Source organism: Acomys minous (assembly GCF_964271855.1).
Source record: "Acomys minous genome assembly, chromosome: 13".
Lineage (NCBI taxonomy): Eukaryota > Metazoa > Chordata > Mammalia > Rodentia > Muridae > Acomys > Acomys minous.
This window is the reverse complement of record NC_140495.1, coordinates 61,265,431-61,392,626: the sequence shown is the minus strand read 5'-3', so window position 1 is coordinate 61,392,626 and position 127,196 is coordinate 61,265,431. Positions and strand designations below refer to the sequence as shown.

The window sequence follows — 127,196 nt, the reverse complement described above, 5'->3', positions numbered from 1 at the left end:
CCAAGCACACAGCAGGGTCGCTGACACCCCAGACCCCCAGGACCTGCCAACCCAAGACCCTTCCCCACAGGCCCCGCCCCATCCCGCCCCTCGGGCTGGCTACGCCCCGCGGCCCCGCCCCCTCACCTTCGCATTTGCTGGGCAATCGCACCCAGTCGGTCTCCTCCGCCCAGGCGCGGCTCGGGCCCAGCTTCGGGGCAGGTAGGAGCAGCAGCGGCAGCAGCAGCAAGGGAAGCAGGAGGCAGCGGGGCGCGAGCTCAGACATCGACTCCATGGCCCAGCCGGACCCGGAGCGCAGCGGACCCGGTGGCGCTTCCTCCGGCAGCGCGCGCGGAGCAGCTTCCCCCGGCCGCTTCCGGGACTGCGCACGTGCCTCCGGGTAACCACGACAACGGCCGCCCCGGCCCGCCCCCTCGCCTCTAGCGGCTTTCCGAAAGGACCGAGGCCCGCGGGCGCCGCCGCCAATGGGATCGCTCGGCATTTGGTTTCTAGCCAATGAGGGAAAAGATTTTCTTATTTTTTTTTTCCACCTCGGTCAATCAGAGAGTGGATGGTGGCTTCGGCGACCTATAAGGATCTCTAAAGGCAGGCTTTGTGAGAAGCTGGAGCTTCAGAGTGGAACCCTGGCCTTACAACTTGGCCTGACCAGATTTGGGCTCTCTAACCCTGGATAACGTGGAGCAGACGATCTTTCATCATTTTGTTTTTTGGTTTTTTTTTTTTCCTTCCTGTCTTTTGTTTTTCGAGACAGGGTTTCTCTGTGAAGCCCTGGCTATCCTGGATCTCACTGCATGGACCAGGCTGGCCTCAAATTCAGAGATCCACCTGCCCCTGGCATGCACCTCCACACCCTGCCTCACGCTTTTTTCCTCTAAGATGTAAAAGAAAAAAAATTATTTATTTTTGCGTGGAGAGACCACTGGAATCAGCTGCCTCCTTCCACCATGTTGGTGGTCCTAGGCATCAAATCGGGTTGGTGGCTTACAGGCGAACTCCTTTATCCGCCATGCCAACTCATCAGCCCTCTTTATGACTTTCTTCATAAGGTTAGAAACCCTCACTAGACCACTGGCCTTTCAATTGTATTATTGCAGCCCCTCGCTGCAATAGATTCTTAGGGACTCACAACAGCCCCGGTGCCCAGTGACTTTGTGTTTGTCCTTAGAAAACTAGAGTTAATAGCTTCTTCTCTGGACAGAGCGATCCTTGTACCATCCCTGTGAGGCTAGCCTGTTGGGAAGCTCAGATCGTTTTGTGAATTAATGGGATCAAAACTTAACCAACAAACCGGGCGTGGTGGCGCACGCCAGCACTCGGGAGGCAGAGGCAGGTGGATCTCTGTGAGTTCGAGGCCAGCCTAGTCTACAAAGTGAGTCTAGGACAGCCAAGGCTAACACAGAGAAACCCTGGCTCAAAAAAACCAAAAAACAAAACAAACAAACAAACAAAAAAACCTTAACCAACAATTAGGGATGCGGTTTAGTGTTAGAGCACTTCCCTAAGCTTGCACAAATCCCTGGTGTTCCATCTCCAGGCTAGTGCAAACCTGGAGGGAGGCATTCAGGAGGCAGGAGGAGGTAGTCGGAAGAGAAGTTTAGGGTCAGCCTTGGCTACATCGTCAGGGGGTGCAGCCTGAAACACATGAGGTCCTGTCTCCAAACAAAACAAACACGCTTTAAAATGTACGGGACAGATGGATAAACATTCCAACATTTGTGCTGGGCGTGGTGGCACACGCCTTTAATCCCAGCACTCAGGAGGCAGAGGCAGGTGGATTTCTGTTAGTTGGAGGCCAGCCTGACAGCCAAGGATAGTACAGAGAGACCCTGTCTCGGGGGGGAAAAAAACCCAGCATTTTTAGTATGTCATCTCAGTCTCTTCTGCTATTTCTTTTTATTCTGAGCTCCCCAAAGGCAGGACCCTGGCATTGAACGTTTACATTTTTTTTTTCTGCCTCTGCAACATCAGAGTGCCTGGCACTAGGAGAGCCTTGTTGAGAACCTCCTGGCTGAACACAGACCTCAGCTGCAGAGTGGATCTTTGTATGCCTGAGGTCTCGTATGCAATCTGGCACCAAACACAGGAGCGAGCCATTTAAATTGCTTCTGAGCTCAGCTTTTCTGGGAAGCTGTCAGCAAATGCAGCCTTGCCCATAAAGCCCTGGCTCTTTCCTCAAGTCTGGGTATATTTGCCACCCTTGTGAAGACCTCCAAGCCTTACCTGTCCTTTGTTAGCCTTAACGTCTTGTTTAAAGCAGTTGTGTTGGGCCAGACGTGGTGGCACACACCTTTAGTCCCAGCACTTGGAAGGCAGAGGAAGGTGGATCGCTGTGAGTTTGAGGCCAGCCTGGTCTACCAAGAGAGTTCAGGATAGCCAAGGCTACACAGAGAAACCCTGTCTTGAAAAGCCAAGAAAAGAAAAAGAAAAAAAGAAAAAGAAATAAAGCAGTTGTCTTTATAAGACCCTGGAGGCAAGAGTGGTTAGGCCTTGTCCCCAAAACTTCTCTAAGGGACATTACACCCATTCCCAGCCTCCTGAGGCAGGAGAGTAGCCATGTCCTACGAGAGAGAGAGAGAGAGAGAGAGAGAGAGAGAGAGAGAGAGAGAGAGACACGCCCCTACCAATCCCTGAGCTTGCTTCAAGTTCAGGCCACATAATCCCTCTAATCCCAGGCCACCCTGGTAAACTCCGACCTCCCCCCCCCCCAAAAAATATACATATAAATATATAAAGCCTATTTCCTGCTCAATTCTTTACTGCTTCTCACCCAACCGAGACCACTACCTTCCTGTGTTTTTCCCTCCCTGTAGCTGGCATTGGCTACTCTGTGGGTTCCCTTTTCTTGTCTCCACCTTTAATAGTACACACAGCCACACCACACACACACAGCCACACACCACACACACACACACACACACACACACACACACACACACACTAGATTGGAGAGAAACAAGACTAGAATGCAAATGGTACAAAGTTATCACTAGACTACTACCTGCTGATGAGGGGTATCCAGTTCCTTGAGGCAAGTTTCATCTTCACTATCAGGCTAGCTAATTTATTCTAGTTTGTGGCATGCGCGTGCCTGCGTGAGTGAGTGTGTGCATGCATGTGTGCATGCGTATGCGTGTGCGTGTGCGCGTGTGTGTGTGTGTGTGTGTGTGTGTGTGTGACAGAAACAAACAGCATCCAACCAACTACCAACCAGCCAACAATAGTAACCCCACCTCATAGGGTTCTAGCATTTATATATCCTCTGAAAATTTCCCAGAATTCCAAATGTCCCATACTGGTAGAAACCATCTGCAGCTGGCAAAACAATGCCCCTACCAGAGCACAGGGCAAACCATAGCACCTGCTGTGAAGCAGCCACTTAGCCCCACACCGGGGATTAAAATGAAAACATATTCCTTTAATATTTCTGGGTTTTGTTTTTGTTTTTAACCAAAACTACAAAATTCTCACTACAACCCGCCCCCCCCCCCCATGCTGTGTGACTCTGTGGTCTTCCTTGGCTCCCAGGTGCCAGAATACATTTCCTTCCAGAGCTGTGCCACTTACAGCGTCCCTGTCAGGGCACTTTGGCTAGGGGATGCTATGGCACATGGAACTTCACAGTATATCGGATTGGAGCGGCCTCCAGGGTGACTCCACTTTCCCAGGCTGTGTTAGACTTGGGGAAGATCAGAAGCTGACCACCACCCTTGACTCGACAGACTCAGAAACCCCTGGAGATAAAACATTTTTCAGCCACAGAAGTCAGCAAGCACCTTAAGGGACTGGAACGGGACACGGCTGAAGAGCAGAGCCAGGAAAGCTGAAACTGAAGGAACTCAGTTTCGGGACCAAGGGCTGCTGAGGGAACATTTACAGAGGCAAAAACCAACGCCTGGCCTCACCATCTGAACTGACATCTACAAAGGGGGCAAGGTCTACAGGAATTGAGGCTAAGGCCAGGTTCGATAGCATACAGCTGAAATCCCAGCACTGGGGAGGCAGAGGCAGGTGGATCTCTGAGTTTGAGGCCAGCCTGGTCTACAAAATGAGTCCAGGTCAGTCGAGACTCCACAGAGAAACTCTGTCAAAAACCAAAAATCAAAGAGAAAAAAAGAAAAGCAACTGAGACTCCAGCCGGACCCCCTCCCTGAACCTGGCCTTGGAGGGACAGAGCAATTCCTGTGGGGATAAAGACAATGCCATCTCAGGAAGCTGTGCTCCTGGTCTCTAAAAGATCCATAGAAAGAGGCTAGAGACGGGGTCAGGGAAAATGGCTCCCACAAAAGCATGAAGAGAAGAATTGAGCCCCCCAGAACCCATGTAAATGTCATGTGATGTGGAACTGCCTTCTAAGATTGAAGCCTTTCATTTCCAGATAGCCAACTGAGCACGGGCTATTACTACAGACTCCCTTTTTTTTAAGCAGGGTTTTCTCTTTGCCTGATCTGCAGACCCCCCACCCCCACCCCAGATCATCTAAGGAGCCTGTCCTGATAGAACCTGTTCAGCCAGCACCTGGGGACTCCTGGAAACACCCCCAACCTATGCTAAGAAGGTCCTAGCCTTCGGTAAATGACCTTTAATCCTACCTGGAAGTTCTTCCCCTACCCATAGGATAATTAAGAGCTGTGTTGTTCCTCTTGGACGCCATGCTACCATGTGTAAGTGAGGCACTATACCACAGCACGTAAATCAAGTATCCTGGCCCCTCCAGCTCCATCAAATCAGACACACTCACCACAAACCCTTTCCCACCACCCTAGGTTTATAAATCCCTGGTTCGTGAATAAAAGTTGACTGGCTTACTGTCTCATGCTCTCACAATTCCTCCACCGCGACCATGTGAGACTCCGTTTATTCTGGAGGAAAATCACCATTGGACTCCTGGGGCTTGACTGCCAGGCAAGGCAGGGATGGTGGAGCTGCCTTGGCAGCCACTGAAGCCGACTCCATCTCCATCACCGCTAGCTTGGCACTGACTGCCAGTGAAGCACCATCGGGTCTGCATCTCACCAGACCCGCCTGCCTGCAATTAATTCCAGGCGTCTGCTTGCTTCCACTGCCGTGCTTAGCATGGCAGCTTAACAAAGGGCTGTAACATTTTTGGTATTATCACAGGCTTTGGGTGCTCCTGACTTTCCACTGTCATCTGGTACCAGGAATCTCACTCTAGGGGATTTTTTTAAAAATTTTTTTTGGTTTTCGAGACAGGGTTTCTCTGTGTAGCCTTCGCTGTCCCTAACTCAATTTGTAGTCCAGGCTGTCCTCGAACTCACAGAGATCCGCCTGCCTCTGCCTCCCTAGTGCTGGGATTAAAGGCGTGCGCCACCACACCCGGCTAGAAACCTCACTCTAAAAGAGCAAAAATTCGGTGGAAAACTGCCGCCCCTGGGTGAGAAATGGGACCTTTGACCTCGAGGTCTGCCTGCTTTCATCTAGAAGCAAGCAGTAATTGGACCAGCCAGCTGGACATGGGACCCAGGCCACCTGAGGCACGTTAAGAATGGCATCCCACCAGTAGCTCCAGTGATGTGTGGAGAGCGGAGCCTCAGAGCAAGCTATCTTGAGCTATGTGTGAGCTGTAGATTTAGCTGTGGATTCAGAGTTCAACTGAGAGCCTGCCACAATAGATACAGTAGTGAGAATTTCATTTTCTCTAAAAAACACAGAAGTCTTATGGAATATGTTTTCATTTTAATCCCAGGTGTGGAGACATGGGGCTGCTTTGCAGCAGCTGACTATGGTTTGCCCCAGGCTTTGGCAGGGGTGTGGTTTTGCCAGCTGCAGACGGTTTCTGTGACGTTGTGCCATTTGGACTTCTAGGGATTTTTCAGAGGATATATAAATGCTAGAGCCCCATAGGTGGCTGGTTGGTGGGCAGATGCTGTTGTTTGCAGTTTGTTAAGTAGTTGTGCACAAATGAGAAGACAAAATTAGATATCCTGAAAGCAAAGCTCAAACTTGCTCCAGGAAACTCGATGCCCCTACTCAGCACAAAATAGTCTAATGATAATGATGCCCCCTTTCCCCTCCCTCCTTTTTTCTCTCCTGTCTGGCGTTAGGGGGCTTAACGGGAAGAAGTGAAGGGGCAGAGAAGGGCAGAAGAGAGAAAGGAACCCCCAAAGTAGCCAGCACTGGCTACAATATACAGTACACATCATTCCAAAAGGGTCTCGTGGCTGGGCATAGTGACAGGACACGCCTTTAATCCCAGAGGCAAGAGGACCTCTGTGAGTTTGAGGACAGCCAGAGCTATGTAGTGAGACTCTGTCTTGAAGAAGCAAAAGCAAAAGAAGATTCTGGAGAGGAGGGAGCAAGACAGGAAAGGAAGACTGACTGACTCAAGGGATGAGGAGACGGCCTCACAGAGGCCTTGTTGGGTACCCAACACCCACACTAGGTGGTTCACAATCATCTGTAACAGCTCTGCCTCTTTCTGGCCTCTATGGGCACCGACTCTCACACCCTTTCCCACTGTGGGAACCTTGTCCTCTATCCATGCTCGGGCTCTCATTAGGGAACAAGGTAAAACCGACAATGCCAAAGGTGGTGGTTAGAAAAATGAGCCCTCTAGCCAGGCGGTGGTGGCGCATACCTTTAGTCCCAGCACTTGGAAGGCAGAGGCGGACAGATCTCTGAGTTTGAGGCTATCCTGGTCTACAGAGTGAGCTCCAGGATATCCAGGGATACATAGAGAAACCTGTGGGGGGCAGGGCGGGGGGTGGGGGGGGTGGGGGGGAGAAGGGCCAGGTGTGGCCCTTTAATCCTAGCACTCTGGAGGCAGAGGCAGGTGCATTGACAGCCAAGGCTACACAGAGAAACCCTGTCTCGAAAAAAACCAAAAAAATAAAAATTAAAAAAAAAAGAAAAAGAAAGAAAAGAAAAATGACCCCTCCCCTTAGGCCCATAGGGAGTGGCACTATATGGCAGTGTGGCTTTGTTGGAGCAGGCGTGGCTTTTATTGGAGGAAGTGTGTACCAGGCCGTGGGCTTTGAGGTCTTAGAAGCTTAAGCCGGGCCTAGTGGCTCAGTGTCTGTTCCTGCTGCCTGTGGCTCGGATCTCATCTCAGCTACCTCATGTAGAACTCTTAGCTACCTCTCTAGCAACCGTGTCTACCTGCATGACCCAGTGCTTCCCGCCATGATGCTAATGGACTAAACCTCTGCACTGTAAGCCAGCCCCAATTAAATGTTTTCCTTTAATAAGAGTTTCTATGGCCATGGTGTCTTCTCACAGCAATAGGAACCCTAATGAAGATACCAAAACTCTTTGGTACCTAGCTCTCGGATGATGCTGAGTATCTGTCAAATGAATAATGACTTTTTTAAAAAAAGATTGATTTATTTATTATGTATATAGTGCTCTGCCTGCAGGTACACCTGCAAACCAGAAGAGGGCATCAGATCAGATTGTAGATGGTTGTGAGCCACCATGCAGTTGCTGGGAATTGAACTCTGTACCTCTGGAAGAGCAGTCAGTGCTCTTAACCTCTAAGCCATCTCTCCAGTCCATGGATAATGACTTTTAATTAATTAATAGTGCGTAGGTTTGCAATTACTGTCTTCCGCTGCTAGCATTGGATGTGATCCTGATGTCCTGGGAATCCTCGCCTGGCTCTCTTCTGTCAAGACTACACAAGGCCAGCAGCTGAGCCCTGACTCCCTGCCCTCTCAGAGAGGGTCCTCGTCCAGTGACTGACATAGAGGAAGGAGAGAATCCTCCCCAAACCCCGCCCCCCGACCCACTCTGCAATTTCCAGGTTCTCACCCCTCCTCCAGAAAGCCTACCCAGGACACTGCTTCCTCTTTGACTGGCCCCACCACCCCGTCTCCCAGGCACACGGAAGAGAAGCTTCCTAATGCGCTTGTGTCCTCTAAGCCTCCTGTATTGTGACTGATCGATCACTGGGCACATCTTCCTACCCTGTCCGACGTGAGAGACACAGTCCTTTTCCTCTCAAAGTCTCACTCAGAGGGTGGAGGCAGAGATCGCTCCCAGACGGCCCCAATTACAGGAAGAGTCAGACCACATTCAGAGAGAAACAAAACAAAGCACCCCCCCAACTTGAGTAAGGAACACTCAGGAAGGGATTGTGATCTCCGGGCCCAGCCGGCCTCTTCACAGCCTGGGCTTTGCATTCCTGCCCCAGGTCGCAGAAGCATCCCTCAAAGTCTTCAGAAGGGTTCCAGAAAAGAGGCTCAGAAGGCTGGGTAGGATCGAAGCTCCAACTCTCTCTCAACTATGTCCAAATCCGGTGAGCGGGAGGCAGGGGCTGGCATGGGGGTGGCGGCAGTGGATGCTGGCCCGCCAGCGCGCAGAGGGGGCTGCAGGTCAAGAGGACGTCCAGCAGAAGCAGCTTGAAGAGAAGCAGGCGCAGCGCGCTCAGCCACAGTACCTGACCCGGTGTCCCTGCGGAAGAAGGAGCCGGGAAAAGTCCCCAGGAGGCCTGGACCTCCCAAAGGACAGGAAGGGCCTGTCCTCTGCCTCCTCCTCGAAGGAAATTCCTTCCGGGTGTCTAACCTGATTTTCTCCTGGTAATAAGAAGTGCCCACTTAGCCCTCGTTTTATTTTATTTGGCGGGGGAGGCCGCCTGGCAGGAGTGAGTGTCTGATGCAAAGAATAAATAGTTCAGCATATCCGGGCAAGACACGGGCAAGACGCTGTGGTTATCGGCCAGCGTTCCTCTCAGCACCTCAGGCACCTCGGCTGCCTCTCCTACCTCCTTCCACCCGCCTACCCAAGGAGCCATCAGTCCTCTTACATTGCCTTCATCTGTGCTGCTCCAGTGAAGCCCAGGCTAGCCCTGAGCAAAGCAGTCCCTTAACTGGACACTTCGCGGTTCCCCCAACTGCAACCCCATAGCACCCGTGGTCAAATCAGAGCTGAATGCCGGCTGCCATCCTGCCACACGCCCCGCCCCCCGTCCCGTCCCACCCCCCACCCCCACTCCCCCCATTCCCCCACCCCGCATGCCCTGACAACTCACCCCTGAGAGGCTCCTGAAAGCACGACCTGGATGTGGGTGCTTCCCCTGTGAGCCAAAAAAACAAAGAGTGAGTACTATGGGATGGGCGGGCACCTCGCAGTCCCAGGGCTATATCTATGCCTGGCCCTGGCCAACATGCGTGGAGCTCCTGAGCCCACTTGTTAGCAAGTCCTGAGGAGCCATCTCTCTTCCCCTCCCTGCCTGACAATCCTGGCCCCTAAGGGGCACCTCAGTCCCCTCCCACAAGGACCCGTTCTCTCACAGCTTTTGCTGGAAGGCTTTTTTTTTTCTTTTTTGTTTAAATCAAGCAATCCTCTTTGGGAGGTAATAAAACTGATGTGACCCAAATGTTCAATCATCATCACTGTGCTTGCTGTATAGGTACAAGATCTGAGTTCTAGCCCCAGAACCCATGTTTAAAAAGAAACAAGACAGCCAGGGCTACACAGAAAAACCCTGTCTCAAACAACAAAACAGAGCTGGGTGTGGTAGTGCATGCCTTTAATCCTAGCACTCGGGAGGCAGAGGCAGGTGGATCTTTGTGAGTTCAAGGCCAGCCTGGTCTGCACAGTTAGACCAGCTTGGTCTACACAGCAAATCCAGGACAGCCAAGGCTACATAGAGAAACCCTGTCTTGAAAACAGAAACAAACAAAACAAAACAAAGGGCGTGGTAGCCCATATTTATAATCCAGCACTGGGGAGGTGGAGACAGCCAGATTTATGGGTCTGCTTGGCTCAGGAGATGGTTTAGTGGGAAAGTGCTTTCCTGAGTTGGCTCCCCAGAACCCTTATTAAAAAGCTGGGAGCAGGGCACTTGGAAGGCAGAGGCAGGCAGATCTCTGTAAATTCAAGGCCAGCCTGGTCTTACATAGTGAGTTCCAGAACAGCCAAGATCACAGAAAGACCGTCTCAAAAACAAAACAAAACAAAACAAAACAAAACAAAACAAAAAAGCTGGGCATATGGGCCGGACGTGGTAGCACATGCCTTTAATCCCAGCACTTGTTCGAGGCTAGCCTGGTCTACAAAGTGAGTCCAGAACAGCAAAGGCTACATAGAGAAACCCTGTCTTGAAAACAAAAATAAAAATACAAAAAACAAAAAAACAAAAAACACCCAACCAACCAAACAAGTGGTATAGTGGTACATACTTGCAATTGCATGGCTGGGAAGGCAGACAGGAGAAGCATTGGATGTCACTGGGTCAGTGAGAGACCCTGCTTCAAAATGGTGGACAGCACTTGACACATGACACCCTGGCCTGGCTATGTGGACACCTGAAGAAGTCAGTTACTGGGTCAGTAGTAATGATGGTTGACTTCATCATGTGACACCTCCCAGTGACTTGGAAATGGGGACAATAATAGGACAAGTCTTTAAAAACAGGAAATTTTGGGCGAGTTCAAAGCGCATATTGCTTTTCCAGGAGACCAGGCTTTGGTTCCTAATGCCCTTGTCATGAGGCTGGTAGCTGTAATTCCAGCTCCATGGGGTCCAATGTTTTTAGTCTTCTCAAGCATCTGCACACACACACACACAAACACACTTCAAAATAATAATCTTTAAAAAATTTAAAATAAGCAGCCTGGTCTACAGAGGGAGTCCAGGACAGCCAGGGCTACACAGAGAAACCCTGTCTTGGAAAAAAAAGAAAAAGAAAAAGAAACATTTAGGACAGTGTTTGACATGGAGTAACTTGCTATGAGATGGGGGTTGTTCTTAATTATTGTTTGGTCTTACAGGCTTTGAGTATGTGTATGTGAACTGTTTGCCTAGGTGACATATACAAAACATATGTATATATGCACCTATAAATAACGCATTAACAGTTATGTCTCTTAGAAATCACACACAAGAGACTGGATTTGCCTTTCTTTTGGTTTTTGAGCAGTGGTCTCCTGGAGCCCAAGCAGGCCCTGAATTACTACTATGTAGCCAAAGACAGCTTTGAATTCCTGATCCTCCTCCTCCACTTCTCAAGTGCTGGGATTAAGGCTCAGGGGAGAACCTGAGCCATAGATCACAGCTGGGAATCCCAGGAATCCTGGCCTCGAGACCTCTCTACCAAGAGCCAGGCTCTGCCCTTACATTGTCCTTCATGCCCCACGTCCAGAGCCTAACTCTCCTCCCCCACCATATTCTGTTCCCAGGCTATGTAAAGGGACAGGACCCCAGGCTCCATGCCCACCTGTCAGCTGGAGGGGGCGTGTGCTCCTGCTCTGCCCGCCAGCCCCAGGCCTGGTGTGGCAGACCAAGGGCTCCCAGGCTTCCAGCTCTTCAGAAGGCAAGGAAAGCTGGGCCAGGCTCGTCCAGGTGCCATCCGGTGCTGGCGAGGGCCCGTAGGTGAAGGCGTCTAGTGCGCTGCCGTTGCCGACTGAGAACCAGACGGGGCTGTCAAGGTGGGGAGGTGGGGCATCCAGGACCAGGCAGACCACTAGCACCTGCCGCCTCCCGTCCACCAGCAGTGTGACGGGTGGGGCCAGAGATGGAAAGGGAAGGCCAGCTCCGCCTGCAAGAGAGGAGAGTGTCAGTGTGTGCCTCCAGAACGGAACTTTCCTGAAGGTTGCATTCCCACTCGCCCCTGTGTCCTTCAGTCTACCCTCCTCCCTTCTTGCATTTATTCATTTCACCTCTTCTTCCTTCTATCAAGCTTTTCTTTCTTCTTTCTTGTGTGTGTGTGTGTGTGTGTGTGTGTGTGTGTGTGTGTGTGTGTGCGTGCGTGCAGGAATGCCTATTCGTGCATAGAGGCCAGAGGCGGCCATTCGCTGACCTGCTGTAGCACTTGCCACCCTGTTCCGTTATGACTGACTCTCTCACTGCACTTGGAGCAAGGCCTGCACCCAGCAAGCCCCCAGTGATCTTCCTGGCTCTGCTCTCCCTGGTGCTGGGATTTCAGGCACACTTACAGTGATGCACAGCTTTTCACGTGGGCACTGAGGATTTGAACTCAGGTCCTCATGCTTGTGCAGTGAGCATTCTGAATCACTGAGCCAGCTCCACAGCCCTCGAGCCAGGTGTCAATCCAACCTGCATCTTTTTTTGTTTGTTTCTTTTTTTGTTTTTTAAGACAGGGTTTCTCTGTGTAGCTTTGATTGTCTTGGACTCGCTTTTATAGACCAGGCTGGCCTAGAACTCACAGCAATCCTCTTGCCTCTGCCTCCCAAGCACTGGGATTAAAGGCGTGCGCCACCACCGCCTGGCCTCCATCCTTCATCTTAGAACCCATCCATCCTCCATTGTTCTTCCTACTGACTGCCCATCCATCCTTTCTGAGCCCCCACCCCCTTTTTGGTTTTGCTTTGTTTTTGAGACAGGGTTTCTCTCTGCAGCTTTGACTGTCACAGAATTCACTCTGTAGACCAGGCTGGCCTCGAACTCAAAGATCCTCCTGTCTCTGCCTCCCGAGTGCTGGGATCAAAGGCATGCACCACCACTGCCTGGCAACTCCTTTGTGTGCCAGCTACTGGGTATATAACCTTGAGAAAGACGTTGCCTGGGCCTTCGAGGAACTTGGTCCTGTGGGAAATGCATTAGCTTCATAAACAGGTGCTTACAATACCAAGTTGTGCCGCCTGAGGAGAGCTGGTGCCTCTGGGGAGGAAGCTTCCCTTCTTGGAAAAAAGTATCAGCCGGGCATGGTGGCGCACGCCTTTAATCCCAGCACTTGGGAGGCAGAGGCAGGTGGATCACTGTGAGTTCGAGGCCAGCCTGGTCTACAAAGGGAGTCTAGGACAGCCAAGGTTACACAGAGAAACCTTGTCTCGAAAAACAAACAAACAAACAAACAAACAATCTAAGCCTGGTGAAGCTGCCATGTTAGTAATCCCAGCTCTCAGGAGGCGGAGGCAGGAGTAATGGGGGGCGGTGAGTTGTACAATATGAACGTATTAGGCTAAGCTGTTTAAGATGGAAGCTGGTGAGCCAGGCGTGGTGGCCCACACCTTTAATTCCAGCACTTGTTGAGGTAGAGGCAGGTGGATTGTTGTGAGTTGAGGCCAGCCTGGTCTACAAAGCCAGTCCAGGACAGCCAAGGCTACCCAGAAAAAGCCTGTCTCAAAAAACAAACAAACAAACAAACAAACATGCCCCAGGGTGCCAGAGAGACTTCTGGAAGATGAGTTGAAGGTAATAGGAGGCCAAACAACTGGTCTGTGGACGCATTTGAACTTGAGCCTCTGTGACCACAAAGCTCCTAGTCTTCCTTGCCTTGAAGAATGTCTAAGCTGGACGGTGGCGCAGGCCTGTAATCCTAGCACTCTGGCAGGCAGAGGCAGGTGGATCTCTGTGAGCCCCAGGGCCCTCAGCCTCCTGAACCCACTCAGCTTCAGCCTTTGCCGTACGGCCTCCCAGAGTGTTTCTCCTCATCCCAAGGGCTTTCTTCCCAGAGCTCAGGCCTCCTGCTGAGCCTTCTTGCAATTTACACGAGGGGTAAATTTCAGATCCAGTAGATCCCCTGACTCAGAAGTCCAGGGCCTCCCTCACTACACACGTCACATGTCCATGCTTCAGAGGGCCCGGAAGTCTCCTGCCAAGGAACCGATCCTCGGCTAACTGGAGCTAACTGCTTGGCAAGCCGCTGACACCTTGGGACGTCCCTGAGTTGGAAGTGAACTTGAGACACCCTGGTCCCAGTGGGAGGAGGGTACCCAGAGGGCAGGAATGACGGCCCAGGACCTCACAATGTTGTCCCTAGAGCATCACTTCATATCCTACAACACAGCCCTGGCTCCGTGAGCCTCCAACTTCTGTGGGCTCCCATCTAGCCTGTTCTTTTTCTCTTCTAAGAGTCAGTTCTGGGGTTGAACCTGGACCTCCTGCAGGCTAACAAGGCACGTGCTCTACCACTGGGCTCCCCCTCTTGTGCCCCTTTTACATTTTCTTTTGAGATGAACCCTCACTAAGTTGCCCAGGCTGCCTTTGAACTTTGTCTTCTCCCGTCTCAGCCTCCTGACTAGCTGGGGCTGCACCCAGGGATGCTGTTTCTTCTCTGTGCTTCCAAGAGGGACAGCAGGTCCTGCCGACACCTCCTCTGGCGGAAGACATGAGGCCTCCAGAACCAGGTAGCCAAGGATCCCAGCCATCACTGTAGAGGCTCAGCTGGTACCAGAGGGTAGGCTCAGTGGTAGCAAAAGAGGGAGGCAAAAGGGACTTACCTGTGGGCAGGCCCTGACACCTGAGGGCCAGGAGAAGAAGCAGCCATGTCGTAGCCATTGTCCACTAGAGAAGAGGTATGACCCAGCTGCAAGCCTCAGATGCTCAGGGAGGGAGGGAGGAGGCTGCCCTAGACTGCCTCCCGGGCCTCAGGCCCAGCTGCAGCTCTGAGGTGTGGGCTGGGGGCAGGGGGGGGAGGAGGCTGCCCTAGACTGCCTCCCAGGCCTCAGGCCCAGCTGCAGCTCAGCTGCTCTCCCCCCTAGTTCAGGGTGCTTGCAGAGGAGGGGTGTCCGGGAACTCAGGTCCCCCTCCTATCCCAGGAACTGGGCACCCACCCTCTCATACCCTCCTTCATGTCTGAAGAGCATTTCAGTCCTTAGAGGCTTCTCTTTTCTTTTTTGAGACAAGGTCTGTCTGTGTAACAGAGCCCTGGCTTGCAAGTACCTTGCTATGTAGACCAGGCTGGCCTTCAACTCACAGAGAATCCGCCTGCTTCTGCCTCCCAAGTGCTGACTGGGACTAAAGGCGGGTGCCACGAAGCCGGGGCGTGGTGGCACACACCTTTAATCCCAGCACTCAGGAGGCAGAGGCAGACAGATCGATGTTAGTGATGTTAATTCGAGGCCAGCCTGGTCTACAAAGTGAATCCAGGACAGCCAGTGCTACACAGAGAGACCCTGTCTTGATAAAACAAAAAACAAACAAACAAGGTGGGTGCCACCAGCCCCAATTTCTCAAAGCCTTCCCCATCCTATTCCCTGGCTCTACTGGAGGGCGATTGCCATTCATTGGGCCGAGGGCCCCAGGTGGACGTGAGACTGTCACATACAGCTCTTCTTCCTTCCTGTCACCCACCAGCGGCTTCAGTGCACACAACTGAGGCTCAGACTAAGTGGCCTGCTCAAGGTCATGGCTGGCAGAGGCACGGTTGAACATTATTTTTTATTATTATTATTATTATTATTATTATTATTATTATTATTATTATTAATAATAATCATCATCATCATTATTGCTGCTGCTGCTAGTTGTATGGACGTTTTGCCTGAATGTACGTCTATGCGCCATGTATGTACCTGGTGCCTAAGGAAGCTAGAAGAAGACATTAGATCCCAAGAGACTAGACTTACAAATGGTCATGGGCCTCCATGTGGGTACTGGGAATTGAACCCAGGACCTCTGAAAGAGCAATCAGTGCTCTTAACCATGGAGCCATCTCTCCAGCCCTGCTGTTCCTATAATTTAAAAGATGCTCAGAAAACCTCTTGCCATATGGTTACAGCCTGTGTTGTTACTTATTTTTAGCTTATTTGTTATTTTAGGAGGATGTTAGGATTAAATGCCCACGGTTTCTTAAGTCTAAGCAAGCACGCTAGGACTGCTGACCTACACCTCACGCCAATACCACTTTTCTTTTCTTTTTAATTTTGGTTCTCAAGACAGGGTCTCTCTGTGTAGCCCTGGCTGTCTTGGACTCACTTTGTAGACCAGGCTGACCTCGAACTCATAGTGATCCACCTGCTTCTGCTTCCCAAGTGCTGGCATTAAAGGTGTGAGCCGCTGCCACCACCACTACAACCAGCAGCAGCAGCAGCAGCCCGGCTTTTTTTTTTTTTAACCTAGAAAGAACTCCTGTGTCTAGAGAATTGATAATCTTTTTTGTTTGTTTTTGAGCCAGGGTTTCTCTGTGTAGCCTTGACTGTCCTGGACTTGCTTTGTAGACCAGGCCGGCCTCGAACTCACAGAGATCCACCTGCCTCTGCCTCCCAAGCGCTGGTATTAAAGGCATGCACCACCACCACCACCCAGCTGAGAATTGATAATCTTCTAAATTCTCAGTTGGAGCTAACCACAGGGCATATGCTTGGGCTACAAGCAGTATGCCAAAGGGTTCCAAGCCACCCAGGACTGCAGTGTGAGACCCTGCCTAAAGATAAATAACAACAGCACTCGGGAGGCAGAGGTGGGCGGATCGCTGTGAGTTCGAGGCCAGCCTGGTCTACAAAGTGAGTCCAGGACGGCCAACGCTAACACAGAGAGACCCTGTCTGGAAAAACCAATAAATAAATAAATAAATAAATAAATAAATAAATAAATAAATAACAAATAAATAAATAGAGCCAGGGGAGTGGTGCACGCCTTTAATCCCAGCACTTGGGAGGCAGAGGCAGGAGGATTGCTGTGAGTTAGAGGCCAGCCTGGTCTACAAAGTGAGTCCAGGACAGCCAGGCCTACAGAGAAACCCTGTCTCAAAAAACCAAAATAAATAAATAAATAAAATAATAATAAATTAAAGTTAAAAGAGAAAAAGAAAGGAAAACAAAAGCAAAAACAAGTGTCTTTTTTGAGACGTTCACTTAACGTCACCCACTCTACCTTCTCTCCCGACAGACCTGTGCGAGGGAAGCACACAGGTCTTGCAATTGCCCAAGATCACTTGCAGATTAGCCCTTCCTGACACTTGCAGCTCCTCATTACACGTTGGTGTCTCTTCTATACACAGCTTTATTTCCTCCTCGTCTTTATTCTCCTGCCAGTTTTATGCCACTTGAGCAATTGTGCCGGGAGGGCAGGTTTAATGGCCACTTGCTTGCCCTCTCCTGACCCTGTGCAGGGACGGGGGGGGGGGGGGGGGGGGGGGCCGGCGGCCGGCCTTGGGTGCGTCGGGTGTTCCCAGGCCCTGCTGTGCCCAGGTGCAGCTCTGTGGTGGCTTCCCGCCTGGGAGTGGGAGGAGGGGAAACAGGTGTCCCTAACGACTCTGCCTCTGCAGCCCGGGGAAGAGCTGGCCCAGGCTCCAAGACCACAGAGCAGATGGTGGAGGGCCCTCAGGACAGGAGGACTCCTTCAAAGGACAAAAAGGGCGGAGATCTGCAGCGGGCTGGGCAACCCATATCCAGCCCGGCTGCTGGACTGCATGGACAGTCAGTCTGGCAGCTTCCTCTGCCTGATCCTCACATCAGTTCCCTCTTTCCAGAAGCCCCAACATCTCACTGCTCCCCCAGAGCGAATAAGGGTGCCCAGGCACCAGCAGGAACTGATCTCTTGCAGGTCTACTATGAGACCTGGGCCGCTCACAAGCCCTGCCTCGGGCCTTAACTGCCAGTTTGCAGCTGAGGAACCCAGGATGAGGAAAATCAAGTCACTAAGGGTGTGTGTGTGTGTGTGTGTGTGTGTGTGTGTGTGTGTGTGTGTGTGTGTGTGTAAAAGCTAGCTGTGAAGGGTCTCTTGTGTGCTGGGCAAACCCTCTACCAGTGAGCCATGTCATCAGCCTGCATCTCGCCTTTGCAGAATCTCAGTGTTTGGCTTCTGCATGGCTAGGGGGACAGGCTGCTGCTGACCTGTCCAGTGACTCTAGCCATCAGAGCAAGGCCACAGGCAGCCCTCCCTTTGCCTTTTTTTCCCCTCCTTCCTTCCTTCGTGTGATGTGTATTGTAGATGTGCATGAGTGATGTGTGTACACATTTGTATGTGAGTGAGGGTTCCTGCTTGCACAGAACATATGTGGAGTCAGAGGACCAGTTCAGGGCTCCACACCAGCCTTCCACCCGCTTGGAGGCAGGGTCTCCTTTTTTGTTGCTTGCATTGCTCATTCCAGGCTAGGTCCACAAGCTTACACAATTCTCTGTTTCTGCCTCCTATTCTGCCTAGGACTTTAGACACATGCTACCTTATCCAACATTTAGGAGGGTGCTGGGAATTCGAACTCAGGTCCTCATGCTTGCTGGGCAACGCTTTACCTACTGAGCCATCTCTCCAGCACCCTCCCTCCCTTTTCCTTCTTTTTTCTTCCCTCCCTTAACTCCTACCCTGGACATCTTGCTAAGTAGCCCAGGTTGGCCTTAGACTACTGTTCCGCCTCAACTTCCCATATGCTAGGATTGTAAGATAACGATAGCTTGCTTTCTTTCTTTCTTTCTTTCGTTTTTCAAGACAGGGTTTCTCTGTGTAGCCCTGGCTATCCTGGACTCACTTTGTAGACCAGGCTGGCCTCGAACTCACAGTGATCCACCTGCCGCTGCCTCCCGAGTGCTGGGATTAAACGCATGCCCCACCATGTCCGGCCTGACTTACATTTCTTATTGGTTTAGTTAGGGAAATGGTTTCTGGACCCTTTAAATGTGTGGCCAGGGTGGCTAAGGTTCATATGATAAATCCAGTGCAGTGTTCTCATCTCCAAAAAATTCGGATTCCTTCTCCGGGATGCCAGGGAAGTCCTAGCATTTCAAGCTTATTAACTGTGGTTAACTGTGGGCTGCTATTAAATCTTTATGGCTTTAATTAACCAAACAACAGACTATTAGTGCCTCTCCCAGTTGCTGGAGCCAACATATTAAATCCCAACCCTCCCAACTCTTGGATGGGCATCCATGGAAAAGGACTTGGATAGCCTTCCGTTCCAAGGGGCCTGTTTTCTCCCCCGTCCTGTCTCCCTTTCTCCCTCTCCCCTTCCCTCTCTCTGAGACAGGGTCTCATGGAGCCCAGTCTGCCCTCTGACTTAAACTTCTGACCCTCCTGCCTCCATCTTCCAAGGGCTAGAATTACGGGAACGCCACTGCGCCTAGGTTTACATGGTGTTGGGGGGGGGGGAACTCATGGCTTCATGTACACTATTGCTCTCTCAACGACAACTCCAGCTCAGTTATTTATTTATTTCCATGTGTTTGTGTGCACACCTACAACAGTGCGTGTGTGTGGATGTCAAAGGGCAACATGTTCCTGTTTTCCACCTTGTCGAGCTGCGGTCTCTCCTGTTTTAGCCCCTGTGCTATATACCTATATGCCTACGTCTATATCAGAACTCTGTAGATACAGATGTGTATCTATAACCCTAACTCTCACCTTTTTTATTTTGCAAATGAAATCTGGAAGGCCAGGTGTGGGGGTTCACGCCAGGATCGGCAACTAAGGGGGGAGGAGGAGGAGTTCAAAGGTTTTTGAGACAGGGTTTCTCTCAGCACCTGCCACTGTAGCTGACTTTTACTGCGTTGTGGGCTCTCCTTTTCCCCACCCCTTATTCCCTCCCCATTTCATCCCCATCACTAGATAGGAGAGAAAAAATGATAGACAGGAGAGAAAGAGAGAGAGATCCTTGAATCTAATTTCTTTCCTTCTTTGAGCATAGCACCACTGACCACCACTGACCACCACCACCACTGACCACCACCACCACTGACCACCACCACCACTGACCACCACTGACCACCACCACCACTGACCACCACCACCACTGACCACCACCACCACTGATCACCACCACCACCACTGACCACCACCACCACTGACCACCACCACCACTGACCACCACCACCACCACTGACCACCACCACCACCACTGACCACCACCACCACCACTGACCACCACCACCACCACTGACCACCACCACCACCACTGACCACCACCACCACTGACCACCACCACCACCACTGACCACCACCACCACTGACCACCACCACCACTGACCACCACCACCACCACTGACCACCACCACCACTGACCACCACCACCACCACTGACCACCACCACCACTGACCACCGCCACCACTGACCACCGCCACCACTGACCACCACCACCACCACTGACCACCGCCACCACTGACCACCGCCACCACTGACCACCGCCACCACTGACCACCACTGACCACCGCCACCACTGACCACCACCACTGACCACCACCACCACTGACCACCACCACCACTGACCACCGCCACCACTGACCACCGCCACCACTGACCACCACCACCACTGACCACCACCACTGACCACCACCACCACTGACCACCACCACCACTGACCACCACCACCACCACTGACCACCACCACCACTGACCACCACCACCACTGACCACCACCACCAATGACCACCACCACCAATGACCACCACCACCACTGACCACCACCACTGACCACCACCACCACTGACCACCACCACCACTGACCACCACCACCACCACTGACCACCACCACCACTGACCACCACCACCACTGACCACCACCACCACTGACCACCACCACCATTACTGACCACCGCCACCACTGACCACCACCACTGACCACCACCACTGACCACCACCACTGACCACCACCACTGACCACCACCACCACCACTGACCACCACCACCACTGACCACCACCAATGACCACCACCACCACTGACCACCACCACCACCACTGACCACCACCACCACCACTGACCACCACCACCACTGACCACCACCACCACTGACCACCACCACCACCACTGACCACCACCACCACTGACCACCACCACTGACCACCACCACTGACCACCACCACCACTGACCACCACCACCACTGACCACCACCACCACCACTGACCACCACCACCACCACTGACCACCACCACTGACCACCACCACTGACCACCACCACCACTGACCACCACCACCACTGACCACCACCACCACTGACCACCACCACCACCACTGACCACCACCACCACTGACCACCGCCACCACTGACCACCACCACCACCACTGACCACCACCACCACTGACCACCACCACCGACCACCACCACCAATCACCACCACCACCAATCACCACCACCACCAATGACCACCACCACCAATCACCACCAACCTCCAACCACGCCTCTTGGGGCCCTAGCATTTTGAATTCAGAGACGTCCAGCTGTGGGCACAGCATCAGCGGCATATACTGTGTGACTACTAGGAAAGCTGGTGCTGATGTGCCGCAGCCCCTCCCCCCACTCTGGAGGGGCAGTTGGTTCTAGATTAACCCTTTCTTTTGAAACCAGCTGTTTCTTCAGATTGTTTCGGCCTTTCTCTGACCTGACTGTCCTCCAGTGCAGTTTCGTTCCCTCTTCCCTACTGTGGGAAACTCCTGCTCTTGCTCACTCCCCAGGACTGAGCCTCCCCCCCTCTTTTCTAAAGCTGCTCAATTCCCAAATGCTCCCAACATTCAGCCTCTTCAGTTGCATCAACAATTCTGCAACGCTTTGAGAAAAGTGTAGTGACCCCCTTTGTTTTCCTATTTCAGCCAATTTTTGTTTCTCAGACTCCACAATTTTTCCACTGCTTAGCCAGTCTTTCACACTTTTTTTTTTTTGAAACAGACTATACTTAGAAAAGAAAAATAGAAAAAAACAGAAAATCCCCTCTGGGAGCAAAGCAGGAGCTATCCTAGCTGTAGCTGCTGCAATTAACTTTTTGCTGGCTTCTGGAAAAAAATTATCCATTCCTCTGTTCCCTGCCATTTCCTCTATGGCATTTGACATAAAAATTTCCCATTTTTATCCTTAACTTTCAAGCACCACATGGGGTACCATGCCGCTTCTAGCTGGCCTTTGCTACTTTGTGGGTTCTTCTCCCCCCCCCCCTTCTCCCTCCTCCCCCCAGTTTCATCTGCATCACTAGATAGGAGAGAAAGGAGAGAGGGGAGATCCTCGAGTCTAATTTCTTTTGTTTCTGAGCATGACTAATGATAAACTGAAACTCCATTCTCCCACCCCTCCCCCCCAATCATGCCTCTCAGGGCCCTAGAATTTATATATCCTCTGAAAAGTCACACAGTCCTCCAAATGTCACACAATCACAGAAACTATCGGTAGGCGGCAAAACCACGCCTCTGCTAGAGCAGGAGGCAAACCGTAGTCAGCTGCTGTGATGCGGCTGCGTATCCCCACACCTCGGGTTAAAACAAAAACATTCCTAGAAAACGTATGTGCTTTTTAAAGAAACAAAAATCCCAGAATTCTCACTATATGCCACACTATATTTATATGTAAAAATTTACACGTAGAGTGCAATCATTCCAAGTCCTACCTTCGTGACTCCTGCACGTGGCCAGCAGTTGCCATTGCGCACAGCCACGTGCTCTCCATCAGTGTTTCCGTGGAGATAGCTTCAGTTGACAGGGACAGAATTTTCTCTGTCTTATGCCACTGCTGAGGATATACCAGCGATAGAGTGCTTGCCTAAAATGGGCAATGCCCAGGGTTTCCCCAAAGAAGAAGTTATTTCCCACAGTTCTGCACATGGGAAGCCTAAGGTGGGAGGCCCAGCATCACATGAGGAGGAGTGTACAAGAGGCACTGGAGATGTAGCTCAACTGGGAGGACAAACATGTGTGAAGTCCTGGGTTCCATCCCCAGAATCACGCAAACCTGGACATGGTGGTGCACAGCTGTAAATCCAGCACTGGGAAGTTGGAGGCGGATGGACCAGAAGTTCAAAGCTGGGCTTGGGAGATGGTGTGAGAATTGGAGTTTGAATGCCCACAAACCCAGGTAAATGCTAGGTGGGCATGGTGGCCTACCTGCAATTTACCTTTCTTCTTCTTCTCCTTCTTCTCCTTCTTTTGGTTTTTCCAAGACAGGGTTTCTCTGTGTTAGCCTTGGCTGTCCTGGACTCACTTTGTAGACCAGGCTGGCCTCCAACTCACAGGGATCCACCTGCCTCTGCCTCCCAGGTGCTGGGATTAAAGGTGTGCACCACCATGCCAGGCTCAATTTTACCTTTCAAAAGCAAAGACAGGGGACCGGCAGAGCAAACTGGCTAGAGAGACTAGCCATGTCAGCAAGCTCTAGTTTTGATTGAGAGGCACTTCATAAGGTGGAAGAATGATCTAGAATGACTGCTGACATTAATCTCACATGCACGTTTTGTGTCCTCACACCCACACACCTCACCCCACCCCCACTCAGACATTTCTTTAAAAAAAAAAAAAATTCAACCAGGTGTGGTGGTGCACATCTGTAATCCCAGCACCTGAGAGGCAGAGGCAGAGGCAGGCGGATCAATGTGAGTTCGAGGCCAGCCTGGACTTCAAAGTGAGTCCAGGACAGCCAAGGATACACAGAGAAACCTTGTCTCAAAAAAACAAAACAACAACAAAAAACAAACAAACAATCAAGACTATTGTGAGTTCAAGCTCAGTCTTGGCTACAGGAGACCTTGAAAACATCACGGGCCTGGGGATACCGTTCAACAGTCCAACCTGCTGAGCCATCTCACCCACTGTTTTTTTCATCCAGTGAGTTTCATAGGGTTGTTTACAGTGAAGGGTAAACATGCTGTGTCCTTTTAAAATTATGCCAGTTATGCGTTACTTACTGACATCTGGGGTGTGGCAGATCAAGCTGTTTATTTTATTATATACCTCTTTCCGTATGTAGCCCAGGCTGGATCCATGGCCTGAGCTCATGGTATTACAGGCATGGGCCACCACATCCTCCTCAGCCTGGCTTTGCTAACTTCAGAAACATGAGAGCTGGGGAGTATAGCTAAACAGACACTGTGGGAGATGATTAGCCCTTGTCTCAAAACCAAAACAGACAACAAACCCCAAACAACAGCCAAAACCGCCAGGTATCTGATCCTTAATATCACAATTAGCAAAATAAACGTGAAAAGCATGCGAGCAACCCGGAGAGACAGAAACGCAGCCTAGATCACAGCGCCAGGCTTAGTCTCAAAAACAGAGGTTCTTGGTCCTGCGCGCAGCCGGTACAAGTGCACGAGGGAGGCGCATTTTGTGCAGCCACGCTCCCCTACACTGCCCCAGTGGGGCCAACACTTCACTTTTTGGCTAGCCCCCCTCCCCCCACCCCCTTTTTTCCCTCTCTCTCTCTCTTTTTCGAGACAGGGTTTCTCTGTGTTCCTTGGGTGTTCTGGACTTGCTCTGTAGCCTCTGCCTCCCACGGTGCTGGGATTACAGGCGTGTGCCACCGCTCAACAACCCCTCCCCCCTTTTTTTTTTTCAAAATTCCAAATTATTGGTTGAGAGCCTGAGCTTCTGCAAGAACACCTCGGGTCCCGGAGGTCTACCCTGGGCTAGACCCAATGGTACGGTCTGAGGCCTCCCTTCGCCTTCTGCGGAAGTGGTTGCTCCCACGCCAACCCGGAAGTGCTCGCGATCGGGTCCCGGGAGTAGGCTGGTGGCGGGTCATGGACCTGGGGGACTCTCACTGCAGCCGGAGCGGAGATGTGGCGTCAGCCCCACCGGCTCCGGCCTCGGTGACCCTGGCAGAGCTTCTGCAGCTGGTCCAGAAAGGCCAGGAGCTCCCGGGGCTGGAGAAACGCCACATCACTGTGACCCATGGCGAGCCCACGGCGTCGCTGCTCCCGCGGAGGCCCAAGCCCTGGGAGGACGCGGGCTCGGGCAGCTCACCCCGCACCACCCCCCCAGGACGCGCGGACGCAGCCCCGGACCGTCGAGGAGCCGACCGGGGCAGCCCAGCGATTGCTGAGATCCGGAGGGCGTGACCGGGTCCTGCACCAACTTGAGGGTCTGGACACCTGCCACCCTTACTCATCTTTCTGCATCTGCCCTGACCTGTCTCAACCGGACCTAGTCTTCCTGGGGGATTCAACGTTGCCCAGTAATTTTGGTTTTGGACTCTGAATTTCAAATCCATAACGTGTCCCAGTTTATCCGTGTAACTGAAACGTCTACTTTACTTTGATTTGTCACAGTAAAGGGGCATGACCCCCTGGGTCAGCTTTTCCAGATGATAAAGTGAACCGAGCATTTCTAATTTAGCAGTCGTTTGGGTTTGATTTGTTTCTAGGATGATACAGCAAGTGAAATCCCTAGAAATCCTGGCTTTTGGAACTAAGTCAAGTAGTTCGGGGCAGTTTATTTAGTTCCTGTGGCATGTACTTTCCACCCCTACAGGTAGGTCCCAGGAACCAAGCTCTGGCTGGGCAGCAGGGCCATACCTACTCAGCCATCTCCAGGTGTCAATTACCACATGGGTGCTGATTTCTGAAAGAGCATCAAGCGCTCTCAATCTGAGCCACCTTTCCAGCCCCATAAGACTTTATGTATTTGTGAAACTATACATGCATTCTACAATGCGTGGCCCTAGGTGTCAGGACCGCCCGCCCCCTACACACACACATACACAAGCGCTGCATGAAGAGCTCTTAGCCACTGAGGTTTCCCTTAATTTTTTTAAAGACATGGTCTTTCTACATAGCCCTGACAAGCCTTGAATTCAGAGATCTGTCTGTGCCTCCTGAAACCACACTGAACGTTAGAGCAGTCTTTCAAACAGACCGCGGCTCACTCTCACTCCCATTTCCTCTAACTATAAAACCCAACCGACAACACGACAGGAAGTCTATCCATGTAGTTTAGTGACTGAAATAGATACAGCTCTCGCCGGATAAGAACCGTCCCAGCCCTCATTTTGGGATGGCAACATGTTAAGAACACTTGCTTTTGGGGTGCACCTGGACTTCCCAGCACCAGGGTATTGGACATTCTTCTGGCTACTTTGGAACACACAGTGATGGTAATATACTCACACCAAAATAAATCTTAAAAAATAATCTTTTACTTATTTAGAATTATGTTAAAGAACAGTTTAAATTCTGAGCAAAAGAGACTAGAGGATACCAGCTCCACTTTACAGGCCAGAGGCTGAAGCTATGCTTGCTTACCTTAGTCCACTGAGGGCCTCACTTAGTGGGTGAGCATGACAGCACTGCAGCATTCCCTCATTTGATAGGATGCAGATGTTAAATAATAGTGACTTCTCCGTGAGAGCAATGCAGTTTTGGCTACATTCCCCAGTGTTCTCTAGTAGGAGAGGAACACTGAGCTCGGGCAGATGTTCCCTGAAAACCACTGACCTTGGGATTCGCATGTTCTGAGGAACTCTTAAATTTTTCTTTAGGTCTTTTTCACTAGAGTCCAAGCTGGCAATGAACTCAACATAGATCAAACTATTCTGCCTCTGTAGTGCTAGGACTAAAGGCAAAAGTGCACCACCATGCCCAGGCTAGCACTGTGGACTCAGTTTCACAGCCATGTTCCGAAGAGCCTCAAGCAGCCCAGGCTACAGGAAAGCTAAGGGAACAGTAGTGGCCCTTGGTCCAGGTCTTAAGGAAAGGGCTGAACAGAATCTCCCTGAAGCCCAGGGTAAATCTAGTGCCTATTTCCTGGGTACACCTGGTTTGGCAATTAAGTCTACCCATCTTTCTTTTTCCTTCCTTAACATTTTGTGTGTAGCCCTGGGTGTCCTGGAACTCTGTAGAACAAGCTGGCCTTGAACTCCGATCAGGAAAAGGCAGTGACTAGGTTTGTTTTGAGACAGGGTCTCTCTGTGTAGCCTTGGCTGTTTTAGAGTCGATTTGTGGACTAGGCTGGCCTCAAACTCACAGTGACCCACCTGCCTCTGCCTCCTGAGTGCAGGGATTAAAGGCGTGTGCCACCACACCTTGCTGAGATCCCTCATCTTAAGTCTTGAGCTATAGAAAAGGACTGTCACTGCAAGTCAGGGCACAAATCCCATCACACTGACTCAGGGACAGGCAAATTCCAATGCTGTCACCAAAGCTGCAACATGGCTTCATAGCACAAGACTTTCGTGTCTGAGGAACAAGTCCCCAGGCTAGGATGTACAAACCTATCATCTCGAACACCTATGAGGATGAGGCAGGAGGATTGCTATGGAGTTTAAGGTCAGCCAGGGCTATAAAAAGTAAAAACTAAGACCTCTTTCTTCCAGATTCAAGCATTCGGTCTGTCAGTTGCTTTAAGGTGAGGGTGGGAGGGATGTTTGGACTGTTCGCCCACCCAACATTAAACACCAAGACACAAGGCAGGATGAAGCAGGCACGTCTTCCCTCCATGGCCTGGTTAAGCCAGGGGCAGCCAACGTGGAGAACAAGAGTCCTCTTCCCCGGAACTGGCTGAGCTGGGCTGTCTGTGATGCTCAGATCCTCTTGCCTTTCCTCTGGCCCCTTCCTTCAGTTTTTGAAGGCAGAAAATAATCTTCTCTGAAGACACGTGATAGTTTTAAACAACAAAAACACTTGCAATGCGCTGTGCTTTTGGGAATCCTAAGGAAGGAAAACACAGTGCATCAACACAAACCAATGGCAACCTGGGGTTGAGAGCAAAGACACAACAGGTAACTGTCTCAATTCCTTCTGAAGCGAGTTTCTGTTGTGATTTCTTCACCACAGGCTAAATGTTCACAGCGACACAAACTGAACATCCTTATCAGGAGTGTCCCTTCCCACAGTCAGCATGTGTGGTCGTCTTAAGAGGACTTTCAAGTACTAGACACACAGGAGGAACTTTTTTTCTTGTGGCACCAGGGACTAAGTAAGAACTTGCATCCTTAGCTGGTTCTCAACCACTAACTATACCTCCAGCTCACAGAGGGACTTTTTAAATTTAATTTTTTTGAGATAGGGTTTATCTGTGTAGCTTTGCTGTCCTAGACTCACTTTGTGCACCAGGATGGCCTTGAAGTCAAGAAATCCTCCTGTCTCTGCTTCTCTAGTGCTGGGATTACAGGCGTGCACCACCTGCCTGGCTTCACAGTGGGACTTTTAATTGACAAGTATGGCCCATCAAAAGTCAGACCAGGGGCTGGCAAGATGGCCCAGTGAGTATGCCTTCTTGGCCTCAGTACGGGAGGAGAAGAAACCCACACACACCCCCGGCTGCAGCACACGAGGCCTCACCTGGTCCTGGTCTAGTTCAGCTGCCGGATGAGCTGATTGATGCGTTCCCCGCGGTAGCCGGGGGAGCCCATCTCCTTGAGGAATCCCACTCTATTCTTGGTAGCATGACGGGCCACAGAGAGGAGGAAAGGGCACAAGAATGAGGAGATCTGCCGGAAGTGCTTCCCCGGGAAGGCAATTTCATGGATGAGGTCTTCCAGGCAAATGACACCAAATCTCCCTGAGAAATGAAAGGGTGTAGATTGCTTTGTTCACCATCTAGCCAGTGTACAGGAAGCTCTCACATGACAGACAAAGCTGGCACACAGGAAGGCCCAAGAATATACCCTGCATCCCAACACCCCTGCTTTCTGCCCTACCTGACAAGGCCCAGGCAGCAGCACTCACCCAGGTGCTCCTCAATCACTGTGTTGTCCGTCAGAGGGACAGTCTTATTCTTAACCTTTGCTTGTCCACGTTTCAAGATGAGTTCCCGGACAGACTTCAAATTTGGAAATCTATGTAAGGCACAGTAGAGCATTATACTTATTATACTTGCCACTCAGGTCTGCAGCTGTCTGAGAAGACGCAAAGGCTTCTCCTGCCCCAACCTCCCACAACCAGGGCGTGGACTGTTGGGGGACACAGCTGAAGGGAAGGGTGCTGAGATGCTGAGGCTGGAAGGTCCTGTGAGCCTGAAGTGGGCTTGGGTTGCCCAGCAATACCTTGACTCACTTAAGCTCAAAGCAAACCAATACAAATTCAACTGAACATCCCAGAGTGGGACTGGGTATACAGTTAGAAATTGACATTTTTTTTCAGACCAAGTCTTATTCTTATAGCCTATGCTGGCCTCAAACTTGCAGCAATCCTCAGCGTTTGGTGTACAGGCATTACAGGCCTAAGGCACCATGCTTAACTCTAAAGTTTTTGTTTCTTTGAGGAAGTGTCTTACAGCACCTCTCAGGCGGGCCTGGGATCCACAGCAAACCTGATGGGATTACAGGTGTGACCACCCACCACACCCCAGCAAAGACCACTCCTCACAAGCATGACCTTTCCTTTGGCTTCAGGCATTAATCTGTCATTCATCTCACTGAGTCCTAACCTTTGTCTAACCCGATAAGCCCCAACCGACTCTGGGGGACCATTATCAGCATCACTGTTCTTCCCCACAGCAAAATGTCCAACACACAGCATGAAGCTAGGAGAACAATCTCCCGGGTGTCTTACACACTCAAAGCACACAGGAATTGATACTGAGAGTGGTACTCACCCCCACGCCACGTAAGGCTCCACTGTGCGCAGCATCTTCACAGTCTCAGGGGTGACATTGACAAAGACACCACTGAACAATCTCTTCAGGCGAAGTTTCGCAAGGGTCTTCTTTACCAACAAACTCACTCCTTCAATCCTGAAACCAACAGCCCAGAGTCTGACTCCAGTCAGCGCTAGTCTGCTTAGCAAATCTTTTTTTTTGGAGACAGGGTTTCTCTGTGTAATAGCCTTAACTGTCCTAGACTCCCTTTTGTAGACCAGGCTGGCTTTGAACTCACAGCGATCCGCCTGCCTCTGCCTCCCAAGTGCTGGGATTAAAGGCATGTGCCATCACGCCCGGCTGCTTAGCAAATCTTAATGCGCAACTGCTACTAGATACGCAGAATTCACCTCAGAGCTCAGGGTAGTGGGAGGCAGAGTGGAAACACCCTTTTCCCTGAACACTGCAGGACACAGTTCCTGAATGACGGCTTGGTGGGGGAGGGCGAGGGCTACAGGCTAAGGAAGCTGGATTGCTTCAGTGAGTGGGTAGTAAAAGCAAGGGCAGACTGAGGCTGACACCAGAGCCAGGGACATCCAGGCCAGGAAAGCGTGTGGGCAGAGGTAGGCGGTTACAGAGGGCAGGGCCCACATATATTTAAAACTCGGAGCCGGGCGTGGTGGCGCTCGCCTTTAATCCCAGCACTCGGGAGGCAGAGGCAGGCGGATCACTGTGAGTTCGAGGCCAGCCTGGTCTACAGAGCGAGTCCAGGACAGCCAAGGCTGCACAGAGAAACCCTGTCTCAAAAGACCAAACAAAACAAAACAAAACAAAACAAAACCTCGGGTTTCATTTTCAAGAGGCACACAGCTAAATTTGACTGGGGACAAACACAAAGCCCTGCTAAGGGTGGACACTGCTTCCTAGCACTGCACATCCTGTATCCTCAAAGCCTTCACCAGGATGTATGCCCACGAGCAACGCTGAGCGCCTTCATGCCTTTTGCTTCTCTGCATTTCAGGGCTGGGACTAAAGGCACGCGCCACCATGCCTGGCCTACTCTCAAGTCTTCTGTCAAGCTGCTGTCCCGGCCTTAGAAAGGAACCACTAGAGCCTCTACCTTCACCCTAAGCATCTGCATCAGACTGACCTTGCTCCTCCTGTTGTCCTGCACCGATCCTAGCACAGTCAGCTGTGGCAGGTTAGGCTTTATCACCCCACAGAGACACCCAAAGTTGAACCAACAGCTCGCCCATCCCAGGGACTCTGGAAACACACTGGTACTCTACCTTTCCAGGCGTATAACGAAGGCCAAGGAATGCTTATCAGGCACTTCCAAAGCTCGAGGCTTCACTTCCAGCCGCTGGACACGCACCTTGTCACGTTGCTGCCGCCAGGAATCACGTACAAATGATTCCAGTCGCTTAAACCTGAACTCTTTCCCTTTCCTCTGTGGCAGAGAAGACAGACGTCACCATCTCTCCCCCTCCACAACTAAGCCAGGAGCCACTGATAGCTGCGCTCCCCTCTCCGTGTCCTGCCAAGGCGGGCGGGCAGACCATCACATAAGGGCAACACAAGGAAGCCAAGAAAGGTGGACCCGAGAGGACCTAAGACGTTATGAAGAAGGCTGTGGTTGTGGTAACACTTCCTATAAGGGTTTATGAAACCCAGCACTGTACTGGGCATCATTAAACAAACAGGATTTTCTTCTGTCCTCAGAAACCCTGCATACATACTATGCCCACCATCTACACATACACATGAGTCTAAGGCAAAGAACCATTTAAAACTGTTGGATACTTTTGGTTCGAGACAGGTTTTCATGAAACAGCCCAGGCTGACCTCAAGTTCTCTATTCTCCTGCCTCAACCTTCCAGAATGGTGAAACTATGCAAGTGTGTCACAGCTGGCAACTTAATCCCATCACTCCAAAGCCCCGAGCTAAGCTGACCTCTGTTAGCTGGAGGCCAGTCTTGGTTACACACACACACACACACACACACACACACACACACACACACACACACACACACACTCTCTCTCTCTCTCTCTCTCTCTCTCTCTAAGAAACAACAACTAAAAAAATAATCTATTTTTTTCTCTGCCAAATTTGGTTTTCATTTCTTTTTTCTTTTCCTGAGACAGGGTTTTCTGTGAAGCCCTGGCTGTCCTAGATTCACTTTGTAGACCAGGCTGGCCTCAAACTCACAGTGATCCACCTACCTCTGCCTCCCGAGTGCTGGAATTAAAGGCGTGCGCCACCACGCCCAGCTCAAATACGGGGTTTTCATCACTTAATTTGAATACAGAAAAAGTCTTCACTTTCCCCCTAAAGGCTATTCCTGCATTTTTCTCACAGAAGGATGTTGGGTAAATCTGTGCTAATGGAGGCGGGGACTGTATGGGACATCCAGGGAGGGACCTGATGACAACAAGTCTGTTCAACAAACGCTCAAAAGAATTCACCAACGACAAATCCTCACATCCGCAACCCTGCTCCCAGGAATTACCTCTCTCTTTGCCAAAAGTGCCTGTTTGGCCTGGGTGGCTTTCAGGGCCTGATAAGCCTTCCGCTTCTTCAGGAGATTCTCTGGAACCAAAGGGATCTTTTTTCTTTCCCTGATAAAGAAAAATTGATGGAAACAGGAATTATGACACAAACACTCAACGGTTTCCCAAACCAATTCAAGATCCTGGTCGTCAGGCTGGACACGGTGGCGCACTCCTTTAATCCCAGCACTCGGGAGGCAGAGGCAGGAGGATCGCTGTGAGTTCCAGGCCAGCCTGGTCTACAAAGTGAGTCCAGGACAGCCAAGGCTACACAGAGAAATCCTGTTGAAGAACTGTGGTTTCTGCTCAGTCCTCACCACGGACGCATAATGCTCATTCGTCCCCAAAAGACTTAAAAAAAAAAAAAACAACCAACCAAGGGAAACCGGGCGTGGTGGTGCACGCCTTTAATTCCAGCAGATCTGTGAATTCGAGACCAGCCTGGTCTACAAGACCAGTCCGGGACAGCCAGGGCTACACGGAGAAACCCTGTCTCTAAAAAACAACAGAAAAACAAAACAAAAAACAAGGGAAACCTTTGGTCTCTGCGTTCGTTTAGTTACACACGGCACTAACAACTGTAGCCTACCACGGACGCTGGCGGCAGGAAAATTCTAGTAAATTCTGAAAGGGCTGGAGCGGTTACAGATTCCATCGAGGAGAAAAACTAAGTCAAGCCAGGGTGATGTGGAGGGCAGCCATGAAAGTAGGAGGGAGTCTTGGGGGTAAGAATGAGGGAGAATACGAGCCAAGTACACTACACATGTGTAGGAAACTGGAAAGGCGCATCCTGACAGCCAAGCTGGCGAACCCAACCCTGGCACTCTCCAGCTACTGTCTGTCCCCTTCGAACTTCAGTTCCCTCAGTTTCCTTATTCGCCACCTGAAAAAACACTCCTGATATCCGAACCACGGGGGCGAGCACTTCAGCATCTCAGTCCCCACCTTTACTGTACACGATGGAGCCTTTACTTCCTTCCCACAACCCACTGGTATCCTTTTGTATTACGGAAAGGATGGCATCGGATACTCCAAGCCCCGCTCAAGGGATTCACAGACCCAAACACTCACCCTTCCTCCGCCATCTTCCCGGTGCTGCTGCTTGTGCGCAGACTCACCAGGCGGGAGAGAGAGGCCCGCTCTATATCTCCTTGAGCGTAGAGACGCCGCTCTAGCTCACTTTGGAGGACTGGGACAGCCCACGAGCCCTTTAGCGGCTCCTAACTTCTGAGAAATGGTCTTGCTAGCCCTGATTCCAGCAAAAACCTAACCGTTTCCTTTGCGTCCCTTCCAAGCTCCCTAGAGTCTACGGCACCCATCAAGATCAAGCCCTTTTCAGTTAGGCTGCAGTGTTTCCAACCTGCCGCTTGGCAAGGAGCAATACAAACGCTTCCCACAATGCACCTGCAGCTTCCGCTATGGCGCCGGCGCCCCACCTCTGCGGAGGGTGACAGGCGATCTTGGTGTTTCTCTCCATCGAGACTTGAGGGACCGACTTGGTGCTCACGTTTGGGTGCGGTTACTTGTGGAGGATTTGGGGAAATAATTCGACTCTGTGAACCTTCGAGCTGCTTACCTTTCTGCACCTCGGGTCCCTCGTATGAGTATGTGGATCTTCCCGGCTGCCGCTAGAGGGCGCTGTAAGATCTACAAAGTGAGCTATATAAAGCACAATGACAGTACTCGGTCTGCAGTGGTGTTACTGCCGAGCAGGAAACAAGAAATGCTTCATCTTCATCTCAGGGCCTTGTTTAAGTCTCACGGAATGCACTCACATTGCCACGTGTCTAGCACAGTGCGGTCTTTGATGCTGTTGTCTAGGGCAGTGCCATTATTTGGCAGCACTTGAACACGTGGCCGCAGACTTTATCCCACAGGTTTGGCTTGTTTTACACCGCACTACAGTGGGAATCTGCAAGTAATTGTTGAAGTACCTGACGGTCGACCGGGACATCATTTTGGCAAACACTAAAACTAGCCCCACGGGCTGGAGAGATGGCTCAGAGGTTAAGAGTACTGTCTGCTCTTCCAGAGGTCCCGAGTTCAATTCCCAGCAACCACTTGGTGGCTCACAACCATCTATGATGAGATCTGGTGCTCTCTTCTGTCGGGCAGGTACACATGCAGGCAGAACATTGTATACATAAATAAATAAATCTGTAAAAGAAAGAAAGAAAGAAACTAGCCCACTCAGAAAGCTAATGACATGGCCAGCTGCTCATACCAGATTGTCACAGGGGAGTAACAGGGGTTGGAGAAAAAGTTCAACCATTAGAGGGCCCAGGTTTGCTTTCCATCATCCATATGGTGACTCCCAACCACCCGTAACTCCATTTCCAAGGGATCCATGACCTCTTCTGTCCTTGGGCACCAGGCATACAAATATACATGCATGCAAAACATGCACACACAGGAAATAAAGCATACTGGCATGGTGGCGACTTGTCTTTTTTTTTTTTAATAATTTTTTATTTAGTTTTTTAAATTTTATTTTATGTGCACTGGTATGTAGGTGTCAGATGCCTTGGAACTGGAGTTACAGACAGTTGTGAGCTGCTATGTGGGTGCTGGGAATTGAACCCAGGTCCTTTGGAAGAGCAGACAATGCTCTTAACCACTGAGCCATCTCTCCAGCCCCAGTGGCAACTTGTCTTTAAGCCCAGCATTCAGGAGGTTGAGGCAGGTGGATGCCTGTGAGTTTGAGGCTAGCCTGTTCTACGTAGTAAGATTGTCTCAAAAATGTAAAAAGAAAAAGGGGGTGACATCATGGTGTTGTCAAGGGTGGTGGCCTGAGGCTCATTGTCTTAGTACCTTAACAGTGTGTCTTTGTAAAGAGAAGACTTATCAGGGGCTGGAGAGATGGCTCAAAGGTTTAGAGCACTGACTGCTCTTCCAGAGGTCCTGAGTTCAATTCCCAGCAACCACATGGCTGCTCACAACCACCTATAAAGTGATCTGACGCCCTCTTCTGGCATGAAGGTAGAGAACTGTATACATACTAATAAATAAATAAAAAACTAGAGAGAGAAGACATCAAATTTCAGATTTCTCTCCCCCATGCTGTCGTTATATGACGATGATGATGTTTGAAACAGGGTTTCTTTGTGTAGCCTTGGCTGCCCTGGACTCACTTTGTAGACCAGGCTGGCCTTGAACTCATGGAGATCCGCCTGCCTCTGCCTCCTGAGTGCTGGGATTAAAGGCTTGTGCCACCTCTGACTGGCTGTATATTAAGATTTTAAGGGGCTGGAGAGATGGCTCAGTGGTTAAGAACACTGGCTGCTCATCCAAAGGTCCTGAGTTCAATTCCCAGCCACCACATGGTGGCTCACAACCATCTGTAATGAGATCTGATGCTCTCTTCTCTCTGATGTTCTCTTCTGTCGTACAGGCATACATGTAATAAGAGTGCCTATATACATAAATAAATAAATAAATAAGATTTTAAAAGCTCAGGAAACCAATACTCAATGGTTCAACCAGACAACTCACGTGGCAGAGTCTGGAGATGACTCATCAGCCGGTTGCCATGGGAGATACTTAACCCTGTAACACCTAACTCAGTTTCTAAAAACACCTGTCCCCTACACTCGCTTTCTCTGAGTAAACTGGAAGTGACTGTTGACGTTGGCCAGAGACTTAACGAAGGCTGCCCTTACTGGTCCTGCAGGAGGTAAGATGCAGATCCCGGAAGGCACTCTACCTTGTATGCAGAACGGACGATCTTTTATATCCTAAACCACACTATAGTATTTTTCACAGCTGCCCCGTCAGGTACAATCGGAGGATGCTGTTCCCACTCCCTCAACTCTTAGGCATAGAGGCAATGGGAGCGGTCCAATGCTCTTAAAAGGCCCTTACTCCCTAGTATCACCCCTCTCACACAGTATTGACCCCACTTCCTGGTCACACCATCTCCTTCCTGACCGCAACCTCCACATACCAGCTAGCCAATGATGCTCTGCCTGACTGCTTTGGAGAACGTTGGTTGTGTGTCCCTCTTGGATCAAACTCATGACCATCCTCTGTGGCCTCCCCCAGTGTCCAGTTAGAATCTCTCTCCTCGATCCTCATTAATTGCTATCACCACCACCTGTATCCCCGCCCCCCCTCTCTCTTCGGTATCACAGACTGCTCTAATGCCTCAGGAGGATGCTTTGTGGGTACACTGGAGTCCACAGACTGCCATAAGCCTCTGAGGCACTCAAGTTTATCGCTGCCTACCCGCTGGGTGGTCAGGGATTTGTGCCCTAGTGTTCCTTTCTCCAAAACTAGACACAGTACCCAGTGAGGAACCCTTGCCAGTTCCCATCTCTGGGTTTACAGTGGCAAATGAGCCGTTCTGGTTCTAGTGTTTCTCAAAGTCCCGGGTCTAATCCCTGGCGTGGCCACTGGAGTGGCGGGACTGACTAATTAATTCCCTAGATATTTACCGTCAGTTTTCCTCCATGTTCATCCAGGATCTCTAACGGGTGGCTCAGAACATCCTTACCCTCCAAGTCCAAACAGACTCACTGGATTCCGAAGTGCTACAAAACTGGCAAAGATTAGATTTATCGGGTGGTGGCGGCGGTGGCGGCAGCGGCGGCAGCGGTGGCGCACACCTTTAATCCCAGCACCTGGGAGGCAGAGGCAGGCGGATCGCTGTGAGTTCAAGGCCAGCCTGGTCTACAAAGTGAGTCCAGGACAGGCAGGGCTACACAGAGAAACCCTGTCTCAGGGGGAAAAAAAGATTAGACTTACTAACAGCACAGAGAGCCAGCCCTAAGGTAGGAAGAGGCATAAAACATGTAAAAAGTGTTGCTTTTGTGTTAATTAGTCAGGTATAGTAAAAGATAAGACCTGACAGATGGATCTACAAAAACATAAGAAATAGTTCGATGTCTCTGGCCCGGGGATCACTGACAGTCCAGTATGAAATTGGATATTACTGTTCTTAACGCCTGTCTCCTTTTCTTCTTCTTTTTTTCTTTCTTTCTTTTCAGTTTTTTGAGACAAAATTTCTTTGTGTAAGCGCCCTGGCTGTCCTCGTTTTCGTTTGTAGACCAGACCAGGCTGGCCTGGAACTCACAGAGATCTGCCTGCCTCTGCCTCCTGAGTACTGGGATTAATGGTATGCGCCACTGTGCCCTGCTCACTTTTCTTCTTCTTCTTCTTCTTCTTCTTCTTCTTCTTCTTCTTCTTCTTCTTCTTCTTCTTCTTCTTCTTCTTCTTCTTCTTCTTCTTCTTCTTCTTAAGAAATGTTTATTAAGTATACAGCACTGTGCTATCATGCCAGAAGAGGGCGCCAGATCCCATTCTAGATGGTCGTGAGCGGTGGCTGGGAATTGAACTCAGGACCTCTGCAAGACCAGCTGGTGTTCCTACCCACTGAGCCATCTCTCTGGCCCTTCACTTCTTTTCTTTTTCTTTTTCTTTTTTCCGTGACAGGGTTTCTCTGTGTAGACTCGTTATGTAGACCAAGCTGGCCTGGATCACTTTTTTTCTTTTTGGATCACTTACTTGCTTAATCCTACTAGTTTCACCCTGCCTTATAAACTTGTTTAGATTTCTTCAACAGATTCCAAAGATTTCTAACCAGACTTTTTAATCAACTGCTATTACAGGATTACTGGACCCTAGCTATGGAACCAGAGGTCTATGACACCCGATTGTACCCTGATGGTGAGATTAAGCTTGTCCCAAAGACTTCAACATTCAACATTCAACATTCAGCAGGAAGCAGTCCAATGATAACGTCACACACCTTTCCCGACCCTGCCCAAGTGGCCACACCATGTTCCTGACACCTCCAATTGCTAAGCCCAGACTTCCAGAATACTCTAACACTCTCACCCAGACCCTTAAGACATAGGCAGCCAAGCTCTGTCCTACAGGGTAAACTGCCCTCACCTAAGACTTGAAAACCCTCAATTCCTCATTCTGGAGAGCTCTGCTCCCAAGGAGCCCCACACAGAGCCTGCCTCCTGCTCAGTTCTCTGGTGCCTCTTTTCCCTGAGCCGCCCTCTTGTGTCTTTCTCAATAAATCTCACATGCGCTTTGTCGTGCAGTGTGACTGTGGCATTCCTTGGCTCCTGCCTGCCAGGAGACCTTTCCCCTCAGAGCTGTGATGCTCACACAGCTGCCCAGGAAGCAGTCACTGGTTAACTCTTGAACTTAAAGTTGAGGCACAGCCATAGCCTGAAGCCCAGAGCCTACTCCACACAGGACAACACAGCTGGAGTCCTGCTGGAGTAAGACTGTGCCAGGGTCCCCGGCTGCAGAGGAACTGTCCATCTTTCCTATTAATGTTTCCCTGAAACCTATTGGCTGCTCTCTCTGTACTAGGAAGTGCCAGGATGCCATTTTTTGGGCTGTGACCCACCCTACACAGCAGCTGAGGCTTTTGTTGTCCTAACAGAAGCTTTGACTGGCCTCTGGCATGCCCCAAGGGGAGCCTTCCTTTGTAAAGATTTACCACGTTATTATTTTTGTTTATTCTTTTTGAGAGTTTCTCTGTGTAGCCCTGGCTGTCCTGGACTCGCTTTGTAGACCAGGCTGGCCTCGAACTCACAGAGATCCACCTGATTCTGCCTCCCCAAGTGCCAGGATTACAGGGTGTGCACCACTACACCTGGCTCCACATTACTTACTTTTAATTTTACTTATGTGTATAGGCATTTTGTCTGCATGTATGTCTATGCACCATTGCATGCCTAGCACCCTCAGAGGCCCTGTGAGTAGCGTTACCAATGGTTGTGAGCTATATGGGGGCTAGAAATTGAACTCGGGTCCTATGGAAGAGCAGCCAGTGCTCTTTATTTGTTGAGGCAGCTCTAGCCCTGTATATTATTTTCTAATTCTTTATTTTTGAGACAGGGTTGGCTTATCATGTAGATAGACCTGGCTGGTCTCTAACTCACAGAGATCCGCCTGCTTCTGCGTACTTTCCATAGCGCCTGTGGAGGCTAGAAAGTATCGGAGGCCCCAGAGCTACAGTCGGAAGTGGCGCTAGGAGCTGAACTGTGGTTGTCAGGGAGAACAGCCAGGGCTTTTAACTGCTGAGCCACCTCTCCGATCCCTAGTCTTCCTTCTTAAAGCGTCTTTCCTGGGGCAATGCCCTAATTCAAAGGGCCCGAACAGGGGCTATAATGTGATGTTGGGAGCACACATACACCTCACGTGAAGTAAAACACGACCTCAAGGTAACACAGTAAATGACATCAAAGATCTATCCACAGCATGATACTGCAACTTCTTCCAGGGCTATGAGAACATCATCATGCTCATCCACTTATCACTGCTAATTTTATTTATTTATTTTGAGGCAGGGTCTCACGGAGGACAAGGCGATCTTGCGCTAGCTGTGCAGCTAAGGATGAACTTGAACTCCTGACTCTCTTGCCTGAAGCTTCAGTGCACAGTGACTGCAGACAGGGCGAGCACTCTAGGACCGAGCTGTTTCCCCTAGCCCAGTGCCTGACCTTTACTTCCCGTCACATTAGCACAAGAGGCTACTAATCCCCCAAGGAGAGCTAGTGTCAGCTTTTTTGTTGTTTTGTCTTGTTTTGTTGTTTTCTGGTTTTTGGAGACAGGGTTTCTCTGTGAAGCTCTGGCTATCCTGAACTCACTCGGACTCACAGTGATCCACCTGCCTCTGCCTCCCTGAGTGCTGGGATTAAAGGTGTGCGCCACCACCGCCTGGCTTGTTTTTTTCAAGACAGGATTTCTCTGTGTAGCCTTGGCTGTCCTGAAACTCACTCTGTAGAGCAGGCTGGCTTTGAACTCATGAACTCTGCTTCCTGAGTGTGCACCACCCCCACCAGGCTGCTGGTGTAGGTTTTAAGGTCCAAAGGGGCCTCTTAGGGTTGATGTTAATTAGAGAGGATGCCAGAGTGTGCTCTTCCTGTAATGTAGGTAATTTGGGAGGCAAAGGGAAAGGTGTTCGTTCTAGAAGAAGTGTTATGCAAGCGGATCATCTAATCTTCTAGCTTTCTCCTTGTCCCTGAAAAACCAGCGTAACCACTGAAACCAAACAAAACAAAACCTTCCTGCATAGCTCACCAGTGCCATCTTTAGTGAAGGGCCCATGTGACCAGCAGGGAGGGCCACCTTCACTCATGAGCTCTGTCTCAGGTCACTGAGGAAGCTGGCAGGTTGTGACCCTGTCTCCTCATTGGAGGCTACTTTTTTCAGCGTGTTAACTGTATCTACAGAGAATTCCCACGGAACACTTACCCTCTCCTGGGGACAGGAATCATTCCTAGTTGCAAAATCAAGACAGTCACAGTTACACATTTTCCCAAATCTTTGGCTGTATTGCAATGGTTGTTTCATTGTGTAATCTCCAACTGAACATTTCCTAACCATGGATTAACAATATAGGTACTGACTGGTTTAACAGTATTTATCCAACATAACAAAATAAACTGCAATTTGTTATACTTTTTTTTTTTTACAAAACATTTTATAAATATTTTTACAAAATGTATACAAAGCAATTTCAAGTGAGACATACTATACAAATGAAGGTATTTAAGCAAATAAAGCCCACACCACACTGACAGCGAGTGACCGTCCTCTGAGCCGGCCAGCCTGTGAGGCCTCCCTAATCTAACAGAGTCTACTAAATTCTCCAGAGCTAAAGGATTTCCTTTTCGTAATTGCCAGTTCAAAATTTGCTTCATCTTTAGGCAGTACTTAAGGACACAGAAAATCAATGCGTAATAACAAATTCATACTTTCCCACAACAACAAACATTACAAACAAAGAAAAGAAGAAATGATTTTTGTTACTGAGCACGAATTCTAAAACCCAACTGACTAGTGAGCCTGAAGCAGCGGACGTTGGCCACCAAGGCGGAGCGTTTTCCCTCACTAGCGGGGGCTTGGACGCGAGTGATGACCCATGTGGCATAACCTAATCACAGGGGTAAAATACACTTTGTAATCTTCATTGGCCATTGTCTAGAGTCGTCCCTCCGTTAAAAAGTAAACTTACATACAAGGACACAAAAATTTACAAGTTTCATTTTGGTATGTTAGGCTTTCCATCTGTGGGACCAACGTCAGGGCTTAGAAGCCCTGTAATGTGAAATGTCGGAAAGCTAGGGCTGGGGCTGAAGGGGGAGAAAAGAGGTAACAAATATACATGAGACTTTCCTTATCTCTTAAGAATTCCACTGATTTCCAATAATTAAAGTAATTAATTCATTAGTAGCCATGTGCAGGCCTCCGGGGGCCATCTTGAATTAGCTGGCTATGAGAAGGGGCTGAGGGGAGGCTGTTAAGCCAGGGCAGCAAACAGAGAGTTCTAACTGGCAACCAACGCATCTTTCTAATGTGCTATAATACAAGAAGGAAGTCGGCAACTTGGACATTGGCACAGATTAAAAAAAAAAGGGGGGGTAACTCTAAGGTAGCCCAGATTTTCCTGTTGGCTGGGCTGTGGGGTGGGGGAAGGTCCACTGCTCTCAAAGACTGCCTGTCTCATGGGATGTCTTTATGTAGCGGGCAGAGGGGTAGGAAAGGTACACACAGTTTGCTGTTACTCAAATTTTGTTGGTGTTTTGTTTTTGAGACAGGGGTATGTTGTGTGGCTCAAGCTGGCCTTGAACCCGTGACTCTCCTGCTTCAGCCACCTGACTGCTAGGGTTGCAGGTGTGTGCCAACATGCCTAGATTGTTGCTGTGTTATTTGGGGGGGGGGCGAAAAATCAAAAGCCTTCCTTTCCATTGCAGGCCAATCTGGAAAAGAAAACACTCAACATGATGACCATAGGGACAACTCCATTTGGGGGATGTAATGAGGTGGAAATCAATGGCTCCATCTATACAGCCACGGGGATGAAGGAGGGTGGGGGACACAAGCCCTCACAGTAGCCAAAGAGCCTCCAGGTCCCAGAGGCTCAGGCAGGCGGGAGGTGTGGCGGGCGTGCAAACACACAGCACCAAGACCTGACTTTCCCAGCGATGACGGCTACCAGGACGTGAAGAAAGTGAGGGGCAACAGAAGTGTGCCCTGAGGCAGGCACACAGAGGGGGGATGGGGAGCTCTCTCCAAAACAACATGAGTAAGCACAGAGGAAGGCTCGCTCCTGAACCTCAGGGCCACCTGGGGGTGGGGGGTGGGGGTGGCGCACCGGTCTCCCCTGCAGTGAAGCGCTGGCTGTTCCCTTTGGTTTACTGTGTTTGGGACTGAATGCTGCAGTGTTGACCACCGCTCTCAGAACAGGAAGCGGAAGCCAGGCCGAAGGCCCCTTAAAGAGGAGGTTAAACTGACCAACTACAGCAGTTTTCAAGAGAAAGCGCTTTTGATGCTTGGCTATTCGCTGAGGGAGAGGAGACAAAGAGGTTAAAGGAAACAGATTCGGCCACAGTGAAGAGCACAGAGTATTGTGGACTACCCGGTAATAGACTGCAAGATGTTTAAGTTGTACACACTGAGCCCCTGGGGACTTCAGCAGTCTTTCAAGCTCACTGTCCTTCAACTGGTCCCCACTGTCCCCTGGAGAGCTGTGAGAGTGTCAAGCTGTACACCTGGGACTAAGAACAGAGCATTCCCAGACAGGATTCAACAGGGATGTGCTAAAAACAGAAAAAGAAAGCGTTTTGCTCGAGCAGCCTCACACGAGCTCTTGGAGGTCAGGAGAGAAGGCCTCCAAGGCTCTGCGGCTGTGCAGCGGTCTTAGGCTAGACAGAGCAACTGGCTACCCACTGCTCAGAGGCTGAGCGTGGAGGAGCATCACATGGCCTTCCCTAAAGAACCCCACCCCCCACCCCCAACAAAACCAAGCCACTACTTTGGAGCTGCAGTGAGAAATTCTTTAAAAAAGTAGCTTCTATTAGGCCTGTTTGATTTTTCTTTAATAAGTCTGTTCTTTTGAAATGACTTATGATTGTCAAAATTTTACCCAGGGCCAAGTATACTGTGGTCTCATTGAGTGACACTGCTAAAACAAACCAACCACAAAACAAACAAACCAACAACCACGGCCACAAGCACTTTTCGGAACACTTGAAATGTGTGGGGCCTATCGCACTGCTTTCTAGAGAGGGGTGGTTTGCGAGGGGTCTCCCTGCAGCCACGATGACGTATTGCTCTTCAAAAGAACAGGATCGAGATTAGAAAGAATAACCTGTGATGGAGGGACCAAGCAGGCTGGAGACAGGAGACATTTCCATTTGCTTTGCTGGGAGAAAATGTAACTGGTCCGGGGCGGGGTCTGGGGAGGACGGCTGCTATTAACACTCCAGGATACTATTTACAGCTGCTTCTAAAATGGAGTCCGTTTCTACAACGCCTTCACTGTGGTCCGGGATGAACTTTTCCAGGCAGTTTTCCTGCGAAGCCATTGGAGAAAAGCTGGGGAAGTCCAGGTCCACGGCGCCGCTGGCCGCAGGGTCGCTCTGTGGCCGCCCCTTGAGTTCCAGGATGTTCTTAAAGGTTTTCTCCAGGCTCTTGGTGAGCTGGAGATCCGGCTGGGGCTCGCCTGACCCTTTCATGATGTCTGTGTGTAAAACCTCATTCTTTGGGGAATTCCTCAGGGCTTTGTCCTGGAAGGAGTCGAGGCACGGCATCTCCAGGTGCGAGCTGGCCAGTATGCCCGGGGGCTTGCTCTCAGAGCCATGATCTGGCCTGGGCAAGGTCTTGCGGTGGCCTTCGGGGCCTGGAGAGCACCCGCTGGCCTTGGCGGGGTCTCTCCGGCTGCCCTTGTCCTCAGGCGTACCCCGGTATTGGCCTAAGCCCCCTTTGTCAAATTTCAGTGTTCTACCGTGGCCTTCTGACTTTTTAGAAATGTTTCCCTCCGCAGAGACCACGATGTGGTTAGGCACTAGATGAAACTGGTCATGATTCGTCGCTTCTGCCATGCCTGGCTTGGCTCGGTCTCTGCTTTGGGCCCTGGGTGCCTGATGGAGAGAGCTGGTTTTGCTTCGATGCTGGTCACTCCTGTCAAGTGGTGTCTCGGGTGCAGCCTCGTCAAGTTTGAAGGAACAACAGAAATCGGCCTGAAAACCCTCTGCAAATGAATCAGAAAGAACTTTAGCAGTCAGAGTGAGGACTCGCACCAGACAAAGCCTCTTGGTTAGGAGCAGAGGGCAGTTCTGCTGGCCAGGCTCATTTTCCGGCCTACCCCACAGAGTAACTCCTCCCACAGAAACCCAGAGACAATTTAATGAACGGGCATCTTCTCCAAGTTGCCAAGGCTCTGAGGCCAGCATCCATTAGGAAGCTTAACCCAAAGTTCTGTGCTTGCAGAGGAGGCCCTTACCAGGTGGTGGCAGCGCAGGCCTTTAATTCCAGCACTGGGGAGACAGAGGCAGAGGCAGAGGCACAAGAATGTTAAAAAAAATAAAAGAAAAAAGAAAAAAAGAAAAGAAAAGAAAAGGAAGAAAGAAAGAAAAGAAAAAAAGAAAATGTTTTATTCTCCCCTTCCGACCCCACCAGGGTTTCTCTATGTAGCCTTGGCTGCTCTGGAATTCAATTTTGTAGATCAGGCCGGCCTCGAACTCAGAGATTCTCCCTGCCTCTGCCTCCCCAGAGCTGGGACTAAAATTGTGCGCCACATTTTGTTCTATTTTTAGAAAATACTTTTGAGCTGAGTGTAGTGATTTGGCCTGTAATCCTAATGGAGGCAGAGGCAGGAGGACTGAGCCTTCAGTGCCAGCCTGGGCTGCATGAAACCCTGTCTCGTCTGTCAAGCTCCTGAATAGCTAGTATGTGCCACTTTTTTTCTGTGTATGTGCCCAGGACACTAAACGTGAGGCCTTATGTGGCCTGTGTTCTACCATTACACAAATCCTAACCCAAAACTTTTCTATGTTGTTGTTGTTGTTGTTATTGTTGTTGTTAATTATTATTATTATTATTATTATTATTATTATTATTATTATTATTATTATTATTATTATTATCAGCAGCAGCAGCAGCAGCAGCAGCAGCTTTTCAAGACAGGGTTTCTCTGTGTAGCCCTGGCTGTCCTGGACTCCCTTTGTAAACCAGGCTGGCCTCAATCCTACAGTGATCCACCTGCCTCTGCCTCCTGAGGGCTGGGATTAAAGGTGTGTGCCACCACGCCCAGCTAACTTTTTTATTTTTAATTAATTTTGAAATTAACATTCAAAATCATGGCTTTTGTTGTAACTTTTTTTTCACTTTGTTTTGTTTTCAAGGGTTTCTCTGTGTTAACAGTCCTGGCTGTCATAGACTTACTTTGTAGACCAGGCTGCCTTCTGGACTCAGCAAAAGCTGGCTCTTGCTGAAGCCACTTTGTTGGCGAACTATCACAGCGGTCCTCCCTGACCTGTCCCCTGCTGTTTCTTACCAGGATCTACGAGTGCCAGTCGCTTGTCCCTTGACAGAGAAGCTCTCTCCTCCTGGTTGAACATCCTGTCGATCATCACCATCTCAGCAGAGGGGTTGATCCTCTGAAAAGGAGAGAGAGGCCAGTCAGGCTGGATGCGTCTACTGAGTGAGAACGGCCACTGTGTTTGGATTCTAAATGAAGCAATGAGAGGGGAGTCTGGGTCTAGCTACTCTAGAGGCCCATGGCACACATGTGCCGCACACATAGGATGCTGTTGTTTTAAGACAAGCTCTCATGTAGCCCAGGCTAGCCTCATGCTGCCTCAGCTCCTATTATATGCATTGTAAGTATATGCTGGCATTAGATGCATGAGCAACTACTCCCTCCCATGAGGAGCCCTTCTCAATGACAGAGCTGGTTTTTTAGAGATGTGGTCTTATTGTGCAATTTTGGCTAGCCTCAAATCACTATGTAGACCAGGCTGGGATTAGAGTGTGTGCCACCACACCTGGCAAAGTAGTCTTTTGTGATGGCTCAGAGATGCTATATCAGAAATGGTGGCCAGTGACACCTGGTGCTGCTGTTCCCAGTGGTGGCCTACTATGCAGCTTTCCCCGGGGCCTCGAAGAGCTCTGCTCTGTCAACTATGCTGGGGTGTGGAAGTCCGTGAACCTCTGCCTGGGGGCCGTGCTGGGAAGCAGCACACTTTACCATGGCGTCTTCTAGGAGCAGGAATCTGTATTTGTTCAGCATAGCTTGGGTCCTTTTGAGGAGGTGAGTGGCAACTTCTTCAAATTCATTGTCCACTTTTAAAAAAAAAAAAAAAGGAAAGGAGAAAACAGTAAGAGAGAGTCACCACGGACTGGTCCTCTGTCCCTGAGACAGACAGGATCATCCTTATCTGGAGCAGCTTCCTCTGAGACCAGCCTTCTTCTGTTTATGCATCCTGGAGCTACCCTGTGCCCCTGCACTGTGCGTGGAACCCACTCTGACACAGGCCAGGGAGCACACAGCTGCTGCAGGCAGGCCAGGAGGAGAGCACACGGGGCTGTGTCCTCTGCTGATGGGTGAGTTCCTGAAGCTCTGTCCCTTCCCAGAAGCAGGTGACAGGAAGAGCTGAAGCAGCCAAGACACGACCGTCTGGCTGGGAGGACACACACCTGCCCATGATGCCTTGGAGGTCGTGATGCCTCAAGAAATGTCCCATTTCCCACCTCACCTCTCCCTCAGAATCATCGCAGCGTTTCCTGCTGACTCTGGAAACCATCGCACTGCCCCTCCCAGGAAGCTCCGGTGCCTGAGGAGGTCAGAGGCCCTGGGAGGATCAAGACCAGTGGAGGTGGAGGAAGATGGTATCATGGAGGGCTTGGGGGGAGGGGGGAGCAGGGTGGCATCCAATGCCTACTGCTGGACTTAGAACAGGCACCACAGTGCGTGGGTTGGATCAAGGGCCCCGTCCCTAACCTTGTCAGTTTCCTGAAACTCAGCCAGTGTTTTAGACTTGTCTTGGAACCTTATTTTTGGCCCTGGTACAACAGCAAGGACCAATGTCATGTGCACTGCCAAGTACCTGGTCCAAAGGCATCCCAATTACAGTCAGCTGCCTCAACTGTGCTGCCCTGGGCCAGCAAGGTACTACACTGCACAGCCCCACATGGAATATTAGGACAAGTTGCAGCCTTACTCAAGGGCTGGGGTAGGGGCAGAAAACGAGTAAACACAAAACAAGCTCCGTCTGTGATGAGAAGTTACTCGTCTACCAGGCGGGTGCTATGGGAGGGAGGCAGCTGTGGCCACTCACCTTTCCTCAGGTCTTCCTCTGTGGGCATGGAGCCCTGGCACACGTGGTAGGAGAGCAGTCTCTGCACTGTGTCACTTAGTGATCGGAACTGGCTTTTGTCAGGTGTCACAGCATGGGCTTGGTCCCTCTGTAACTGCTGGAGGATGCTATAAAAGAGAGCAGTGGGTATTCAGGGAAGGTCGTCACATCGAGAAATCAATTAGTCAATGTAACTATTAATAATGCCATTTCTAGCCAGGCGTGGTGGTGCAGGCCTTTAATCCCAGCACTCGGGAGGCAGAGGCAGGAGGATCTCTGTGAGTTCAAGGCCAGCCTGGTCAACAAAGGGAGTCCAGGACAGCCAGGGCTACACAGAGAAACCCTGTCTCAAAAAACAACAAAACAAAAATAACCAAAAAAACAAAAACAAAAACAAAAAACCCAACAACAAAAAACAATGCCATTGCTATAGCACATGGCATTGCATTTTCCACACTTTTATTCTGTGTATTGTTGGACTATGACCCTGACCTCAAAAGCCCAGTTTTTTCCACCAGGCATCAGTATGTGGGTATTTACAGAGACCAGGGCAATGGCTGACCACTGGCTAACAACACTCACACTAACACCACGAACCTGATACAAACTGTACCACTTGGGAGTCTCTGTCTCTAGAGATGCGCATTCTCTTCAAGAACAAAAGAGCGAAGAGGCAGGGGAATCTCTAAGGGTTTTGTTTTGTTTTGTTTTGTTTTGTTTTGAGAGAGGGTTTATCTGTGTAAGGCTGTCCTGGAACTTTGTAGACCAGGTTGGCTTCGAACTCACAGAGATTCACCTGCCTCTCCTCCCGCAATGCTGGGATTACAGGCATGTGCCACCACGCCTGGCCACGGGATCTCTGAGTTTTAGGACAGCCAGGTCTACACAGGGAAACCCTGTATGGAAAAACATATCTGACCCATTTACAGGTCCTGAAGAGAGCAAATTGTAGGAAGAGATTTTCAAAGTAAATCAGTCTTTCCCCCCCCTTCCGCCCCCCCCCACCTCTCTCCCCCTCTCTCCCCCTGTCTCCCCCCGACCCCCGCTTCTTTTCCTTAAAAAAAAAAAAAGGACTGGAGAGATGACTCAAAGGTAAAGAGCATTGTCTGTTCTTCCAGAGGTCCTGAGTTTCCAGCTACCACATGGGGGCTCACAACCATCTATAATGTGATCTGATGCCCTCTTCTGGCCTGCAGATATATATGAAGGCAGAGCACTGTATACAGAATAATAAACAAATAAATAAATCTTTTTTAAAAAGTGTCTTGAGAACAGGTCTCACTATGTAGTGCTGGCCAGTCTGGAGCTCACTATGTTACCAGGCTGGCCTCAAGTTCACAGAGATCTGCCTGCCAAGTGCTGGGATTAAAGGCATATGTCATTCAAAGCACATTTATTTTTTGTTTGTTATTTTGTTTTTGTTTTTTGAGATAGGGTTTCTCTGTGTAGCCTTGGCTGTCCTAGACTCACTTTGTAGACCAGGCTGGCCTCGGACTCCAGCAATCAGCCTGCCTCTGCGTCCCAAGTGCTGGGATTAAAGGTGTGCGCCACCACGCCCAGCCTTCAAAGCATATTTTTAAAAAGACTAACAAACTCAACCATTGTAACGAAGGTGTGTGGTGCACTCAGTGAAACAAGAGACTCTGAGGACAAAAAAAAAAAATTAATTTTTCCTTTCAAAGTATAACTTACAAAGCTCCTTTAGTCAGCTGTTTCGCAGCAGGCCTTTTCTGTCCCGAATGACTGTCCACCTAATGATGAAACACAGAAAAAAAAAATCACAAAATACAGTTATAGATAAAGGTTGCCAAGATCCAAGTGTTTCCTGTTATCTATCAACAAAATAAGACTGTTAAAATGTGTCCCACGCCAATGCTACACAGACAAACCATGTTTCAAAAAAGCAAAACAAAAATGTGTCCCGCTAAAATCCAAACAAGCAAGCACGGCCAACTTCCATGGAGCAAAGGGACTGGGACTAAGTCTACAGAGAGCTTGGTAGCAGTTTCTTTCTTTCTTTCTTTCTTTTATTATATTTAAATGTTTAATTTCATGTGCGTTGGTGTCTTTCCTGCATGTGATCTGTGTGAGCGTGTCAGATCCCCTGGAACTGGAGTTAGAGACAGTTGTGAGCTGCCGTGTGGGGGCTTGGAATTGAACCCTGGGTCTTCTGGAAGAGTAGTCAGTGCGCTTAACTGCTGAGCAATCTCTCTAGCATCCTGGTTTTTTTTTTTTTTTTTTTTTTTTTTGGTTTTTGGTTTTTGGAGACAGGGTCTCTCTGTAGCCTTGGCTGTCCTGGACTCACTTTGTAGACCAGGCTGGCCTCGAACTCACAGTGATCCGCCCGCCTCTGCCTCCCAAGTGCTGGGATTAAAGGCGTGCGCCACCACGCCCAGCTGCATCCTGGTTTTATATATATATATATATATATATTAATTAATTTATTAATATTACATCTCAATTGTTATCCCATCCTTTGTATCCTCTCTCCCTCCCATTTCCCCCTTACTCACCTCCCTTATGACTGTGACTGAGGGGGACTTCCTCCCCCTGTATATGCTCATAAGGTATAGCATCCTGGTTTTTTGTTTTTGTTTTTGAGACAGGGTTTCTCTGGGGAGGCCATCTTGGAACTAGCTTTGTTGACCAGGCTGGCCTCGAACCCACAGAGACCTGCCAGTTTCTGCCTGTGTTCAGATTAAAGGTGTTTGACTAGTAACTTTCATTAATCAGCAAATTTAGGAGAAGAAACTAAGGTCTTAGAAAGCTAAGCACAAAGTGGCTTTCCTTTCTTTTTAAGACTAGTAGTTTGAATGCCTTCAGGTTTTATACAGTACAAAGCTGGATGAAAAGACTGCACAAGCCAGGTGTGGTAGCACACGCCTTTAATCCCACACTCAGGAGTCAGAGGCAGGTGGATCACTGTGAGTTCGAGGCCAGCCTGGTCTACAAAATGAATCCAGGACAGCCAAGGCTACACAGAGCAACCCTGTCTCGAAAAAACAAAAACAAACAAACAAAAAGACTACATAAGTGGCCTATTTCATGCATTCCTAACTGGTCCTCACTCAAAAACAAAAACAAACAAAAATCCCATTACCATAAACAGACCCACTTTGTTTTTTGGAGTCCGGGTCCTGTCTTGCTATGTACCCCTGGCTGTCCTGGAACTCATTATGTAGATCAGGCTGGTCACAATTTGTGGACAGAACTACTTCTGACATGGTGACTGTCTGCTTTGGTTTTTCCTTGTGTAGTGCTGGGGACTGAACTCTGGGCCTGTGCATGTCAGACAAAGGCTAACAACGGAGTCATGTGATGGTTATTATGGACTGTCAAACTGAGAGGACCTAGACTAGGAAAGAAACCCCTGGGCACACCTGCGAGGGAGCGAGTAGACCCAGTCAGGGGGAAAGAGCTACCCGGAGGGTGTACGGAACCCTGCAGCAGCCTGGGCTCCGGGACTGAGGAATGAGGCCTCGAGCTGAGCACTGGCAGGCCCGGGGCTTCCTTCCTGCCTGCAGCTCTGCCAGCAGCTTCAGGCCTGCTGCTGTGACTTCGCTGCCATGCACAGCTGTGAAGAACTTCCTTCCTTAAGTTGCTTTTCTCAAGTATTTTGTCCAAGCAATAAAAAAGGCTCTACAATCCCCAACCCTATGAGTGCAGCTTTTTAAGTGTCTAGCACAGGTTGACTACTGGGTGTGTGTGTGTGTGTGTGTGTGTGTGTGTGTGTGTGTGTGTGTGTGTGTGTGTGTGTGTGTGTGTGTGTATGTGTGTATGCATGCATCTGTTTGTGTATGTGTCTGTGTGCATGCATGTGTATATGTGTCTGTGTGTGTCTCTCTGTGTGTAGCACTATTGGGGATCAGTCCCAAGGGCTTGTACAGACTAGGCAACTGCGTTACAACTCAGCTTTAGCCCCATTCTAGTGTCCTTTCTGTTGCTGTGGTAAGACCTCCGACCAAAAGCAAATCAGGGGAGAAAAGGGTTTTTCTAGCTTAGACTCTCAGGTCACAGTCCATCACTGATGTAAGACAGGAGAGGAGCTAACAGAAGTCATGAGAGGACACTGCTTGCTGGTTTGTTCTCTGGCTCACTTCAATCACTTACTCAGGCTTAGCTTTCTTAAACAGCCCAGGTTCACCTGTTCAAAAGGCCCTCTGTCAAATATGGCAAGCAAGACGATCCCTTACAGACACTCCCCCAGGCCAATCTGATCCAGGGAATTCCTCAGTCAAGGCTTTCCTCACAGACGACCCTAAGCTGTGTCAAGCTGACAAAGCTAGCTAGGGCAGCTCACCCAGAAAGCGCATATTCTCCCCCCCCCCCTCTCTCTCTCTCTCTCTCACACACACACACACACACACACACACACACACACACACACACACACACACACACACACACACTTCTGCACAGTAGGCAAGTGTTCCACAACACCCCAGCCCTTACTACGATGGATTCATGAGGGACCAGAAACATATGAGGAATAGCTGGGAAAGAGTCATCCTGGAACCATGAATGCAGCCTCCTGGGAAGGTCTGTAGCGTCTGTATTGTCGCATGCACTTGAAGACAGACGGGCAGTGCGCGCAGGGCTGGACACCAACCACACAGTCTCTTATGACTGCACATTCATTCAGTTAAAGTCATGAAGGGCAGCTGCAAACATACGGTGTCCTACCTGCACAGATGTCTGGCTAGGGGATGATCCAACTGAGGTCTCCTGCTGTGGCTGTGCGGTCCCCAGGGACAAGGGCATAATTTTGCTTCCGGAATCCTGTCCTATTAGAACGAACATAGAAGACAGTGCTTGTCAGAGTCAGTGAGGCCCAGCACGTACATTCTGACAGGGACTTCTTTCTTTTCTTTTCCTTTCTGAGACAGGGTCTCACTACGGAGCCCTGGCTGGCCTGGAACTTGCTAAGTAGACCAGGCTAGCTTTGAATTTAGGGAGATCAGCCTGCTTTTGCCTCCACAGTGCTGGGATGGAAGAAGTGGACCAACACACCCGCCTGAAAGGGCGTTCTTGGTGACTAGCTGTGGGAAGGGAGCAGGGGACACTCTGGTCTATGAGGTATGGAGGCAGAGGCAGGCACTATCCAACTTTGTGTAGGTAGTGAACAGAACTGCAAACGCTATAGTTTTCAGCTCTCTGTGGTCTGAGAGAGAGGCAGCAGTGGAGGCTGTCAGCACCTCAGAGCTCCAAAATCCAGGCGCAGGAGGCACAGAGAGGGAACTGACAAGGGATGTTCCGGTTCCTGTTCTATTTTGACCTGGTAGTGAGCTGGTAACAGTAGCTGCTGTGTAAGTACAGTGTTAGGCCCAAGGCTGTCTGTACTTTCATCATGAACAGAGATGAGCGGGTGTGACGCCCTGAACACAGGGTACAGCTACAGGTTTCCAGTCTGCGGAGCGGTGCTTCTAAACCCACGTGCACACAGCGGCACGAGGCTAGTTAGCTACAGCGTTGTGTGTCTTGTCAAACTAGAGCTCATCACTTCTCAGAAGCACTTTTTTTTTGGACATAATTTGTTTGTTTTGGCTTTTCGAGACAGGGTCTCTCGGTGTTAGCCTTGGCTGTCCTGTACTCACTTTGTGGACCAGGCTGGCCTCCAACTCACAGCGATCTGCCTGCCTCGGCCTTCCGAGTGCTGGCATTAAAGGTGTGCCCCACCACGCCCAGCCCTTTTTGACATAATTTAATGTGTCCTAATGCAGAAGTGCTGTTTTCTTTCTCAGCGGTAGGCTTAGGTGAGCTACCGCACAGCAGACAGTACCTGCCACTGCATGGACACACTTTATCCTTTTGAATGGGTAGGGGACAGAGAGAAGGAATTGTCAGGGAGAATTCAGAGGTCAGGCAAGACTTGGGAAGAGAGACTTGGTGAAGACAGAGGAAGGTGAGATCACACTCCAGGGATGGGGATGATGGGCAGACTGCTGGGACTCCCGCATGGATCCTGACCTGGCAGTGCTGTGTTTAAGAGCCCAGGGATCTGTGATTGCCTCAGGCCGTCTGTGGTCTTGGCTGTGGGAATGGGGGAGGGCTGGTTCAAACACTTTTTCTGAGCCTGTAGAAGGAAGAAGCAAGAAGAATGTTAATTCACTGTTTTAAGTGGGAGCAGATCTTTTTTTTTTTTTTTTTTGAATTTTTAAGACTTTATTTTATGTATATGAGTGTTCTGTCTTCGTGCACACCAGCAGAGGGCATCAGATTCCATTACAGATGGTTGTGAGCCACCATGTGGTTGCTGGGAATTGAACTCAGGACCCCTGGAAAGTCAGGCGGTGCTCTTAACCCTGAACCATCTCTCCAGCCCCATGGAACAGATTTTTGTTGTTGTTTTGTTTTGTTTTTCGAGACAGGGTTTCTCTGTGTAGCCTTGGCTGTCCTGGACTCCCTTTGTAGACCAGGCTGGCCTCGAACTCACAGTGATCACCTCCCTCTGCCTCCCGAGTGCTGGGATTAAAGGTGTGCACCACCACCACCTGGCTTGATTACTTTTTTAAAGGTTTATTTCATGTGTGTGAGTGCTTCGCCTATCTACAAGTAGGTATAGTGTACCACACATGTTCCTGGTGACCGAAGAGGCCAAAAGAAGACATCAGACCCTTTGGAATTGGGAGTTATAGATGGTTGCGAGCCACTGTGAAAGTGCCATGAACTAAACCTGGGTGCTTTGCAGGTTCAACAAGTGCTTTCAACTCTTGAGCCAACTTTCCAGGCCCAATAGTTTACTTTAAAATGCCAAACAAGCCATTGGAGGTGTGGAATGCCTTTTATCAGAGTAAGAGGCAGAGGCAGGTGGGTCTCTGTGAGTTCCCAGACAGCCAGGGCTCCATAAAAACACCTTGTCTCAGAAAATAAAACAAATGCCAGACAATCTTTTCTTTTTTCAAGATTTATTGTTTATTTTTGTCTTTGTGTAACAGCCCTCCCTGGCTGTTCAGGAACTCTCATTGATGACCAGGCAGGCCTCCAACTCACAGAGATCCAGATCCCACCTGCCTCAGCCTCCTGAGTGCTGGGACTAAAGGCATGCGCCACCACACCCAGCTTCAGTGACTTTTTAAAAAAGGTTGACTTAAATTTTTCCCTGCCTGCATTTGCTGCTATTGTTTGTTTTTATTTTTGGTTGTGAGCCTAGCCTTTAAAGGTTGAGTCATCTCTCCAGCCCTACTGTTTATTTATTTATTTATTTTCCTTTTTTGTTTGTTTGTTCGTTTGTTATCCCTGAGACAGGGTCTCTCTGTGTTAGCATTGGCTGTTCTGGACTCGCTTTGTAGACCAGGCTGGCCTCAAAACTCACAGCGATCGGCCTGCTCTGCCTCCCGAGTGCTGGGATTAAAGTGCGGGGACCACACCCGGCCCCCTATTGTTTATTTTTAAATGATGTGTCTGTATGTATGTACTTGAGAGTGCATGTGCCTGCAGAGTCTAGAAGAGGGCGACAGGTCCCTTGGAGATGAAGCTACAGGCAGTTGTGAGCCACAGAACACTGCTTTTGGGTATCAAACTCAGGTCCTCTGCAAGAGCAGTGCCTGCTCTTAACCACTGAGCCTCTCTCCAGCCCCTTGAGCAAATGCCTTAAAGTCAACTTGGCGTCACTTCCAGTTAGTTATTACAGAATAAATATCACATTGGGAGAGTGTCGCAGGATATCCTTTAAGATCTATAAGCTCATGGAATTTTTTCTTTCTCTTTTTATAGGGTGGGGTGTGGGGGCGGGGCTTTGCTAGGCATCCTTTGGCTGGCCTGGTACTCATTATGTAGACCAGGCTGGTTTGGAATTCGGTGATGTGTCTGCCTCTGCCTGGAGAGCTTGGATTAAATGCACCTGGCCAATTAGAAAGAGAGAAGAAAAGAAAAAGAAGAAGTTCGCAATACTGTAAAGAACTGAATCAATGCAGTGGACCCCTTTCAAGAACAATGATGAGCCGGGCGTGGTGGCACACACCTTTAATCCCAGCACTCGCGAGGCAGAGGCAGGTGGATCGCTGTGAGTTCGAGGCCAGCCTGGTCTACAAAGTGAGTCCAGGACAGTCAAGGATACACAGAGAAACCCTGTCTCGAAAAAAAAAGGGGGGGGGGGCTGGAGAGATGGCTCAGTGGTTAAGAGCACTGACTGCTCTTCCAGAGGTTCTGAGTTCAATACCCAGCAACTGCATGGTGGCTCACAACTATAATGTGATCTGATGCCCTCTTCTGGCCTACAGGGGTACAAGCAGACAGAACACTGTATACATAATAAATCTTTGAAAAGAAAAGAAAAACAAAACTTAACGTTTAAACTGTGTGTCCCTCCCTTCCTCCTTTGCTTAGGACTGTACCCAAGGGTCTGACTACTGCTAGGCATGTGCCCTCCATTTTGAACCAAAGGTTTTACTAGATTATTCAAGCTGACTGCATGTACTATGCAGCCCAGGCAGGCCCTGGGACACTTGATCCTTCTGCCTCAGCTTTATAGGTATGTGCCATCAGGCCCAGCTTTCTTTCTTTGGGGGTACTGTGGTTTGAACCCAGGTCCTCACACATGCACACATGCTGGGCAAGTGCTATGCCACTGAGCTATATTCCCACTTCTTTTTTTTTTTTTTTAATCCTTTAACTATCACAGTGGGACAGACTGCATCCTTGAGGACCAGACCACTTGCCTTGACTGCTGTGCTATGGGGCAGGGCCACACTGGCAGTGATCTCTCGGCTGGAGATCTGATGTGGCCCCTACATTAGATGTTTAATTTTATTGTTTATCTGTTTGTTTTTATTTTTCTAAGAGAGGGTCTCTTTATTATGTAGTTTTGGCTGTCCTGGAACTCACTCTGTAGACCAGGCTGGCCTTGAAATCAGAGATCTGCCTGCCTCTGCCTCCCCAAGTGCTGGGATGAAAGGCCTGTGCCACCACTGCTGTACTGGGAAGCCTTGCTGCTAAGGTCTTAGTCTGCCGTGTGCACACAGCCCTGAGTTTGGTGAAAAATGGAGGACTCTCTTAGTCAGTGAGGCTTCCTCTTCCCTGCCTGGAATCTTGGACCCCAAACCCTCTGCCTAAGGAACGTCCATAGTCCTTAGGGACACTGTAGGCCCAATTTCCTTTCTCCCAATAAAAACCCGGTCAGCAAGCACCCAGGAATTCTGGAATGCCTCCCCATGTAAATGAGGCATTTCGCCCTTCAGCCAATGACCTCTGCCCACCCTGGAGATCCCTACCTCCTCCCCAAAGTTCTATATAACTCAGTCACCCCAAATAAAATTGATCTGCCTCCCTGAAGCTGGCCCTGGAAGGTCATTTTCCTTTCTGCTTAGAAACCACTAAATCCCCAGTTCATCACTTCTGCTCTCTTGTCCCCGAGAATCAGTAGCCCCAGGACAAGGGAGAGCCACATGGCTGGGTCCCATTTCATGCCAGCAGGAGGGAGGCAGAGGCAGGTGGATCCCTGTCATCTCCTGAATGTGAGCCTGCTATACTACAAGTGACCCCCAAGTCTCCTCAGGATGGATGGAGCACTGCTGCAAGGACGCTGGCATGCAGGCTTACTCATTTCTTTTTCTTTTTCTTTTTTTTTTTTTGAGATTAAACTATGATTACATCCTTCTCTCTCTCCAGTCCCTCCCATGCACCTGCCTCCTTGGTCCTTCTCAGCTTCGCGGCATCCGCACTCCCCCCCCCCCCCCCCCCCCGTTTGTTCCCTGTGGGCGGCCAGCTTTCGGTTGAGCATGCGTTCTCAGCTTCCTGCCATGCCTATCGCTGCCCCGCCTCCCAGCCATGCGGACCCTGATAATGCAACTGTAAGTCTAAATATAAATAAACTCTCCCTCCTGCAACCCTGCCCTGGTCATGGTATCTACCACAGCAGCAGAGAAGTGACTAATACAGTCAGTGTGACTGAGTGAGCCGAGTTCCAGGTGTGAAAGCCTGAGCTGTCAGAATGAACGCCCTCACACAGGCTCAAAGATCTAGGTACTTGGTCACCAGGGAGGGCTGCTATTTGAAAAGACTAGGAAGCAGGGCCTTAGCCAGGCTTGGTGACACATGCCTTTAATGTCAGCACCTGGGAGGAAGAGGCAGGGGGTTTTCCGTGAGCTGCACAGCTGTGTGGTATATGCACACAAATGCAGTGTATATGGCTGTCCACATCCTCAGAGGTGCCCTTTCCATCGCTCTCTGCCTATTGCTTCAAGGCTGCATTTTCTAGTCCTCTAGTCTCCGCCCCTTGATGTCACAGCATGTGCTGGACACTGGGCTCCTTACTGGGGACTGACTGAGACTCCAAACACCAGTCCTCATTTTTGCACAGCAAGTACTCAGCTGCTGGGCCATCTCTTGAGCCCTTCTGTTTTTCTGTATAGCCCAGGCTGGCCTTGAACTCACAGCAGAACTCTGCCTCAGTCTCCTGAGTGCTGGGGTTTCTGGAATGAGCTACCATACCTGCTTCAGTCTCCTGCAATGTGATTCTGCACTGCACAGCCGCCCAGGAGCTAACCCCACACAGGCCCACTCTTCTGTGCACTGTTTCTGGGTCCACGTGGCTAGGCTAAGCTTACCATCTCCACCCCCAGACTGCTGGCCTAGCCATATGTGCCGACCGACTGCCGGCCTAGCCATATGTGCTGATGGCTCTGGCCTGGCTGGCTTTCCTTCTCTAGCTATACCCTCCTCTTGCTCCATCCCAGGCACTTTGAAGACCTCAATTACAATTTACATGATACTCAATCAATCCCACTGGAGCCCACACTTAAGTCCTCACACTTTATGGCTGTTTAACGCCAACTGTCTTCTGCTTCCTCAGATCTTAGGAGCACATCTGAAACTCAGCAATGTCCTTTAGAAGTAAAAATGCTCCATTTCAGGCGGGCATGGTGGCGCACGCCTTTAATTCCAGCACTCGAGGCCAGCCTGGTCTACAAAGCAGTCCAGGATAGACAGTGCTGTTACACAGAGAAACCCTGTCTTGGAAAACAAAAACAAAGAAACAAACAAACAAACAAACCAAGCTCCATTTCTGAGTGTCCCTTGTGTCATCCTTATTCCTCCACCACGGCAGCCAAGCACAAGTTCCAGCTTCATTGCTTCAAATCCATGTATTTCCCGCCACGTCCCCAAGGCTGGCATAGGTCTCCACTATTTCACCTTTAGGGTAACACATTGGCTCTTGTTTGTTTTTTGAGGCAGGGTCTCACATAGCCCATGGTGGCTTCAAACTTGCTTTGTAGCTGAGGTTAACCTTGAACTCCTGATCTGGTCTTTACCTGCCAACTCCCAAGTGCCTGGACCACATATAGTGTGTGCCCATGCCTGACCTATGACACTGGCCTTTTGTTTGTTGGTTTTTCAGACAGGTTGATATGGAACTCACTATGTAGACCAGGCTGGCTTCAAACTCTACAACATTCCACCTGGCCCTGCTCCCCAGTGCGGGGATGAAAGGCATGTGCCTGGGACCACATGGCTCTTCCCATGTTGCCTGAGACCCACAGGTGCCTCACCATCGCACGCCTTTCCCACCCACATCCTCCTCACATCAGGTGGACCTGCTTTCCTCTCCCCATGGCATGTGCCATCTTCTCTCCCAGGCTTTCCATTTGTGATTTCTCCTTTCTGGAACATTCTCCACTTAGATCCTCTGTCCTACTAACCCTTCCTTCCCTTTACAAGGTCAAAGTTCAGCAGCAAGCAGGTAAAGGCTCCCGTCCTAAGCCTGACAAACTGCATATTGTCCCTGGGACCCATTTAAGGAAGAAGAGAACCAACTCTGCATGCCTGCTGACATGTACACTCTCCAAAAACACACCAACAGTGAAAGGTCTCAGGTCAGTCAGCTCTGTCTGCTTGTGCTGCCCAGTCCTGCCACATGTCCACTGGAAATAGTGCACGTAAACACTGGCTTCTCTGTGTTCCTGTAACAGGGTTTTGTGTTCCAGGGACTGACGTGTGGCAGTATTCAGTGCTGAGCGAATGATCAGAGAAAACACACAGCAGCACAGACTGGGGTCACATACTTAGTGGTCAGTACAAATGAAAAGAAAAACAGACAGACCAGGGAGGCAACTAAGGGAGCCTCTGAACATCTAGGCGTTTGAGTAGGAGCCGTAAGGAGGGGAGACTGAAGAAACAGGATGGAAAAGGGCGGGTCATGAACCCCACCAGGCTAGGTTCAAAAGTACCATGTGCCTGGCCTGTTCAGGAGGCCATAGGAGCGCAGAGACCCTGTGTGCAGGCCAGCGATGTGTGCTTCCTCCTAGGAGGGGAGCTCCCAGAGGACCTGGCTCAGGTCACAGGGCAAATGCTTCAGGGGGGGTTAGTGTGAGGGAGAGGCTGAAAGTACATCAGTCACCCTGACAGGAAACACGTGTCTAATGAGGTGACATTAGGGCTGTAATGGGCTGTGCAAATGGGCTAGCCCTGTGCCCTACAGCCTGAGCTGCACCTTAGCGTCACTTGGGGAGCCTTTGGAAAATGCGGTGCCTAGCTCCTTGCTCCAGGTTGTTTACATCAGCATTTATGGGGATAAGGTCCAGGCACCCACATTTTTTTGAAGCTCCCCAAATGGCTATTGTGCAGCTGAGCTCCTCATCTCCCAGATGAGAGAACTGAAGACAGCTTAGACGGACCACAAGCCACTTGCTGACGGCAGAGGCAAGGATGACTGGCTGCGCTTCCTCACCCACCCCTGGGCTGTGGACTGCCACGGCTGTTCTGTGTGCAGCTCCAAGGAAAAACTTAAAAGTAAGTTGCTCAAGTCCCGGCACCGTCTTGATTACTGTCAGTATTTCCATCACTCATGGGGAGATCGTTGGAGATATTTTCAAAGAAGGATTTAAGGTCGGGTGCGATGCTTCACTTTTTACCACTGGGGGAGCAGGGCAGACGGATCTCTGTGAGTTCCAGCCAAGCCACAGCCACGGAGTGGCAGACCCGGCTTCAAAAAAGTTTTTTATAGGACTTAATAACTTATTAAAAGTATAGGCTTTATACTAGGCGTGGTGGTGCACGCCTTTAATCCTAGCACTTGGGAGGCAGAGGCAAGTGGATCGCTGTGAGTTCGAGGCCAGCCTGGTTTACAAAGTGAGTCCAGGACAGCCAAGGCTAACAAAGAGAGGCCCTGACTCAAAAAAAAAAAAAAAAAAAAAAAGTACAGGAGAAGAAAGCAAGTCCATCTAGCTACATATCCGCAAACACAGCAAGACAGGGAGGGCAGGGGACCGGAGAGGATGTATGCTGGCTCATGGCTCTCAAGGAATTTTAAATCTACTCCATCTTTTGGAGCACTGAAGAGACTTGGGCCTAATACAGTCTTTGTTTGATGCCCTCAATTCTCATAAAAACCACCTGGTTTAATCACTGAGTTTAAATTTTGATCCATTCACAAGCTAGTATAAAGCCTGGTATTACTTTTGGCTTTAAGGCTTCAGTTCATGGGGCTCTGTGGAGCGCTCTGAGGCAAGGCGTTCCCAACCAAGCCTACAAAATGACAAGTGCCCAGAGACTGCAGCTGTCAAAGGCAGGGGACCCAGTCCCAGTGGCTCCCACAGTTTAGCTCAGGACAAGGTGAGCATCGGCAGGAAGACAAGAACAGCAGGTACAAAGGAAGGCGACGTTTTCAGATCGCACACTAGACTGCTGGATTAGCTTCTGAAGAGCCAAGGGGGGGGACGGGGGGAGGTACAGATGGACAGGGTGGGGTGGGGTGGCAGGCAGCCAAGGGTGAGACAGAGTGGGGAGGTACAGATGGACAGGGAAGGGCAGCCAAAGGGGGGGCAGGGTGGAGAGGTACAGATGGACAGAGGCAGCCAAAGGGGGGACAGAGTGGAGAGGTACAGATGGACAGAGGCAGCCAAAGGGGGGACAGAGTGGGGAGGTACAGATGGACAGAGGCAGCCAAAGGGGGGACAGGGTGGGGAGGGACAGATGGACAGAAGAGGGCAGCCAAGGGGGGGGGACAGGGTGGGGAGGGACAGAGTGGGAGGTACACATGAATGGGGCAGCCACAAGATCATTTGGGCCACAGTCAACAGCTGACTGAAGATTCAAGCTCATTTCAATGTTTTATCTACTTTGTTTAAGGACTTTTCCCCCCTAAGATTTATTTATTTGATCTATTATGTATACAATACTCTGTCTGCATGTACACCTGCATGCCAGAAAGAGGACACCAGGTGTTTGCGAGCCACCATGTGGTTGCTGGGAATTGAACTCAGAACCTCTGGAAGAACAGTCAGTGCTTAAGATTTATTTACTTATTTAGTCATTTACTTATTAAGTATAGTGGTTTGCCTGCATGTATGCCTGCCTGCCAGAAGAGGGCACCAAACTGCATTACAGATTGTTGTGAGCCACCACGTGGTTGCTGGGAATTGAACTCAAGACCTTAGGAAGAGCAGGCAGTACTCAAAACGTCTGAGCTATCTCTCCAGCCCCAAGGACTTATTTTTTTATATTTGTTAGGGGATGGGGCACACATGCCACAGTGTGTATGTGGCAATCAGAGGACAACTGTGAGAATGGGTTCACTCTTTCCAGGGATTGAACTCAGGATTAGCAGCAAGCACCATACTTTCTCAGTCATCCTGGAGGCCCTTAAGACTTTTTTTTTTGCTTTTTGTTTTTTTGAGACAGGGTTTCTCTGTGTAGCCTTGGCTGTCCTGGACTGGCTTTGTAGACCAGGCTGGCCTGGAACTCACAGTGATCGCCTGCCTCTGCCTCCCAAGTGCTGGAATTAAAGGCGTGCGCCACCACACCCGGCTCACAGCAAGTATTCTTAACCATTGGGATTAAAAGTAAAAGTATTTTCTGATTGAACTCTGAATGAAAATCTATTGTAAAGAGCATTAATGTCTTATTTATTTTTACTTTCTGTGCACTGGTGTTTTGCCTGCATGTATGTCTGTGTGAGGGTGTCAGATCTTGGAGTTACAGACAATTGTGAGCTGCCATGTGGGTGCTGGGAACTGAACCAGAGTCCTCTGGAAGAGCAGTCAGTGCTCTTAACCACTGAGCCATCTCTCCAGCCCCAAATTAGTGTCTTGACTCAAAGAAATCTAACATTGACAGCACTGAATCTTTCGGGTGACAGTGACAACATGGGATGGCACGAAGGCCGTGTTTTGAAGACATTACAGGCATACTGTCACAATGTTTGTAAAGGACTTTGAAAAGGTTCAGATGAAAATGTGTGCTGTGCTGTGCATACCATACAGGTACACATGGACACTTAGAACAACTAGACACATAATGCCAGAGAGGCCACGGGCGGCAGCAGGTGAACGGTTTATTGTAGCCTCCCAGCTTCCCAGCTCTGCATTATAGAGAGTGGGCAGGAGCCTCAGCCCAGGCTGCACGGGACCCCCATAAGCAAGGAGTAGCTGGGGAGCAGGGGAAGGGACCCCCTGTTCTAGGTGTGTGCCTGGAGTCAAGCTGACCAACCACCTACACTGACTCCAGCACCCAGAGGTTCAGTCCTCTCAAACGTTAACAGTTAAAGATGCACTATTCCCAGTGTTGTTGTGTGCTGTTCGAGTGTGGAGGTGAGAGAGCACGCTTGTGGAAAGGGGCCTCCCCCTCCCTCCACCTTTACAAGGGTTTCAGGGATCAATTCAGATTGCCAGGCTTGTTCAGCAAGGGCTTAACTGCTGAGCTCTCGCACTGGCTAGATTATGGGGCTGGAAGAGATGGCTCAGCAGTTAAAGGCCAGAGCTCAGTTCCCAGCAACTACCCTGGTTAGCTCACAGCTCCATCTCCAGGGCACTGACACCTTTGGCTTTCTTGGGTACCTGTACTCATGTATACACACCAATACACAGACACATACATGAACAAAATTAGAAAAGCAAAAATAAATCTTAAAAAAAAAAAAACCAACTTCCTACATTTAAATGTTTGCAAACAAAAACGCTACATGCTCCTGATAATGATACTTTTTTTGTTCATTACAACAGTCCACAATTTCTATAGGAAATTTACACAGCAATTATAAGGTAGGAGTCACTCTCGGTGCACAGGTACAAACGCAGGGGACCTACTTTTACCCTTGCAGAGCGTGCTGCCTCCAATGCTAAGTCCCTTATTCCTTCACTCCAGGTGGAGTCCCTAAAAACTGACAACAGAAATAGCCTAGAAATTATTCCAGAGACCTACTCCCCCAAATTGCATTAAAAGCCACACAGACACACATACAAAACTATTTTGAAGCTGCCAGGAGAGGCTTCTTGTTAGCTGAGAATACACGAAGCTGGGATTCAGCAATAGGCTCCTCCCACTTGAGGTAAGGGGAGTAGATCTGTTATAACAAGGCTGGGAGCTCTCCTCTGTTTGGGTACTACTTTGCATTTTTATCCATCCACAGCTTATGTTTGGGTCAGGATCTCCCACTCTTAGCCTAGGCTGCCTTGAACTGGTGGGGGGATTACCTCAGCTGAGCGGTACCCCCCCCTTTTTTTGTTTTTTTTTTTTGAGACAGGGTTTCTCTGTGTAGCTTTGGCTGGACTCGCTTTGTAGACCAGGCTGGCCTCGAACTCAGTGAGTCCAGGACAGCCAAGGCTACACAGAGAAACTCTGTCTCAAAAAACAAACAAACAAACAAAAAACCAAAAATAATAAATAAAAGAAAAAGAAAAAGAAATCTGGGCAGTGGTGGCACACAGGTTTAATTCCAGCACCTAGGAAACAGAATCAAGCAGCTCTCTGAATTTAAGTCCAGCTTGGCTACAGAGTTGGCTCCAGAACAGGACTAAACACAGAGAAACCCTGTCTGAAAAAACATTCCAGTCAGGGATGGTGACTCAGGCCTACAACCCAGCACTTGAGAGGTGGGCTAAGAGGAAGAGCAGGAATTTAGGGCTGTCTTGGCTGCACTACAAGTTTGAAGTAATGTCTCCAAGAAAACAAACAAACAAACAAAAAGTGTTGATCCCAGAGGAGGGGCAGAAAAATTAAATAATAAATGCAGAATTTAGTGTTTTGTCAGAAGTTGAAGAGCACTCTAGTCACAAGAGGCACATGGTGGAGGGGCCAGCAGACCGTGCGGAGGGCGCACTGGCCGGGTCTGGGCGGGAAGAAAGCAACGTTAGTCACAGTCTGTGCCCACTGTGTAAACAACACCAGAGAAGGAAAACCACCCAGAATACAGTAGAGAAGCCCCCCCCCCCCACACACACACTGTAGTGACAGTCAGGAATGGCCACTGAAAGCGTAGACTAGTGTAGACAATCTGAAAGGACTCTGCTCTGTATCTACAGAGTCTCAAGTATTTCCCTTTTGTGAAAAACAGGGTCTTGGGGGCTGGAGAGATGGCTCAGAGGTTAAGAGCACTGACTGCTCTTCCAAAGGTCCTGAGTTCAACCCTCATTACCCACATGGTGGCTCACAACCATCTATAATGTAACCTGATGCCCTCTTCCGGTCTGCAGGTGTACATGTATAAATAATAAAAACAAAATAAATCTTTAAAAATAAAAGAAAGAAAACCAGGGTCTTGGAGAGCCCAGGATGACCTCAAGTTCACTAAGAAGCAAAGACCAGTTTTGAACTCCTGACCAATCCTCCTGCCTCCACTTCCCAAGTGCATGATCCCAGGTGTGCCTCCCGACACCCAGCAGAAGGCGACACAGTGCAGGGACCTGGCTGGCAGCCAGAGTTAACAGTACCAGGGACGGAAGCAATCACAGTCTCAAGCCCTGGAAAGGTCCAGCCTGAGTTTACTCACAGGAGCCCAAGGCCATGGACAGGGTGAAAAATAACTGCTTCATCCTTTCTAAACCTTAAGGACTGAATGGTGGGGGAGGGGGCAGGCATGGAGGTAGGTGTTGGCTCAATTTTCTTAACAATTATACTTTATTATGAACTCACTAACAGAGTGTACCTCACTTACAACCCGACTAACCCAGACAGGAAAAGGAGATTAAAGAAGACAATAACGAAACCTTAAGGATATCAGTTCTGAGGAACGATTCTCCTGACGAGTCAGCAGGCCCTCAGCAAACCAGCAATTCAACCGCGGTGGCTGCTGGAACCTGGAAGAGCAGCTGAGGCCGTCCCTGGAGCAGTTCTCTCTACGAGCGATTCTCCTGTCTTAATGAACAGCCAAATCAATCCCAAGCCCTCTCCTCTCTCTCTTGCCTCTTGTTTTGGGTTCATGTATTTATGACCTCTCAGAGTCTCTCCTAGGATGCTTTCAGCTGGCAACATCCAAGCTCCCCCACGAAGTGGTTTGACTTCTAAGGGGATAAACATCCTGCTCTCTCACTAGTCTGTTCCCAATCCCACACTTGGGAACAACACAAAAACATGTTTGTCTCTCCTACCTGGTGGCCTACACACGGAGGAGGCAGACACACAGGAGGGGTGCTCAAGCCCAAGGCCAGTCTGAGCCGCACAGGAAATTTCAGGCCAGCCTAGGCTACTGTGTGAAATCGTGTCTTAAAACACAAAACAGGGAGTCAGCAGGAAAGCTCAGCTGGAGAACAGAGAGACGGCTCAGGCCGGCTTTTACTGCTCTTGTAGAAGACCAGGGTTTGGCTCCAAGCACCCACATGGTGGCTCATGTCCCTGTGTAGCTCCAATCCTAGGTGATCTGATATCCTCTTCTAGCCTGCGTGGTCACTGTGCGCGCACACAGTGCACAGACAGAACGCCCATAAACAAAACACATAAAATCGATAGATGACTTGACAGGTAAAGGGTTTGCTACCACACATGAAGATGACCTGAATTGATCCCTAGAACTCACATGGTTGAAGGAGAGAAAACACACACATAGACACACAAGACACAGGCATACACAGACATAGACACACAGACGCACGGACACACGCATGCACACACACAAATGTATGTAGTAAAAACAAGAGCTGGGGGCTGGAGAGACAGCTCAGCAGTTAAGAGCACTGTCTGTTCTTCCAGGGGTCCTGAGTTCAGTTCCCAGCAACCACATGGTGGCTCACAACCATCTGTAATGTGATCTAGTGCCCTCTTCTGATGTATAGGTGTATATGGAGGCAGAACACTTTATGTAATAAATAAATAAATATTTAAAACCAAAAAAACAAAACAAAACAAAAAAACCAAGAGCTGGTACAATGGCTCAGCCAGTTAAGGCACTTAAGTCTGATTCCTGGGGCCCAGGTGCTGTAAGGAGACTCCCATCGGGTCACCTTTGGCCTTAGCAGGTGTTCCTGGCAACGTGTACAACCCCCATAAATAAATGTAAAAAGAAACAAACACACAGAAACAACAACAGCAAAGATGCACGATTCTGCTGTGGGTTTAAAGCATGGCGGCGAGGTGTGAAATGACCTTGTCGTCAGTACCTCAGGGTGCTGCTCAAAGTGAGGCTGACGGTGCGCAACCCCTGCATGATCAAGCTACTTCCCTGATCTTGGGAGGCATGGTTTTCTCTTTCTTTTGTTTGTTTGTTTGTTTGGCTTTTCAAGACAGGGCTTCTTTGTGGAGCCTTGGCTGTCTTGGACTCACTTTGTAGACCAGGCTGGCCTCGAACTCACAGTGATCCATCTGCCTCTGCCTCCCGAGTGCTGGGATTAAAGGCCTGCGCCACCACGTACTTTTTTTTTATGTGCATGGGGGTTTTGCCTGTGTGTATGTCTGTGCACCATGTATGTGCCTGATGCCTACAAAGGCCAGAAGAGGGTGTTAGATCCCCTGGGACTGACGTTAGAGAGAGTTTGGGAGCTGCCATGTAGGTGTTGGGAACTGAACTCCAGGCCTTTGCAAAAGCAGCCAGTGTCCTTAACCGCTAGGCCACCTTTCCACCCCTTATTTTGTTATTATTTTAAACTCTGTGTTATGTGTGTGCCTGTGTAGGGATTTATACACCTGAGTACAGGTGTACTCACAGGCCAGAGCTGTTGGGTCCTCTGGAGCTGGAGTTACCAGTGCTTGTAAGCCACCAGTATGAGTGCTGGGAACAGACCGTGGGGCCTCCGCAAGAGAAGCAAGTGCTCTCAACTAACTGCTGGGCCAGCTCTCTAGCCCCAGCCATAAAACCCGTTTCCTATGTATCTTAAGTCAAAGGTGTACAGTTTCTAACAGACAGGAGTCTGTGCATGTACAGATGGATGTGGAGGCACACTGTGATACAAGGGCCTAGGTTCTTCCCAGCCTCCTGTGTGCAGAGATGGAGGAGGCAGGTTATAGAGTAAGCTCTCTCAGGTGGGAGAAGAACTAGCTGCGATTAGCCCTTAAGCCTCCTGTGTGTGCTGTGTGTTGGACTCAGGGCCTCGAGCACACCAGGCCAGGGGCTGGTTCCCCGAGTCCTGTCTGTCCCCCTACGAACCACACTCAGAATGAGGAGAACGGAAATGTCTGTGGATGAGTGAGGGTCAAGAAACTCAGGGCCACCAGCTTCTCAGCAACAATCTATGTGGTTTTACCAATGGGGCCTGGGACTGGTTCCTCCCTCTCCCGGCATGCCTCCCTCTGTGCTGAGCCAGTGACCACTGTGCAGTGGCATGGGGTCCCTGAGCCTTGCAGGTGGCTCACAGCCACACTTCATCCACCTAAAAGGCTCAGACAGTAATGGCTTGGTTGCCAGCTGATGAAGGGCTAGCCTGCCCAATAGATTAATCCTTTGATGGATTTGGTTTTTTGTTTATTTTTTAGTTTTTTGAGACAGGGTTTTTCTGTGTTATATTGGCTGTCCTGGACTCACTTTGTAAATCAAGTTGGCCTCGGACTCACAGTGATCCTCCTGCCTCTGTCTCCCAAGTGCTGGGATTACAGGCATGGGCCACTACGCCAGGCTTTTTGATGGATTTGTAATCTGATGGTGTCACTGGGAGGCGAGGCCTGGTTAAAGTCAGTCTCGGGACAGTGGCCTGGAAAGGTGCAGCTTGACTCCCAGGAACTCCATGATATGGCGATATTATTATCCCATTTTGCTGGCGAAAACTAAGTTTTCAGGGATGATTTTACTGACTGCATGCCTTTCACCTCATAAAACGTAGATTCAAATTCAAGAACTAAAAAAAACTGCATTTCTTTGTATGCATTTGCATGTGTGAGCATATGTACATCCTTGTAATAGGTTTTTGTCAGCTCAACACAAGCTGGAGTCATCTGGGAAGAGAAACTGTTCAGGACTTGCCTCCATCAGATTGGCCTGAGGCAAGTCTGTGGGGCATTTTTATTTTTTTATTTTTTGATTGATGACTGATGTGGGAAGGGCCCAGGCCACTGTGGGTGGTGCCACTCCTGGGCAGGTGGTTCTAGAAGAAACTAGCTGAGAAGCTGGGCCTACTGCCTAGGCCTTCAGCCCAAGCATTTGGGAGGCAGAAACAGGTGAGTTTGAGACTAGCCTGGTCTACAGAGTAAGTTCCAGGACAGCTAGGGCTACACTGAGAAACCCTGTCTTGATCCACCCCCCACCCCTCAAAAAAAAAAAAAACAAACAAACAAACAAAAAACACCAAAAAGAAAAACAAAAAGAAAAAGGAAAAAACAAACCAAAAAAAACCCCCAGCTGAGCAAGCCACGGTGAGCACAGCAGGCAGCAGCAACTCCTCCACACCCAATGCATTGACTCTGTCTCCAGGTTTTCACCCTGGATTCCCACTCTGGTTCCCCTCAGTGATGGACTGTACACATGGAAATGTACGTCAAAGAAACCCATTCGTCCTCAAGCTGCCCTTGGTCTTGGGGTGCCAAGTCAGTCACAGACAGTAGCTGAGACAGTGCTCCTGCCACAGCGTGTGCGTCGGTGTCAGAGGGCAACTTTGGGAGGCAGTTGTCTCCTCCTACCGTGTGGGCCCTAGGGGTCAAACTCAGGCGGTCAGGTTTGGCTGCAGGTGGCCCTGCCTGCTGAAGCGCCTCACTGGCCCCGAATGCAGTGCGAACCCAGAGCTGCCACAGGACAAGGCCCCACTCACGGGCTCAGAGGCTTTCGTGGAGAGGAAGGGAGAATGATGAACCACAGACTGACAAACTGTAGCTAACAAGTAAATTTCACCTCAGGTGAAAAGTACATTTGAGTAAAGACAACAAAAATTCTGTTTCCCCACCGCACCACCCGCCTGGCACTGACCTGACAGAGGAACTGCTGCTGAGTGCCGGGTGCGCTGCTGAAAGTGCTGGGAGGTTTGGAAGAAGAGACTGGAAGACGATGGGACAGACTGACAGGGACGGGAGTCCTGTTTGGTTGTGTCAGCTGGTCTCCCGGAAAGTTTGATCCCGATGCCCCAGACTGCACTGTAGACCCAACACTAGGATGGGCAGTGCTCGCTGAGCTGACGGCAGGGAAGCGAGCAGGTCCTGACATGCTGGTCACCGAGGGCATGGTGCTGAAGCCTGGCCTTCCTTGGGAAACGCTGCTCTGCCCGGGTGACAGGTGTAACACGGTTGGTGAGGCCTGTTGCAGCGGCATCTGTCCTCCGACGATCTGAGGAGAGGCATGGTTGACTATCACTGGACTTCCGGAGGTGGCAAAAGTCTGCCCAGACACCAACTGGACGGCGGCATTCTGGTTGTTGAGCATCTGTCCAGAATACGGTGGGTTGGTCCTGAGCATGTTAGAAGAATTCCTGTTCAACATGACATGCTCTGAGGCCACTTGGCCAGAGATGAGCGGAGAGGGCTGAGTCTGAAGAAGTTGCCCATTTATGGTCTGGACGTGGTGTACCGAGTTGGAGCTGACGGCAAGGCTTGTAGGTATAAGGAACTGACTTTGGGGGGTGTGAGGCTGGCCCATGGGGGAATGAATGACAATACTGCCCCCTGCGCTGCTCACTGCCTGTGAGGGGACAGGCTTCCGTGTGTTCTGTTGGTTGACGACGTTCACAGACATGTGTGGAGCAACCACGGAGCCCTGGGGCGAGCTTGCGGAGGCGAAGGAGACCCCCTGCTGTGCACGGTGCTGCTGGATTCCCAGGTTATTCACATTGTATGGACTCTGCTGACCCATTTGGACCGGCTTTGGCTGGATATTAATTGGGACTTTATTTGAATTTGGTGCAAGACCCCTTTGAATAATGATGTTATGCACAGGTAAAGATGCCTGAAAATTTGTGCTGTTAAAAGGGACAGTGACAGGCTGCGCTACGGGACTGGACGTGGAGTTCCCAAACAAGGAGTTGCCATTAGGAGTCTGTCTGTGGACGAGAAGGCCTCCGCTCACATTGGATGGAGCTTGCTGCCCACTGCCTTTCAATATGATTTGAGAGCCATCTAGGTTATTAATAGTCATCATGGAAGGCTGATTACCAAATGACCCGATTAACTGTATCTGACCAGAGCCACTAATCTGGCTGCTATTAGGCAAATGCTGGCTGGGAACACTGATCCCCACGTGTTGCATAAAGCCATGTTGCACACCCACTGTATTGCTTGCGAACGATGCTCCAACAGGCACGTGAGTCACCCCGATAGGCTGCAGTGTCTGACCTGAGTAATTAGAAACATTAGAAGCCTGAGTAAAGGATGCTGATGAAGAAGGATGAAGCTGGGCCTGTGCAAACTGCTGGCTGGAGCCTAGACTGGCATCCAGGTACGCCTCTTCCGCCAACGTCTGCTCAGTGATGTTCGCCTCCTGCAGGGATTTCTGAAGAATGTCAAAGGGTTGGTCCTCGCTGAGATCAGGGAGAGGAGAGGACTCAAGTTCATCTTCAAGAAACTGAAGGCTACTGGACAGCGGAAGTCCATCACTGGGCCCTTCTCCAAGCTGGCTACTTACACCTTTGAGGGTCGATTTAGGGTCGGCATTCTAAAAAGCAGAATAGGAGTGTTACAAGGCATACTGAACTTTCAGAAGAGACACTTGAAAATGCCACTTATAGCCAGGCGGTGGTGGCACACGTCTGTAACCCCCAGCACAAGGGAGGCAGAGGCAGGCGGGTCTCTGAGTTCAAGGGCAGCCTGGGCTACACAGAGAAAACCTGACTCAAAACAAAACGAAACAAAAATAAATAAGGAACTCAGAAGGCAGAGGAAGGCAGATGTCTGTGAGTTCAAAGCCAGCCTGGTCTACATAGCCAGTTCCAACACAGCCAGGGGTATGTAGAAAGACCCTGTCTGAGAAAATAAAAACAAACACACCACAACAAAACAAACCCCCAAAGAACAACAAAAACCAAACAGGTCTAGGGAGATGGCTCAGAGGTTAAGAGCACTGTCTGCTCTTCCAAAGGTCATGAGTTCAAATCCCAGCAACCACTTGATGGCTCACAATCATCTATAAGGAGAGCTGGTGCCCTCTTCTGGTATGTAGACATTATATGCAGGCAGAGCACTGTTTATATAAATAAGAAAAAATTAAAAAAAAAAAGAGTTAATTAAACAAACAAACAAGTCAGGTATGGTGGTGCACGCCTTTAATCCCACCAAGAGGCAGAGGCAGGCAGATCGCTGTGAGTTCAAGGCCAGCCTGGTCTACAAAGTGCCTCCAGGACAGCAAAGGCTACACCGAGGGACCCTGTCTCAAAACACCGACCAACCAACCAACCAAACACCCCAAACATTCTGATCTGAAAAATTTTTAACAAGTCTGAGTCTTCAGCTCATGAGATGGTGGGGCTCAATGATTAGACAGAAAAGCCACTTCACAGTAGATCTTACAGCATCATTTAAAAAGTGCTTGATGGTGCACACCGTTAATCCCAGCACTCAGGAGGCAGGGACAGGAGGATCGCTGTGAGTTCGAGGGCAGCCTGGTCTACAAAGCAAGTCCAGGACAGCCAAGTCTACACAGAGAGACTCTGTCTTAAAAAACAAAACAAAACAAAACCCCCCAAACCCAAAACCCAAATAGAAAGGAAGAGAGAGAGAGAACGAAGGGCTGAGATACCGTTTGGTTGGTAGATAGAGTACATTCCTAGCATCTAGCATACTAGGACAGAGCCCACCTCCACAAGGGAAGTAAAAAGGCTACTGAGTCACAAGCCTTCCAGGCCCTCATCACAGAGGCTTTGAAGCCACCAAAACAGGTCAAAGTGTCTTGTGCGATCCTATCAGATAACACACTGAACTACCTTAAAGACTTGAGCACACGAGGACTCTCTGCATGCCACTGAGTTCCCTAGGTGAGGGACAGAGAATGTGGTGATGGCGAGACCATGTCTGCTGACTACACCAAGTGGTTTCCCACTGAGACAACTGAACCTTGCAATTTACGGATAAACCTAAGAGCAACATAACTTGTGAGTGGCACTGAGGGACAAAGACTTGGGCAGTCCTATGCAGCAGACCAGAACACAAGGGAGAAGACTGAGCAATTCTTCAGCTGGGCGGTGGTGGCGCACACCTTTAATCCCAGCACTCGGGAGGCAGAGGCAGGCGGATCACTGTGAGTTCGAGGCCAGCCTGGTCTACAAAATGAGTCCAGGACAGCCAGGGATACACAGAGAAACCCTGCCAGGAAAAACCAAACCAAATCAAACCCAAAAAACAAAATAAACAGCGATTCTTCTTTGTGTGTGTGCATGGTGTGTGTAGCGTAATGCACCCGTGGGGATGAGGGGGTGCATGGAGAAGAGGAAGACGTCAGGAGTCTTGCTCTGTCACCTCTGCCTTGTTCTCCTGAGACTCTCAGTGACACTGGAGCTGGGCTGGCAGCTGGGAAGCCCCAGCAGCCTTCCTATCTCAGACTGCGTGCGGGCTGTAGGCCCTTTCTTGTCAGGCTCAGCTTTCTATGCGGGTCCCGAGGATTTGAACTCAGGCCTTCTGGCCCAGAACGCGTTCTCACTACGGAGCCATTTCTCTAGCCCTTATGCACAGGGGTCTCAGAGCGCCTTCACGTAAGGCCCTTCACTCCCCATCCTGTCCACGCTCTCCTATAGCTTATCAAGATGGGCTGTGGAGGCTGCGCCCCCTCAGAACCCGCTGTGCAGCTCTTGGCTGTGTCCCAGCCTCTCTGGGCCTTTGCCTCCTTGTCTAGAGAAAAGAGCTGATGGGCTGTGCTGTGAAGATAAACGCCGTCTGTACACGCCCTCAGCGTCAAACACTGGGCACCTCAGCAAGTGTTAGTTACCATCGCCCTTTTCCTGTCTAAGATTAACATCATTTGTAAGTCACTGTAATTAAAAATAATTTCCTGGGCTGGAGAGATAGATGGCTCAGTGGTTAAGAGCCCTGTCTGCTCTTCCAAAGTGCCTGAGTTCAATTCCCAGCAACCACATGGTGGCTCACAGCCATCTATACTGAGATCTGGTGCCCTCTTCTGGCGTGCAAGCTCACATCCAGGCAAAACACTGTATAAATAATAAATAAATAAATCTAAAAGAAAAAAAAAGTTTCCTTCAAGCTGATGTAACAGGTTCTAAAACATTCTAATATGCCTTTCTCACGTCACAACTCTGGCGTCATTTCAGAAGGGTGAAGGCTCAGGAAACTGGCAGTGCAGGGCCAGAGAGAAGGTTTAGCAGGACCTGAAGGCTTGGGTTTGACTCCTGGGACCCCCACGGTAGAAGGAGTACTTGCTCAGGTTGCTGTCCTTCGGCCCTCTGCATGCACACACAGGCACACACACAAACCCCTCCCCCACAGATATACATAAAATTAATAAATGCTAAGAACAGAAAATTGGCAAGATAAATATCTTAAGGGCCTAACTTATAGGACTAAAAGAAAACATAATTAATGGATTGTCGCTCTCCTGTGAACTTGACTCATACTGCGCTACAAAGGCGATTAAAGTCTCTGCTTGCAAGGTTTCTTCGACACTTTTCAACACTCACCGTGGAGTTGGCGAAAATTGAATTTGAATTGGCTGCAGAATATCCTGCACTCGTCAAGTCATCGCTGCTCTGCAAAGGGGTGAATTCAATATGGTGGTTACTGGCAGGGTGTGGAGAAACAAAAGCCACGTCTGTCTGAGATACCTGAGTGTCACTTACCGATTTACTACTAGGTCCATGTAGAAAATAGTTCAATGCTTGTGGGTCTCTAGAAAAAAAAGAAGAGAGGGAAAAATAAATAAATACTATAACTTACATTTTAATACACTGTTGACATTTTTAGTTTGGTAAAAACAAAACAAATTACCCTGAGGAAAATCTCCCTATTTTAAAACATTTTCTTCATTTCTGCCTCCTGGAACCACGCCTGATTCAGTTCCGGGGACCGAACTCAGGATCTTGTTCTTGCTCGGTGAGCATGCTAAGACGAAGCAACACCCTGGCCTGGCACCTTGAGAGTTACTAAATTAATTGATTAACTGAAAGGAGGGATGGATTACTGAATTATGACCCATATGCAAAACTTATCTCTTTTGTCCCAACACTTTAGCCACGATTAATTACTGTTTTTTATTTTAAAAGCTCAGCAGCTGATTTTGTCCCTCAGACCCCACACAAGTGGTCCACCCTGGGTTCCGAACGAGCATCTTACCCAATAAGATCAAGGAGACACGAGTCATCGTCATCATCCATGACAACTGCAAAGAAAGGGGAGACAGTGAGCTTGAGCAAACCCGACCCCGCCGTGGGACACAACTGCCATCCTATGAGCTTTTTTCTCGTCCTTAATTGAGTTTGTCATCTGAAAACTGGTTGGTGAGCACAGTGTCATTTGCCAGGAGTCCTGGTTACTTAGTCCTTGAGTAGGGAAGGAAACTTAAGCCCAAGAGCTCAAGGTCAGTCTGGGTAACAGCAAGACCCCAGCTTATAAACAAACAAACAAACAAACAAACAAACAAGCAAGCCAGTCAGGCAGTCAGGCACAATGGTACAGATCCAGAAGTTGGAATGTAGAGATAGGAGACTCAGGAGGAGAAAGCCACCCTTGCCTATGTGACAAGTGTGAGACCACCCTTGCCTACATGACAAGTGTGAGGCCATCCTTGCCTATGTGACAAGTGTGAGGCCAGCCTGGCCTAGGTGACAAGTGTGAGGCCAGCCTGGCCTAGGTGACAAGTGTGAGGCCAGCCTGGCCTAGGTGACAAGTGTGAGGCCACCCTTCCCTACGTGAGACCTTATCTGAAAAACAAAGTCAAGTCCGGGCATGGTGGCTTATGCCTTTAATCCCAGCACTTGGGAAGCAGAGGCAGGTGGATTGCTGTGAGTTTGAGGCCAGCCTGGTCTATAAAGCAAGTCCAGGACAGCCAAGATAGCACAGAGAAACCCTATCTCGAAAAAACAAACAAACAAACAAACAAAAACAAAAAAACAAAACAAAACAAAAAACCCCCAAAACAAAACAAACCTAAAAAACCAAAAAATACAAAAAACACAAAGCAAACCCCCCAAAGTCAATAAAAATAAAGGTAAATATATTTTGTGTATATGTATATATATATATGTGTGTGTGTATGTGCATATACATATGTATGTATATATATAATATAAAATTTACAGTTACTTGAACAAGTTTTTGACTTAAATTGTTTTTACTATAAGTCAGTTTTTAACTTAAAGGTCAAAAGATTCTAAACAAATCTAAGGCAGCTGGCAGCAACTTCCCACATGCCATCAAATGTAGAATGAACAAGGCGAGTGGAAAAAAAGTTGCTTCAGAAAAGCTCTCACCGACGCTGAAGTCTTTCAGTGTTGTGACTGTACACTCCTAAACGTGGAGCGCAATCTAGATTTCTCGACATATTTTGGTGGTCTCTAGGAAGGCAGAAAGCGGGCTCTCCCCACATTTGGAGACAGGACGAGGAGGCCCTGGGTGTTTCCTGGTGCAACAACAGTATCTACGTTTAATGCTGAATAGTCTATAATTGGGCCAAGAATGTTTAAAGCAGGAACTCCAGCACAAGTTCGTCCCACTCCAGCTCAGCGCCCCCTCTCCCTGCCCGCGGCAGCCACAAGCATGGCCAGCGCAGCTCTGGCCCAGATGGTAACAACTGAACAAATTCCAGGAGTGGTTCTCCCCCCGAGAGCCAGTCAACTTACACTAGTGATCCGACACCTGGCAACCCTGCTTCTCACCCATGTCAAGCCATGCGTGGAATAATTTACATCACAGAACGCCAGGGCCAAGAGTTCTGGAGCAGTTGGAAAGGGCAGTTGTGAACGGCAGTTGGACAGAGGACTGAAATCCTGAAGAGATGCCCAGAGGAGGGGCATGCCCAGGGACGCCAGAGGGAAGGAAGTCTTTTGGAGAGGTTTTCCCCCCCTGTTCAAACTCCCTTCTTCCCTAAGTTCCCCGAAACCAGTCCCAAGGCCTACCAGATGTAGAGCTGCCTCCTGCCACAGCGAAGGGCACTCTCTCTACTCTAGGGGAGCGTGGCTGGGTAAGTGCTCCTACGGCGCGACCCTCCCGGTGGTGGCTGGATTTGCTGGGCTGCTGAGTGATTGGGCTGGCTACAATCCATTGAGTAGAACCCAGGGTGAGGAGAGAGGAAGGAGAGGAGTAGGGGAAAATGTACCAGAAGATGACACTGATCGCTGAAACTACACCAGCCAGCCTTGAGACATGGGCTCTCTAGGACCCAGGCTTGAGTTTTTCAAGGTCATGCTGGCACAAATGTTCCTGCACACGTGACTTCTGGAAACAAGACTGGGAAGGAAACAGGAAAACTATTATCAAAGGAGTATGCCGAGGATCTGTCACACAGGCCAGGCATGGTGCCACCCATCTGGATTCTCAACAGCTGGGAGGCAGAGGCAGGAGACCTGGTGCACATTTAAGGACAGCCTGGTCTACCCAGTGAGGACCAGGACAGCCAGGGCCACGGAAGAACCTGCCTTAAACAAACAAATACCGTAAAACAGGGAACACGTCCTGATACCTAACAGGCATTAGCTACAGCTTGTATCGTTATAAACCACGCCTCCCAGACATCACAATCGCATAGAATAAATTGTCCAATTATGATTGTATCTTTTTGTTTTGTTTTGTTTTGTTTTTACGAGATAGGGTTTCTCTGTGTAGCCTTGACTGTCAATTATGATGTATCTTTAGGACTACAAATTATATACTATCTCTTTAACATGGCTATTTAAATGGAGAATCCCTATATCCTTATTATCTTTATAAGGTTGTTTTTTGTTTTGTTTTGTTTTGTTTTTGTTTTTGTTTTTGCTTTTTTTTTGAGACTGAGTCTCACTGGTTTGGAACTCACTATGTAGACCAGGTTGTCTTTGAGTTCCTGCTGGCCTTTGCCTGAGAGTGCTGGGATTAAAAGCATTCACCATCATGCCTAGTCCTTCGAAACTTAATTTTTAAAGTTGATGATGGGGCTAAGTGGCCCAGCGCAACGGAACCCTGGGCCTGATCCCTAGCATCACAAGCATACAGTGTCTAAGGCTCCGACACACATTAGTTAAGAGAGCTCTATTCTTGGCACCCACGTGACAAAGCTGGGCATGGCAGCACACACTTGGAGTCCCAATGCTGGGGTTCACAGAGGCAGGAGGAGGCCTGATGCTCACTGACTTGCCTTCACATAACTGACAAGCTCCAGGGCCCAGGGAGAGATCCTAGACACACACACACACACACACACACAGGGAAAACATATGAGAGAAACCTACCACCTGAAACCCACTCCATACCTCTTCCAGTTCTCCCCCCTGCTGACACCCTTACCTAGCTCCTGTGTCTGACAGACATTGTGGGGGTAACTCAAGCCCCCCCAGGAGGGTCACTGCCACCAGCACTTCAGAGCACTGCAATTAGTTGTTACTTCAGTTTGAAGTGCCAAGCTCCCCAGTAAGTGGTCCTAGTGGAGCAATTACACACACGCATTTAATAATGGGGATGGAACCCAGGGGTTCAACTGTGTTCAGGAAGAACGAATGTATACTATTAGTTGAATTTAAGTTATAATATGTTCTCCTCTACCAAACCAATGAGACTTGTCCAACACTTGATTTGAAAGCCAGCCCAGCCAGGCAGGCAACCCTCTCGGACCTGTGGGTAGAATGCTATGAGCCTTCATAGTCAGGGGACCCTGAGAATTCTACTTTTTAAAGGCCCACAGCCAGGAGGCATGGCACACACTTGCCCACAGCCAGTATGAGTTCCTATCACAAGCAACAACAAAAGAAGGGCTTGTGAGATGTCTCGGCGGGCTGAGGCACATGCCAATAGAGGCCTGGCAACCTGAGTCTCACCAGGCAACACACACAGAGGTGGCAGGACAGAGCCGACTCCATAACGTCTCCTCTGGCCACTACATGTGTGCTCCCGCAATAAAAACAAAACAAAACAAAACAAAAAACTCCCCCAATTTAATTCTTTTAAAGATTTATTTTAGCTGGGCAGTGGTGGCGCATGCCTTTAATCCCAGCACTCGGGAGCCTGGTCTACAAAGCAAGTCCAGGACAGCTAAGGCTATACAGAGAAACCCTGTCTCTAAACACCCCCCCAAAACCAAAACCAAAATAAATAAACAAAAGATTTATTTATTTATTATCTATATGGTGGTACACATGTACACCTGCAGGCCAGAAGAGGGCATCAGATCTCATTACAGATGGTTGTGAGCCACCATGTGGTTGCTGGGAATTGAACTCAGGACCTTTGGAAGAGGAGTCAGTGCTCTTAACCTCTGAGCCATCTCTCCAGCCCCTGTACTCTTTTTAAAAGATTGTGTTGTTTGTTTGTTTTTTTGAGGAGGGGGTAGAATGACAAACAATGCTTGGCCTTAGAAGGCAATGCTGGACCTTGGAATGGAATTTCATTTCAACCTCATCAGGGGAAGTCTGCAATATGAAGATAGGTGGGATTATTTCCCTCCCTTATCTTGCCCTGCCTGGTGTGTGTGTGTGTGTGTGTGTGTGTGTGTGTGTGTGTGTGTGTGTGTGTGTGGTCTCAGCCCTGGCTGGCCTTGAACTCACCACGGAGCCAAGGGTGAACTTGAACTCCTGATCCTCACACCTCAAGCTGCCACATCCAGCTCCTGTTCTTTTCTTCCAAAAATACATCTTAGAGACGATGACATTAAAAGACAGCCAAAGAGCCAACGTGGCAGGCTAGCTCATCAAAGCGGGAAAATCAGTGAGCTGGTCCAGTCTCGGGCACCGAACCACGGGGCGCCACTGAGACCTTGCCAGGCTGCACACTGTAGGAGAAATGGAGTCCTGAGCATCATGTCTCTCACCTCTGAGACTTACACTTTCACCCAGTCTCAGGGTTGCTACTGCCGTGAGGAAGACCATAACCATGCATGGGGGAGGGAACGGTTTTCAGCTTGCACTTCCGCAGCACAATCCAGCTTTGAGAGCAGGAAACTCAAGGCAGGAGCCTGGAGGCAGGGGCTGAGCAGAGGCCGTGGAGGAGTGTGCTTACTAGCCTGCTTGCCTGCTTTCCTATACAACCCAGGGGTGACAGCACGGGCGCTGGGCTCCGCCCGCCCTCATCCATCAAGGAAACGCTCCACAGGCTTGCCTACAGACAACGTGAGGAGGCATTTTCTCAGAGGAGGTTCCGATTCCCAGAAACCTCCAGCTTGTGTCAAGTTGACAAAAAGAAAACAAAAGCAAACCGAACAAAAACCAACCAGACACCCACACCACTGCCAGTTTTCTTTCTTCTTTTTTGTTTGTTTGTTTTTATTTTCTCAGGACAGGGTTTCTCTGTGTATCTCTGGCTGTCCTGGAACTCTATAGACCAGCCTGGCCTTGAATTCACAGAGATCTGCCTGTCTCTGCCTCCTGAGCACTGGTATTAAAAGTGAGTGCCAATACCACCCAACGTAAAAAATATTTTTAAGATTTTAAGAGTTATTATTTTGTGGCTCCTTTTAAGTCTTGCCTTTCTTTCTTTCTTTCTTTCTTTTTTTTTTTTTTTGAGACAGGGTCCTGGAACCCACTCTGTAGGTCAAGCTGGTCTCAAACTTACAGAGACCTGCCTACTTCCTGTTTTCAGGCATAGCTGCTTTTAAATTTTGTAACTGTATGTGTGCATGATATCCGTAGACATGTGTGGGCCATGGCACATATGGGGAGGTCAGATGATAACTTTGTGGACGTTGGCTAACTTCTTCCACCTGTAAGTAGGTTCTGGGGTGTCAGTCAATCTTAGGTCTTCAGGCTTGCACTGTTGATTGACAGGCACATTTACCTACTGACCTATTTTGTACCCCTACCCCCATTTTTTAGGCAAGGTTTCATGTAAACCAGGTTGGCCTCCAATTTGCTATGAAGCTGAGGATGATCTTGCACTGATTTTTCCGCCGCCACCTCCAACGTGCTGCGCTCAGAGGTGTGCACCTCCACGCCTGGTCTCCATGGTGCCGGGGATACTGGTCAACCACTCTCTTAAGTGAGCCACAGTCCCAGCTCAAGCTTTCTTAATTTTTATTTATTTTGTTAATTTTAGTCCAGGGGTCAGCTTGTGGAAATCCATTTTCTCCTCTGCACTGTGGATCCTGGGGATTGGTGGCAGGCACCTTTACCTACTGTGCCATCTCACCAGCCCCCTGCTAATTTTTTTGTTTTGTTTTGTTTTTTTGTTTTTCAAGACAGGGTCTCTCTGTGTTAGCCTTGGCTGTCCTGGACTCGCTTTGTAGACCAGGCTGACCTCGAACTCACAGCAATCCACCTGCCTCTGCCTCCCAAGTGCTAGGATTAAAGGCGTGCGCCACCATGCCCGGCTCCCCTTGCTAATTTTTAATTCCAGCCTATACTGAGTTTCTTCTGAGCACTTCACTTGATGCCCCATGAAGTGCCCTGGGTGACTTCAAGGATAGTTAGCTTTAATCCTTATGGATAATTAAGAGACATGGACCACGCTCAGCAGGACAGCACTGGCCTAGTGTGTTAGGGGCATTAGGAAGTCAGATGTCCAGTTCCCAGGACTCACCCGCCCCCACTATTACCTGAGGAAAGAGGCACTGCAGACTGCCAGAGTTGTGTTCTTTGTGCACCCCCCTCCTTTTTGGTACCCTGCCTTGTGGACTTTTGCCACTCCGCCTTCCAGCTGTCCCCCTCTGTACTATGGCCTAATAGTAAGCTGGGCACTTGCAGGCTCATCACACTGAGGTCCCCTCTCAGGGACCAGAGTTCTGTGCTGCCTCACATCCAGTGTCTCAGATCCATTGTTCCATATATTATGTCCAGTAAACAGTGTGTGTGTGTGTGTGTGTACACACATGTGTGTGTACAGGCAGCTGTGTGCACACCACACCAAGTGCTTGGGGTCAGGGGACAGCTTCTGGGAGTCAGGTATCACCCTGTACCATGTAAATGGAGGAGATAAATCTCAGGCCTTCAGGCGTGGCAGCAAGCGCCTGTACTGACTGAGCCGTCGTGCTAGCCCTATTTTGTCTGATTTTTAACTGTTTCTTATGTGGTTAGACAGAGGCACCAAGGCCTTGCAGTGTTTTAAATTTTGTTTTAGTATTTTATCCGTCTTTCAGGGGTGGGATGCATGCACGGAGGCATACTCTCATATGCGCACTGACATTAGAGGACACCCGATTTATCACGCACATCGTATTCGAGATGGGGTCTCCCTCCCCCACCCCCCCAGACAGGGTTTCTCTGTGTAGCCTTGGCTGTCCTGGACTCACTTTGTAGACCAGGCTGGCCTCGAACTCACAGAGATCCACCTGCTTCTGCCTCCTGAGTGCTGGGATTACAGGCGTGTGCCACCACGCCCAGCTGAGATGGAGTCTCTCAGTAGCACCAGGAGCTGTTCTGGCCAGGACAGCTGGCCAATGGGCTTCTGGGATTGGCCTTTCTCCATGCCAGGAGCTTCTGGACCTGCCTGTCTCCACCTTGTCACACTTGGGCCACAGGCACACACAGCCATGCCCAACATTTTACAGGAGCGATGGGGATTTGAACTGAGATCCTTATGTAAATGCTTTTGCCCACTGGAACATCTCCTTAGCCCTCCTACCTCTGGTTCAATTTTGGGATTTCAATTAAAAAAAAAAAAAGACTTTAAGGGGAAATAACAGGAGCTGGGTGTGAGACTCTTACTCCTGTCTAGGCTCAGCCCTGGGAGGCAGTGGCAGGAGACTTGTCCAGCATCTGAGGCCAGCCTGTGCTGCCTAGGAGGTCACAGTCCTGCTTGGTCTGAGAATGAGAGTTTATCTCAAAGAAACAAAGCGGGAGCCAGTGACCTCTGAGCCCTTGCTCTGCTGCCACCTTGGAACCTCCATGCTGGGAGGACAGAAGATTCCCTCTGAACTCCAAACCTTCATCAGGGCACATAAGTGCCCCCTACACACACACACACACACACACACACACACACACACACACACACAAAGATAAATATGACCAAAGCTCCTGACGGCTCAGTGAGCTCATCAGTATGGACTATGAAATCAGAGAAAGAGGGAGGGGGAGAGAGAGCGAGCGCGTATTTTGTCAAGTTCTTCCTCTCCCTGACTCCCTGAAGAGCTTAGGAAATGGAAGCTTCCTGTAATTCTGTGGTAGGCAGGTTGTTTAGTGGGTATAAGAATATTCAGCCCCACTGGGCGTGGTGGCACACACCTTTAATCCCAGCACTCGGGAGGCAGAGGCAGGCGGATCGCTGTGAGTTCAAGGCCAGCCTGGTCTACAAGTTCAAGTCCAGGACAGCCAAGGCTACACAGAGAAACTCTGACTTGAAAAACAAACAAAACAAAAAAAAAAAACAAAAAAAAAAAAAAAAAAGAAAGAAAGAAAGAAAAAAGAAAAGAAAAAGAAAGAAAGAGGGCTGGAGAGATGGCTCAGAGGTTAAGAGCACTGACTGCTCTTCCAGAGGTCCTGAGTTCAGTTCCCAGCAACCATATGGTGGCTCACAACTATCTATAATATGATCTAATGCCCTCTTCTGTCATGGAGGTAGAGCACCGTATACATAATAAATAAATAAATCTTTAAAAAAAAAAAAAAGAATCTTATATTTAAAAAAAAAAAAAAAAAAGGATGGTTCAGCAGTTAAGAGCACTATCTGCTTTTCCAGAGGACCCGGGTTCAATTCCCAGCATCTACATGGCAGCTCACAACTAACTGTCTGTAACACCAGTTCTAGGGAGTCTGACACCTTCATACCAATGCACATATAATAAAATTAAATAAATTAAAAGAAAGAAAGAATATTCAGCCCCTACTGTGTGCCAGGCACTATGTGAGGGGTTTTGGACATGAATTAAGTATGTCATGCCATGTAATAAAGGCAGAGAGCTTAGCAGGGCTTGGTGGCACATGTCCTTGACTCCAGGACTCCAGAGGCAGAGGCAGGCAGCTGTTAGAAGCCAGCTGTCTACAGTAGCAAGCTCCAGGCCAGCCAGGGCTATATATTAAGAATCTTCCTCAAGGGGGGAAAAAGGAAATACAATGAATATTCTGTAGAACCAAAAGCAAGACTGAAAACTGTATTTAATGATCAGTTCCCAATGGGCACCCAGATTAGCAAGCCTCTTAGGCAGTATCCACTTACCGAGTACATAACATAGGAACTTTTTTTTTTTCCTTTTTGGCTCTTTGAGCAGGCTCTCTACATAGGCCTGGCTGTCCTGAAACTCACTATGTAGATTAGGCTGGTCCTGAACTCACAAAGCTCTGCCTGCCTCTGCCTCTGCCTCTGGAGCGCTGGGATTGAGGCCATGCACCAGCACAGCATCAGGACAAGCAGCATTTTAATGTCATTTAGGATGAAGCGTGGTCATCCCACTGCCTTTGCTATGAGGTGGTTCTGGGCAAGTAAGTCTGTACCTGCAGGATGTCACCCGCTGGGATGTTTGCTGCTTCTAAGGAGCTCACGGCCTTTTGGAAGAGGGACGCGTAGGAACTCGTTACAGAGGCCAGCAAGATGGCTCAGTGGGTAATGCGCTTGCTTCACAAGCCTGGTGACCTGAATTCAGGTCCCAGAGCCAACTCCACATAGCTGTCCTCTGCGTCCGTCCACACAGCACTGCAGCAGGCACACTCCTTACTCGGGCGTGTACATGAACACTAAACACTTTGCAGCACACAGCACTGCAGCAGGCACACTCCTTACTCGGGCGTGTACACGAACACTAAACACTTTGCAGCACTAGGGAGTTACATTTCCTGGCCCAGTTTCCCTGCCTTTTCCAGGTGACCTTTGCAAGAATCTCTCTGGACTGAGCCTCCCACACCAGGAGAGGGTGAAGAGAGACGCTGCCTCACGTGGACGGAGCCGGACAGCTCCTGCGGGGCTCCATGCCGGGTCCGGTTTGTATCCCCATTTTATATTCTAAGTGGCCAAGCAAGCGGGCTTGTACAGAAGCCTAAGTGGCAGTCGACAGGCTGGCGAGGGCAACAGCTGTTGTTCCAGCTGTTGCTCCAGGTCACTCTGTTCCAGGCAGCAAGTGAAGTCATGCCTGGCAAACAGGCAGCGCGAGCAGCGCTTCACTTACATCAATAAATCAGCATCTAGTAACTCATCCTTTCTACCTAAGTCTACTTTGAACTCACTGGCTTTCTTGTGAAATAGTGACGTAGTGTAAGGTAGAAGAGAATATGATTATATTTTCAGTTATAGTCTGTAGTAAAAAGGAAGATAAAATGAGGTATCAGGGCAGGAGAGATGGCTTGGTAGGTGTGACGTTTTGAGTAAGAATGGATGACATAAGGCTCATCTATTTGAATGCTTACTCACCAGGGAGTGGCAGTATTTGAAAAAAAGTATAAGGATGAGGAGGTGTGGCCTTGTTGGAGGACGTGTGGCACTGGGGGCGGGCTTTCCAGCCCCACACCAGGCAGGCTCTTTGCCAGTGCACTAGGATGCGCTCTCTCAGCTACTGATCCAGGACCGTGTGTGCTGCCGTGCTCGCTGCCAAGATGATAACCAACGATAACCGACTAAGCCTCTGAAGCCACACGCAAGAAGTTAAATGTTTTCTTTCATAAGAACTGCCTTAGTGCGTGTGGTGGCGCGTGCCTTTAATCCCAGCCCTTGGGAGGCAAAGGCAGGCAGATCCGATCGCTGTAAGTTCGAAGCCAGCCTGGTCTACAAAGTGAGTCCAGGAAAGCCAAGGCTACACAAAGATACTCTGTCTTGAAAACCAAAAACAAACGAACAATCAAACAAAAAAAGAATTGCCTTGCTGGCAGTTGTGGAGGACATCTTTAATCGCACTGAGACTCAGGAGGCAGAGGCAGGAGGATCTCTGAGTTCAAAGGCAGAGTGAGGTCCAGGACAGCCAGAACTACAATGAAAAACTCTGTCTCGAAAAACCAAACACCAAACCAAACCAAACCCAAGAGCTGCCCTGGCTAGTGAGCCCCTTCCCAGTAACACAGCAGAGCACTTGCCCACAAGCCTAATGACATGAGTTCGAGCCTCTAGGACCCTCATGAAAACAACAGCACACACATCTGGACTCCCACTGTCTTCCCATGGGGACATGGGAGGCAGAGACAGGCAAGTTGCTGGAAGTTCATGGTCAGCAGTGTACACAACAGTGAACAAAGAGAGACCCCGTCTAAATCAAGGTGGAAGTCAAGAACTGAGACCCAAAGCTGTCCTCCAAGGCACATATTCAAATACACACACACACACACACACACACACACACACACACACACACACACACACACACACACCTCGGGGAGGAGTCATCAAACACAAGATGATGTGCTCTGGTTTTGCAGCTACTGTTCAGTTAAGGATGTGCACACTGTCACCCAACTAGAGGCCTTTAGCACAAGGAACATGTAGAAAAGGAGAAGAAAAAAAAATTAGGACTGTGAAATTCCTCAAAACCTGGAAAAGTGATTGTAAATATGGGCAGGCTGAGGCCTGGGGCATCTAACGGAGAGCAGTTTGCAGGCCTCTTAACTTCTGACAGGCATGGTGGCACACACTGGCATCCCAGTACAGAGAGGCAGGAGTGTTAGAGTAAGTTTCAGGCTACCCTGGCCTTGAGTTCCAGGCTATCCAAGGATATACAGTGAAAACAGGGGCATACAGTCAAAAACAATTTAGGCTGTGCATGGTAACATATGCCTTTACTGCCAGCTCTTGGGAGGCAGAAGCAGGCGGATCTCTGTGAGCTCAAGGCCAGCCTGGTCTAGATAGAGAGTTCCAGAATAGCCAGGGCTACACAGAGACCCTGTCTCAAAAACAACAAAAACAATTATTACTTTTTTTGTTATTTTTTGCTTTTTGAAATAGGGTTTCTCTACGTAGCCCTGGCTACTCTGGAACTTGCTCTGTAGACCAGGCTGGCCTCAAACTCAAAAAGATCCACCTGCCTTTGCCTCCTGAGTGCTGGGATTAAAAGTATACACCACCACTGCCTGGATTCAATAAAAACAATTTTTAAAAGCAAAAATTCTGTTTGAAATGAAGAGGGGTCAAAATAATCCTAACATATTAAACGTGTGTCAGCAAAACCAATACAGCACAAAGTGGGGAGCAGAGTGCCAACCCTGGAAGGACAGCACTGGGAAGGCTGGGACCTGTGGGGGAGAATGCTTTAAATATAGTAAAAGCAACAAGTCTTATATGCTATCTAAATTTTTCTGTCGTATTTACTGTGTGTGTGTGTGTGTGTGTGTGCATGTGCGCACCCACATACACACAGGCGTAAGGAACTCAGAGGTGGCAGGTGTTTTCCTAAGTGAGTTATCCCACTAGCTCCAGTTTTTCTATTTAAGTATATGGACACTTGTACATGATGTTGTCAGAATTAGAAAAGGGAAGCAAACTACCAGCAGCCCTGCCCTAGCCTACCGCTCACTGAAACATCATCAAAGCCACGTTACTGACATGGTCACAGGGCTAGGGCATGGCTCAGTGTGTAAGGGCATTTGCTGTGAAAGCAGTAGGACTTGAGTTCAAATCCCTAGCACCTCCATAAAACAAAACCAAAGCCAGACACAGGTACAAACCAGGAGTTTGTTGGCCAGCCAGCCTGGGCAAAATGGTGAGCTTCACGTTTTACTGAGCGCCTGTCTCAAAAACTAAGTGTGTGTGTGTGTGTGTACGTGTGTGTGTGTGTGTGTGTGTGTGTGTGTAACAAAGACACATGTCAGCATCCCCTGGTCTCTGCACATGTTCACAGAGGGTGCACACACCTACACGTATATGTAGACATATACGACATGCACATACACACAAAATTAATTAATTAGGGGCTGGGAGTAAAGAGAACCGGCTGCTTTTGCAGATTCAATTCACAGTACCCACACGGCAGCTCACAACGGCTATCTCCAGTTCCAGGGAGCTAAAGCCTCATCTGAACTCTGTAAATACTACATGTACATGATGCACAGACATACATGCAGGCAAAACTCCCATATATATAAAGTGGAAAGCATAAAAAATAGTTAAAAAATAATAATTCTAACACTTGGGAGGTAGAGGCAGGAGGACCAGGAAGTAGAAGCCCCTGGAAGCCTGAGCAGCGCTGCTCTGTGTGGCGACGCCTCGGTTTAGGGAGCTGGCTGGTTACGCAAACCCTTCAATCCCACTGCTCTCTGTCAATGAGTAACATGTAAAATATTTTGGTTTTGCAGTATGTTCCAAGAAAAACAAGCCCTGTGAAAACAACCAACAACGTTAATAGACAAAGGAGTCCCAGATGATACCCCTTCCTAAAGGCACACTCAAGGACAATGTGTGGCAAAACCAATTTTTAAATTACATGAAGCGGGTTGTGGTGACCCACACCTTCTGCCTCCCCAGCACTTGGGAGGCAGAGGCAGGCGTATTGCTGTGAGTTCGAGGCCAGCCTGGTCTACAAAGCAAGTCTGGGACAGCCAATGCTACACAGAGAAACCCTGTCTTGAAAAACAAAACTAGCCGGGCGTGGTGGCGCACGCCTTTAATCCCAGCACTGGGGAGGCAGAGGTGGGTGGATCGCTGTGAGTTCGAGGCCAGCCTGGTCTACAAAGTGAGTCCAGGACAGCCAAGGCTAACACAGAGAAACCCTGTCTCGAAAAACCAAAACCAAAACAAAACAAAACAAAACAAAACTAAAAAAGAAGAAGACACATGAGAAGACTTTTTAAAAAGTCTAAAATAATTTAGTACACTTGTAGCATGAAAGAGTCCAGGGGAAGGGTTTTGAGTACCAGGCAGTCTTGTGCCACACAGTGATAATCTGCCCTAAATAAAGCAGCAACAGGCTGAGCTCCTGGCTAGGCACACTTTTAATCCCAGCACTCAGGAGGCAACCGCACCTTTGAGAGTTCCAGGCTAGCCTGGAGCACATAGGGAGCCCCAGGCCCGCCAGGGCTGTGGAAGGTACGGAGAAGCACTGGGGAAAGCAGGAACGTTACATACACAGGCTGCTCCTTTAAAGGAGGGTGGTCTAACCTGCTCTCCGTGCAGGAGGCTGGAGCAGGCTTTCTCCTCCTCACAGGCTAACAGCCTGGTAACCGGTGCACTGTCTGTGCGGCTGAGACCTCACCTGATCCTCCACTCTTATCACGAGCGTGTCAGTCTATAGAATCTATCGTTATGGATGGCATCACATGTACTTTAAAAAGACTTTTGATGAAGCACCATCTCTAGCTTTATTGTGCACACAGGATTGAGGGAATTATCACCAGGAAAAATTTCACCGAAGTGTGTTGTTTAAATATGCCTAAAATAGGGAGGGTGGGAACAGGAAGATACAAGTGAGAAGGTAACATCTGGAAAATAATCTGAATAAGTTATAGTAAATTAAAAGTTTAAAAAAATTTTTTTTTTTTTTTTTTTAAATTTTTTTTTTTTTTGGTTTTTTGAGACAGGGTTTCTCTGTGTAGCCTTGGCTGTCCTGGACTCGCTTTGTAGACCAGGTTGGCCTCGAACTCACAGCGATCCGCCTGCCTCTGCCTCCCAAGTGCTGGGATGCCTAAAATAAACTGCTTGGGTCAGACTCTCACAGTTTGAACCTACATTGGCTACTTAGTCGAGTTGAACCCAACTGCATTCTTGCTTCTGGCAGATATGCCTCTGTGCACACACACAGATACACACAGATACACACACACACACACACACACACACACACACACACACACACACACACACACACGCACATAGAGTCACGTAGGGAGATTCTTCCTCAAAACAAAGAAACCCAAAAGCGCTGGGACAGCGAGATGACTCAGCAGACGGAGGTGCTAGCTGACAAGCTTGACCACGTGAGCTTACTCTCCAAGACCCACAATGCTAGAGGGCTCCTGCCTGCTACCCTGACTTTCCTGCCATGTGCAGCAAAATATACGTTGTATTTGAAAATAAAAACATAATTTTTAAAAATCTCGCTGGGTGGTGGTAGCACACACCTTTAATCCCAGCACTTGGGAGGCAGAGGCAGGTGGATCGCTGTGAGTTCGAGGCCAGCCTGGTCTACAGAGTGAGTGCAGGACAGACAAGGCGACACAGAGAAACCCTGTCTTGAAAAACAAACAAACAAACAGACAGACAGGTAATTTAACTAGGAAGATCATAAATTTAGCATTTCAAACCTATGAGGAAAAGGAGATATGATATTATCAACTAGGAGGAGTTCCTAGCACGCACTGTAAAGGATGCTGGGAAATGTGGCCAAGAGAAACACTGAACTAATCTGTGGAAGACTATGGGGGAAGCCCCACCTTTCTTTGTCTTTTTTTGGTTTTTTGAGATGGGGTTTCTCCATGTAGCCCTGACTGTCCCTGGATTAGACCAGGCTGGCCTCGAACTCAACAGCGATCCACCTGCCTCTGCCTCTGCCTCCCAAGTGCTGGGATTAAAGGCGTATGCCACCACACCCAGACTTTTCTCTTCTTTTTTCATCTTTCTTCTTTGAGATGGGGTTTTTTCTCAAGTGCTCTGCCTCACAGCCTCCTCAGTAGCTGGACCACAAGTACATGTGAGCACCCCAGGGACAGGCAGTTTCCAGACCAAACAGATGCGGCCGTCCCCCTGGAGAGTTACTACACCCTACAGGCTGCCTCTCCATGGCAACTTAGAAGGCAGACTGCCCGTCTGTTTAATGAAAGCCTGCCTTTCCCCAAGTCCACTTCCTCACTTATCAGGTCCCAGAAGGCCCAGCATAGCCCTCCTTTCCAACAGAAACCTTACAAGTGGAAGCCGCATACATGAGCTTACATTTTTAAGTAGCAATCCTGTGTGTATGTTGATGGCACTTAACGCATGCCTTAGTACATGCCATCTCTGGGCCACCTGTTAGGACACCACTTTTACATTTATGGAGAGAGGAAAGGGCAGGTGAAAGTGAGTGTGCTCACACAAACGTATGCATAGCAAAAGGGGTCCAGGTATCAAGCTCAGGAACTCAGGCTCATAAGGCTAGTGCTCTTACACACTGGGCCACCGCCCTGAGTCTGCGCTCCAAATCCTTACAAGTAAAATTAACTTTATTATAAGTAGCCCAGCATATCTAAGATAGTAATTAGAACATGTAATTAATATAATAACAAGATACTTTATATTCTTGGTTTTTGTCTTTTTGAGATAGGGTTTCTTTGTGTTGCCTTGGTTTCCTGGAACTTGCTCTGTAGACCAAGCTGGCCTTGAACTCTGAGACCCTCCTGCCTCTTCCTGTGCTGGGATTAAAGGTTGTGCCACTGCCCAGCATAATCTTTATACTCTTGTATGGCCTTTGTTTTTAATTAATTAATTAATTAATTATACAGTGTTTGCCTGCAGGCCAGAAGAGGGCGCCAGATCACATTATAGATGGTTATGAGCCACCACATGGTTGCTGGGAATTGAACTCTGGACCTCTGGAAGAGCAGACAGTGCTCTTAACCTCTAAGCCATCTCTCCAGCCCTTGTGAGTGGTGTCAACCACATCTCAGTGCTAATAGCCATGTGTAACTATTGGCCACTACATTAGAATTTAGGTGTAAAAACTTTCAGAGAACTTGGGTTAGGAAAATATTGACGAGCTGGGCACAGTGGTACATGCCTGTAATCCCAACATTTAGGGAGGCAGAGGCAGGCAGATCTCTGTGAGTGCGAAGCCAGCCTGGTCTACAAACCCTGCCTTGAAAACCAAACCAAACCAAATCAAACCAAACCAAACCAAAAAACCCTCCAACCCCCCCCCCCACGTCTGTCTTATTGTTTTTATCCAGGTGTGGGCATGCAGGGCTACTTTGGACGGTTGGCAGCAGCTGACTATGATTTGCCTCATGCTCTAGTAGAAGCATAGTTTGCCTGTTGCAGATAGACTTTGGAATTCTGGGAACCTTTCAGAGGGTATATAAATGCGAGGACGCCGCCGAGAGGCCGGGGCTGTGATTGTTGGTCATTTAGGGAGGGTGGTAGCATTTTGCTAATAGCCGTGGTCAAAGAAGAAACAATAGGAAAGAAATTAGATTCGAGGATTTTCCTATTTCCTCTCTCCCCTCCATCCCTGTCACCTCCTATCTACTGTTAGGGGGTAAAATGGGGGTGGGGGTGGGCTAAAGGTAGAGAAAAAGAAGAACCCACAAAATAGCCAAGAGTAGCCACAGGAGTTACTAGGAGAGCCCTGGGTGCATCTTCAGCCCTGAGCTTGATGTTCTGCTCTTTGTGTGCTATTTGTGTATGGCGTGTGTGTGTATGGCTCACGTGTCTGAGTACACACGTGTGTGGAAGCTTGTGCACAAGTGTGGAGGTCTGAGGTGGTTACCAGACGTCTTCCTTGATTGATACCCACTTGTATTTATTGAGGCAGGGCCTCTCAATTGGACACCGAGTTTGCCAGCCACCTGGACTACCTAGCCAGCTTGCTCTGCTGACTCCATCTCCGGATCCGGGGTGCTGGGATTACAGGCAGCTGCCAGCCCGCCTGGCCTTTATTTGGGGGCCGGGGACCCAAAGTCCGGTCCTCCTGCTCACACAGTAAGTGTTTTGTGCACGGAGTCATCTCATCAGGTGTGAATTTGATCTTTCAGTGGGGGACGTAGATGGAATCTGCAGTGTTTCCCATCTTACATGCCATGCTGCAGAAAGCTCGGAAAGTATTATAAGAGTGAAAACCCTGAGGCCCATTCCTTCAGAGAGCTCCCAGGGTCGGGGAAGAACGCATGGTGAACTGAGATCTGTCAGTTACCAATGCTGGCAGCTACAGTGCTTTTTGTTTTTTTGTTTGTTTTTGTTTTTTTGAGATAGGGTTTTGAGACAGGCTAGCTACAGTGATTACAAAAAAAAAAAAAGATTTTGTTTATTATGTATACAGTGCTCTGCCTGCATGAATGTGAGTGCCAGAAGAGGGTACCAGATCTCATTATAGATGGTTGTGAGCCACCTTGTGGATGCTGGGAATTGAACTCAGGAGCTCTGGAAGATCAGCCAGTGCTCTTAACCTCTGAGCCATCTCTCCAGCTCCACTACAGTGATTTTATTACGTTTCCCCCAATTGGCTGTCTCACTTGAAAACTCTGACTTTGTGATGTGCGAGTAAAAGCTTCTAATGATTGGGTCTCATGTTTAGTTCACTTCAGAAAGGATCCTCACTCGAGGGCCTTCCCAGCCCTCTCTCCCACACAGCTTTCTCTCCTCACTGCCCGCTGCTTCAGGCAATCTCCACCTCACTCTTCCTTTCCCATCTAAATCCCTCTTCCCCACTGAAAATGTCCCTGGCTAGTGCTTCCAGGGAGAACCGATGTACACTAACGAGCTACCACCACTGACACATCTCCGGGAAACGCTATTTCATCTCTCAGGTGAAAATAGACAAAGATCCCTCTGCCTTCATCCTTTCCCTCTTAAAATCTGTCCTCTATGTTAAGAGTACCCCTAAAGGGGGCTGGAGAAATGGCTCAGAGGTTAAGCTCACTGACTGCTCTTCCAGAGGTCCTGAGTTCAATTCACAGCAACCACATGGTGGCTCACAACCATCTATTGTGGGAGCTGATGCCCTCTTCTGGCATGCAAGTGTACATGCAGGCAGGATACTGTAAACATAATAAAAAAAAGAAAGTAAACATATGTGAACAAAAGCCTAAATTACAGCTTCTGTGACAAGACCTTTTGTTTGTCTGTTTGTTTTATTTTACTGGGGGGAGGAGAGGGATTTTGGTGCATGACGTGTAAATGAGTCCAGGACAGTCAAGAAACCCTGTCTCAAAAAAAAAAAAAAAAAAAAAGAGGAAGAAACCCCATTCCCATTTCTGTAAAAGCCAAACTCCCCGTTTCATGTTCAACTTAGTTGTCTATGATGACCTCACAGATTCTTTGTGTCTCCTTTTCCCAGCATTCATGAAGCTGCCAAGCCTGGGCTCACCAGACATGCTCTGCACCCAGCTACATCACCTGCCCCAATGCTCTCTCCAAGTGCTCTGTATTAATTAGCATAATGAATATTTGGGAGGGGCTCACGAGATGGATGGCAGGGGAGGGGCCACTTGCCTCCAAGCCTGACAACTTGAGTTCGATCCCTAGAAACCAAATGATCGGAGATCCAACTCTCACAAGCTGTCCTCTGACCTTTACTCTCAAATTGTACCCACACACCCACACACTCAAAGTAATGTCTGATAGGGTTGGAGGTGTGGCTTGGTGGCACAACACTTCCCTTGGCATGGTTTGATCCCTGGTACCAAACCAACCAACCAGGAGGGCAAATCCACAGAATAATAGGAGAAAGGTTAGGTTATTTAAAAGTAAAACTTAAAAGGATAGAAAGTTAGTTTTGTTGTTGTTGTTGTTGTTTTTCCCCAGGCGGGGTCTCATTACGTAGAACAGGTTGGCCTTGAATTCACAGACATCCTTCCACGTCTGCCTCCCAATTGCTGGGGTTAAAAGGCATGACACACTACGCCTGACATGGATGGAAAACACTCTGAAGATGAATATATAGAATATCCAAGCCAGGCGCAGTGGCGCACACATGTAACCCCAGCACTCGGGAGGCAGAGGCAGGCGGGTCGCTGTGAGTTCGAGGCCAACCTGGTCTACAAAGGGAGTCCAGGGCAGCCAGGGATACACAGAGAGACCCTGTCTCGGAAAAAGAAAAAAAAAAAGAAAAAAGAAAGAAAGAAAGAAAAGAAAATCTCTAATTCATCGTCACGGTGGGGATGTCCTTGACGCTCTGACCTTGCTTTCCAAGTGCTAACACAGCAGGCGTGCAGCGCCACATCTGGTTTACGCTGTCCTTGCCTGAACCCAGAGCACTGTGCACACTGTGAAAGCTCTGCCCACTCACCCTCAGTCCCTTACTGTACATCTTAAATCACTCTAGACAACTCACACTGTCAGACACAGTGTAACTGCTATGCAGCAGCTGGGAGGCTGTGTTGTTGACAAGGTGATGAGCCTGGGTTTCTCTGAATATTTGCCACCCGCAGTCAGTTGAATCCTTAGGGCGAACATGGACAAGCTGACTGTATTTATGAAGTGTCTCAGATATCAAGGATAAGCTTGTTTCTTTTTGCATGTGTTACATGTGTAGTATGCACATGTAACTGATGTTCAAAGTGTTAGTGCACGTGACTGTGCGCATGTGTCTGTATGTGGAAATCTGACACTGGAGTCTGTCTGCTCTGCACCTTACTCTTTGGGGAAGGGTCTCATCTGAGCTCTCCAGGTGGTAGGCTAGCCAGCCAGCCTGCTTCGAGGCCCATCACCACCTTCCTACAACCAGAATTACAGGTGGGCGGGGCCACTTGGGTTCCGGGGATCTGAACTCTTAACTGGTCCAATTGCACAGCAAGCAGCTTACTTACCAAGCCATCTCCCCTGCCCGCCCCACCACCGCAAGCGTATTTTAAGTGATAATGCATTAGTGTGTGACACTATCTTGCAATTTTACATTCAGCTACGCTTCTCTTTTTTCTTTTTTTTTTTTTGGTTTTTCGAGACAGGGTTTCTCTGTGTAGTCTTGGCTGTCCTGGACTCACTTTGTAGACCAGGCTGGCCTCGAACTCACAGCAATCCACCTGCCTCTGCCTCCCGAGAGCTGAGATTAAAGGCATGTGCCACCATGCCCGGCAAGCATCTTTTTTTCAAACGGTATGGTTACCCCATTTTTCTTGGTACCATTCTCTTTTCATTCTGGGTTATCGTGTCTCGTGTACATTATGTGTGCTGCGACAGAAAATGAATCCTGTGTACTTTATGTGACACTGAAAGTCTTGACTGGTTGAGTTTGTTTGTTGTTTGAGACTGGGGTTTATGTAGTCCTGTTCGGGAACTTGTCATATACATCAGGCTGGCCTCGAACTCACAAGTGAGTAAGTACCTCTGCCTCCTGAGTGCTGGGATCACACTTGGCCAAAGGTCCTGCTTGTAAAGAAAAGCAGACCTCTGAAGTAAAACAGTTGTTTTTTAAAAAGCTACATGGAAAGGCAGGTATGGTGGTGAATGTTTGTAATCCCAGCACTTGGAGCTGGATCTGCCAGTAATTCAAGGCCAGACTCTGAAGGGAAGAAAAGAAAGGAAGGGTGGGCAATAAAAAGTAGACACTGGGCTGGGCGTGGTGGCACACGCCTTTAATCCCAGCACTCGGGAGGCAGAGGCAGGCGGATCGCTGTGAGTTCAAGGCCAGCCTGGTCTACAAAGTGAGTCCAGGACAGTCAAGGCTACACAGAGAAACCTTGTCTCAAAAAAAAAAAAAAAGAAAAAAAAGTAGACACAGCTCTAAACACATCCCAGTGGAAAGCCTTTTTTTCCCTCTCAATTGTGATCTCACCTAGAGAACCCAGGTTAGACTGCCACAATTTCTAACGTTAAATGTTCACAGATCTGAGGAATCAGAATATAAACATGAGTTAGAATTAATTAGCCTATTTCTAAGTACACGTATTTGCATTTCTAGGAAATCTCAGTGTTTGAAGAAAATATAAATATGGTTTGCTTTGTTTATATTAAAAGCTGAAAGTAAGGCGGGGTGGTGGTGGTGCACGCCTTTAATCCTGGCAGAGACAGAGGCAGAAGCCGGTGGATCTCTTGAGTTTGAGCCAGCCTGGTCTACAGAGCAAGTTCCAGGACAGCAAGGGCTACACAGAGCAACCTTGTCTTGAAAAAACAAAACTGAAAGTAATTTCAAATCAAACCCACAAAACCAGGCTGCAGTTAGGAGCACTGACTGCTCTTACAGAGGATGCAGGTTTGATTCCCAGCACCCACATGGCATTTCATAAATGCCTCTAACTGCAGTTCCAAAGAATCTCTGACACCCTCTTCTGGCCTCCAAGGGTGCTGTATACATGTAGCCCACATACACAAATGCAGGCAAACCATCTAGACACATTAACTGGGGCTGGAGTGATGACTCGGGGGTTAAGAGCACTGACTGCTCTTACAGAGGATGCAGGTTCAATTCCCAGCACCCATATGGCAGCTCACAGACGTCTGTAACTCCTGTCGCAGAGGCTCTGATGCCCCCACACAAGCATACACGTAGGCAAAACCCCAATCCACATAAAAATTGAAAAAGTAATAATAGACAAAAGTAAAAATAAGTAAAAGTCTTTTTAAAACAAAACCACAGAAACAAAATTGACTTTTACCAGGCGCGTGGCGCACGCCTTTAATCCCACCACTCGAGAGGCAGAGGCAGGCTGATCGCTGTGAGTTCGAGGCCAGCCTGGTCTACAAAGTGAGTCTAGGACAGCCAAGGCTACACAGAGAAACCCTGTCTTGAAAACAAAAACAAAAAAACAAAAAGAAATTGACTTTTAATCAGGCACAAATGCAATCCCAGCATACGAGATGCTGAGGCAGGAGGACCATTGTGAGTTTGAGCCCAGGCTCTGCTATGAAATGAGGTTCTAGGTCAGCCAGAGCTACATAGTGAGCCCTTGTCTCAAAACAAAAACAGGTTGGGAGTGAATGTGTGACTGGCCCGTCTGAAGCCCTGGGGGTCTTCCCAGCACCATATATAATGGGAGTGTCGGCTCAGGCCGGTAAAGAGATGTCTCAGAAACAAATCACCTTACTGCTGAGAATCTACCCTCCTGGGGCACTGGATACAAAGCGAGCCATTACTATTACAGGAGTCTATTATAGTCGTGTGCAGAGGCTGGGGTCTGTTCTCTCCACCCCGGCATATGCAGGTGTCAGGTTCACCTCAGCTGGGCTTACCACTGAATCACCTCTTCTCAGCAGCCTGTCCTAAACTTAGACTCAAGTGACCCTCCTACTTCATCCTCCTAAGCAGCTTGGTCCCTGGGTCTTCTCAGCCTGTGCCACAGCAAAGTGCCATCGAGCTGACTTAGGTTAGTTTTCATTCCTAAGACCCCCAAATTCTTAGTTCCCTTGGCAGTGGACCTCAGGCAAGCCACTTGTTCCTTCCTAACGCAGAGATGGGGGATAGAATCTGAGTTCTTCTGAGACTTTATTATGGATTTATTTTTGAGACAGGGTCTGAGCATGTAGCCTTGTCTGGCCTTGACCCAGTATAGACCGCACTAGCCTCAAGCTCACAAATCCCCCTGCTTCTGCCCCTAGAGAATTGGGACTAAAAGTGTGTGCCACCATAGCAACGTTAGCATCCACTAGCTAGCCATCAGGGTGCGAGGTAGGATACAGTCTAACAGGTTTCTTGGGCTCCCCATTTCTTCTGTATGAAATGTTTACATTCTAGCCAGGAACGAAGTTGGATTGGCAGAGAAGCCACTTTGAGAGGCAACACCTGGCCTGACATCTGGCCTTTGATTCTGCTAATGCAATGTTTCATGTGTTTGCTGCCAGTGAGCCAAAGAAGCCACAAGAACAGGAAGTGTTCAACTTACAACTTTATTAAGAAAGTGAGAGGTAAACAAGTCACGACTTGTTACAACTTTGGTTAGGACTAAGGGGGACGTAGGGAGATGTCAGGGTTTGTCCTGAATGGAAGGCAGAGACTAGTGATGTGCCAGCTGCTCCTCCAAGCCCCGGGACCCGCTTCTCCCACCTTTCCTCAGAACCTGGTGGGCACTACAAATGCTCACAGGCCAGCACTGCCTCCCCCTGGGCTCTGGCTCCAGGCAGCCTGGGCACCACAGACAGACTCCCATCACAGGCTTCCCTTTAAGGCATCTTTTCTGCCCTGCCCCTGGACACTGCCCACTTCTCCATCCAGCACTCCTGGAGAGCTCTGCTCGACAGGGGGCATCTCAGTGGCTGTTTCTTTTACCCACTATTTCTATCCATCTAGGGCATTCTCCACAAACCTGTCCTTTCTACCTTCATCCCTAACAAATGACCCTGAATCATCTTAGCCAGTACTGCAGAAATCTATTTTGAATACATTTATCTCATTTTTAAAAAAATTAAAAATCCCCCTACTGTTACTCTGTAGCCACTTCAGGGGACAGGAACCTGAAGAAAATGTAACCACTAACTCGAAGAAACAAAAAGTTAAGGAATTTTATACATTTCTACTGGCATCCTTTAGATTTTTTTTCCCCTCAACACCCCTCCCTTCTCAGATGCAACTGTGCAAAGATCAGAAGGTCAAACGTGAGGCAGGAAAGAGCACTGTAGTGCTCTAGTGCAGAGTCTCCTGCCAGGCTTCAGCCATGACGTCAACACACCAGCAATGCTAGCTGAGGTCCCAATTGCGCAACAGACTTCCTTCTGAAACTAGTACCCGCTCATTCTTCCTCTAGTTGCTGGCCTTGCTTTCACAGAAACCCCTGAGAACACAAGAGGCGGCCCGTCCTCCTCGCTCACTTAGCTCCCTTTAACCTGTGCTCACGTTTGCTCTCCTCACCTCCATAAGCCTTGTTCTTAACGGCCTGGCCTCTGGTAGATACTCTCAGCTTGTGTGGAAGTGAACTTCTGGGTTGGCAAGCTGGCTCAGGAGGTAAAGCGTTTGCTGCCCAAGCCTTGGCCTTGATCCCCAGAAACATGCTAAAGGTGGAAAGAAAACTGACTTTGCCCTCCACACGCACACACCATGGCACACGTGTTCTCATCACGGACACAAAATGGGAAGGTTATTCTACCGCCCACCACTTACACCCCATTTTTTCTAAGCACTGCTGGACTCTCACTGCAGCACACTGCACCCTGCAAAGCCACTGGTCAGGGTGCTCAGCCACTGGTCAGAGTGCTCAGCCACAGTATCAACTTGTCACCAGCATTTGCAGGAGATAAAATATTGTCGTTTCCCTCAAGGTTTCACACTTGTTCTTAGATGCTTCTGTGATCACACATGATTCTGGCTGCTCTTAGGACCATCCACAAGCTAGTGACTGACTTCTAACAGGCTAACTTCAGGCCTGGCAGTTCCACAGGCGTTCCCCTGACCACAGTGCCCATCTTGTCTTCTCCAAATGGTACGTGGCACCATGTAAGACTTGGCCCACAAATGTGAAGGCATTCCTTTTTTGGGGGTGGGGTGGGGGTTGGAGACAGGGTTTCTCTGTGTAGCTCTGGCTTTCTGGACTCATTTTGTAGACCAGGCTGGCCTTGAATTCACAGTGACCGGCCTCAGTCTCCCGAGTGCTGGGATTAAAGGCATGTGCTACCATACCCAGTTTATGCAGGCATTCTTTGTATGTGTGTGTTTCAAGACAAGTTTTCTCTGTGTTAGCTAGCCTTGACTGTCCTGGACTCGCTTTGTAGACCAGGGAGGCCTTGAACTCACAGCGATCCGCCTGCCTTGGCCTCCCGAGTGCTGGGATTAAAGGCGTGTGCCACTCCCGCCCAGCCCTGTCCAGGCATTCTTAAGATTCCATCCTGTCTTGCAGAGCCAGCCTATTGTGTAAATCTTTCTAATCCTACCTTACACAAAGCAGCCAGTGATGGCTGTAAAAAGCATGAGGCTCTTTGCACCTGTACTCCAAGGCAGGAGGATCGCATGAATGCAGAAGCTTGAGATCATCCAAGCAATAACAGCAATACCGTGAGACTTTGTTTCAAAACAACAACAACAAAAACAAGCTCAGCAGAGGACTGCTTCTCTGTATGCAGGAAGCCCCGGGTTTCCAAACTCCCGTGCCGCCCTATCATCGCCTGCTCGGACCCTACAATGGCTTTTCACTGTTATAGGACAAAAATCTACACATTCCCTGACTGGCCTAATCAAAGCCACCCCAAAGCAGCTCCGCAACATTCTCCTCCTCCCCCTCGCAGTCTGCGCTCTACAGAGGCTTGGAGTGGCAGCTTTTGAGATGGCTGACACAAGCTCAAGTCTCAGCTCACATCTCGTCCAGGAAACTCTACCAGCCAAGACGGCCGTTCCCAATTCCATCTGTAATTACTGCTTGTTTCCTCCCACTGCCTGTAAAGACCATGAGTTCAGACGTCTTGTTTTAAATTCCACTAAATACTTTAGAGTTACTCTGTCCCTATAAGCTAATTTAGAGAAACATTATTTTAAAGCTTTCAGATTTTTGTCAAAGACTACAATCACTTTGGAATAAATTTGTATTTTTGGCTTTTTGTGTGCATGTATGTGTGTGTGTGTGTGTTTCCTCTTTCTGAGACAGGGTTTCTCTGTGTAGCCTTGGCTGTCCTGGACTTGCTTTGTAGACCAGGCTGGCCTCCAACTCCCAGTGATCACCCTGCCTCCTGAGTGCTGGGATTACAGGCGTGCACCTCCAAGCCTGGCTAAGTCTTCTATTTTTTAAGCTGTACAACGGTCTTGCCTACTTGGCTTGGCTGGCCTTGAAGGAGGGCAGTTCCTGGCCTAACTCTGTGGGTTTCTCTCTGGCTGCTTCCATCTTAATCTTGCCTCATGAATCACCTTGAATTCTAGGAACAAACAGGACTGCCTGATACACATCAGTGGCCTGGGGAGCCGTCAGCCTGCAGGACTGCCCAACCCCAGTGACTGTAGTGCTGAGCTGGCCACCTGGAGCAGGAGCAACTCGCTTCCGCTGAACCAGACAAACCTGAACAGGACCACCTTCATTCCACCTGTGCCTCTTGCCTTCCTGGCCCAGTTCTTCCTGTTTAAGCTCAAAATCAGCTGGGGAGGGACCTCAGTGAGAAATGTCAGCACCTGCAAGAGGGGCTTGCGGTCAGGAGCCCCTTATTCAGTCCCTATTCCCAATGTGGCTACAGGGATTAAGCTTTTCCCGTTACCCCCTCTTATTGGTGTACTGAGACCAGTGTGGCAGAGCCTAGCCTGCTGGGACGGCCAGAGGCGGGGCTTCTGCCCTAAGCACTTCAGTAACAGGGCCATGGAGATGGCTGGGGGAATGCCTAACGACCTGAGCTCCGTCTCCAGGACCCACATGCTGGAAAGCAAACTCAGCGCTAAGATTTCAAACTCTCGGGACTAGCTCGACTTTACGCAAGGAAATGTTTTCAATGACAATAAATGGCAGAAGGGGGAAAAAAACAATGTGAGCAGTCACCAAAATAATGTGGACTTCAACTCTGACGTCGCAACGCCCCACCCCCATGACGCCCAGCAACAGTACACGCTAGTCCCCTATCTGCACTGTACTTGGCTCTCCCTTAGGGCTCTCAAGCAGCAGTCTCTTCCTCAGACTTGTCTCTGATGAGCAGAGGCCAGGATTTCAGTTCTGGAGGGGAAGCGCCATGTTAAAACCGAACACAGACAGTCTTGGTACAAAGAACGGAGATGGCTTATGTGGGTCCCCCAGTTAATTCTGATGCTCAGATTCAGAAATGAGAGCCGTATTGCTTCTGAGGGGGATGCCATTTTTTGCTGCCTAAAATGGTGGTGTGACCCTGAACAACTGGATTAATAAAACAGCATTTCAGAATGACAGAATAAACCGAAGTTCCTGGGATGGACTTGTCCAATGTGTGGCAGGACTGCTGCAGGGCCCCTGTACCCACTACCTCCCTATTGTATTCTCACACACACAAAGAACACCAATGTCACTATGTTTCCTTTACCTACTAGAAAATTAACTATTTCCATCTCCAAAGGCCTTCCTGTCTGTGCTTTCCAGACTTCTCTCCTGGAACATTTTAAGATCCCTACACAGCTTTAGCATTTATCGTTAAAAGGAAAACTTGAGTGGTTTTTTTTTTTTACAGTGAAAACTGCATTTGGAAGCTTATTTTAATTTCTTCACATAAGAGTTTTAAGAAAATCTTATCATTCTTGAAGTACTATGAAGGCCTAAAGCAGAAATCACTTGCAACCGTCACGATCCACACACTCTGATGACTATAGAGCCAGGTCTTTTCCAGACTGTTTTAAAATACAACCCATCAGATACAAACGGACAGAAGAGAATGCGGAGAAGCTACCTTGTCCTTGGCTTTGTAAAAAGCCGGGACTCTAACCTCAGTAATCAAGGGGACCATGTAAAGGGTGCCCCCCCACACCCCCAAAGTCCGGCCCTCAGCCCGACCTGAGAGACTTAAGCCCGAGATCAAAGGAGAAAACGCACAGGGATGCGGGGAGACCGGGAGGGAGCCCATCCTCCGAGGGACCCGACCGACCCCACTATTTTCTGCCCGTGACAATCGAGAGCAAGCAGCCGCCGCGGCCCCCTTTGCGCCCCGACCCGGCGAGCCAGCCTTTAGGGTCTGGGGTCGTAGCGGTCGCCCGGGTCTTCGCGGCCTCAACTCCGTGCACAGGGACCCGGCGGCCCGAGCGTGGCTCCGGGGGCTCCTCGGCTTCGGCGGCAATGGTGGCGGCGGGCCGGGCCGGGCTTCCACACTGGGCGCCGCCCGGGCCGCGAGGGAAGATGGCGGCCGCCGAGCAACTGCGCCACCAGCCCTGGCTACAGGCCAGGCCCAGCGCCATCTTAGCGCCCTCGAGCCCGCCGCCCCCACCCCGAGAAGCCGCTTTCAGGGCGACTCGGGAAGGGAGGCCCCGCGAAGGGGAAAAAAAAGGGAAGACCAGGACAAAATCTCAAAAAAAAAAAAAAAATCACAAAACCCAAACCCCACTCTCCGCCACAGCCCTCCGTCCCCCAGCCCGCGGGCTACCACGGGCCGAGCGCAGGGTGCCTCCCCCAGGCCCGGGCCGCGGATCCCCCGCAGGGCCTCCCCGCCGGCCGGGATCGGAGCCTAGGCCGGGGATGAGGCCCGGGGAGCCGTCCGTCCGTCCCCGCGCGGCCCCGGGCCCCGGCCTCTCCGCGCGCACAGCTGCCGCGGGCAGGAGGGAGCCGCCTGGGTGAAAATGGAGCCGGCTCCGGGCCGTCCCCGCCGCCTCCCTCCCCGGTCCGCCGCCGCCGCCGCCGCCGCGGGCTCCATTTTGCCGAGAAGCAAGAAAAGGCGATTCACACCCAAGAGCTCTCGGAGGGGAAGGGAGTGGGAGAGACGGAGAAGGGATCCAGGGGGTGTGTGAAGAAGCGAGGGGAGGAGATTGGGAAAGCTGATTTTTCTTGCTCGGCCGCCGTCACTCCAGGCCCTCCCTCGCCCCCTGCTCGCGGCCCCGCCGAGCCCCGCTCCCTCCTCCGCGGCTCCCGGGCGGCTCCGGGGGGCGGAATACACACCACACACACACACACACACACACACTCACTCACTCGCTCACACACACACCCTCGCTCACACCCGGCGCACACAACTAATTTGAAAGCGGCTCAATCAATGAGTCATTAAAAGGCTTCCCTCCCCTCCCCATCGCCAACCGCCACGCCGCCGCCTCCCCTCCTTTTTTTTTTTTTAATCCCACAACGACCCCCCCCCCTTTTCCCGGGCTCTCCCACTCCCCGCTCCAGAAATTTGCATCCGCAGATGGGGGGGGGTGAGAAGAAAAAGGAAGAGAGAGAGGGAAAAAAAAAAAAGGCAGGCGCCAGGCCCCCCACGCGGCCACGGCGCCCCCCGGCCGGCCGCCACCGCCGCCGCCCCCGGCCCACCCGCGCCCCCGCCCGAGACACTGAACTTGGTCTTCCCAGGGCCCCGGCGGCGCTGGGAGAGGCATCCACACTAGATTTCCCTTTTCTCCGTGTCCATTAAACATCCACCCACCACCACCACCATCACCCACCCACAAACCCACCCCCCCCCAAAAAAAAAAACACAGCCTTAGCCAATAGCTCTCTGGGCTGAAACCTAATATCCTGGTTTTGGCAACTCGGTGTTTAATTTGCTCCTCTTTCTTTTCTGTCTGGCTGGAGATCTATCTCCAGCTCTCCTCCCTCCCCCCTTCTCCCTTCTTCCCTCGCTTCTCCCCTCCCCGAAGGAAAAAAGAGGCAGAGGAAGGAGGTTGTGTTTTTTTTTTCTCCTTGAAATTTTTATCACAAAATTATAATACACTCAAAGGGAAACTCACCGTCATGAAAAAGCAGTGCCTTGTCAACGGGGTTTCTGCGCCATCGCACCAGGGGCGGCGGCGGCGGCGGCGGCGGCGGGCGCGGGGCGCGGGGCGCGGGCGCGGGAGCTCCAGGCCGAGCGGCGCCGGCCACACGCGCTCCGCTCTCTCTCTCGCTCACCCCCGCGCCGGGCGGCGGGCGCCCGGGCAGACGGCTCGCCTGCTCGTCTACCTCAAACTTCGGTTCTTGCCTAGTTTTAAAAAAAAAAGAAAAGAAAAGAAAGGAAAGAAAGAAAGAAAAAGAAACAGAAAAATTAGCATTTCTTTAATTAAAAATTTAAAAAATATATTTTTTAACCCGAGATCCTAGCCTGTTGATTTCTGTTTCTTTTGGGAAAAAAAATTTTTTTTTTGGTTAGGGGAGTAACTTTGAAATGTATTGGGGTCTATTTATGAAACAGGTTTATTTGTGTATCCTCCCTTCTCCCCCATGTACAAGATGTGAGTTGATTCTCCTTAGGGGCCCTGTATAACACACACACACACACACACACACACACACACACACACACACACACGCCAGTTTTAGCTTAACTTAGAGGGTAAAGAAACAAAAATTGGTTTAAAACTCCAAATAGAACCAGCTATAAGGGGGGGAAATAATTTGCTTATTAAAAAAAAAAAGCAATGCTTCTAACGTGGCAGATAAATCAGTTAGCTTTAAGTTTCTCTTTGCTATTCAACTTTACAATATCCCTTTGCACTCTGAAATGCTGTGAGGTCTTATCTGTGAAACTTGTACCTTAGGATTAAAAGGGAGAACTAACCTAGTGACTAAGGCGGAAGTTGGGTATTTATAGTGCTATCGTTTATCTTCATGTTTGTGGAACTAGCATTAAATAACTCCCATTCTTAAAAAGGAAGCTACAAACCCATTTAGCACCCCTTGGCCCAACCATAATTACCACCTGTTTTAAATTTCAAATTGTTGAGACTTCTTAAACCACCTAGTAGTACCCAAAACATTAGTATTCATTAGGAGAGTTCTTTGTAACCTAACTACTAACGCCCACAAAATATAGTGGGGAAGTTTGTGTCACTTGTTTTAAATAAATATCAGAAATAGGTTAGATGTGAATTGTACAACAACGCAATTCAGTCTTGAAGATAGACATTTGAGCCTAATTTTTTTTTCTGAAATTAATTTGTAAGGTCTTGTTGGTAAGCATTTGGAGAGCTCTAAATGAAATTATCCCCAGACTGAAATTCTTTAAACAGTGTTTGGGTTCTATATCCTTGAGTAAGAAACAAAACAAAACGTTAATGGCAGAGTTGGAAGTGTTGTCTAGTGAGTTTAGGTAAAGCAAAAGCATAGTCCACTGACTGACATCCTGGGTTCAACCCCAGCACACACACACACACACACACCTACACACACACACACTTTATGCGCCTTGTTTACTTATATAAACATATAATTAAACTACAGTTCAAATAAATGTGTCAAGGCTGCTGCCATACTTATGTGGCTACATTCAACAGCTTTTTCAAAAGCAAGCCACCTCATGATTTAGTAACTGCCACCCCACCATTTTATGTAATGTAGGCTTCCTATTTAGACCTGACTGAAAAATACATTCAGTGACTTAGTATCACATAGTATCTTATCTATCATTGAGATGCTTTTTCTTAGAAGCCTTTTGTTTGTTTGCCTGCTTTAAATTCAGCCAAGGCCTTCCTGAACCAGTAGTCCTCGCATAAATTAGCATATTTCTCTATACTTGCTAGTTGGACCAACTGGTTTTCTAATTGGCTTGGGAAACTTTTAAACATGTTTCTAAAGTGCCTTTGGATTGGTGGGGATTTAATTAGAATACCCATTGGAAGAACCGCATTATCAAAGAGCCCATGGAGTATGCATTGCAACCAGGGCAGGGCACGCCTTACAGCTGGTGCTCCAGGGCGCCAATGAAACATTCATGGATTTCAGGAAGAGCGCCTTCCTCATTGGCCAAAATCCCAAGGAAACCAGAAATCTCACTTTAACTCTGACCTACCACTGCCCTGAGTTGATCATCATACAACATGTGTGTATTAAATATAAGCATGCTGCACCTCATACATATGCCTTGATTATGTAGCTTTCAAGAACAAAATTCCTTTTTAAAAAGACGACCTAGGGCATTGCAGTGTTTTTAGTATAAGAACAGTGATGTACGCCGAGTGGCCGCTCAGAACTCAAGGCACTATTATTAATCACACCATCTGTCTATCCAAAGAACTGGCTCTGGAACTTAAGGACGAAATGAACCTAAGGTTGAATGACCCTGACCTTGCAAACCGGCTCTCAAAGCATTCAGGGATTTGTCGGGAGCCACTAGCCTACGAAGGGCTAATGAGAGAAGCCCCCGCTGGTGGTTTCCAGAACTTACCCCTCTGTCAAGCCTGACAAACGTCTTGGGAACCTGTAGTCTGGTTGGGTCAATGTCATGCCACAGTCCAGTGGAGAGGCGCAGGCCGAGGGGGCAACCCTTTAATTAGCCCAGACCTACCCAGAGACTACCAGTTGTCAAATCTAATTTTAAAACTGGGGGAGGGGTTTGCAAAATACTGGGACAGCAGAGGGGTCAATCTCAGTTTCCAGAAACCCTCACAGAGAAACAAAGGCAGCTTCTTAGAGTGTGCCCCAAAGGACTGGAAAAGCAGTGTAAATCGGGGACACACTTTTGCAACTAACACTTTGGAATCTAAAATTAGATTTATTTATTTTTATGTGCTTTGACGTTCCTCTGGAACTGGAATTATTGACAATTATGAACTGCCATGTGGGTGCTGGGAATTGAACCAGGGTCCTCTGGAAGAGCACTCAGTGCTCTTAACCATCTCTCTAGCCCAAAATTAGGAAGCTCGTTAAGATGACTTTTTCCCCCCAAAGGACCATTCTTTTTTCTTTTTCTTTTTCTTTTTTTTTTTTTTAATATTTTGCTTTATTTTATGTATGTGGGTGTTTTGTCTGCACTTCTGTGTCTACATCACATGCATGACTTGAGCTCAAAGAAGCCACTGGGTCCTCTGGGACTGGAGCTCCAGATGGCTGAGAGACTCCAGGACGAGGCTAGGAATCAAATGTGGGTTCTCTGCAAGAGTAGCCTGTGCCTTTAAGCCCTGAGCAGTCTCCTCAACCCAAGACCATTCTTTTTTGTTTTGTTTTGGTTTTTCTTTTCAACACAGCCTTGGCTGTCCTGGACTGTCTCAAACTCACAGAGCCACCACTGGCTGGCTCAATTCTTCAAGCTTATAAGAGTGTCTCCTTATTTATAAGGAACAAAAAGATTAATGCCTAAGCCAATATTTTCTTAGTCCAAATTCTCCGAAAGACTCTAGACTATTCTTAAATCGGCAGTGATGGTCCACACCTTTAATCCCAGCACTTGGGAAGCAGAGGTAGGGTGATGATCTCCTGTGAGTTTAAGGCCAGCCTGCTCTACAGATTGAGTTCCAGGACCGCTATGGCTATACAAAGAAACTTTGTTTTGGAAAAGAAAAAAAAAAGAGGCTGGGCATGGTGGCACTCAGGAGGCAGAGAGGCAGGTGAGTTCAAGGCCAACCTGGTCTACAAAGAGAGTCTAGGACAGCCAGGGCTGTTACACAGAGAAACTCTGTCTCAAAATAATTAATTAATTAATTAATTAATTGATAAAAGAGGGGGGGGATGGGTGTGGTGGTGCACACCTTTAATCCCAGCACTTCAGAGGCAGAGGCAGGCAGATCACTGTGAGTTCAAGTCCAGCCTGGTCTACAATGTGAGTCTAGGTCAGCCAAGGCTACACAGAGAAACCCTGTCTCAAAAAAAAAAAAAGAAAGAAAGAAAAAAAGATGGCTTTCCTGTATGTAAATGACCTTGAGTGCACTATCAACAACATAATCATATATAAGTATTCCCTTCTGTGTAAGTGACCTAGAAACAAGGGAAACCAGACACAGGAGAAGGGGGAAAAAAAATTAACCATTTCTGAAATGTTCTAGGATGTGCTTGGAACTTCAAATAAATAGGCCCAAAGTTCACCTAACAGTTAAGAATGAAACTGGGGTTAAAAATATAGCTCAGCCTAGTAAAATCCCCATCATTAGGGGAGTAAAGAAAATGAGCCCTTGCCTGGTCAGCCTTTCTTAGAAGAGATGCAGGCCAGAGAGACAGCTAGCTGGTAGCTGTGCCATCCACCAAGCCTCGGGACCTAAATTAGATTTCTGAGGCCCACAGGATAGAAGGCAAAAACCAAAAATGACTCTTCATCCATGTACCATGGCATGCTAACACACACACACACACACACACACACACACACACTCACTCACTCACAAAGAAATAAAACATAATTTAAAAAAGAAGATACAACAGGGGTAACCAAGTAGCACTGTGCACATGTGCACATGTGCATGCCAGCCAGATGTGCACACTGTGGAAATACAGGAGCATCGCCACAGGAGACGGCAAGTGTACAAGAAACTTTCTAAATGCTCAAGTTGGCAGATGGCTCCGTGGGCCTGATGACTTCCCATAGTGCAGACATGAGCCGAGTCCCACAAGGGGTCCTCTGTCCATCACAAGTGTGCCATGGCATGTGTGCGCCCAACACACACACACACACACACACACACACACACACACACATGCACACACATACATGCACACACCAAGACAATAAAAGAATGAAACTAGAATAAAATTTTGATTTCAGTTCTCAACGTGTATCAGTAAGGTGCATATCCCTATTCACACCTTTGCTTCTAAAAATTCAGAGAGCGCTGTAATCAGCCTACATGGGTTCAAATCCCGCCCGTGTCACTCACAATGTGGTGGCACTGGGCGAATCATCTCTCCCATCGTTCGGAACCTCAACTCCCTCATCTATAAAAGGAGGCTAATTATAGTACTCACCTCTGAGAGGTATTTTAAGGCATCAGGAACTAGTGCACAAAAGATGTTTTAGCAGGGCACTAGGAACCAGAGACGCCTGTAGACTCCTCCTGTGTGAGCAGCCAGTGGCAGGCTTCTACCGCTGGACCTAGGGGGTTATCTGAGTTTACCTCGTTTGTTTGAGACAGGATCTCATTATGTCCTTCCTTGCTGGCCTGGAACCCTCTATGAAGGCCAGGCTGGCCCCTTAACTCACAAGATTTGGCTGCACCTGCCTCCTGAGTGCTGGGTTTAAATATGTGGGCCACAATACAGGCCACTGTTACCTTTTATACAGGACGACTTCTGAGGGTAGGGAGGGTGGGATTGAGACAGGATCCCTCTGTGTAGCCCTGGTTGGCCCGGAACTTGCTATACAGACCAGGCTAGCCTGGAACTCACAGAGATATGCCTCTACCTCTAGAATGCTGGTCTTAAAAGCAAGCATCATCCCATCCTACCTCCCTGACCACCCCCCCCCCCTTTTTTTTTTACATCTTACTGCACATGTGTGTGAGCATAGATAGGCACATGACAGGCCACTCAAGTCATTCAGTTTGGCAGCAAGACTTTTTACCTGCTGACCTGGCTTGCCTATCCTTTGGCCTGCCTAGTAAATGTGTCTCTGTTTTCTGTTTGTAAAAAGGAGACAAGTGGGGGCTGGAGAGATGGCTCAGAGGTTAAGAACACCAACTGCTCTTCCAGAGGTCCTGAGTTCAATTCCCAGCAACCATATGGTGGCTCACAACCATCTATAATGTGATCAGATGCCCTCTTCTGGCCTGCATGCGTACATGCAGGTAAAGCACTGTATACATAATCATAAATAAATCTTAAAAAAAAAAAAAAGGAGACAAGCGATATGTGTATCTGAGGCTGGAGCGTGCGCTGATATAAAACCCTTGCTCAGCGCCTGGGAGATGGAAGACATTCAATAACAGTTGCTCGTATTCTAGTGGCTGATATTGTTTTTTGTTTTGGTTTTTGGTTTTGGTTTTTTTGCCCTGCGTGACTGTTATTGTTAAAAGTACTGTGAATCCAGAGAGGTGGCTCAGCGGTTAAAAGAGTTTGCTGTTCTTGGCCGGGTGGTGGTGGCGCACGCCTTTAATCCCAGCACTCGGGAGGCAGAGGCAGGCGGATCGCTGTGAGTTCGAGGCCAGCCTGGTCTACTAAGAGAGTCCAGGACAGCCAAGGCTACACAGAGAAACCCTGTCTCGAAAAACAAAAACAAAAACAACAACAACAACAACAACAACAACAACAACAACAACAAAGAGTTTGCTGTTCTTACAGAGGACTCAAATTTGATTCCTAGAAGCCAAGCTGGATAGCTTACAACTACCTGTAACTCCAGCCCTTGGAGATCTGATGTCCTTTTCTGCCCTTCACAGGCACCCACACTTAGTATACATACACTTTAAATAAATCTTTAAAATAAATCTTTTTAAAAAAAGAAGAAGGGAGGCCAGGCATGGGGGTACATGTCTTTAATCCCAGCACTCAGGAGGCAGAGGCAGGGCGGATCTCTTTAACTTCAAGGCCAGCCTGGTCTACACAGAAAGCCCTAGGACTATATAGTAACATGGACCCAAGTGTGGAGGTACACACACATTATCCCAGGGCTCAGGAGGCTGAGGCAGGAGGCTTACAAGTTGGTGGCTAGCCAGAATAATACCGTGAGACCTTATTTCAATAAACAAGTACATGATTGAATAAGTAAATGAATGAAAAAGAAAAACCTAAAGTGAAAGCTCTGCGCTGTGGGTAAGAGATGGAGAGCACCCACTCAGCAAGCTGGAGGTCCAGGGTCCAATTCCCAGCCCCAACTCCTTCCAAAAAAAGACTGAAATTGCTTTCAAAGTGATAAATAAGCAACCTACTGGAACTCTGCCAGTGCTTCCACTATCTTGCCTACATGGTTACTTTGTTTGGTTAGTGACTATGACCACTTTCAAACAGCCTCTCTAGATGCTAAGGCTATTTAAGTCGTGACATAGTTTTCCTTGACAGACTTAAAAAAAAAAAAACAAACCTCTGAACTCCCACAAGCTTCTAGGACAAAGACAGTGAGTTGACACCACACAGCAGAGATGTTTGTTTTTTAAAAGGCAGCCAGCACTCCCACTGGCCTCCAGTCTGACACACCCAGCCTGTTTCCCTGACAGAGCACAGGAGGGGGAGGGCAGCCACTGGCTTAGGAGGGGGCTAGGCTCAGTCACCTCCCAGGGCCTACCTCTCAGGCAGAGCCTTCCACTTCAGGCACACAAGAGGACAGGGATGGCACAAGGAGAGTAGAAGCCAGTCAGGTGATCATCCAGGCAATAGAATGCTGTTCTAAAGAAGAAGAAGAAGAAGAAAAGTTAGTTTCAGCTAGGCTTGGTGGTACACAAATGTACCTGCACTTGAGAGATTAGGAGCCGAAGGCAGAAAGCCATACAGCGAGGTCAACTACACGCTGAGTTCGAGGACAGCCTGGGCTACCCAGGACTTTGTTGTGAAGAAAAAAAAAAAAGTCACACCTCCCAAGGGAGGGTGTCCATATCCAGGGGCTTGCTCAATCACAGCATCCTTCTGAAAATGAAACTAGTAAGAGCTGACAAAGCTGGGTGTGGAAGCACACGCCTTGATCCTAGAGGCAGAAGCAGGGAGGCTATTGCAAGATTGAGACAAGCCAGGGCCCCATCACAAGACTCTATCTCAAAAACTGAAACAAAAGGCTGGAGGGAGGGCTCAGAGGTTCAGAGCAGGGGTGGCAGCTCCCGAGGACCTGGGTTCCTTTCCTAGAGCCACACAGCAGCTCACAACTGTGTTGAACTCCAGTTCCAGAGAATCTAACACCCTCTTCTGGCTCCGCAGGCACCAGGCACACACCTGACACACACACACACACACACACACACACACACACACACACACACACACACACGCAGGCAAAACACTCATACATATAAAATGGGAAAAAAGAAAATAAAACAAGCAGTCCTATGACGGCCAGGCATGGTGGCACACACATTTCATCTCAGCACTAAATCTAAGGCAGGAAGGTCTCGGAGAGTTCTGAGCCAGCCTGGTCTACATAGCAAGTTCCAGGCCAGCCAGGGCTATATAGTGAGACCCTTCCTCAAAACAAAACTAATATGAAAACACAAACAGCAATACAGAACTAAGATATCTGAAGAAGAAGTCACTCTAACTTTCACTTATTAATAAAAAAAGAAAGAAAGAAAGAAAGAAAGACAAGGAAATAGGTACTAAATAGGCCTCTAAGACAGAGTCTGAACATTCATGAAAAACTGAGGAGCCTGGAGAGATGGCTCAGCTGGCAAAGTGTTCGCTACACAAACTTGAGAACCTGAGTTCGAGCCCCAGAAGCCATGTTAAAAACCCAGTTGTTGGGGACATGGGCGTGAGCCTGTAGCCCCGGCACTAGGGAGGCAGAAACAGGAGTTCCAAGCCAGTGAGAGACCCTGTCTCCAAAACGAGGTTAGCAACGCCTGACAAATGACATTTAAGGTTGTCTTCTGGCCTCCACAGGTATGTGTGCACACACGTGTACACGCACACATACACATACATGTATGTAAAATACTGAGAGAGAACCCAAGGAGAAGGGACACTGTATGACTAAGGCTCATGACCATTCTGGTCATTAAAGAGCCACACGGTAAAAAGCCACATGGCTGCTGGAGTGCAGAATAGCTAACCAGGCATTGTGAGCAAAGGTACAAATACCCTCACACCGCACAATGTTTGCACGTCACTCATTATGAATCATACCAATCAAATACCAGTCGGGCATCCGTCTGGTCAGCTCCTTGGGAGTTAGCGTGAGTCATAGCTAACACAATCAGGAGCCCACGGAGCAAAGGACGAGTTGGCAGGGCCTGACGAGCTCATCATTCCCACTGCAAGCAGGATGCTCTGGGGGTCACGTGACCATTCCTTCTGAATTTGTTCTTTCTCTCTAGTCTCCACGTTTGTAGCTCAAGTCTTTTCCCCCTCAGCCATGTCCTGAACATTGTGGGATTTTTATTTTCTTTCTTTCCTTCAAAGCCCAAAACCCACCCACAAGCCCCCCTCAAAGCCAGGTCCTCTTCTCTACACACATTTGGGCTGCCTCTCCTGCTTGGCCTCCCATCCGTCTCCTACCTAGATGTAGAGGCACCTCTCTAAACCTCAAAGCTGAATGCATCTCCTCCCCATCAGCACCTCACTAACTGGGGAGCTGCTAAAACCACAGACCCCAACGCTGGGGGGTAGCTCGGGGCAGGCACATGCACTCTAGAATAAAGTAAGATAACAGAGTCCTAAACCTAAGGCTCCTGTCTGCAACCTCATCTTCAACTAGTATAGAAAGTCTCGGGCCAGCCTGGGCTATATGTCTCAAAACAAACACAACCTGGGGGAGAGAGGTGGCTCAGTGGTTAAGAGCACTGTTGTTCTAGAGGACCCGGTTTTAGTCCCCAGCACTCACGCCAGGTGGACTCACAACTACCTGTGATGCCAGCTCCAGGGGATTAGCTACCTCTAGCCTCCTCTGTCACCTGCATTCATGTCACATTTCCATGTACAGACACAGGCACCTATACATAATACAAATAACACTGTAAAAGGGGGCCGTGCGGAGCTCACTCAGGAGTGTTCTTGACTAGCCTGTCCGACCCTGGCACTCTATAAACTGGGCACGGTGACCCCTGTCTGTCATCCTAGCATTCATTCGAAAGGTGGAGCCGAGAGGATCGGGAGTTCAAGATCGTCCTCAGCAACACAGTGAGTTTCAGGCTAGCCTGGGCTACATGAGACTGTGTCAAAATAGGAATAGGAAAGGGCCAAAACCACGAAGAACAAACAACAATAAAAACAGACTGCCACGCCCAAATCCACAGTCAGAGGACACGCCTGGGAAGTACCAAGGTTTGGCTCACGAACTTCCTTAGTTTCCTCAAGTAGTAGAGAGTGAACCCAGAGCCGCACGGATGTTACACATGTGCTGGACCACTGAGCTTCATCCCCAGCCCAGATTCCAACTGCTCACTACTGTCTCCTCCAGCTTCACTGGACACATGTCTCAGCATTATTATTATTATTATTATTAATCACATTCTACTTATTTACTTTGTGTATTGCAGGGGGCATGCATGTGGAAACCAGAGGACAACTTTGGGGAATCATTTCTCTTCTTCAACCACTTGAGACCCAGGGTTCAAACGCAGGTCATCAGGCTTGGGAGCCGGTGCTTGTCCCCACAGAGCCACCTCCCCCACGTGCCCCTCCTGTGCCCCTCAGACTGATGGCAGAGACTCCCTTTCCTGGTCAATGAACTATTTGTGTATACCTCTCCCTTTGTCCTTCTCATTCCGGGGCGATCTGCACAGTCACAGTCGCCTCTCAAAATGCCGCCTTGCCTTCTGTCCCCACATCAGTAGCTTTCAAATATCCCTGACTGAGACTCGATCCCACGACTGACATTTCACATCACAACACAACAGATAAATAACTGATTCTGAAGGGGGAAAAAAAAACCCCGAGGCTTATCTAAACTATCTAAAGCAGCCGTGGTGACACATGCCCGAGATTCTTGCGTGCTAGAGGAGGCCTTTGGAGCCATCCTCAGCCATGGAGTGGGTTTCAGGAAAAGAGGCGTGGGCATGGCTCCTCCTGGGCTGTGCCATTTTTACAGAGCCCGTGAGATGCCTGGGAAAGGGTCCTCCACCCCACTGATGGAGCCTGGGCTCTGTGAGATCGATTCTATCTCAAACAAACAAAAACCACAGTGATGGGATGGAGAGGTGGCTCAGCGGTTAAGAGCACTGGCTGTTCTTCCGGAGGACCCGGGTTCAATTCCCGGCACCCACATGATAGCCCACACCTGTCTGCAACTCCATGATCTGACATCCTCATGCAGACACATGCAGGCAGAACACCAATGCACATTAAAAAAAAAAATTATCAAAACCACAGTGATGAAAATCAATAAATGACTTTTCTGCCTGCATCTGACACATCTTTTCTATAGCCTATGGCAGTAATCTAACCTTATGCCTGCCTACACAGCTCCCCGGAACCTGCCCCAGGGCCACCTGTGCACAGCCTCTGACCCTTACACAGCGTTGACAACTGCAGAAGTAAGACTACTAAAAGAATGCTTTAATTGTTTCTGCTTGTATGAAATGTTGTGTGTGTAATTTTTTCCCACTGGTTATAGTTCACAACATACTGACAACTCCCCAATTGTCTGGGAGTCAATTTAGTTCCAACTCTGAAATTGAATACAATTCTTTAAAATTATTCATTTAAATTATTCATGTGTATAGGCATTTTTGCTGCACGTAGTTGGTGCATCATGTGTGTGCCTGGTGCCTATGGAGGCCGGAAGAGGAATCTGGATATGCTAGGACTGGAGTTGCAGACGGTTGGGAGCCGCCATGTAGTACTGGAATTGAACCTCTGCAGGAGCAGCCAATGCTCTTTGCCACTGAGCTGTCTCTCCAGCCCCTTAATAGTCATTAAAAAAATAATAATAGCCGGGTGTGGTGGCGCACGCCTTTAATCCCAGCACTCGGGAGGCAGAGGCAGGGCGGATCCCTGTGAGTTCGAGGCCAGCCTGGTCTACAAAGCGAGTCCAGGACAGCCAAGGCTCCACAGAGAGACCCTGTATCGAAAAACCAAAAAAAAAAAAAAAAAAAAAAAAAAAAGGAAAAAAAATAATAAGAGAATCCTATTTCATCACAGTTTCACCAAGGTATAAATTCTTCTCCCCCTTAAAAGTAAAAACCACACGCAAAACCAACCAGAAAGCATCTCCTCAGGCTGCTCGCTTGCCAAGATATCACCAATGTGGGCAAACAAATCTTACACTCAGATTCTTAGAAACAATGTTCAAAAACCTCAAAACCTCCTTCCTGCCACTTCAGAAAGGAAACCCCCCCCTTGGGTGGGTACAGCCAAGGCCTCTCTGCTGCGGTGACGAAAGATCTATTGTCACTACGCTGCCCCAATAAGAAAAATGGGAAAAGAAATGAGAGCAGTCCAATCAAACAGCAGCAGTGAAGTTGTGGCCAAATCTGGGTACCTGGGATGAATGGATGGATGGATGGATGGATGGATGGATGGATGGGGAGGTGCAGCCCTCAGGGGGAGGGAGAAAAGGAGGAGAGCTGTTTCTGTGGCAGCTCCACAGACAGGAAACCTATCTGTTAACACCCCCAGCCGGCCAGGGCAGGCACCCCTTTAATCCCAGCACTCAGGAGGCAGAGGCAGGCAGATTGCTGTGAGTTCGAGGCCAGCCTGGTCTACAAAGTGAGTTCAGGACAGCCAAGGCTACACAGAGAAACCCTGTCTCAAAAAACAAAACAAAACAAACAAACATTAAAAAAAAAACCCCTAAACTAAAATAGATTTTAAAAGTACGAGCTACAGATGTTTATTTAAAAAAAAAAAAATCAGCTGGGCATGGTGGCGCATGCCTTTAATCCCAGCACTGGGGAGGAAGAGGCAGGCAGATCTTCCTGAGTTCGAGGCTAGCCTGGTCTACAAAATGATTTCCACTACTGCCAGGGCTGTTATACCAAGAAACCTAAATAATAAATAAATAAATCACAGATGGGCCTCGGAGCAGAAGTTAATCTTTTTGGCTCCCTCCTTTATCCAGGGAACTATGGCAACAGCCTCTCTTAAGCACTGCCCTCCCTGCTCCTAACCTTTCCCTTGGCCTTCCCATCCTGAATAACCCAGTCGCCAGGTGCTGGCTGGTCAAGACTCTCCCAACAGCTCTCCAGAAGCCCCAGGTTGCCTGCAGGGCTCTTGGAACCAGAGCCTGTCTTTCCTGACACTTATTTCGCACCTCCCCAGCCTGCCCTTCCCCCCGCCCCCCCATTCCTCTTCCCTTTGTACTTCAAACAACTTCCTTTTCCTTGATAACACACACTACCTCGAGTGACTCCTAATTAGTCATGTCTGTCCCTGGACTGTGAGCCTCCGGGAGGTGAGGACCAGGCTCAGTCTATTTTTACATCTCCCCATCTCTCCCCGCGGGCCAGCTGTGGCATCTTGCATCAGTATGCTAAGCGGCCGGTTATCGATCAAGACACCTGGCTGGTGCTGGACGTAGCAGATGCTCAGTAGAGGCTTGGGACTTGTCCCCAGTCAACTGGGGCTCGTGAAAAAGTCTCTCCATTTAGGCTGCTCAGGCGAGATGTCCTCCACAGCCTAGCTGTGTGGAGCGGAGAGAGCAGTTAGGCTCACGGTGGCCGCCTACAAGAAGCAATGAATGAATCTCTCAGTGTTACAGTTTTCACCCCCCTCTCCTCCCCCAAAAATTGAGCCATAAGGGGTTGACAAGAGAGCTAGTGGTAGAGATGCTTGCCAACATGCCCACACACCTGAGTCTAATTCCTGGGACCCACAAGGTAGGAGAAAATAAGAGACTCCCACAAGCAGTCCTAGACTTCCACATGATTGCTGTGACATGTATACCCCCACGCATATTTCTTTTTCTTTTTCTTTTTTTTTCAAGGCAAGGTTTCTCTGTGTAGCCTTGGCTGTCCTGGACTCACTTTTTAGACCAGGCTGGCCTCCAACTCACCGAGATCCACCTGCCTCCGCCTCCTGAGTGCTGGGATTAAAGGTGTGTGCCACCACCGCCCTGCTGTTAAATAAAGGTTTCTAATTGAGTCATGTCTTATATCCCAATTAACATGGTTGTTCTCTTTTCCTCCTTGTATAAGTCCTTTAAAAAAAAACAAAACAAAACAAAAAACAATCCTACAAGAGAAACCCTGTCTCCAAAAACCTAACCAAATCAAAACAGAACAAACAAAAACCAAACCCAACCAACCAACCAGAGTCTCATTCTGTAGCTCAGGTTGGTCTCAAACTCTTCAGCCTCCTGTCTCAGCCTCCGAAATACTGAAATTACAAGTGTGGACCACCACCTGGCTAAATTGTGTCGCGGAGAGGAAAAGTTAACTTCAAGTGTCATTCCTCTTCTGGCACCATCCACCTTGGGGTTTTATTTTGTAACTATATAGGTGTGTATGTGTGTGTGTGTGTGTGTGTGTGTGTGTGTGTGTGTGTTTGTGTGTGTGTGTATGTAGGTCTCTGTATGTGAGTGCATGTTCGAACACATGCTCAGGCTGTAAGTATCTTCCTAATGTGTGTAGAGGCCAGAGGACAGGCTCAAGTGCTGTTTCTCAGAGGCTATCTACAGGCGGGCCCTCGGCAGGCAGGTGAGGCTGGCCGGCCAGGAAGGGCTAGGAGTCTGTCTGCCCCTGCCTTCCCAGTGCTGGCATTTGAAGTGTGGACTTCCATGTCTAGCATTTTAAAATGCTGGTTCTAGAAACTCAGGTCTCCGTTGCACAGCAAACACTCTACCAGCTAAGCCCTCCCACTCCAACAGCCACTTACGAATAAATAAATGTGATTTTCAAAAACATAAACACAGAAGGAAGCTGTGATGGCTATTTTTACCAACGTGACTACATTTGGAGGTTAACTAAAACCCAAATTATTTATTTAATTTATGTATACAATGCTCTATTTGCATGTCCACCTGCAGGCCAGAAGAGGGCATCAGATCCCTTAACAGATGGTTGTGAGCCACCATGTGGTTGCTGGGAATTGAACTCAGGACCTCTAGGAAGAACAGACAGTGCTCTTAACCTCTGAGCCATCTCTCCAGCCCGGGAAGACTCATTTCTAATCCAGACCTTTGAGGCAGGACGGACGAGCAGCCTACATAAGGACTTATTAGAAGGAAGCTCTCTTTGCCGGCTCGCTCTCCCCAGCGAGTCCACTCTTTCCCTGGCATTAGAGCCCACTTCTTTGGGATTCTGGCGTATACTGAAGACCAGCTGAGACATCCAGCCTCATGGGCTGAACAACGACTGGATTCTTGGACCTTCCATGCCAGGCAGCCATTGCTGTATCAGCTAGACCACGGCCTGTAAGTCATTCTCATGAATTCCGTCTTATACATACATAGGCATATTCTATACGTTCTGTTCCTTTAAAGAAGCCTGCCTAACACATAAGTATTGGCACTGTAAGAAAAAAACAAGCAGCCTTCCCTTACAACGTGGAGTTTTGCCGCTTTTTCACTTAAACATTCATTCTCTGTGTGTGCACGTGTGTGCCCTCCTGTGCTGTGGAGGTCAGAGGGCAACTTTGGGAATGGGTTCTCGTCTTTCATCACGTGGCTCTAGGGACTGGACTCATGTCGTCAAGCTCCCTTACTCACTGAGCCATCTTTCCAGCCCTGTCGCTGCCTCTTGTTAAGCAGAAGAAGATTCATGTACACCACACCCTGTATAGGCTATGCAATAAATTCATGCTACCTCAAATCAATGCTAACTCCCCCGTGTTCTAAAAAAAGCAGCAAAGAACATGATATGGAAGGATTCACCTCAATCCTAGTGCTTGGGAGGCAAAGCCGGAAGGATTATAAGTCAAAGGCCAACCTGAGCTATACAGTGAGATCCTGTCTCAAAAACAGATGAGCAACAACAAAAATGGGGTGTATGGGAGATAGCTCAGTCAGTAAAGTGCTCGCCATACAAGCTTGAGGATCTGGGTTCGATTCCCAGCACCCACGTTATAAGCCAAGTAGGGTAGCATATGCTTAAAATCTCCGCACTGATTTGGTTAGCGGATCTGTGGGGCTCACTGCCAGCCTGCCGGTCTCATCATCAGGCCTTAGGTGCCAGTGAGATTCTAAGAAAATGGGGGGGGGGGCGGTGCTGGAGAGATGGCTCAGTAGTTAAGAGCACTGACTGCTCTTCCAGAGGTCCTAAGTTCAATTCTCCGCAACCACATGGTGGCTCACAACCATCCATAATGTGATACATGTACAGGTGTACACGCAAGTAGAGCATTGTAAACATAATAATAAATAAATACATCTTTAAATTACAGTGCCAGAAAGATTGCTCAGTGGTTAAGAGCACATTCTGCTCTTGCGAGAGGATCTAGTTTTTGTTTTTTCAGACTGAGTTTCTCTGTGTAGCCCTGGCTGTCCTGTTCTGGAACTCAATCTGCAGACCAAGATGTCCTGGGACTCAGGGATACACCTGCCTCTGCCTCCTGAATGCTGGGACTAAAGGCGTGTGCCACTTTCTACTGATAAGGACCCTGGTTTTATTTCTAGTACCCATGTTGCTGCTCACAACTATCTGTAACTCCAGTTCCAAAAGATCTGACGCCCTCTCCTGGCAACTGCCGGCACTGCACACATGTAGTACATATACATAAATGCAGGCAAGGCACTCATACATAAATTTGTTTGTTTGTTTGTTTGTTTTGGTTTTTCGAGACAGGGTTTCTGTGTAGCCTTGGCTGTCCTGGACTCACTTTGTAGACCAGGCTGGCCTCGAACTCACAACGATCCGCCTGCCTCTGCCTCCCGAGTGCTGGGATTAAAGGCCTGCGCTACCACGCCCGGCTTCTTTTGTTTTTTGAGACAGGGTTTCTCTGTGTAACAACTCTGGCTGTCCTGGAACTCGCTCTGTAGTCCAGGCTGGCCTCGAGCTCATGGAGATCCACCTGCCTCTGTCTCCCGAGTGCTGGGATTAAAGGCACGCACCACCACACCCAGCCTTTCTTTCTTTTTTAATGTATTATGTGTGAACCATGTGAAGGTAAGAGAACAAGTCTAAGGAGCTTCTCTTCCACTCTTACGTGGGTTTCTGAGAGCCAACTCAGGTTGTCCTCAGGCCTGGTTGGTGGCTGCTTTAAGCACCAAGCCATTTCACCTCCGCAGCACAGTTCTGACAGGCAGGCACAGGATAAGAACGTGAGCAGAGGCTGCCTGGGACACAAGGGGACAAGTTCCTTGGCCAGTGAGTGGTGAAGGGGGTGGAGACTGCCTGGGGCAGAGGCAGGGGGAAGCAGCTGTCCTGCCTCCAGATAAGAGGGAGGCTTTTAAGAACAGGACAAGCCCTCACGGCTATCTTTCTTTGTCTTTGTGCCAGAAACACTGGCACTAGAGGTAGGAAGATGGACCTACCCTCTGGTAAGAGAGGCCTAGATCTCCTCAGTGAACACTTCACAAGCCAGGCATGCTCCGAGCTTGCTGCTAAGAGTCAAAAAAGGGAGTGCCCCCCTTCTGGCAATCACTAGAACCCAGGCAGGGCTTGCATCTATCTATCTGCCTTAGTGCCCAACAACTCTGATAAGCGCCTTGAACAGCAAGGGGCCGCATTCTGTGCTGTCCAGGCATGCAGCACGGCTTCTTTCATTGAAATGCTTTCGCTGTCTGTTTTTTTTTTTCCCCCTCCTCCTTCTTTAAAAGACAGGAGCTTGCTATATAACCCATGCTAGCTTGCAATTCTTGATCCTAGTGCTTCCTGAGGGCTGGGATTACAAGCATGAACCACCAAGCCTGGTTTAAGATTCACTTTTAAGGCATTAAAAGATCAAGTAGGAGCTGGGGGGGGGGCGGTGGGGTGGGGGTGGGGGTGGGGTGGGGACGGTACACACCTTTAAACCCAGCACTCAGGGAGGTAGAGACAGATGGATTTCTGTGAGTTCGAGGCCAGCTTGGTCTACAAAGCAAGTCTAGGACAGTCAAGGCTACACAGAGAAACCTGCCTCCGGGGGTGGGGGTGGGGGGTGGGGAGGGGGAACCCAAAAACAAATCAAGTAGGAACAGAGGAGATGGGTCAGTGGTTAGAGCATCCGTATAGAGGCCCTGGGTTCAATTCTCAGCACACACATGGTGCCTCACAGCCATGTTACTCTAGTTCCTGGGGACAAAAGGCCGTCTTCACTCACATGCAGGCCAAACACTCATACATATTAGAGAGACAGACAGACAGAAAGAAAGAAAGGCCAAAAAATAAAAAGGAAAGGCTGGAGAGATGGCTAAAGAACACTGACTATTCTTCCAAAAGTCCTGAGTTCAATTCCCAGCAATGACACGGTGGCTCACAACCATCTATAATGAGATCTCGTGTGCTCTTCTGGTGTGCAGATGTACATGCAGGCAGAGCATTGTTTATGTAATATATATATACACACATATATACTAGTTTTTCAAGACAGGGTTTCTCTGTGTAGCCTTGGCTGTCCTGGACAGGCTTTATAGACCAGGCTGGCCTCGAACTCACATCAATCTGGCTGCCTCTGCCTCCCGAGTGCTGGGATTAAAGGCATGCGCCACCACATCTAGCATAAAAGGGAACCCTTGGGGGTTGGAGAGATGGTTCAGCAGTTAAGAGCACTGGCTGCTCTCCCAGAGGACCCAGGTTCAATTCCCAGCACCTACATGTCAGCTCACAACTGTCTGTAACTCCAGTCCAGCTGATCCAATACCTTCACACAGACATACATGTAGACATAATGCCAATGCATATAAATTTAAAAAAAAAAGAAAAGTAAACCCAACACAGGGATCCATAAGATATGCAAACCATTGTTAAATATAAGTTAAGATTGGGCTCTAACCTCTCTTCTCCTTACTCTTCCTGTCTGTCTGTCTGTCTGTCTGTCTCTCTCTCTCTTTCTCTCTCTCTCGGGTATCCCTTCCCCCTTTTCTCCCCCCTCCCATGGTCATTTAATAAACCTCATATAACATAAAGAAAAAATAAGTTAAGGTTGGACAGTCAAGGCTGCTGAACTAGTCAAGTGTTTGCATCAACATAAAGCTAGAAGAGCAGCTCCTGGAAGCAGTCCTCTGACCTCCACAGCCCACTCCACGACCAAACTCAACAGCTGTTAAAATCCATAGCTCTTTTTGTCCTTCCACTTAGCACGATGTCCACGACACTCAGCAGCCTCTGCCTGGGCGGTGCACAGTGGATGCTGCTCGCTTCCTCCCCCTCCTTGACCAGGGCAGGCACTTACCTTTGACGAGCCAGGATCCTGTCAAGGGCACGTGCTCAATCCACTGCCCTCAAATGTTAGGAGGAGGACACAACGCGGTCTGGCAGTGCCAGCCGTCAGCAACCTTCCTGTGGTTCTTAACTCAGAAACCAAACATATAGCTTGACACCTGCCTCTGTCACCTACTCTATCCAACCTGGGGATAGAAAAACATTATCCCTGTGCTCCAAGGTGACCTCACAACGACCCCTCTCAGGGTTCACACCAGTCTTTAAAACAGGTCCCCGACACACTGAGTCAACTGCACGACCCTCCATCTTTGTCCTATGATGCTTAAACCTTAAACAACAGACAATTTTCAGACGGCACCTTCCTGTCAAGCAGACTAGCAAAAACCTATCCACCGGCAGAAACACACCCAGAAAGGGCTGATGACACTGACTTCTACTTCGAACATAGTCCGTACTTAAAACCCCTCATAGACTCGACAGAGCTGACAGCCCCAACTCCAAGCTCAAGACACCTTTCACCTCTCTCTTTCTCTCTTCAGGGTTTCTCTGTGCAGCCATGGGTGTCCTGGAACTTGCTCTGTAGACCAAGCTGGCCTCAGACTACAGATACCCGCCTGCCTCTGCCTCCAGCAGTGCGTGGGCCACTGCGGCTCTGCCCGGCAACTTTAAGTAGAGTGGGAAAGACTAGGATACAGGGAAGGGAAAGTAAAGCACATTGGGAATTGTTGCTATTTCCTGTAGCAAAATCCATCTTCTTTTAATGTCTCTAGGTTAGATCTATGGTTACCTGCACTTGCTGCTTTTTCATAGGAGCTGGGTTCCTCTTCCAGCACCCAGCAGGCCACAGCTACCTGTACCGCCAGTTCTAGGGATCTGACGCCCTCTCCTGGCATCCAGAAACACTGCACATTCATGGTGCACGAACATATATGCATACAAAACACCCATATACATAAACTACAAATAAATCTATCTTTCATGAAAAAGGCAGCTATTAGGTTCCTCTAGGTAACCTGAACAAAGTCATCAGCTATATTTCAATAGTATTAAGTCCATATTTTCCCGAAATAAAAGTGTTAAAAAAAAAAAAGCCTTACCTATCTTGCCCAGGAAAGAAAACTAACGAAAATAAGGAGTCCGCACAGCTAGCCTAAGCGACTATCGGCTTTTCTTTTTCGACTGGCACTGTTACATCAAGGTGCACAGACATAAACACACAAACATGTGACATGCCCCCCTCCTGCCCTCCACCTAACAGGGAATTTGCCACCCAGTGACACCTGTATTGACTCAGTAGTGGAATGCTTGAGGTATGTTTGTTTGTTTGTTTGTTCTCTTTTTCTTAATGGTTAGGAAAGGAGACAAGTGGGATGTGAGGCCTGGAACTCAAGTCTTAATTCCAATGTAACTGAATGGCTCGCGTTTCCTCCCATCTTTCTCTGCAGGAGAACGCAGGTATATAGGTAAAATTTCAAGTGAGTTTTTGGGGCAGATTTTAAAAATATCCCAATTAAAAGAATAAAAATGGAGGTTGGCAACCAGGGTGGAGATGGAGCTTAAGCCGAGGAATGCATGCGCAGCCGGGGTCTAGAAGACCCGGGTGGCTGAAGGCAGCATGCGAGGATGCCACCCGAGTCCCCGGCAGCCGCCGCCTTGGGATTCTGCCAGGGGCTGCGCGGTCTTGGCTGCCCACTCGCACCTCGGGTTGGTCCGGACTTTAGGCTAGGCTCGTTCACTTCCGGTGACAAATCCCTCCCACCACCTCTAGAAATAATGTACCGTTTCCCCATCGCCTTCCTAAAGACCGTCGGCCCTGTAGGAAGACGCGAGGCGCCCGGGGCCGAGGGGTCTTAACCCCGCGCGGCCAGCGGCTGTCAGCTGCGCAGGGAGTGGCCGCCACCGCGCCAGGGAGAAAGAGGGTGGGGGTGGCATGTCATCCTCCCCCGCTCCCCCGCTTCGACTGCAGCAATTGGCCATTAAAAAAAAATTCTGTTTTTAGAATCCCCCAGGAACCCCGGAGCCCGCTCCAGCGAGGAACCCCGTCTCTCCCATCGCGGTGCCTCACGCCTTCTACCCGCACCAGTAACTGCCCACGGGGACCTAGACGCCCCCAGGCCGCGCCGAGCTGCAGTGGATGGGGGACGGCAGGAAAGATGAGGGTTACCAGGGCGGCAGGGACCGGTTGAGCAAAGAGGTGATGGAAGGCAAAAGGGAAAGAAAAAAACAAAACAAAACAAAAAAACCCAGAGGCATGCAAGCGGCTCCCTGGCCAGCTGTTCCAGCTGCAGCTTCCTCCAGCGCGGCCCGGGAGGTGCAATAACCCCCCCCCTCCATCTTTCTCGCACTACCTGTCCCCCACCGCCACCACAAGCACACATTCCTCCCCACCACCCTGTAGCAGATCTCCGGCCTGTAAGGGGGTAGTAGGGAGGAGCTGGGGGGAGGGGGAGGCCTGCGAGTTTCTAACCTTGTTCTTATAAACAAACCCACATGTGCAGCTGCCGCTGCTGCAACTCACCCCACAATCCCGGATATAAGTCCTGCCCCTTTAAGAAGGAAAAAAAAAAAAAAGCTTTCAACCCGCCTGCCTCCCACCCCACCCATCCACCAGGACCTTTGTCTCCCCACCCCCTCCTGTCATCCAGCCCCGCCCCCTTCCCCGCCCCTCCGATGCGAAGACACCAATAGGCGAAGAGAATATGGCGGGATCCGACGTCATCACAGCCGGCCAATCACAGGCCGCGTTGGTGGCAGGCCTTTGCGGAAGGCCCTGCGAGGAAAGGCGGCGGGTGAGGGAGCCTGCAGTCAAGATGGAGGGTGTGGGCTGCTCGGCGCCTCTGGGCGACGGTGCCGCTGGGTCTCCGCGGGACCTGAGCCTGGTGCCCGAGCGGCTTCAGAGGCGCGAGCAGGAGCGGCAGATGGAGGTGGAGAGGCGCAAGCAGAAGCGGCAGGACCAGGAGGTGGAGGAGGAGAAGAGCGGCTTCTTCGCCGCCGCCTTCGCTCGCGAGCGCGCGGCGGCCGAGGAGCTGCTGCGGGGCGAGGCGTCGGCCGAGCGGCTGGACGAGGCGGCCGAGCGGCTGCAGGGGCTGCGGAAACTCCTGAACGACTCGGTTCTGTTCCTCGCCGCCTACGACCTGCGGCAGGGCCAGGCGGCGCTGGCGCAGCTGCAGGCGGCGCTAACCGACCGGCGCCAGGAACTGCAGCCCAAGAAGCGCTTTGCCTTCAAGGCGCGGAAGAAGGATGCTGCCGGGGCGGTCCAGGTAGACGCCGCACCTGTCGCCTCGGCCGCCCCTCCGCCGCCCTTGACCAAAGAGGAGGCAGCTCCGGGGACTAGCTGGGCCTGTGGCTTCTCCAACCTGGAGTCCCAAGATTTGGAGAAGAGAGCCGACGAGCTGCACCAGCGCGACATCCTTTTGAGCGACCTGACCAACTGCACTGTCAGGCTGCGTGGCAACCCCAACACCTTGCGACTGGCAAAGGCCCGCGGCTGCAAGGTGCTCTGCGGCCCGGTGTCCACCTCCGTGTTCCTGGAGGACTGCTGTGATTGCACACTGGCGGTGGCTTGCCAACAGCTCCGCGTACACACTACCAAAGACACCCGCATCTTCTTGCAGGTGACCAGCAGGGCCATCGTGGAGGACTGCAGCGGCATCCTGTTCGCCCCTTACACCTGGAGCTACCTGGGGATCGACAAGGACTTCCAGGACTCCGGTTTAGATAGGAGCAAAAATAACTGGGACCACGTTGATGATTTCAACTGGCTGGCTCGAGATGTGGCCTCCCCAAACTGGGGTATTCTCCCTGAAGAGGAGCGGCATGTCCAGTGGGACTGAGCGCTGGCCAAGCTCAGTGACATCCCACTCAGTTTAACCGCACTGTTAATGTTTGCGCTGTCAGGGGCTTGAAGTTGTTGAGACTGCCCTACTTGTGAGTTCTATTAAATTGATGACAGAGTAAAGGGGGGCTTTTGCTACTTTGACATTTTCCTCACTTCCTTTGAGTATGACAGCTTGAAGAAGTCGGGGGAGAGTGGTGGGGCTGTGAGGGGTTTGCTGTTTTTATAGTTGGTCGCAGAGCCTGATAAAGTAGGTTTTCCCTAAGTAATAGGGGATGTCTGGAGAACTCCATCAGTGGGCATTTAAAAAGCTCCATGAACGGCGGTCCCCCCCTCCCGCAAGCCCCCATCCCCAAAGGTTTGCCCTGTATGTTTTTCAGCTATGGAGACACCTGGGCTGCTGGACTCCAGCGTTAGGTCAAGAGGCATTGAGCCTGCCAGCTGTAATGCTGAGCTAGTTACTGCCTGTACCAGCTCCCTCCATCGGTCTTGTGTTGAGACGGCTGTCACATGGAACTGGAACTCACAGGGATCCTGGAGTGCCTACTTCTAAGCTCCTGCCACCCCACCCAGACCACAGACCTTATGTACACTGAGGTTACTATAAAGCCCTCAAGAGCTGTGAAGCAGTCTCTGTGGCACCCTGTGTCACGTGAGGAAACAGCGCAGTGATTGCTGCTGGATCCGAAACTAAGTCGTGTTGTCCCATCTTAGTTTTCCCTTTTTTGTTTTGTTTTGTTTTTGTTTGTTTTGTTTTTTGAGACAGGGTTTCTCTGTGTAGCCCTGGATGTCCTGGACTCACTTTGTAGACCAGGCTGGCCTCGAACTCACAGCAATCCACCTGCCTCTGCCTCTCGAGTCCTGGGATTAAAGGCATGCGCCACCACACCTGGCTCCATCTTAGTTTTAAAAGGCAAGCTCCCGTGCTAGCCTAGATTGACCCGGAGCTTATTCTCTAAGCTGGTCTCAGAACTCATCCGGGTCCTCCTACTCAGCCTCCTAAATGCTGGGGTTTGGAACTTGAGGCTTCACTGCCAGGGTGTTTAATTTTTGAGACAGGGTTTCTCTTTGTAGATAGGCTGGGCTCCATCTCACAGAGCTCTGCCCTCCTCTGCCTCCCAAATGCTGGGATTAAAGGCGTGTGCCACCACCGCCCGGCTCAAAGCCAGCATTCTTAAATGCCAAACTAACTTTTAATTTTGTGACTGGTCTCACTACACAGCCGCAACC

The 127,196-nt window shown here is 49.3% G+C and overlaps 6 protein-coding genes across 8 annotated transcripts in view; 2 read left to right on the top strand and 4 right to left on the bottom strand.

Annotated features, from left to right (window-relative positions):
• Window positions 1-367, bottom strand: part of CNPY3 (canopy FGF signaling regulator 3) — a 14,046-nt gene extending 13,679 nt beyond the window's left edge. Inside the window, exon 1 of the mRNA XM_084753027.1 lies at window positions 127-367. Coding sequence (XP_084609153.1) covers window positions 127-274 — 148 coding nt within the window. The 5' untranslated portion in view covers window positions 275-367. The remainder of the gene's footprint in view (window positions 1-126) is intronic.
• Window positions 368-7,752: 7,385 nt separating this feature from the next.
• Window positions 7,753-14,592, bottom strand: PTCRA (pre T cell antigen receptor alpha). The gene is made up of 4 exons (XM_084753050.1): window positions 14,142-14,592; window positions 11,177-11,497; window positions 8,987-9,031; window positions 7,753-8,409 (listed from the first exon to the last, which is right to left on the bottom strand). Exons 1-4 carry the CDS (start codon window positions 14,197-14,199, stop codon window positions 8,240-8,242), a joined length of 594 nt encoding a protein of 197 aa, XP_084609176.1. The 5' UTR covers window positions 14,200-14,592; the 3' UTR covers window positions 7,753-8,239.
• Window positions 14,593-23,949: 9,357 nt separating this feature from the next.
• On the top strand, window positions 23,950-24,663 carry PEX39 (peroxisomal biogenesis factor 39). Its single transcript, XM_084754436.1, is given in 3 exon segments — window positions 23,950-24,303; window positions 24,305-24,341; window positions 24,344-24,663. Coding segments are annotated over 3 exon segments (420 nt in total). The 5' UTR covers window positions 23,950-23,964; the 3' UTR covers window positions 24,388-24,663.
• Window positions 24,664-25,441: 778 nt separating this feature from the next.
• RPL7L1 (ribosomal protein L7 like 1) lies at window positions 25,442-32,778 on the bottom strand. Its single transcript, XM_084754435.1, has 7 exons — window positions 32,468-32,778; window positions 31,357-31,465; window positions 30,133-30,293; window positions 28,862-28,999; window positions 27,994-28,103; window positions 27,607-27,826; window positions 25,442-26,973 (listed from the first exon to the last, which is right to left on the bottom strand). The coding sequence occupies exons 1-6, from the start codon at window positions 32,479-32,481 to the stop codon at window positions 27,618-27,620; spliced, it is 741 nt and encodes a 246-aa protein (XP_084610561.1). The 5' UTR covers window positions 32,482-32,778; the 3' UTR covers window positions 25,442-26,973; window positions 27,607-27,617.
• A 6,894-nt stretch (window positions 32,779-39,672) lies between these two features.
• BICRAL (BICRA like chromatin remodeling complex associated protein) lies at window positions 39,673-124,667 on the bottom strand. Of its 3 annotated transcripts, XM_084752980.1 has the most exons (14): window positions 124,599-124,667; window positions 110,536-110,636; window positions 103,367-103,596; window positions 73,828-73,873; window positions 73,335-73,383; window positions 73,176-73,244; window positions 68,534-70,207; window positions 52,468-52,573; window positions 51,184-51,284; window positions 48,193-48,251; window positions 46,483-46,628; window positions 45,393-45,487; window positions 44,700-44,802; window positions 39,673-43,394 (listed from the first exon to the last, which is right to left on the bottom strand). In XM_084752980.1, the coding sequence occupies exons 4-14, from the start codon at window positions 73,866-73,868 to the stop codon at window positions 42,619-42,621; spliced, it is 3,219 nt and encodes a 1,072-aa protein (XP_084609106.1). In that variant the 5' UTR covers window positions 73,869-73,873; window positions 103,367-103,596; window positions 110,536-110,636; window positions 124,599-124,667; the 3' UTR covers window positions 39,673-42,618. The 3 variants fall into 3 exon arrangements, with proteins under 3 accessions (XP_084609106.1, XP_084609107.1, XP_084609108.1); XM_084752981.1 differs by lacking the exon at window positions 124,599-124,667 and having other exon boundaries at window positions 110,536-111,474; XM_084752982.1 differs by lacking the exons at window positions 73,176-73,244; window positions 124,599-124,667 and having other exon boundaries at window positions 110,536-110,626.
• A 155-nt stretch (window positions 124,668-124,822) lies between these two features.
• Window positions 124,823-126,089, top strand: TBCC (tubulin folding cofactor C). Its single transcript, XM_084753035.1, has one exon. It carries the CDS (start codon window positions 124,831-124,833, stop codon window positions 125,962-125,964), a length of 1,134 nt encoding a protein of 377 aa, XP_084609161.1. The 5' UTR covers window positions 124,823-124,830; the 3' UTR covers window positions 125,965-126,089.
• The last annotated feature ends 1,107 nt before the right edge of the window (window positions 126,090-127,196 follow it).

What these genes read in the sequence shown, in the direction of transcription:
- PTCRA (XM_084753050.1), bottom strand. Translation starts at nt 14,199, where the DNA reads ATGGCTACGACATGGCTGCTTCTTCTCCTGGCCCTCAGGTGTCAGGGC. An exon ending in ACGCCCCCTCCAGCTGACAG is followed by an intron (nt 9,032 to 11,176) that starts GTGGGCATGGAG and finishes TTTGGCTCACAG; the next exon opens with GGGAAGCACCCACATCCAGG. An exon ending in CTTTCAGGAGCCTCTCAGGG is followed by an intron (nt 8,410 to 8,986) that starts GTGAGTTGTCAG and finishes CTTCTTCCGCAG; the next exon opens with GGACACCGGGTCAGGTACTG.
- TBCC (XM_084753035.1), top strand. Translation starts at nt 124,831, where the DNA reads ATGGCGGGATCCGACGTCATCACAGCCGGCCAATCACAGGCCGCGTTG.
- RPL7L1 (XM_084754435.1), bottom strand. An exon ending in TTCGTTATACGCCTGGAAAG is followed by an intron (nt 29,000 to 30,132) that starts GTAGAGTACCAG and finishes TGTTGGTTTCAG; the next exon opens with GATTGAAGGAGTGAGTTTGT. An exon ending in GAGCCTTACGTGGCGTGGGG is followed by an intron (nt 28,104 to 28,861) that starts GTGAGTACCACT and finishes TGCCTTACATAG; the next exon opens with ATTTCCAAATTTGAAGTCTG.
- BICRAL (XM_084752980.1), bottom strand. Translation starts at nt 73,868, where the DNA reads ATGGATGATGACGATGACTCGTGTCTCCTTGATCTTATTGG. An exon ending in CAGCTGACTAAAGGAGCTTT is followed by an intron (nt 46,629 to 48,192) that starts GTAAGTTATACT and finishes TCTCTTTTATAG; the next exon opens with CATCCTCCAGCAGTTACAGA. An exon ending in ACTGGCACTCGTAGATCCTG is followed by an intron (nt 43,395 to 44,699) that starts GTAAGAAACAGC and finishes ATTCATTTGCAG; the next exon opens with AGGGTTTTCAGGCCGATTTC.